The 121,896-nt window shown below is 46.2% G+C and overlaps 2 protein-coding genes across 3 annotated transcripts; both read left to right on the forward strand.

Annotated features, from left to right (window-relative positions):
• The first annotated feature begins 3,732 nt into the window (after positions 1–3,732).
• SLCO4A1 (solute carrier organic anion transporter family member 4A1) lies at positions 3,733–29,240 on the forward strand. 2 transcript variants are annotated; one of them, XM_054274764.1, is made up of 13 exons: positions 3,738–3,783; positions 14,629–14,684; positions 14,797–15,794; positions 17,813–17,903; positions 18,773–18,894; positions 19,251–19,362; positions 23,614–23,768; positions 24,437–24,632; positions 25,190–25,355; positions 25,948–26,120; positions 26,529–26,593; positions 27,082–27,230; positions 28,014–29,240. In XM_054274764.1, the coding sequence occupies exons 3-13, from the start codon at positions 14,951–14,953 to the stop codon at positions 28,161–28,163; spliced, it is 2,223 nt and encodes a 740-aa protein (XP_054130739.1). In that variant the 5' UTR covers positions 3,738–3,783; positions 14,629–14,684; positions 14,797–14,950; the 3' UTR covers positions 28,164–29,240. The 2 variants fall into 2 exon arrangements, with proteins under 2 accessions (XP_054130740.1, XP_054130739.1); XM_054274765.1 differs by lacking the exon at positions 14,629–14,684 and having other exon boundaries at positions 3,733–3,783.
• A 29,767-nt stretch (positions 29,241–59,007) lies between these two features.
• NTSR1 (neurotensin receptor 1) lies at positions 59,008–113,019 on the forward strand. The gene is made up of 4 exons (XM_054274609.1): positions 59,008–59,688; positions 97,733–97,934; positions 108,195–108,285; positions 110,921–113,019. Exons 1-4 carry the CDS (start codon positions 59,023–59,025, stop codon positions 111,168–111,170), a joined length of 1,209 nt encoding a protein of 402 aa, XP_054130584.1. The 5' UTR covers positions 59,008–59,022; the 3' UTR covers positions 111,171–113,019.
• Positions 113,020–121,896: the final 8,877 nt, after the last annotated feature.

The raw sequence follows: 121,896 nt of genomic DNA on the forward strand, positions 1-121,896 counted from the left end.
AGGGTGAGAGCAGGACACTCACTCCCCTGGCCAGGGACAACCAGAACCTCAGGGACACTCTGAACTGGAGGTTTGCACAGAGATTATGGGGTTTGACAGCCACCAAAGCACGTGTCACCCATGAATTTGTATAATTCTTCCTTAAACACAGTCACACTTTCAGCTCTGTGATGCCTCTGCCACCAGATGCTATTGTTTAATCAGCAGCTACTTCAAACCTCCAACCCACCCTTACATTTACAGGAACCTTTGCTCTTGTAATAATGAAGGAACATTGCAATAATGCAGCTGCTGTAATAATGCAGCTCACAGACCCCAGCAGGACAGATTCTGATGGTCCAGTTTGCAAAGACAACAGGGTCTCACAACAGGATAACACAAAGTCTGGTAAAATCCCAGGGGGGATTTTCAGAAGTGCTAATCTCACTGCAAACCAGCACCAGCAGTCTTGAAAAATCCCATCTTTATTTGCTATTTATGATATATTTCCTATGAATTAATTTCTGTCTCAAATTAGACTTACAATAAAACACTAAAAATTCTCTTTTGGGAAAAAAAAAAAAATCCAGATCTGTTCTTCCTTCCTGGAGATTTCTGCTTTTTCTGCAACAGGAGATGTGAATTATGGAAATATTAATAACAGCAATATTAGGAAATGATCATTCAGGAACCAGAAATCCATATGAGATATTATGGCTTTAAATAAATTGTTCATTGCTATGAAAATCTAATCTTGTAAATACATGCACACTTAACTATATTAAAAATGTAAATGCTCCCAGACCTGGACTTCACATGATGAATAAACAACTCCCCCTTTTTTGCCTTGTCAGCTCTGTTGTCTCAGAAAAACAAGATTTGATGGTCATTGAAAAAGTTGATGTCTGCACAGATTTATTCAGCCAAAAGATTGTCACGATCATCTCAGAGCCCACGTGGCTCACAGGACTGAACTTGAAGAAATCTCCTTCAACATCTGCTCATGACAGAGCAATTCCAGCTCCAGGAGTGCCTGCAGTCACTTCCCTTCCGTGGCCCTGAATTTGCATTCATTAAACCCAGAGTTTTAATGATTTATGGAGATTTATAAAAAATGGCAGCCCAGAGCTGCTGACACTCCCAAAGCTTCTGACAGGAGTATAACACATCATAAATCCATCCTGGTGTGAAAGATTGAATGAAAACTGGTGCAGGCATATCTGCAAGTGTTAACATGACCCATTAAAATCAGGGATTTAGGCTAACTAAAATTATCACTGTGCCCCAAACCCGAGGAGAAAACAAATCTAGTAACAATAATATAATAATTATAATGTTTGTAATAGCACTCTGAATAGAGTTACCAGTCTCCTTGCCATGGTTTATTATTGTCACTGCCCTGATAATTCTCAGCTCCAAGGATGGACAGAGACAGGCAGGGCCCCATGCTTTGAGAAACAACCTCTGTGCTTTGGGAAACCAAAATCCATAGGAATTCCAGCTTCCCCTATCCCAAGATCTTTGAGATAAACCTTTGGGAAAGCTCTGGAGGAGCTTTCTGCCACTCACACAGCAAGGTGTGCACTGGCTCATGCTGAGCCCCAGGGCTGGGGAAACTGGAGTTTAAACAAACATGCCCCAGGGACAGACTCCTTTTTATTTACAAGTGAATCAGCAGAGATGGCAAAGCTGATTTCCAGTGCCTGCCCAGCATCTCTTAAAGATTTTAGTAGGAGGCAGACTTCTACCAGACCTCTGTCCTGCCTTGCCACACCTTCCCCCTTGGTTATCTTATCACAGTTGCTATTAGCTCACGCAAATCCACAGCACAAGCTCCTTATCTTTACATCTTCCTCACACAACAGCTAACCTACTTCAAGATGCTGAACAAAAAAAAAAAAAATCACTAAAAACTAAGTAAAAAATTTATTCTGCCCCTCTGAGGACAATTTCAGCCAAGCCAGAATGAACCAAAATACATGTGGAGAAGTGAGCTGAGCTGAGCTGAGGAGCAGGATGCATCCCTCTGCAGCCAGAGCAAATTATTCACTCAGCTCTGCACGGTGGAACAGGAAATGTGGGGGCATTGCCCAGCTCAGCTGCCTTTGATGCACTGCTTCACCTTTGCACATTTTATTGTCCTTTCCACACTGCTTACTTAGAATAAAAAGGGTTTGAAACAGGGCCTTATTCATCAGCAACTGCACAGCACCAGCCAAAACAATACCCCAGCTTTGTTGTGCAAGAAATGATTTGTATATAATAAAGCAATATCAGTTTGCATACATGGAGCAAATGTTTCCTAGTTTTCCTGGCCACAGCCTGCTGTAAACAACAGGCTCTCTTACTGTTCATTTTACTTTAAAAGCAGATTCAACAGCTCCCAATTTAACCAAACCCCACAATGACCCCATCTAGCTCCTGCAAGGATGGCACACAGAGGCAGCCAGCACCTTCCAGCTCCATCTTGGAGCCACAGAGGATGAGGAGGAGGCAGGGATGTGAACAGCACATCACCACAGCCTAAAATGAGCCTTGATGGGCTGCTGGATCTGCTCCTGCCCCAGCCTGTGCCCCAGCTCTTGGTTCCTTGCTGTCCTTGGACGCTGCTGTCCCTGCACTGCACACAGAGGGGATGGCAGCTGATGTCAGATGTCTGCCCACGTCTTTGCCCTCCTCTCTGCCTCATGCAGCATTAGCTGGGCTTTTCCATTACCAGGCTATCCCGTGCACTCTGGGAAATGGAGCGCTGATTGCACTCCAGGAGCTAAACATGCAGGGCCTGAATTATTTATCTGTGAGCGTGCAGAAACGAGCCAAATCCCCAAGTGATGTGGAACAGCTCTTGGAAGAAATGCAAAAAGGGATGCAAAGGCTGCATGGGTGGGCATGGGGAACTGCATGGTCAGAGCCCCACATGTGCACATCACATCTCTGGGACTCTTCCTGCCCAGGTGGTTTATGCACTGCAGGGTGTGGAGTGCTCAGGTGTGGGTTCTGATCCAGAGACACTTCTGTGAAATTGCTCATGAGCTACCTCTGTGCCTCAAACCAACCACTGTGACGGCGAGTCCCCAAACGCAAAGAAAAACGCCCAAACAAATGTGTTAATGCAAATGCAGGGGCTTTGGGGTGTCCCACAGCTTTCCTGCTCAGCTCCCTCAAATCTGGAGCGGTTAACTCTGCAATCATTAACTCAGCCATGCCCAGCCTGCCATGCAGACAGTGCCACGACAGCCGTGTTTATCCGGGCTCAATAATGCCCTGCACCGGCTCCTCCACTTTACCTCCTGCACCAGCAATAGCTGGAGGAAAGAGCAAAGTCCTGTCGCTGCTCTCTGCCACCAAACACGCGGGTGCAGCACTGATTTCCCCTCGGTCTGGGGCAGAGATTCATCCCAGAATTTCCCAATGAGCCCGCCGGGGGTGCAGGGAGGCTGGGATAGACCCTGGCGGCTGCGAGGCTGCAGGTGCGCATGGGGCCGGGAAATGAGCAGGGTTTGATGTGATACCGAAACCCTACCCCTGCTCTTTCCTCACCCCTTTCTCCTCGCTCCCCTATCCCTCTCCTCCTTTCCTTGCCCCAGACACAGAGCCCGCTGCCCAGCTCCCATCCCCGTCGCTCGGCCCGCATCCCTCCCGTCCCTCCCGCCATTGGCCCGGCGGGCGGCGGCAGTGCCGGCGATTGGAGCGGCTGTCTGTCAGTCTGTCTGTCCGTCTGTCAGGGCTCCGCCCGCCCCGGCCCGGCCCCGCGCTCAGCGCCGAGCGGAGGCGGCGAAGCGCGGGCAGCGGCGGCGGCAGCAGGTACCGGGCACCGGCTATCGCGCTGGGCACTGCAGCGGGCACTGCAGCGGGCACGGGGTGCGGGGAGAGATGCGAGACCGGGGCATGGCCGGCAGAGCCTCCCAGCCTGGGCAGGACCTGCCGGGCGGTGCCCACGCGGCTGCGGGGGAGCCCCGAGGGCGCGGGGATGGGGATGCGGAGCTCACGGGGAGCTCAGCCCCGCTCTGGGAGCTTTTGGTGGCTGGGAACAGCCCGGTGGATATCACGAGGGGAGAGTGACCGAAATGGCTCCAAATCATTGAGGCTTTCCGCTTTGCCATGGTCTGAGAGGATGCTGCAAGGCTGCGTTGCTGCCTGGAGCAGTGCTCGGACTGAATCACTGCGGTTTGGGGTTTTCCTTATAGCGTGACCGTGTCTTGCTATAGAAAATTTAAAAGATGCTCATTTCCTTTAAAAGTAGGGGAAGGTAGTAAAGTGGCATGGCGGGATCCTCACAACAAGAAAAAATGTTACGTTAATGATAAATGAATCAGTTTCACAGGCGCCGAACTGAAGTTAGTAGCAGGCAGGATGCTGGTGGAATCGGAGCACTTTAGTTACTTGTTCTATATTACTTTTATAACCCATTTGTTCAAATGATAAAAATCAAAAGCTGCTGTAATAAAACCATGTTTTTCAGCTCTGAGAGCCTAAAAAGCACAAGTGGACCTTAATCACATGAGTTTGTTGCATTAACATTTTATTACCATTTTATAGTCTGTTTGATTTTACCAGGCAACACACTACAAACCTGAAGTTATCCCTGCCTGGCACCTCTTTTTATATATATATATATATTTCTGGGCTCCTGCTTTCTGTAGTGCCACTTGATTGTAAAAACAGACACTAAAATAGCATTTGAGGCAGAAATAATCACAAAGGAGATCTTCAGAAAAGTGTGTCAGAGTTCTTGTAAACGTGAGAGAGGATGAAGCTGGGGGTGGAACGGGTTAGTCAAATAATGAAAAGGGAAAAAAAAATGTAGCTATTTATATGCAAAGACGTCTGGCTTGCAAACTGCCAGAAGTGGTCGGAAACTGAAGCAGCAGCTCTGTGCCCTGGGCGGGCTGGGGGGACAGATCAGAGCCACCTGCCCTGCCAGGGCTCCATCAGAGCCCTGCGGTGAGTGATGAGGGGCTCAGGTGTCACAAGTGCCACCTGGAGCCCTGGGAAGCGGCCACTCCTCTGACAGCCCCTTCAGTTCTCCTGCCCACGGGGCAAACCTGCTCGGTGACAGTGGCAGGAACACGAAGTGTGACGCTGGGATGAGAGATGAGCCGGGGAAGCAGCGATTCCTGCCTGGGTTGGATATTCTTGGCCAGCGACACCAGGAACTACCTGAGCAAGCACTCGCTGGAAGTCTTTACAGAGATTAGAGATTTGCAGGCACGGGGGAAGATGGGATCAGCCACTAACAAAAGAAATACCCACCGGCTTAGGGAGATCAGCATCCAGCTGCTCGGTGCCTCATGACTGCAAACTCCTCCAGGCAGTTTTAATCTTTTTTTGTGTGTGTGACTTTGCAGCACGGAACATGCTGGGGAGGATCCTGCCCTCCCATTTGGGGCTTTACACCCTGCAGTAGCAGGGAATCATTGCTCTGTTTTATGCTGCTCATTTTGCTCAGTCCACCCCAAAAAGCATCACTGAGCACTTGTTTTGATTTTCTTTATTTTAATTGGGTATACCAAGCCCAGAATCCTGACTTTGCATGGATGAAGGTGCTCATAATCACCATACATTCTGCTTTACCGTTTGGGTTTTTTGTCTTCCTCGTGTGTTCCTTGAGGTATTGCCTGTTAAGTTGATTATTCAGAGCCCGGGACATTTGTATCTTGCATAATCACAGTGAATGGTGGAAAAGTTTTGCAAGACTCTGCACCCACGGAACAGAGTTGGCAGCTTTTTCCTGGCGGGTTAGTGAGATGCTGGGTATGATTTCAGGGGAGAGATTCCCCCTTTGGATTTTGTGCTAAATGAATTGAGGTCACTGTGTTAAGGCACCAGTAGGAGTTATCAACCATGCACAGGCTGTTATGGATGTAATGAACTGCATTGGCCTGGGTTTCTCTGGCCACCTGAAGGGTGCTGTGCTTCCCCAGCACAGTTAAAAAGTGCATTGTCTTGGTCTGGTGAGGGGCTTATCCTTGTGCAGAGGAGCAGAATTTGGGAGCTGGAGCAGCCCAGAGCGTGCCCCAGGCAGGATCAGGGGCTTTGTCCACAGTCAGTGGCAGCGTGGCTCTCCCTGCACCTGCGCCCAGCTATCCCAGCCCCGTGTGCCTGTGGGATCTCCTCTCCTGCAGCCACTCTCCTTTCCCTTTTCAGCCCTGATTTATTCCTAGAGCTCCCCACCCCAGGATTAGTTTTGTTCCATCTTGGCCCCGAGTGACCCGGTGGCGTGCGAGCCGCTGGACGCGGGACTGGAGAACAAAGAGTTCCTGCACACATGGTCTGGGGAAAACGCTCCCACAGAGCCACAGACTTATCTGCTCTGAATCCCACACAAAACCATCCACCCCAGTTCAGCAGATGGGATAAGTGATTGTAGACAAGTGCTCAGAGAGGGCCACTAACTTCAGTGGATTTCATGTCAGAGCTCTCTCGAGTGCAGAGGAGAGCATGTGATGAGGCAGTGAAGTGTTTATTATTAGCAGAGCAGTGTTGTTCTAACCTTAAATCTCTCTTCAGGCAGAAGTACCCCTGAACCTGGGCTTCTGCAATGTTGCTGCTGCCAGAAATAGTGTCAATTCCACCTCTAGATTGTAAATGAGCTTGAGCGGTGGGCATATGTTAGCACTGGGAAATACTCTGTTTATCCTGAAAGTGCTGAGCCTTTCCAGCAGCTCTTGAAATTCCTGGAGCAGTGAAGTTCCCTTTATTCACTTGTGCTACTTCACTGACATCTGTAGAGTTACAATAAAACTGAATTTAGTTGCTATTGTTAATGGCATATTGCTGTATGGCATCAATAATCTTCAGTCACTGGAGCTCCCAGAGCTTGGCTTGGTTGCTTCAAGAAGAAAAATGAAATGCTGACAAGCTTTGTTTAACTGTGGCTGATGGTTTGAAGGAGTTAGGGAGTCATTTCTATGTTGAGAAAGCAGGATCAAACACTTTTTTCCCTAAAAAATACTTTGATTTTGTAATATTCTGGCTGAACAAAAAAATCCAAGAAAAAATACTTTTTGTCATTTTTGTAGCTTCATATTTGTCAGTTCAAGTGCTTTGGATATCCTCTGTGATAGGAATTTATTTTTTGGGATGGGATTAAGAGAGGAAAAAAAAACATTTAGATTTTAAAGTTTTGATAAATGGTAGCAACCCATGACACAGAAATAAAAAGTCCCCAAAATATCTGAAGGTCTTGAGCTCTTTTAGATTTTTCTTGTCTCCTAGCCTCTCCTTGAAAAACTGCATCAATCTTTTTAGCGTGCCATATTCCAAATAAATCAGGTTTGAAATTTTAATTCAATATTCTTCTGCTTTAAAAGCCCAGTAGGAAACAGAATCTCAGCCAGTCAGATGAAGGATGTGGCAGCCTGCAGGGCCTGTGGTGCTTGCAGTGTGTGTGCACTCACCTCTGAGCATCTCTATCTCTGTCCCTTGGTGTGGATGTTGATGTGTGTGTGTGTAGAATTGCTGTTTCATACTGAGCTGGGCTTCTCAATGCTGAAGGATATGGCTCAGCATTTTTCCACCTCTCAAAGGAGTTGGTGGAGTCTCACCTCCTCTGATCAGAGTGGATTTTTATTTATTTAGAGGCATCCAGCCATGGGAGAAGCCAGCAGGCACGGACAGCACAGCCAGGATGCACCTGCCCTTTTACAACCCCTTGTGCTTTGTGGGCATCATGCTTGAGATGTTCAGGCCTTTCTGCATGAGATGTTGCTGCACCCTCTGGTTGGAGCTTGCAGTACAAGGAGCTGCCTTTGGAATGAATCTGAGGTTTCTAAGGGAGGGAGCATACCAGGTTGGCTTCTTCCACCCATCCTTGGTGGCAGTGGCCACTGTGCTGATCTTGTGCTCTGCCCCAATTCCCCTTTGGTTTTAGTTCCTGCCCTTCATTTCATAGCTGCTCTGATTCTTGGTTGTGGGATTTTGAGTCAGAGAATGAAGGTAAGTCATCCATTTGAAAGTATTCATCATTTCCTCTCAATGACACAAATAGGGATCTGCCCTCTTCAGAGAAATCCCCCAATGTACCACAGCCTGGCAAGATCTAGGGGATTGCATGAGCAAATGCAAATTATCTGCAAGATGACATTCTGTTTATCTAAAAGCATGAAATAAAATGAAGTGTGATGCCTGTTTAGGTCATCTTTAGGGGATGGGTGGGGAGTACTTGGTATCAGGAAACCTAGAGGCTGCAGGTGCCGTGTCAGAAGTCTTACAGCCATGTGAGCCTGTGCCAATGCTGGACCAAATTCCCTGTGCCACATCAGATTTGTGCTGAATGGGTTAATTCTGCACCATCTGGCTTTGTGCTAGATCAAATATTGTTTCTGTTGTGGTAGCCAACACGAGGCCAGGATAAGCTGGGAGTAATATCCTCAGCTAATCCAACAGAAATATGATTGTGTACCTGTTCCTTCTCCAGATCATATCTGCAATAATGGGTGATTTAGCAATGCAAAATAATCCTTGTGGAGACAGGGAGAGGACTGAGGGTGGAACACTTCTGTTGGGAGTACAGGCTCTCACAGCTGGGGTTGTTCAGCCTGGAGAAGGTATGGCTCTGGGGAGACTTTAGAGCCCCTTCCAGTGCCTAAAGGAAGCTGGAGAAGGAATTTTTACAGGGGCACAGAGTGATAGACAAGTGGGAGTAGCTTCAAACTGAAAGAAAGTAGTTTTGGGTTAGATATTTGGAAGAAATTATTCCATGTGAGGGTGGTGAGGCCCTGGCACAGGTTACCCAGGGAAGCTGAGGTTGCCCCTGCATCCCTGGAAGTGTCCAATGCCAGGTTGGATGGGGCTTGGAGCAGCCTGGGATAGTGGAAGGTGTCCCTGCTCATGGACAGAAACTGGATGGTCTCTGAGCTCCCATCCAAGCCAAATCATTCTGCACTTCTGTGATTTGAGGGCTGTGGGTAAGCTGAGTGTGATGATCTCCTTGCAGTTGGCAGCAGAGACACAATAGGAATGTCTAACTCAGATTAGGTACTTAGCTTTAAACAAGTCATTATGAGAGAAAAAATTGCAGTCCTAGAGCAGAATTGCTTCCTGGGGAGTCACCTGAGGCACAGAAATGGAGGTGATTTAACTTTGCATTTTCACGGCGCAGTGACCTCCAAGGTGCTAATTTGAGGTTAACCAAAGCAGAACAGCTGGAGTTCTGCTGCATTTTGAAGCATTGCACATTTCAAGCAGTGAGTTCATTTAAGTGCTGTCTGGGAGGCTCTGCTGTTCCCCTGCTTGGCAGGAATCTCAATACTAATACCTAAGAGGATTAGGGAGCATCACTGGATGTTAAACAAGATCCAGGCTAAGCGGTGTGCACCGGTGAGCTCAGGCTCCCTGGGCTGTTTGGGGAAGCTGTAACTTGCTGATCTACAAAAAACAAGGAGATTTGTGGGGAAATGCCCTTCCCTCAACTGAATCCTTGGTGTGTGTCTCTCCTGCTCTCACCAGGCTCTGTGTTTCCACCCTGCCCATCTTATGTTGTCCTGTGGTGAGTGTTGCAGGAGGTGCTGATGAACAGCAGGCTTCTTTTTATGTGATGATTTTAGCTCTCGTAATGTACTCCACCGAGCTCTGTGTTGTCTGGTTGGACTTGAATGAGTGGGCATCCAGCCCCCCAACACAGGACTAAGTTGGAGTATTTGTCATAGAAAGCTCAAGCTCTGTCCTTGGCTGGTAGAGCAAAATGACCTTGTAGTATGTAATTTTCCCCAGAAAGTCCCTGTAGTGCAGAGAAGAGGAGCTGGAAAGCAATTGTGTCTCAAGAAAAAGTGAATTCTAGGTAGTTTCATGGTAACATTTAATCTGGTTTTCTTTTTTGTTTCTACCTTCATATTGATCAAACTGTAAGTATAAAAAAGTGTAAGTGCCTGTAAACCATCGTAAATGTCAACATGAGATTATTGAATCTCAATAATATTGAAATACATCTATTATTTGAAATACATCCATTATTGAAACACATCTATTCTGAAATCCATCCATTCTCAGCATCCTTGAGTTGTGTAACACAGGATGTTGCATTTTTTACATTTTAGTGCTTCTATATTTAGAAGCACCAGAGAATCACGTGTCTCACATTCTTTATTTGGGTTTTGCTCATTTTGTTTAATTTCTTACATCATAAAGGATTTGCCTGAGTCTGCATCTTCTGCTTGGAAAGAGAAAAGGGACAGCTGTAGGAACTAACTGGTAATCCTTGGGAAGAGCTGACCAGCAGCTCATGCAGAAAGTGTGCTGAATATATAACATTCTTTAATGGATTGTAAGAATCCAAATGATGGAAAATTACACCATGCAGGGCTAGGGGTTGGGAAAATGCTGGTGGTGTATCTGGAATCACCCAGCTCCATGGGCAGTGGCAGTGATGGAAGGCACAGTGCTATGCCAGCACTGGCCAAATGTATGGGTAGCAAAAAGACATTAAAGCCAGAGTGACATTAGGGAGGGGGAAGTTAGGAATTATAGCATAAAAGACCCTTTTGTCTGGTTAATCTGTGCTATGGCAAAAGCAATGTCCGGGTTAAATCTGCTCTGTACATTGGCACTGCAAGTTTCTAAAGATGGTCTGAGGCAGCTGCAGCCAATTGTATTTGCACAGATAAGCTGGAACAAGTAAATAGACTCAGAAAATCTGTCTAGATGTATCTTCAAAGCATTTTCGAGCAGCTAATTGAAAATTATCCAAGCCACCTTCCTGATTCCTTGCGTATATTGCAATAATTTCCCAGTGAATGGAAAGCACTTGGAAAACACACAAAGGGTTTGTGAGTGCTAAGCTCTACTATTTGGAATTTATGTAATTATAAATATGTCCTTGCTCATGTGATAACTCAAAGCCAGTTTTTGCTGCTCTCTTCCATGTTTCAGACTCAGTAGGTCTAATGATGTAAAAGCTGGTCTCTGACATGAGGGATGAGTCAGGATATTCCTATTGCCCTCCATTCCTAGGAAGTTCCTCCCTCATCCTGTCTGTCCCTGCAGCACTGATGGTGAGCACAGCATTCAGTACATGGTCAGCTGGCTGTCTCTGGGTGTGTTTCTCATTCCTGAAACTTTTCCATGTGTGCAGGACCACGCTGTTCCCACAGGAATTGCTTATCAAACATTCCAGTCCTGCCCTCGTGCCAATCCCACAACAGCACCATCCTCTGTATTGCTGATCCAAAGGGATGCTTTGAAAAACTGGGCTAAAAATGTAAGGTTTACACTTGGTGTGAGCTGGGTGAAGTTCCTCAGCTGCCAGGAAACCAGCTCAGTGTTACTCAGAACAATTCACTCATCCCATTCTTGCTTTTATCTCCCTTGCCCTGAGCCAGTGCCCTAAGGACAAGCCCTGTTCACGGGAGTGGGACGTGGATTTATCTCACTTCTGGAGGCTTCCCCACTCCTAAAGCAGCCAGTGGATTACACTTGATCCACATGGTGTTTATCAGCCATGACAGAAGGAGTGCTGCTAATCCTCTGAAGCCAAACTCTCCGAGGAAAATTCACTGTGTGTTACCAAGAGAAGTTAAATGGACAAACCCAGATTAATTTATCCTTTGCTGCAGTAATATGAGCTTGGTACTTGGATATGGACTTGGATATGGACCAGATTCTAAGTACTTGATCAGTAATTCCAGGCTCGCTCACACATCGAGGAAAATAAAAATAGAGGAGACCCATCACAGCCACCAAGCATTGCCTGGGGCTGCTCCTCTCCTGTTTGCAGTACATTTCCTGATCATTTTTAATCCCTTACCCCTCTTCATTAGGAAATATCTCCATGTGTACAATTGAATTGAAAAAAATGCTAAGTCTACTCATAAACTGTGCTCAGCTGTGGAAAGCAGAAGTTATGTATAGATGTTATTTGCCACAATAATACCATATAAAAGTCAAAAAACCGTAATGTGGAAGGGAAGATTAACTATTATTGGGCATGTTTCAGCAAATGGGATTATTTTGCATGTCAGTTATGAGTTAATTTGCAACATTAATCTCATTGCAGTCCTTGGCAGAAATACAAAATGTTTTTAATTGGTCCTGTGACTTTTTAAATGATCACCTGATGAAAAGCTTGTAAGTTTTACTATTGATTTAATGCTAAATATTATGGGGGGGGAAGTCTTTACAGATTTCATCAGGAAATACAAATCATATGCTTTCATTGCCTTGCTACTTCTGCTGTGTTGACTCGATAACGTTGGCACTCTGGAACCAGCTGTACAGTGGAAAAAAAAGAAATTTTGCAGCAAAATGAGGAAATCTATGGCAGAGAGATAATAGCATTGGGACTGATTCAGTGTAAGCAAGAAATCACCCGCTGAGTCATTAAAAACAGAGATGAATGGGAGGCGATAAATGGATGGCTTGGAAGAATATGAATGATTAGGAAGTGCATGAAGTTGCTTGGATTTTTTTCCCCTGAAGATTATATTTTGTCCTCTGAAGTGGCATATGGCTCCTGTGAAAGCTGATACCCACAGTGAAGGTGTCACAGCCAGTTTATAAATACTTCAGGAGGTGCCAAGCAGCTCTGGGGGCGGCACAGAGCGGGAGTGGGCTCCCTGCCCACAGCACCTGGGCACCAGTCATTAGCCCAGGTCCACTGGGATGGGTGCAGGAGGGGGTGTTGGGGCTGAGAAAGCTTCTGAGTGGGGGGAAACATCTGCTGCCTGGAGGAAAGGCTGGCTGCTTTCTTGGAAAGGTTTCACCCTGTTTGCTGTTAACAGTGGCAGGAGTTGAAGAGGGGATGATGTGGTCACCTGGGTCTGGTGGCCCAGACCGCTGCCACCAAGGAAATAAAACCTTTGATGAAGAGCTGTAGTCTCTTTCCTGACTCATGAAATACCAAAATAGCAATATAAATTCATGAGGTATCAAAGGAGAGATCCCAGTGTTTAAAGGAGTTTTTCCTCCAGGGTGAAGCAGGGCTGGTTGGGGAGCTCAGGGCTCCTGCTTGCATATCAGGTAATAACAGAGATGTGCTGCTTCTATCTGCTGAAATCAGTGAGAGCAAAATCAATCCCCAGCCAAGAAACCTTCTTTACAAGTGCAGTCAAGTGTAACATCAGACATGAGTCTGATACAAGTTTGATAGGAGGAGGGTGCAGCTGCAGCCCTGGCTGCTGTGCAAGGAGGCGTTTGATTTACATGAGTATGAACCATTCCGCCCCTTAGAGCCTGATTCAGCACCTAATAATCACTCCTGACTTTAACAGAGTGCTAAAGCAGGCTTATTTATTGCTTCCAATATTGCATCCAAAGATGAGAAACAGATTTAGAGCTGTAAGAGTCATAAGAACACTGGAGAGGCAAAAAAAGTGGAAAAAATAGAGCCTCGCAGCAAGGCATCATTTTTTTGTGCCAGCACATTACAACAGTCTGTCTCTGCAGCAAAATTTCAACCCCTGCAGTCAGTTTTTGCATTTACACTTAACAGATCAAAGTTACTTGGTTGTACTCAGCCAACTAAGGTAGGAGTTATCTGGAGGAGTCCAGCATGGAGCTGCAAAGTGATGCCAGGCTCACCTGCCCTGCACTGTCATCAAATCTCTGCTGGAATCTGGAGCTTGAAATGGGAAATAGTCCATGAACACTGCTCCCCAGACAGGGTAATTGAGATAAAGTTATTTGCAAGTGAAAGTTGGACCTCATTTGTTTATGAAGCCCAATACTTTGACCAGATGTGTTGCAAACACGTGTTGTCAACTCCTGACATGAATGTTTAAGATTTGGTAGCATGTGTGGGCTGTCCCCTGCCCTTCTGGGGTAGGAGCAGCACCTTGGTGGTGCTCTGAGCATCACTTTCTGCCAAGTCCTCCTGCCCCAGTGCCTGCAAGACCTGCTGGTGCAGAGAAACACATCTATTTAGCAAATGTCGATCATTTTTTTACAGCAACACACAGATAAGTATTAAAGTCTTCACCAAAGGCTGCAATATTCCCAGGTTACAGCCATCTGAACATAGCTCATTTTATCAGGAAAAAAAAAAGCCCTTTTTCCCACTTCCATGCTGATGAGACTGTCATCTCAGGGGGAACATTTTTATGGGAAGCTCTCAAACAGGTATTGGCAAAATTACTGAGAAATACAGGATGCTTTGAGGATGCTTTCTTATTAAACAGTTCTCGCTCAGCATTTGTTGCATATTTAAGACCAGTATTCAAGGGAAAAACTTATTATTTTCATCATTTATAGTTCAGCCAAGGCATTTAAGGAAAAATACTCTTGGTTGCTGGCAGGGTCAGGTGGTGCAATGCACAGGAACAGGGTGAAAGAAGGCAGTCTGCATTGGTAATCAGGTTAGAGTCAGCTGCCTCTGCCCTCCAGCCTGCTCTGAAATGGCATGTAGTCTAATTAGTTATAGAAAGGATTTTACTGAATAGTTGTAAACAGATCTGAGGGCTTGGAATAAAATCAATCTGACTGTGGAAACTTTTCAGGATAATTATAAACTGTTATTGGCAGAGTGTGAAAGAGAGACCAAAGGACTTCTAGCAGTGGGAAACTTGTAGCTGTGTGGGCTGTTTTCTGCAGGGGGAAGAAGGGGGATGCAGGTCTTTATCAGAGGAGGGATAAGGGGGTTCAGTCGGTGGGGACACTGCCTTAGAGGTGCTTTTCTTTTAAGGCTCTTGAATATTTTGTTCTTTCCTGTAATGTTAGTGATGCCCTGACACCTGAGGTACCAGCACATCCCATGGTGGAAGGCATGTGACCAGGTAAACTGCATAGTGAAATGCTTATATGTCTTTAAAAAAAAAAAAAAAAAGAATATTTGAGGGGTTTGAGCACTGTTTTGTATAAAGGCATGTAAAAATTCTCTTTGCACAGATCAGAATGGTCTTGGCTCATACCTTCGCCGTCTCCCTACTGAAGTAAGTGCTGAAAATTGCATCTCCTGGACATTGCATCTCCTTGCTGCCCCACAGAGCCACCCTGGCCACCAGCCCACCTCAGTGTGCCACCAGACTCTGCATTCCCGTTCATGGCAATGCCCCAGAACTCCACCAGAGAAAATGGCTTTTGTTTTGCTCAGCCCCTTGACTTCTCCCGTCCATCCCCTCATGGCGGCGAGGCCGGCCAGCCATTGGGCACAGCGAGGGAGGACGATGGCTGCAGCACCCCCCTGAGCAATGGTGTGGCCTCCTCAGGGGCCCCCAGCCCCTCAGGGGCCCCCAGCCCCTCAGACTCCTCTGCTGAGCCCCTCTGCACACCCAGCCCGGCGCAGGACCAGACGCCGCTCGAGGAAGGGATCAAATACGTGTCTGCCCAAGGGGAGGAACTGGCCTGCGGCTGGGGGGCCTTCACCCCCGGCTGCCTGCAGCCCTGCAACACATCCAAAGGAGTCTTGTTCTTCCTCTGCGTGGCCTCCTTCCTGCAGGGCATGACCGTGAACGGCTTCATCAACACCGTCATCACCTCCATCGAGCGCCGCTTCGACCTGCGCAGCTACCAGAGCGGGCTGATTGCCAGCTCCTACGACATCGCGGCCTGCGTCTGCCTCACCTTCGTCAGCTACTTCGGGGGCAACGGCCACAAGCCCCGCTGGCTGGGCTGGGGCGTGCTGCTCATGGGGCTGGGCTCCCTGCTCTTCGCCCTGCCACACTTCACCACGGGCCCCTACGAGGCGCGCTCGGCGGCCCATGTTGGCGTCTGCGGGGGGAACCAGAGCCTGCCCTGCTCCCAGGCCGCCTCCAGCCTCTCTGGCTACAGGTTTGTCTTCATGCTGGGGCAGTTCCTGCACGGCATGGGAGCCACGCCGCTCTACACGCTCGGCGTCACCTACTTGGATGAGAATGTCAAGACCAACTACTCCCCTGTGTACATTGGTGAGTGGGGCTGAGGGATGTGACCGTGTTCACAGGGGGCTTAGGATGAGGGCTTAGGATGAGGGAAGAGACGAGGATCTGACTCCATGTTTCAGAAGGCTTGATTTATTATTTTATGGTATATATTACATTAAAACTATACTAAAAGAATAGAAGAAAGGATTTCATCAGAAGGCTAGCTAAGAATAGAAAAAGAAAGAATGATAAAGGCTTGTGGCTCGGACTCTCTGTCCGAGCCAGCTGGGCTGTGATTGGCCATTAATTAGAAACAACAAACATGGGCCAATCACAAATCCACCTGTTGCATTCCACAGCAGCAGATAATCAATGTTTACATTTTGTTCCTGAGGCCTCTCAGCTTCTCAGGAGGAAAAATCCTAAGGAAAGGATTTTTCATAAAAGATGTCTGTGACAGAAGGGCAGCTCCAGCCCTTTAGCAGCAGGATGGTGGGAGGGAGAGGCCATGGTCCTTCATCATTGTGGGAACCCAGGAAATCCTTCTGCCTGCCCTGGAGGGCTCGAGAACCTGTCATGGGGCTTGGAGACCTTGGCACAGAGCCCAAGACCGCTGTGCCTTTGATTTAGCCCTTGGAAAAAACAAGCTCACTGTGTAACATAGGTGATGGGTATTGAAAAGTAATTGTAAATATTGTACACGTAGTTTTTAGTATAAAAAGATAACACTGCCCTGAGGGCAGGCAGAGTGCCTCTGACTGTCTTGCTGAGCGGACCTCAGCAGGTCAGGAGAAAGAATTTTATAGATAAGATACAATAAACAACCTTGAGACCCAGAAATGAAGAGTTCTGACTCCTTCTTCAACTGCTGGGCTGGGAAAAGAGACTTTCTACCTTATCTTGGAGTCACTCTGACCAGCTGGAGACCCCAAAAATCATCTCCCAGTCCACTCTGGGAGCACCTCTCCCAACACTGCTTAACCTTTTCTTCCAGTTGAGGGGTGAGGTGGAACTCAGAGGGATGTGGCTCTGTTTTGGTTGTTTACCAGGAGGAAAACTGTGAGCTCGGTTGGGTATTTTTCCTCCCACAGCTTGTGCCCTGTAGGTGGGCAGTGCCTCCTGCTCCTGGCATGGGGCCAGCCGTGTGGCATTAGCATCACTGGCAGACAGCCGTGAGGCCATACCCCATATCCATGCAAGGGGGCACAGAATCACAGCATGGTTTGGGCAAAAGGACCTTTGAAGGTCATCTAGTCCAATGAGAAGGGACACCTTCAACTCAGCTTAGAAACACATCCAGTCTGACCTTGTCAAGGGTTGGAATATCCACCACCTGTTTGGGCAGCCTGTGCCAGTGTTTTATCACCATCATTTATATCTGATGTAAATCTTTAGATCATCATCCCTTCAGGCCTCAGCACAGCAGGGATGGTCACTGGGCTGCTCAGCTACTGCTGGTGCAAACACAGCCAAGAGAAGAGGCTCAGCTCACTCCTCTGCATCACTGGTCACTCAGCAGCTGCCAAACACTCACAGGCCTGTTGGTGAAAGTGCCAAAAGGGTGATCTTTTAGCAATTTCAAAATGTGTCAGTCTGCCCATGCTGTATCAGAAGGCTGTGTAGTGTGGGAAGGAGATCACAAGGAGATCATCAGCAAGTTGATCTTTCCATGTGTCATGGTTTAAACAGCAAACTGAAATAAGTGCCAGTGGTGCTGTGTTTAGTGTAGACATTTTGTGTTGTCAGTGGGGAGAGAATCCTGCTGCTCATTGCTGTGGCAGTCAGGATGTGGCAGTGGGATCAGCAGCATCCCTGTTAAATATGGTTTAATTCTGAACCAGTTTTACCTGCCCCATACTATAAAACTTCCCAGGTTGGATGCAAAAGCTTCCCTGGAACAGAAGTGTGAGAGGAAAACTTGTTGGAAGGATCTGGGTTTGCGTCTTGGTGGTTTAGTGGGAAGGGTGTGAGGCAGCCAGAGGCCGAGCATCCTGCATCCAGGAGGGAATCACACTGGGGATCCCTGGCTGACGTTGTCTAACACAACTTGTTTTCCCTTTCAGCTGTTTTCTACACTGCTGCAATCCTTGGGCCTGCAGCGGGTTATCTGGTAGGAGGAATGTTTCTAAATATTTATACTGAAATTGGCAGAGAGTAAGTCGTTAAAAAAAAATCTTGTTCCTTTCCCTTTCTGCTCTGTGTTTCCTTTGGGGTAGAAAAAAAATAATACCAATGATCTGGAGCAATGAGCTGGTGGCTGGGTGGAAGCGTGCCTGGGGTGTTGGGTGGTGTGTCTGCAGGCAGGGAGGCTGGAAGGGTGGTTTGCATTAGTGCTGCTGCTGAGGGAAATTGCTGACAAACCTGTCAGCTTAAATCCTTCCTCACGCTGCACTGCCTGTGCTAATGAGGCTGTGAGCAGCAGGTGGATTTTTTGAATGAGTTCCCTGATGAGGTGGTGCTCCCAGCAGTGCTGCTCGCCCTCCCAGCCATCCCACCAGGATGCTTAGTCCCTCCTTGCTTTGTAATATTTGTGATTTATTCTTCTTTCCTTCCAGGCTCTTTGGTAGATCACAGAATCACAGAATGCTTTGGGTTGGAAGGGACATTAATGACCATCTAGTTCCAACCCCTCTGCCTTAGGCAGGGACACCATTTACTAGGCCAGATGAATGGATTAAAAAGGGGGAATGGGTTTCCAGGGGAAGAAATGAGCTATTTCCACCAGTTTTTTTGCAAAGGATGTTTTTGGGGTGGAGTAAGGATCTTTGCAACCCTCAGAACACAGCTGAAAAGCAGTGAGGTGAATGATGAGAATGGTGTGATTTCCTGTGCTCGTGTTGTGCTGTGCTGAGGCTGGAGGCATGGAGGACATGGCATCCCCATCAGATCACTCAGTGTCCTTTGCTGTCACCCCCATGACCCTTTAGCCCCTACCAGCCTCAGGGCAAGACCCACAGGGCTGCCCTGCTCCGTCCCCAACCATCTCCTCTGTCCCTTTGTCCCTTTGGCTTCTCTTCCTGCAGGACTGACATGGCCCCCGAGAACACGCTGTGGGTGGGGGCCTGGTGGATCGGCTTCCTGGGGGCTGGAGCTGCCTCTCTGCTCATCTCCATCCCCATCCTGGGCTACCCCCAGCGCCTCCCAGGTACAGGGGATCCTCCTGGGCTTGGGATTTGGGGCTGGGACTGCACAGTGCTCCTTCCTGGGCTCGGTGTTTGGGGCTGGCACTGCACAGTGCTCCTCTCACCCTGGGACTTCCATCCATCCTCCTGCACGTGTCTAGCTGGGGACGTGGGAGCAAAGGAACAGCTTCCTCTGTTTAAGTTGGAATTCCTAAATGGATTTCACCCCATCTGCCTCTGTTACTGCTTGTCCCTTGCAGCTGTTGGTAGAGGGAGGATGTCATGTTGTGTTTTCCCCCTGGAAATCCATGGTTTCAGGAGCATGCATACCCCATGTCTGACACACTCCTTGTTCCTTTGCCTCTCGTTTTTCATGTAGGGTCCCAGCGCTACATTGTCATGAGGGTGTCAGAGGCTCATCAGCTGAAGGATGGCAGCCACAAGAAAGCATTGGATCCAGACTTTGGGAAAACAGTGAAAGACCTGCCTCGGTGAGAAAAGCACCCCACACAGAGCTTAGGGAGCCCTGCAAAGGGCAGGGAGAGTGATGAGCCCAAGCTGAGCTTCCTTCAGCCCTGCCAGCTCCAAGGTGTTGCCCTTCTTCAGGCAATGACACTTTCTTGCAGAGGAGGTGTCAGGGTACCTGATCCTGTCAAGGTCTGGGAGCTCTTGGCAAAGAGGCTGAGCTAGAGCTGGTGCTGGGGGTCCCATGGGGGAGCAGGGGACAAGTGGCTGGTCCCATCTGGGTTTTCAGAAGCTCATATCCACATGCAATGCTGTGCCACACACTGAGTTTCATTGAGAGTGGCTTGATGCCCAGCTTTAGGTGATGGGAGATGCCCAGGCATTGCCAGCTCCCTCCCTTTCCCCAGCAGCATTATTTCTGCCTCACCTGGCCCAGTTGTGTGTTTCCAGCAGCTCCTCCTCCCCAGCCCCTCGAGGCTTTATTCCTTTCCTCTATTTTTACTTGGGTTAGATCCCTGTTTTGTCATTTTTAATGAGAAACAAGATGAAACAGGCCCTGTGATTCTCACAGCTCCCTTCCAAAGCCAGGGAACAAAATATACCACACTGTAACTTTCAGTTCCTTTTCTCTTTTATTCTTGGTTTCCTTTTTTTTCTTTTGCCTTCACATCTTCCAGCCACCTTTTATATATTACTACTTCTTATCTCTCCAGCAAGGCAGTGACACAGCAACTTGCTTAATCTTGAGCTGCTGCTCAGCTCTGTGATGGGAACAAAGCAGGAGCCAAAATAAAATGTGATCTTTTAACAACATATTTTTGTTATGGATTTTTGAAATATTTTATGATTTTTTTTTGTTGTGCTGAGTTGTATTGAAATGGAGGGCAGGGGGAGAGGTGCTGCTTTATTTATTGCAGGGGGTTAGCTGGCATGGAGACTCTGGATGTTGCAAACATACCTGGATATTGATTCCTTTTGGAGTTTGCAGTCAATAAGGGGGATCTGTTACCATTGAGATCTTCCTTTTTTTTTTTTTAATTATTATTTCTCCCAGGACTGTTTTTAGGGAGGAGATTTTATTCATGTGTGATGGCTGCTCCCTGCAAAGATGTTGCTAAACCCCAAGCTGCTGTCAGCAATCACTTCTGAGCATTAGCTGAGCTCTTTGTTGTGCTGGCAGCAGAGGATGGAGGCAGAACAGGTGCTCAGAACAGGAATATTCTGCACCAGTCGAGCTGTGTTGTGTCAACACAACGACTCACACCCATCTGAACTGCTTGGAGACTTTGTAGGAAGTTTACCAGGGGTTAAGGCAGTTGTATGAAGAATATTACACTGAGCAGACTCCAGTGCTGTTATTAAATGGCATTCTTGACTGGGTGCCATTTTCCGAGGTCACGGCTTGTTCTGCTCACGGAAATTGAATTCAAAAGCTGCATTTAAATAACGATAACTCTGTGACTAAAACCAACACAAACAGGGCAGCAGAGAGGGATAATATTCAGTGCTTGATGCTTTTCTTGCTTGTCTGGAGCAAAGCTCCCACTGTTTCTGCTGTCTGACAGCAGGAACAGAGACAATCCTCCTCCAGGAGCATCTTTCACTCCTTGTTTCTGAATAATAAATCCCCAAAGGTGGGAATTTGTATCAGGCAATTCAGACCAGTCCAGACCTCAGTGTTTTCTGAAAGCAGGAACCCAACAGACTTTTGTGGTCCCTGGTTTTGATTAATGAAAGGGAAGTGCCTTCAAGGCTTTCTGCTCTGGAAACTTGCATTAAGGAGGAGATCCCATCTGTGCAGGCAGCTCCTGGGGACACGTGGACCAGGCTGGAGGGTGAGGCCAAAGGACACTCCCTGTTCCTTTTGTCTTGGTCAGGGACTCTGTGCCACACATTTTCTCACAGTACAGGCAGTAACAGTCTCACAAAGATAAGCAGAAATACTGATGAAATAAAATACTGTTCCATGCCATCAGGTCCTTTCTAAGTGAGGTTCATGAGTTGCTGCATTCACGGTGCTGCCTGAGAGCTTACAGGAATTCAGCCCATACAGCCTAATCCTCTGCCCTGGAGACACTTCTGTATTAACTCTTGGGTTGAAAAGGCCTGATAAAACAGCATTTTCCTTTCTCTGCTTCCATATGATTGCTGTCATGGAGTAACCTCTCCTGTCAGAGCAGAGGGGCTCAAAGGGAGGGCATGCAGAGCTGTACCAAGAGGGGGCTCTGTCCCTGCAAGCTGCAGGGTGGAGTTTGTGAGGATCACTGCCTGGCATGGCAAGCCCTGATCTTCAGCACAAGGAGCTGTGGTCAGTATTTCACTGATCACCCCTGGATTAGGTGCAGGGTGGGACTTAGAAAAGCCATGAAATGGAACAAAGGGAGGTTGGTTTATGTTCCTGTGGGGTGCACGTGGTGCCCTCTGTTCCCTTGGTGCTCGTGACAGTGGGTGTCACTTTTTGCTGGAAAAGCCCCCATTCACATGCTGTAAAATTGGATAATATCCATTTATCTGGGGTGTCCTGAGCATGCCATGCTCTGAGGAGTAGGCTCTGATCATGCAGGTGGTCCCACCCTGCTCAGGGAACCATTATGTGAGAAAGAGTTCCTGTGTGTGCCCATATCAGTAAAACCTTGGAGGCTCAGCTTTTTTAGCTGGTGGGATTCTCCTCTGCAGTGCTGGGCCTCCTGAAATCCCTTTGGCTGCAAGAACTGAGCACTGCCAAGACTATTCAAGAATTAGATGATTTCTGGGTGTGTTTAAAGTCCTGCTGATGTAATAAAAAGGTTTGTGCTGCCTTTGGTAAGGTTTTATGTGCCATAGCTCCTCACAACTACATCTTCTGTCTTCAGACAGATTAAATTGAGTAATCCTATTCTTAGTGCTGAAAGGAGTTCCTTTGCATTTTCCTACTTGCAAGTCCAGCCTGTAACTTTTGGGCAGCAGGCAGAAAGTCACACTAGTGCAGGGAGCAACTCTTCTCTGTAAAAAGGTGAAAGCACTGTCTGTTTTCTGCCTCAGCCACAAGATCTACAAGCATTTTCTCACTAAAATATTAAAATTTATGCTTCTAAATAAAGCACAGTCAAAAAAATCTGGAAAATAAAATAGTACATTAAATTAATCCCAAGAGCTAGGCAGTGTAAAGCCCCCTGTAATCAAAGTGTAGGAATGTGTGGCATTTCTGTCTTTCAGCTTCTTTGTTCTTTTGATGTAATGAAATTCTCCATGTGAGTGAAGTTGCATAAATCTGACTCTGAGCCTCAGCACGTCTCTCCCTTGCTCGTACCAAGGCAGGTTTTCTCTGATCTCACATTTCCACCAAAGCAGGAGGTGGTGACTGTTCCTTTCTGCTCTGTGAGCATCCCATGGCATGGCTCTTGCAGGATTTGTGCCCATCCCAGAAATGGGACAACCCATGGCACTGGCCCGGGCTTGGCTAGAGGGAAGTCATGGGGCAGAATTTGAAACTGGTTACAAAACATCCCCTGAGAATCAATGTCAGTCCTCTTAGTCCAATATCCGAGATAGTGAGAGATAATTGAGACCATTCCCTGTGCCTGAGGGCCTTTCTGCTGGATCTGCATATAAATGACACATGGCAATTTCTCAGGCATATCTGTGGCTCTCTCCTAAATCCCAGTGGGTCAAAGTAAAATGGAGTTACTCAATTTATAGTTAAGCTTCGAGTAAAACTGGGCTTAGATTGTGGCAGAAGGATTGCTTTCTGTTTTTCAGGTGTCTTGGAGGTGTTTCCTCCATATAGAAAGGCTTGCTTGGTATTTCCCCTGAGTTACAAAACATCTCTGGTTATCAGAGGTTGTTATTGTTCTGAGAGTGTGGGTGAACAAGTAACGTGTGTATGTGAGGATGTAGCACAAATTTGCTCTTGGTTGAGTCAGGAGTCCCAAGATATCTGCCAACAGGCCCTCATAAAACCTTGAAATGATGGAGATTTGGTGAGGAGTAATGTCCTCTCAGTATTGCCCCATTGAAACAGACAAAGTACTCAGCCTGACCCCAAATGTTGGAAAATTCCTGCTGAAATCATTCATCCATGTAGAGGTTGTGGGTGCCCTTAGCGTGAGTTACACACATGTACTCTGTGTCATTGACTGGAAAACCTCCTTCAACCCCAATTATCTTCCTTTTGGTGTTTTTCCTTTCAGAGTTGCAGGATGATGGGATGCTGTGTGTGATCCTTCTGACTTGGAAGACCTGAAATCAAAATGTGCCTGAAATCAGTGATTCAATTCCAATATATTTGTCCTTCCCAGGTCAGTGCTGCTACTTCTGAAGAACCCCACCTTCATCTTCCTCTGCTTAGCAGGAGCAACTGAAGCAACCCTGATTGCTGGGATGTCCACCTTTGGACCCAAATTCCTGGAGTCTCAGTTCAGTTTAAGTGCCTCTGAAGCTGCCACCTTTTTTGGTAAGGAAAACATGTTTTTGCAATGTTTTCCCATTTTGCCAACAAATAGAAGAGCACTTTTAGCTCATTTAGAATGGAGACAGATGCTTTGCAGTTTAATTATGGACTGGTTATCCCCTTCAGCTGTTGGATGGGATCATTTCCTATCAGCACACCTACACCCAGTGCATTTCCAGAGCTGCATCTACTGACATCAGGAGGAAATGTGTCACTTCTGTAGCCATCTGTTACCCTCTAGAGGAAGGCAAAATAATTGTAATTCCTCCTAGTGCATCACCAGGAACCACTGGCTAAACATTTCCTCTGGGGAGGGATGTCAGAGCTGGGGGAGATATTTTATCAGCATCCAAAAACTGGGAGATCCTCACCCAAGTGCTGTAACATAGACCCAGGAATGGTGTCCAACAAGCATCAGCACTCCTCAAAGAGCCAGTTGTAAGATCTCTGGGTAGGAAAAGCCGCCTTAACAGGCTCATGCCAAATTACCTGAGCTGTTACACAGGACCACCCACTACAGCTACATCCACTGAACTCCCACCAAGAAGCCACACAGAAAGCAAGGAGTCATTTATATGCAAAATACACTGCAATTAATGTATTCAAACCTGAAAACTCCTTGCTGACATTTCCAAACTCACTTGTGGGTTTTTTTTTCTCTTCCTTTTCAGGTTATCTGGTGGTACCAGCCGGAGGGGGAGGCACATTCCTGGGAGGATTCCTCGTGAATAAACTCAAACTGCGCTGCTCAGGAATCATCAAGCTGTGTTTGCTTTGCACAGTGTCAAGTCTGCTGGCCATCTTCATTTTTTTTATCCACTGCCCTAACATGCCCATGGCAGGAGTAACCCAGATGTACGATGGAAGGTAACAACAACCACCCTGTCTGTCTGTCTGTGGGTCTGTCTGTCCTGAGGGGCTCTGCTCAGAACAGGGTAACTCACACAGTGCTGGTGGCAGTTATGTGTGGATGTGTTGGTGTTGAAAGTTGGTGTCTCACACCAGAGTGTGAGACAGAAAATAGATTTTTTGTGTGAGACACAAAAAATAGATGTCCTGAGTTTTGCAGTGAGATGGAGTTTATGGAAGAGGCTCCCTAGTTAGTAAGGGATGGAAGATCAGCAGCACCAGAGTGGGAGATATTCCACCCTTCAGCTGCCTTTGCAGCAGCCCCCATCTCTCTCCAGTGGGATAAACTGGACCAAAAGTGGGAATCTCCTCTCTGAATGGAAGTGTCACCCTAAGAGCTGGTCACTTAAACTCACTTGGTGACTGTGGGAGAGACAGCTCCAGGGCATGGTTAAAATTTGGTGGGATGAAAGCCTTTCCAAACCTGGGGATCCATCACAACTCCCACTGTCCCTTCCTCTCCCCATTTCCTCCTGTGAAGTGCTGCTCACTGACTGCTCCTGTGTTTCCCTCAGTGCTTTGCCAGGTGGGCACCTCAACCTGACAGCAGCCTGCAATGCCCAGTGTGGCTGCCTGCAGGGCACCTACAGCCCTGTCTGTGGCACTGATGGCATCATGTACTACTCCCCCTGCCACGCTGGCTGCAAAAGTGTGTCTGTAAACCTCAGGAATGGCAAGAAGGTAGGTCTGGGAGCACTGTGCATGAGCAGGGTGGTGGCACACCTCTGAGTGATTTGGCTGGCTCAAAAGGGTTTCAGCTTTGCTGCAAATCAGTGTAAAATCAGGCAGGGCACGGTGGATGCTCTCAGGTACCACGTGAGATGAAGGCAGGAGGTACTCTGAGGTCACCCTGCTTTGCTTCTCTCATTGTGTCCAATCATCTTTGCCTCATTCTGGGTCAAACTCTGCTGAAATCCATGGAAAATCACCCAGGCAGGCAGGGAGCTTGGTAAGCCCCTGATTTCTGTCCTAGTGCTCCTCCTGGGTCTTGGATGAACATGATGCAGCTCCTCATCCTTCCAGCATGTTGCTCATGGGGTCAGGTGAAGGCTTAGGGAGGGTAGAGGCGATATTCAGCTGCCTGGCAGAGTTAATTTCCCTTGCTTGATTTTCCTGTTTGGAAACAGAGGTGTGTCAAAAATGCGGCTTGATTTCTACTTCATTCTGGGAGTCTAACCAGCTGCTTTCTGCCCTCCCTGAATTTCTTATTTTTAAAGCTTTGACTGTCACCCCGCTCTCCTCAGCAGAGCCCCCACCAGCCTTTCTTTCCCAGGTCTACCAGGAATGCAGCTGTGTTGACAAAGCCCTCCTGCCTGGCTCTGGCAAAGCAGAGGCAGGGAAATGCACCTCCTCCTGTGCCAAAAAGCCCTTGCTCCTGTGCTTCATATTTGTGGTCATCCTCTTCACCTTCCTGAGCAGCATTCCTGCCCTGACTGCCACTCTGAGGTAAGCAGGGATGGCCTTGTCCTCTGCCAGCACTGCAGGAAGCCTCAATGTCCTCCTCTCTGCTTTATCCTGCTGGATCAAGCATGGGAAAGGTGTGATGGGAACCACTGAGGTGGTGGCAGCCTGGAGACATCAGGACTAATTCCTGTCCCAGTCTAGCTGGGAAAGGAAATTTCAGCATTGGGAGCTTTGTCCTCTGACATGAGGTACACACATTGACAGCAGGGGTGGAGGGACACTGCACTGGGGTGACCCTAAATCTCCAGAGGCATGGAGGTCCCAGGTGAGCTGCAGGTCCCAGGTGAGCTGCAGGTCCCAGGTGAGCACAACTCCAAGGACCTGGAGTTGTGAAGCAGGGAGGTGATGCAGCCTGGCAGCTTTTTTAAACAAACCCCTTTTTCTCCCCAGGTGTGTCTCTGACAGACAAAGGTCCTTTGCACTCGGGATCCAGTGGATTGTGGTACGAACCTTAGGTAAGGAGCAGAGGGAATTTGAACACCAAAAAGGTCTGGTGGTTCTGTCACCCAGGAATAAAACACACTGGGTTGGAAAAGAAGGGAGTAGGACACACACTGCTGAAAAGGAGGATGCTTTCTTTCTTTTGCTGTCTTCCAGGACAACCTAATCCCCTTTGCATGTGATTTGCAAACTGATTGGAGGGTTCCATAACATGTCACAGGTGACAAAGGTTCAATATTCTGCCAATGTGCTCTAATTTTAAGGAGAAGGAGCAGAGGTGTTGAAGCTCCTGTGAGTGTCTTTTGGCTCTTGTGCAGTTTGTAGGTCAGGACAGCCAAAAGACCTGCTGGACTCTCAGATCTTGAAATCCAGCATATTTTTGATACCTGGTAGCTCTGGATGCTGCAGGATGAGTTCTCTTAATCATGGTATCATCCGAGCTTGGTGCTTTTCTGCAAAGTGCTGCCCAAACTGAAGGTGCCCCCTCTCTGTCTGCCCACAGGAGGCATCCCTGGCCCCATTGCCTTTGGCTCCATGATTGATAAATCCTGCCTGCTGTGGCAGGACCAGTGTGGGGAGCAGGGCTCCTGCTACGTGTACCAGAACTCAGCCATGAGCCGCTACACCCTCATCGCTGGACTGGTCTACAAGGTGATGCTGCTGCTTATCTCCACTCCCTGGTAAAGCAGACAGGTTTCTAGGACATAATGTTTTGCTCTGGGAAAGATTTTTACAAAATTGAGTTGCCCTGATCTGGCCCAGCCCCAGACAAAATTAAATTTTCACACAAGAAGTTTCTCAGGGAAGGCAAAAGCCCTGTTAGCTTCTCATCGAGTAATGGTGCTCCAGACACCATCATTCTGTTAAATTCCCATTATTTTCTAGGATTACAGCTTCTATTGCACCATATGAAATACCTCCTTCCAACAGCAAACAAAGTGATTTTTGCTAGAAATGGAGTAAAATATCCAAGTGCAGTGTATTAGTGAGAGTGAGGGATGGCATTGTGGGCAGGCTGTAAATAACCATTCCCCAGTCACTGCTAGAAAACAAGAGAGCTTAGAGCTGTGGGCTTTATTTATTAGCAGAAAACCATCATTTTAACTGCTCCCAAACAAGCACTTGCCCTAGATAGTAGTGTTTAGCAGCTGCTGTGATAAAGGGGTTTTCAAAAGCCTTCCAGCAAAAGGCTGAGGCACTGTTGGCTCATGCAGCACTGTGCTCCAGGTGTCTGTGTGAGGCTGAACTTTCCCAAATTCCCATTGCTATGGGGCTGGCTAAATTCAGATTTTTACCCCCTCTTGCTCTGTATGCTGCTCTGCGTCCCAGGCTGGCCAACATCTCCTCCCCAAAGCTTGCTCAGCAAAGCTCATTGCAGATGTGGGGTGGTTTTGGGGGAGAGCAGAGAGTAATGAGGTGTCTCCATGGCTGCAGGTGCTCGGGACAACCTTCTTTATAGTGGCCTGTTTACTCTACAAACCTCCACCTTCAGAGTCACCTCCAGGCAGCTTGGATGCATCTGAAAATGGCAGCAGAGACCTCCAGGAGCACAAGCCTTCACTGACAGCTGAAGAGGATATATAGTGCTGTCCACATGCAAGAGACTCTTTCAAACTGAGAAATACCACGAGAAGACATTATGCAGTTTCCCAAGGGGTTTTTAAATCAACAGTAATATTTTAAATTTTTATTCTTTTTTTAGTTGAAGATAAATAATTTAAGTGACCACTGGTGTGCTTTGCTATATTCTTAACAGCAGAAGCACATTTAAAGTTGTGCGCTGGTGCCACGTGCAGTTATTTAATTTTATTTAAAGAAAGGGCTACTGTAGCTTTATTCTGTGTCTGTGACAAGCCAGGACCACGTTCTCCACTTGTGGAAGTAATCACTGGTAACTCCAATGGAGCATGTGGGGTTTAAACCAGCAGAGAATCTGGGCCAACTGTATTGAATATCTCAATTGTAAAGCCAACTGTAGCAAAGCTCCTGTTGGGACTTCCAAGCTGGGGAGGAGCACTACTGTTCTGCAGCCTGCACTGCAAAGGGGTCACTGGCCCTTGAACTGTTGCATGCAAAGCAGACAGCCCTGGCAGTGTCCTCCTCCTTCCCACGGCACACAGAATCACTCTGTTCAGGAGCAGCTCCTCTCATTATGCAAGTTCCTATTACTGGGAGAGGAGATTTGATTAGCAAATCCATCAGTACACTACAGGCAGCCATTCCCAGAGCTGCCAAGCACTGTACACTCACTGCCTCACTCATTGCAGGGTTTACACCGTGGTGACACTTTAGTTTTTTTATTTGTGTTGTTTAAAAGCGATGCCTTTTGTAATGTACTGTGCAAAACTTGAACTTCTTGCTGTTTGCTGGGCGTGGGAAGGCGTGAGATACAGATCTATGCAATGTTTATCTTGGGTTGTTCTGTAAAGACGGTGGGTTTGGGTAAACAGAAAGGTTGGAGTGAATTTAGTTTGTCTCTAGACCAGTAGCCTGAGGGGTGGGTCTGCCTTGTGGAAGGGGGAAGCTGGTCTGTAACTCTTGCAGGGAGAGAGGGCAGCGTTCCCAAAATGACCTTTGAATGTGCTCTTGCAATATGGATCAGGACATTTCTGAGGGACAGAACTGGGGCACATGTGAGTCTGGCTGCCCTCTGAGTGGAGATCAGGCCAGGCTGGTGCTTGGTGTGCAGTGTCTGAACAGCCAGAGGGTTTGGTGCTTGGTGTGCAGTGTCTGAACAGCCAGAGGGTTTGGTGCTTGGTGTGCAGTGTCTGAACAGCCAGAGGGCTTGGTGCTTGGTGTGCAGTGTCTGAACAGCCAGAGGGCTTGGTGCTTGGTGTGCAGTGTCTGAACAGCCACAGGGTTTGGTGCTTGGTGTGCAGTGTTTGCACAGCCACAGGGTGCAGGTGCATCCCCAGGGGGAACAGAGGGAGCCCCTGGAATCCTGCCTGGTGTCACTGTGGTCACAGGGCAGCACCTGCAGCCCTGAGCTGCACAACTGCACTTCCTTCCTGCCAGCTCCCACTCAGAACTGCTCTGTAGATGTTTTTGTATATTCTGTGTATTTATGCTTCCACAGAGGGACACAGGATGGGCATTTGCTTCCTTCATTAGCAGAGGACTGACTCTCAGAGTGTTCCTGTTGCAGGCAGGGATGGTGCTGCTGGGAGTGGAGTTGATATTCAGGTCAGTGGAGGAAAGCAGCTTCTTCCATTCACAGATCCCCTTCCAGCAAAGCCACAGGGTGACCTCCCTGCTTCCAAACCCTTGTTTCCCAGCCCCTGAGGAGTGCTGGGACACACTGTGCGCCCCCTGCCCCATCCCTGGAAGTGCTCAGTGCCAGCTTGATTGGGATTTTGAGCAAAGCTGTCTAGCTGAAGATGTCTCTGCCCACAGCAGGGGATCAAAACAAAATTATTTTTAACCCAAACCATTCAATGATTCTGTTTCTATCTCTAGTAACTGCTGGAAAAACTAAAACTGATAAGGGTGAGATGGATGATGGATTTTGGTGCTTGTGGAAGGGCAGCTGGTGCAGCTTTGATGGGGCATGCAGGAGAGCCCTGTTTTTCTAGGGAGGCAGGATTAGACCCACTGATGCAGGATTTAACCCCAGCCCTGCCCCAGCACCTTCACCTGGGTTTGGAGCCACCTGCAAGCATGAGCCTGTCTCCAGGCCTTGCCCTTCCCAGCTTAGACACCTTGGGTACAAGCAGGGATCTTAGATGGGCAAATGCATGAATGTATTTTGGGAGCTTATTTTATGTATGATGTATTTATGAAAGTTAGAAGTTTTTTCTTCATATATATATATATATGTATGTATGGGTGTATATACATATACATATACATATATATATATACATATACATGGATATTGCAATGCAATTTTAGTGTTTATAAAATGAGCTTTATCTGAGTGTGTTGTTTCCAGAGCTAAACAAAAGCTCCTGGGATTCTGGGCATTTATTATGTTGCTGTGGGACTGGCAATTCAAGGATTTTAGTGAGCAGCAACATGGCATTCCTGTTCCATAACCAGGCTGTTTAGGTGTACAGGTAATTTAAAATATTTGGAAGTATGTTTTCCAATCTGATATGAAGTATTATATTGCTATAAAGGCATAGAAATATAATCACTCTTTCACAGGTACTTGTGTGTGTGTTTTTCATCTCATCATCCTTTCCCAGCTGCAGTTCTTGGCAGGGGTGTGTCCATGGTGCCATTTGCTGCAAGGCCAATGTGGCATCTCTGAGGAGGAAGGTTGGAACTCAGGTTTGTGCTTAATTTGTAGCATTAATAAGGCCTCTCATGGCTACAGGAGCTTCAGGCACCAGGAATTCACAGGGAACCCCCAACGAGGTGAGAGAGAATGATGCATCTGACTCCATCTTATCAGAAGGCTGATTAATTACCTTATTATACTATATCATTCTATACTATATTAATTACATCTAAACTGAATCTGCCAAGCACTCAACTCTGCATGCAACTGCACAGAATCTCATGACTGTCCCCTGACAGTCCCAACTCACATATACACCTGGCCCCAACAGACCAAGGAAACAAAACACCATCACTTTGGGTAAACGATCTCCATATTGCATTCTACTTTGGCACAAACACAGGCACAGCAAATGACAAGAATTGGTTTTCCTTTCTCTGAGGTTCAGAGAATGTGAAATCCAGAGATATTCTTGGGAAGAATTGTGCCTTGTGAAGAGAAACGGGGGGCTACAGGTGGCATCGAGGCCCTGTGAGTTGCTGTCTCCTGCTGGATTACCCTCTTCTGACACAGAGGATTGATGCTTTTGGAGGCAAAAAGAGGTTTGTGGCTGCTGGGGAAGTGTTGGAAGCCAGGACATTCCTCTGGCTGCCGTGGATGACTTGAGACCCTGGTGAGGGACTCAGAGATCTTGACATGGAGTCAAAGACACCTGTGCCTTGGATTTTACCCCATGGAAACAATTACCCACTTTGTGTGAGGACTTACAAGCCACAAGGGTTTGAGTAGAATGATAGTTAATTTGTCACAGGGTGAAACAGTAGAATTTTGGGGATTCAGAATGGGGGTTCAAGAGGCAAGATGGAGGAATCTGGGTATGTCCTGTTCTCCTTCTTGTCCTCCATCTTCTGCTGTGATGGTGACACTTTTGGATTGGTTTAGACTGTCTAACATAGGTGATAGGTACTGGAAAATTATTGTAAATAAAGTACACGTAGTTCTTAGTATAAAAAGCCAACACTACCCCAAGGGTGGTCAGTGTGCCACGAACTGACCTGTTGGACAGATCTCAGCAGGTCAGGGAAAGAATGTAATAGATAAGAAATAAACAACCTTGAAAAGCAGAGCTGAGGAATCTCAACTTCTACTTTTAATACCTCGGGAGCCATTTCAGCAATGCAAAACCTGAGAGGGAAGAAGAATCATTTCCCTTCTTCATCCCCAGACCAGCCCTGTTGAAGCCATGGGGTGTCTGCCCTGCTCTGGTGAGTGAAGATCAGCAGCCAAGTGTCACCTGTGGTTGGCTCAGGGCTATTCACGCCCTTGGGGACTGCAAACAAACGGGGTCGGTGCCGAGCAGAGCCGCGGGGAAGTGACACAAATGAGAGCCTGGGGCAGGGCAGGCAGCAGGAACTGCATGGCATTTATCGTGGCAGCATCCCAGGCAGTCAATGAGCCGTTTCTCTCTGCTGAGGAGTTTGTTTGGAAGCTTCCTGGAGGTTTGAAAATGCCAGTAAATAAAAGCTGTGAGTGACACACAGATGGTTGTGCAGAGCCTCCTACCCTCAGTCTCTCCTACGTCTGGATGTGCAGGAGTGGCTCATTCCTCCCTGTCCCAGCTCCTGCATCCTTTGGCTGCCCTGCCCCATCCCTGCAGCTCTCTGCCCTCGTGCCAGAGGCAGGAATGGGAGCAAATACCGACAATTCATTTTGCATACTTAACTTCATATAACACAGGAAAGAAAAATAAACACCAACCAAATAGAATGTGATTGGCATGATGTGATTTCAGCAAAAGGATGAACCCCTGTTTTTCCGAGGGTCAGCCCCTCAGGGTTTGTGCAGGGCCAGGTGGGCTGGGAAGGTGCCACTAGATGGCAATGGAGCTCGGTGCCATGGCCAGCACATCTCTGTGCTGCGGGCAGCGTGTTCTTTGTGGAAAGGACAGAAATCCAGTCCGTGTGCTGCACTCCAACTTTGCAGCAGCAAAACCACAAATACCTTTCATGACATCCAAATAAGGTCCAAAAGTAAAATCTATATGTATCTATATATACATATATTTATATATATGAATAATGTATCTAGTCATACAATACTCCATGGGAAATACACAATTTGTAAGCAGAAAGCTGTGCAACAGGTGAGGGTTCAAACAGGGCAGCTGTATTATTTCTACAAAAAGCTGGTAAATTCTTATTTCAAGCATTCCCTTCCCAAGCAGGGATAGAGGGCTCTGAGCTGTCATTTATATAAAAAGGGAAGTTTTTATAGTTTGATTTTCTTTCTTCAGATGTTATAATTGGGGTTGCTATTAACCTGATGCTTTCACCTCACTCTGAGACAAACATGCCTGGATTCTCCTAAAGTAAAAAGGGTGTTTGGTTTGGAGCACAGGAATAATCCCAGGTGCTCTGGCCCAGGTGGAACTCCATGGTAAACCTCATACTGAGCCCAGTGGTCTCTGGGTCAGGCTCATAATTAATAATTTATCTAACTTGCTTTAATATCAAAGAGAAAAAAAGAGGAGTGGTTGGTTAAGGGAAATGTATGTGTTTTACCAGCCAGGGCAACCTCAACCCAGCAAATGTGAGGGTGACCAGGAGGTGTGAGGGGTGGCTGTGGCTCTGCCAGGGACCACAGCTGGGTTTCCTTCACACAGTTCCAGGGAATTTGAGGAAGCAGAATGGGCTGGCATTTTCTCTTGCCAAATAATTTTCTTTAGAACAGAATAAATGCCAGAATTTTGTCTTCCCTCAAGTTTTGATATTGACCTGCAAGCAGCAATTTTAGAAGAGGAAAATGACACCATTCTGCTCCTTCTAATGAGGTGCTGCATGTCTTCTCCAGCCAGGGAGCCACCATCCAGTTTCCTAGAGAGGCACAGAAGAATGAATCTCACATTAAATCTGAATTTTCCGAGGTGTTACAGCTCGCCTGCTTCATTACCAAGTAACACTCTGTCAGTTAAGAGAGTCCTCTGAGAAACCTAAAAGTGCACACAAAGGGAGGACTCACCACAAATTCTCTGACAAACCTCTCCTTCTAGTAAGGGGGGAGCAGAGCTGCTGTAGAATGAATATTGCAGTAGTTCAGTGAAACCCTGATGCACAAGTAACTATAGAAACTGTAGCTCCAGAATGAGTGTTCAACATACTAATGTGCCCTGCTCCAAACTAATGTGAAAAATGTGATCTCTTACTATTTTGGCTTTCTGCTTTAAAAATACAAAATCTGTTCCAAGTGGAGCAATGCTCTGGAAGTTGATGAAGTCACAGATGAAGCCTTGCACCTCAGCAGGGGGAAGGACAGAAAATCCTGAGCTACCCAAGCCTCTGTGGCATTGCAGATAAAATCTGCTCTGTAGTTCATAGAATCATGGAATCATGGAATCATGGAATCATGGAACCATGGAATGGTTTGGGTTGGAAGGGACCTCAAAGATCATTGATTCCACCCCTCTGCCATGGGCAGGGCCAGCTTCCACCATCCCAGGTTGCTCCCAACCCCATCCAACCTGGCTTTGGGCACTTCCAGAGATGGGACAGCACAGCTGCCCTGGGCACCCTGTGCCAATCCCAACTGTATGTTTACCACCTAAAGAGCAGCAATGAAAGCATTTTTAATAGAAAAAGTAAAGTGCTTGTTGTCTTTGCATGCTTTCATTCCTAAGGAGGGATTGACAGAGGATTTTTCTTGGGAGACGTAGACACTTACTTTTGTTTTACTCTGTAAGGAAAATAAAATCCGTAGGGTTAAGCTTGAGGCTCCAAAAAAAAAAGATGGATTTTTGATTTTTAAACATCTAGGCTTGTCCATTTGACTTCTCAAAAATTTGCTGCTCCCTGTGCTTCTCTTGATAGACAGCCCAAGATGCTAAAGAAACCCAGTCAGGGGCCTTCTGAGGTGTGGTTCATCTTTCTTTAACAATATCTTAAAACTTTATTTTTATCTCTTCTTTTTCAATTTTCTCTTTTTAAATGTGATAATTCCCAATTCCCCACCAGCAATCTGGGAAGATCATTTGTGCAATCCTTTTAGCACTTCAGTTGGATCTGCTCTAAGAATATTCCCTCATTAAGGCACTGCAGTGTCTTTCATTTTCTCTGTGCTGGGAGCTGGGCCCTCAGCAGTGTGTTACCTGCATCTGCATAAATCAGATAACCAGGATGAAAACTGATGAAGGCCCAATTTATCAGTGTTTTTCAGGCATCTCACACTTTGTAGGTCAGTGGATTTGTGAGTGTTGCTGGTGTCCTATCTGCTTCTTGTCTTGCTCTACATCTCACGATGCTCTTCTCTGGGAGATAAGGCCCCTCTCATTTTTCCATAGTTCTGGTATTTTGCTGTCCTGGATATCCCAGCAGCTCCCAGGTGGCTCTTGGGAATGGGTTATAGATTCCTGGAGTGTTGGGGAAGATGAAACAGGAAAGCCTTATAAATATGATTGTCTGGCAAAAGATTTTGAGAACATAAAAACTATAAGTGAGATTGAAATGAAAGCAAGCTTTGAGATACCTTAGTTACTGAACAACTGGAACAACTGGAAAACAATGGCATGGCCAGCTGAAGGTAATCCCCTTTTGATGGAACAACACCCTCTGCTTGCAGACAGGCCCAAGCATCAGAGCAGACCCTGCCAGCTTGGCAGAAGGGGCCCAAAGAGGAGTTTTTAGGGTTGAAAATGTAGCACAGTGTGGTAATGTAATGATTCTTATAGGCTGTATGTAAATGCTATAGGATTTGTATATTGTCTCAGATTGGTTAGTGAGAATCAGAATATTCAATGCAGAAGATGATTTATTGTATTGTAACGAGAACTTTGCTCTCTTAGCTCTTGTCTCTTAGCTCTGACCCCTTCTACTCTCTTATGCCTTTACTCTCTTATCCTCTCATCCTGTCTCCCCCTCTCTTCTCTGGGGCCTGCTCTGAGCTGTGGCTGGCAGCTCCCAGCAGGGCCCTGCAGCCAGGCCCTTTGCAATGAACCCCAAATCCCAGCAGGGCCCTGCACCCAGGCCCTGTGCAATAAACCCCAAATCCCAGCAGGGCCCTGCACCCAGGCCCTTTGCAATGAACCCCAAATCCCAGCAGGGCCCTGCACCCAGGCCCTGTGCAATAAACCCCAAATCCCAGCAGGGCCCTGCACCCAGGCCCTGTGCAATAAACCCCAAATCCCAGCAGGGCCCTGCACCCAGGCCCTTTGCAATAAACCACAAGTTCCATGACCTAACTTCAAAGCTCTCTCGTCTCCATCCGTCCCAGCCATTCTACCCCCCAATGCTCGTACACTGGAGGATGCTGTGAAGCTGGAGAGCATCTGCTCCTCCCTGAGCTCCCCTGGGACAGCTCCAGCTCTGTGGGCACTGGGGGCAGCCCAGGGCACACTGAGAGCTGATAAACCTCTGTCTCCAACCTCAAACGTTTAAAAACTGTGGGGACAACTAGAAACCATCCCTGTCTGCTCTCTGCCCGTGCCCAGGGCGGGCACAGGGGAATCGCCTCCCTCCGGAGCAGCCAGATGGGTGATGCTGCTCCCTGCGAGCTGCAGGGGAAAACCCGAGCGGCCCTGCTCGTGTTCTGCTAATCTAATTAGGCTGAAGAACATCATTAATACTCGGTGTGCCTAATTGATTAACATTAAGGTTTCTCTCATTAGCGGAGCTTGGGAGCCGCGAATTCCTCCCTGCCCCGAGTCGCGAATGTGTTGTGTTATCTCGAAGGCAGCATCTCCTCTCCGCCTTGCTGAAGTGCTTTGCATTTTTACAGGGCTGTTAGTGATGGGGGGAAAGGGAGGAGATGGGGGAAAACCCCCGAGTACGGAACAGCAGAGAGTTTTGCACAATGGAGGTTTGTTATCCTTTTGTGCCTCATTAACAGTGAAAGGCAGAAAGATTATTAATTTTTTTCAATCTCATAACAATAACATTTTTTTCCTACCCCAAAACATTTTTTTCCTATCCCAATCCCCTCCTTGCACTGTGGCTATGGAAGGGATGTGAATGGGTCTCTCCTGTCCACATCCCCTCCATAGCCACAGTGCAAGGAGGTGATCCCACATTTATTAAATGCAGATTTTACATTCTGCATAATAAAAAAAATTAATAGGAGCTTCAGTGAGCTGAAAACCTGGAACTGTAAAACTCCTTTCCATCAGAATGAATCAGACCTCAAATTTTTCATTTTGCAGGTCTCCTTTCTTTTCTTTTTTTCCCTTTCTTTTTTCTCTTCCATTTCATAAATATCTGCATATTAGTTTCTGCTTATACCACGAATTTTCAGTTCCTGGAAGGATAAATGTAAGATGATTTATGTCTCTTGCCAGACACACTGACCAGAGGGATTTCCCAGGCTCCAGCAGCTGATCTGGGTGTAGGAACAGAATCAAATTTAGGCCGTCAAATTATTCCTTTTGCAAGCAACTACATGCAAATTCTGGTCGTATTTTCCCTTTTTCTTGTCCTACCAGAGGGATAAAAGTTATAAAAATAATAAGAGCTCCAGACTTTCTTAGGGAACTTACCAAGAGGCTGTTTTATCAGACAGCTTTGCCCTGTTTCCTAGAGGGAAAACTGTTTTTCTGGTTTTTTCTCAGTTGTATTTACCTGCCCCAATTTTCCCCAGAAGCAGAAATCAGTCTGTAAGTTGCACATGGTCCATCTGAGCCCATCCAGGGCAGATAAAAGCCCAGGGTGAGGTCAGTGCTACAAACCCTCCCTAAATGTGGACTGGCCTCTGCATTGCCTGGCCCGGTTTGGTCTCGTTCCCCAGAGTGGTGACAAATCCCCTGTGAATCTGGGTCACACCAGGACAGTGACAAAGGAGCAGCACAGGCTGTGTGTGCTGTGGCTTCTGCTCAAGGACAGCCCCTCTCCAGCTGGGAAAAATGGGTTTATTCTTCAGGAATGCACATTAAAAAAAAAAAAAAAAAGGCTAAGCAGATTAATGCAACTAATTGAGTTTCATGCTTTCTTCCTATGGAGTCATTGTGGAATTTTATTTCTGTTTGTTTGAGGGGAGAAAAAGGCACTTCCAAGAAGCAAATAATTGTATTTACAGAATTATTTTTGTGTTCATGGGCTCCTGGGGGAAAGCAGTGGGAATGAGCCGGGCCCGTTGTGATCTGACTCACAGATAAACTGCTCAATGGACCCACTTCCCAGACTGCTGCTGCTAATTTGGGCTGGCTTTTGTTGATTGTTTTCCTTTCATGCTGCTCGTTTCCTCTCTCTCACCCGCCTGGCATCGCCCACACTTCTCCTTTCAGCAGAACAAAGCATCCCAAGGCTCAAGATGTTCAGGGAAGATCCCATGGCAAATGCTGCCCTGTGCCAGGGGGTAGCTGCAGGTTATTAAGGGTTATTCTTGTATTTTTCTGGCTTCCCATTTCCAAAGGGACACAGCTCAGGGAAGCCAGAGCCAGGAAAACCTGGATGAGGAGTCCTGTTAGTGCATTAGAGATGGGACAGAGGGGCAGCAGCTTTGGGAGGTGATTTTTATTAACTTTCCTCCTCCAAACAGCTGCCCTGGCGGTCTCTCCCATCCACATCCCCTCCATGGCCACAGTGCAAGGAAGTGATCCCACATTTATTGAAATAAACTCCTTTTATGTCTCTGCAGCTCAGGAAAAAGCATCCATCCTATACCTGGAGTCCAGTTCTTTTAAAACACATATTTTTTGCATGTTTTCAGCCTAAAATAGGGCTTCTGTGGATTTAAGGGGGTTTTACCCACATCTCTGCCAGATTAGGTTTTGAAAGAAATAACATCTTAGCTTATTCCACCCAGGATCACAGCAAATCCTCTACCTCTGGAGAGCTTTAGTTACCAGATTTTGTAGAATTCTTATACAAATCCTGTCACTAGATTAAAGGCAGATCTGAGCATTTTATACTCTCCAGGGCTGCAGGGCCAGGGTCCCCTTGTGGCCCAAAATGGGGGACAACCCTCCCCAGGCATGCTGCAAAGGCTAAAATCTCTCACCCTCATCTTCATCAAAATCCCTGAATAAAATAAGCCAGAGAGGAGGTGTTCATCAGGCCCTGGATTGTCTCAGCATCAGGAATAATTACTGTGACATTGTGATTTTCTGCCTGCTCTATTAAGCCAACCTTGGGGACCAGGGCCTCCCAAAGGGTCCCTGTCACGTCTCCCAGCCCTTCTGGGGATGCCTCAGCTGCCCTGGGGGGCTCCAAAGCAGCACATGACGTGTGCTCAGGCACCTGGATCCCTCCTCAAATGTCAGCCTTCCGCCAGAAGTTTTGCGCTGCACAAATTCACCTCACTTTCCCTCTGGCATTAGGTTACGTTGAGTATCTCAGGAATATGCATACACAGGGCTGGAGGAAGAAAGAAATGCTTTAAATGAAAGATCAGGTTATGAATTAAAGATAAAGGAAATGTGATTACTGCAGAAACCCACTGAGAGCAGGCAAATGCTGAGGTGGATTAAGGAGGAAGCGCCAACTGAGCGTTGCCACGTTTGCTTCCATAATATTCTGTTTATAGAGATAAAACCAAAAACAATATGTAGCTTGAAAAGAGCAACATTTAACCTCCCCCGTGCCAAGTGCTTTGATTTAGGCTTCTCTTGGTGTGCCAGGTGTAATTAAAACTCCTCAGCAGCTGTGGAAATGGTGGAAATCCATCCTTTCCTACCTGCAGCCACCTGAAGGCTGTCACTGGAAGCAGGTGGGTAAGGAGGCACCAGGGACAGATCATTCCTGGTGACCTTTGGGCTGACAAATGTGGTGTTTGGGGCTTCCCTTCCCTCTCTCTGCTCCACAGCATTCCCCACCTCACTGCCTGGGGTTTTCTCCCTTCTCTCACACACAGGCAAGGGGTGACGCTGTGCAGCTGTGGGGAAATTCACCCTGTGCAGCCTCCTGACCATGCACAGAGTCCAGAGCTGCATCCTTCTGCAGTCCTGCTGCCCAATTAGGTATTACATACCTGGGTAATGACATTAAATGGACCCAGACTGGAAAATACCTTGGAAAAGACAAAAAAAGTTAAATTCTGACTCGGTATAACATGATGACAATGGTAGATTAGTTTAAAGCTCTGTACCAGATCCAAGTGCTGCTAAACCTTGACAGATTCAGTTTTGAATTCAGGTAAGATCATGCAAACTTTGGTGCAAACACTTAACTCAGACCCAAAGCTTCTAAAATTAAAACCCAAGAAGATCTTACATCTTCTTGCTCAGCACCTGAGCAATTCAGGTGACTTCAACCCCTGCAGGGTCGTGGTGCTCAGCCCCTCCTCTGGCCCACTCCTAAACTGAAATTTCTGCACAAATCTTCCCAGAACTAAGAAGTTTCACTTGACATTTTAGAAAATCACTCAAGGAAAACAGAGTTAACACACATCATACCTCCCAGCCAGCAGCACATGTTGGGAGAATAGACTTCATATCACTAACTCAGGTTTTTTAGCACTATCCCTGCTGGAGAAGATGGCAGATAGCAAAAACACATGGTGGAACCAGGAGCTGAGAGAGAAATGTTCTTATCTCATGCTTATTCATTTATACCCTTAAGTTCTTATCTATCCCATGTCCACCAGCTGCTTTTCTCCTAATTAATCCCACTGCCGTCCCCACACATGGGCTCTTCAGAGGGGCTCTGAACTCTAAGCTGCAGTTAGGTTGTGGTGCACAAAAGCTAAATAAACAAAGAATCGCCTCTTTGGAGATCCTGTAGCTGCAGGGAGCAGAGGGGACTGCCCAAATCCCTTGTATTTTCTCCTCCTGCCTGGGACAGCATCTTGCCAGGTCTCAGTGGCATTTGTGTCACTGCCATCACACCTGGCCCTGGAAAGGTTTTCTGTGTGCTGTGCTCTCAGCTGCTAATTTGAGTAATAGCATCACTGTAATTACAAAGGGGAAAAAAACCACAGAAAGAAAAGGAGTCCTGGGGTGTGTAGGCAAAACAATGAGGTTTGTTTGAGATTCCTCATTGCTTTCTTGATCTGATCAGTGGTTGAAGTAAATACACACTAGTACATAAATTCGCTCAGTCTGGCTTTTTCCTCAGCTTACTCTCCACAGACAGAATGTAAAAACCATCATCATTTGATACTACAAAACTGCTTGACATTTTTCATCGTGAATATCAAGATTGTTTTCTTGCCACTGCGAATCCCTGCGGATGCGTTATGCCCGGTTATCTCAGCTCAACACATTTCACAGGGGGACATGTTGTAAGAGTGGCAGGACTGACAAAAATAAAAATTCACTTCAACGGAGAAGGCAAATCTATTTCTTGTTTGGCAGGCTCTGGCAACTGGTGCTTAAACAGCTCCTCATGCATTTCGGATGCGCTCACAGCACTCGGGCTGAGAAATTGCTGCCTCCCAGTCTGGAGGAGAGACAGGCACTCTGCACCACCCGTCTGATCGTGGATCATCAGAGCTAAAGCTGCACTAAAGCTGCTGCTTAAGTGCATTTCAGCCTGGGGAATTCAGAGCTGCCTTTGGAAAGCGTTCTGCTGGTTTGTATCCACATGAATTGGTTTGAGCATCACCCTGTGGTGGTGATTGCAGAGGTCCCAGGACGAAGGAAGAGTTGAGAATGTTGACTCCATGTTTCAGAAGGCTGATTTATTATTTTATGATATATGTTATATTAAAAGAAAATTATGTACTAAAACTATACTAAAAGAATAGAAGAAAGGATTTCATCAGAAGGCTAGCAAAGAAAGGAATGGAATGATAATAAAATCTTGTGACTGCTCACAGTCTCAACACAGGTGGCTGTCATTGGTCATCAAGTAAAAATAATTCACATGAGACCAATCAAAGATGCACCTGTTGCATTCCACAGCAGCAAATTGTTGTTTACATTTCATTTCTGAGGTCTCAGCTTCTCAGGAGAAAAAATCCTGGCAAAAAGATTTTTCATGAAATATGTCTGTGATATCACCCTTACCTGAGGCAGAGCAGAGTGAGGGCTGGTGGAGTTCCTGCTGCCTCAACTAAGCAAATCAAATGGACATTTTGCACTACTTCTGGGTGCAAATTCCCTCCGCTAGGAATGGGGGCTGGGAGAGCTAAAACACATTTCAGCACTCAAAATATTTTAAAGTGTCTTATCCAGAATTTCATTCTGGTGGAGACTTGCCTTCAGCAGAAAATAAAATCCTAACAAGAGCTGGGTAAGAAGAAAGAGCTGGTCAGACAGGCTGAATGCTTCCAGGGAGGCTGGTGGGATTTTGGATTATATTCTCCCTGGACACTTCACCAGTCAACTCACCTCCTGAGCTTGCCATGATGCCCAGAGATGTGGAAGCAAAGGTTGGGGTCCCAATCCATGGCCTGACGTAGCTGGGAGCCAGCTGTGGGTGGCACTGGAGCAGCAGCCACAGGTACCCAGCAACTGTTATCCAGATTAATGGAAAATGGGCAGGAGACCTGGCTGGCTCCCCTGGGTCTGGTGAGCAACAATCCCAACGCTGAGTGAACTGCAGGAACAGAGTGTGCCTCATTACAAGAGCTCCTCATAAGTTATTCATTGTTATTTAGACTCAATACCAGACAGCAAAATTTAATCAGCCAGCATTGTGAAATAGCAGTGAGGGAAAGCTGGTGAGCAGCTCCACATTTCCAGAGGAATTATGAAATGGTCCCTGTGGCTTTAGCTGCTCATTTTGCCATGTTTTCAGCAGCCCTGCTCTTCCTGTGTTATTCTCACCAAGCAGAGGCTGTTGGTTTCACCCCTCTCACGGCAGATGGGAAGGTCCTTGCTCACCCGCTGGGACATGTTCTGGTGGGTGAGACCTTGTGGTTGGTGACACATGGGCAGGAGAAGAGTAACAGAGAGTTTTTGGTGGAGGATGTACTATCTATACTGTGCTCACACTCAAAGCTCACCCTGTCCTTGAACATTTAAATGGAGAATGACTTTCAAAGTGACCTGCTCCAGAAACACAATTACATGGATTATAATGCAAGAATATTACCAGTCTTCCATCCTTTTGATTATGCCAGTTCAAACCAGCAGCAGAACTTGACTGCCATGAATAAGATGTGACTTTCCTCTTTTTTCCATTTTTTTCTATTTGTGTTTCAAGTCTGTAAATGTGTTCTCCAGGCTTCATTCACTTGACAATGACTTTCTATTAAGTTCCCCATTCAAAGCCCCTCAGGTATTTCCTTTCCCTCAGTGCTGCTGTCCTGGGTGAACCAGAGAATCCTTTAAACTGCAATAGTGATTAATTACCATCATTGTGAAGAGATGCTGAATTTCCCAGTTGTGACTTGATGGCTAATTTGGTTTGTGAGATGAGCAGAAAGGACCACTGGGCTCTTCTCACTGGAGTTTGAAAAGTGATGCTTTAATTAAAGTTAGAGGCACCAAAGAGGATTACCCTGTCTGCAGTGCCAGCTCTGAAGGCATACAGATGAATGGGCAGGGGGATCAGCGCAAGATCACTGCTAAACTGGGGCACAGAGGGAGGGAGACACCCAAGCTGCCCCCAAAGAAAAGCTTGGCAGCCTCACCTTGCTTGCTGCAATCCTTACTTGAAAGAAAATAGGAAAAATCAGATAATAAACTCAGCTTCTGGGTTTTCCCTGGATCTCATGGAGGTTGCAATTGCTTTGTGAAAGATTGTCTTGTGTTCAGCACAGGTGAGGCCCTGAGAACTGTGTTTGAGTTTCCCATGCTGTTAATGACAATGCACGATGTTACTCATACTGTCAGGTTGAATCCCTACCAAGAAGGAAAGGGAAAACATTCCAATAATTGCTATCATTGGCTTGTGGCTATTTACAGCACCTTGAGGAGCAGCATGCCCTGTCAGAGAGCTTTGTGATCCTTTATCTGAGTCCTCTCTTCAGCTAAAATTGGAGATACTCCCTTCTCATTTCCCTGATGTCCTTGGCAGGCAGCAAGCCGTGTGCTTTTTTTATACCTGTTGGTAACAGAATTTTCAAGTGCCCCAGAAGTCTGATGTTTTTGTGTGCCTTTTTAAAATGGAGGGACACATTAATTAATTAATTCCAGGTTCCAGGAGAAGCTCCTTGCTTCCCAGCTACAGTCTCAGGGCGGGCTCCCAGTATCCATGTCAAACCACGCTGCATCTCTGTGAGACAAGGAAAAGGAGGGTAGCAAATCCCCCCAAGCCTGAAAGGCTGATGCATTAGCTTATTGCCTCTCCTACCCTCACTAATGCCATAATCTGATGGAATTAGGAGAGATGGCCCAAAAACCAGGAGAGTGGAGTGGTTCCCTCCACAGCCATAGGTACACATGGACCGCAAGTGCACGTCTCCGTTTTTGCTGGGTACCTCGGGTGGGAGGGGAGGCAGCAGCCATCCCAGCAGATGTGGAGGAGCAGGGCCATATGTTTGAGTGGTTAATGGCTCCCAGGGGGGCTGCTGCAATCACTGCCCTGTGGACAGCAGCCCTTGTTGGGAAGGACAGCACAGAGGCTGAGGCAGAGCGTGCCTCGACAGGAGAAGGTTTCACAGATGCAGGAGAGGGCTGTTGGAGGGCCCTGTGGGCTCCTGGAAGAGGTGACAGGGTTTTCTCACTGGCTTGGCCCATCTTCCCTTCTCCTATCAGCACTTGGAGGGGTTCCATCCTGCAGCTTCATCTGCTTGGCTTCCTTCAGCACTGCTTGTTCACAGCCAGCCTTCTGCTCTGCTTGCTGCTAATGAAGTAATCCAGCGTCTCTGCCAGCCACCTGGTGCCTTTGTTAAACGGGGAGGGAGCAGCAAACTGTTCTCATCTCATTGCTAAGCTGACAACTTTTCTCATGTGTAGAGTCATAAATATGCAGGAAATTCAGCGACCACATCAAATGCCTGATCCTGACTTCAACCTGACTCTCAAAGAAAGGCAAGCCTGCTCAGAAATCCTGGACTTTGACTATTGTGCAGTGCCTGCTCTCTCCCCTGATCTTTATTGTGTCCCCACCTGAGTTCTCACTAAATGAATCAATTCATACCTGTCAGTGCCAATTGGGAACCCTGTACCAAACAGGGGAGAGGTTTTGTGAATATTTAATCAAATGGAAGAAAAATGGAAAGTGCCAAGGCGTGCAGTGCTCAAGCAGCAGGTGATGGAAAGCAGGTGCTAGAGGCTCTGCTGGTGGCTGGATTTGGCTTGGCACAGGGAATCCTCGAGGGGCTCTGTGCAGTGCAATGGCCTGTGCAGAAATGAATGCTGGAGAACAGAGCTGGACCACTCCATCCATCAGGATTCAGAGCCAATTCCATGTGCTACCAGTCTCATGCATGCTCCTGTTGGTTTCCCCAATATCTTGTGTTATTCATGGCTTGAAGCTGTAACTGTTTGGCTGAGGAAAAGACTCTGGATGGCTCCTGATCTTTTTCCCAGCCTGCAGATAATGGTGTTACTCCGCTGTCTCCACCTGAGTAAGAGAGATCTGAATGTGAACAGTGCATTTTGCATGCTGGAACAACATAAAATTATGGAGCTTGCCAAACATCACATAATGATGGAATTGGGAAATTATAAATGTACTGGAAAAACATCAGATGACATCACATCTACAGGGCCACAGAGCTCTTCAAACATTACCCCAAGCCATGACAGCCCTGACTGTGTTTTGTGACTCATTGGCTTTGTGGGAAAATATTTTGCCTAAAAACCTGCAGGACTTCTTGAATCAAAAGGACTTTCATTAAAACATAAAGTAGTTCCAGCATTATCAGATCTTTCCTTTTTCTTCTTTCAGGAGCTTCTTCAGAGTCTAAGATGGTATTTGTAGGTCTAGCTGGAATTTGGGAATTAATAAATAAAGAAGAAACCAAAAGGAAATGAGTTATTAACTGCATTACACACCCAGGCTAGCCCTTTGTACCAGAAGTGTAAGGAAAGTGGGTGGGTATGGATTAATTAGACTTGATCTTCTGGTTGCCAAAAAAATTTAAATATGCCATGAATTTACCACTCTTTTTTTCCCCTTAGTTTTTATTTTCATCTGCCCGTAACAGTTTTAAATACTGACTCCAAATGTAATATGCTTCCAAAGCAGCATTAGTGCTGAGTCTAAACCAAACATTATCTGATTAAATCTTGACCCAGATGAGTTTGTCTACTTTCTGTGCTTCTAAATACATATTTACCATATGTTGCCTCATATGCTGCTTTTGTTTTTTACTGATTCTTGGGCCCAAATGCTGTAATAATCATATGTTCCTGTTAGTCGTGAGTCAAACAAAGTTCCAAGTTTGCAACCACGTTAACAAGTGTGGTTGGTCCTGGCTGGTCCCTGGCTCCTCTTCTCCAGCACCCTGCAAGGAAAATGTGTTTTTTCTGCTGGGAAGGGCTGTGTTCTCCCACCTCTGCTTCAGCACAGCCTATAACCCCCTACACACTCCCATGCACCTTCCCTTTTGTGGCCAGATTTCCAGAGCAATCATGGGGAGGCTGTATGGATCCCATTTCTAGTCTGCTGCTTAAAAATATCTTACATTTTGGGCTGGGCACAAGGCTTACAAAGCTGCACGTTTATGCAGAGTATTCAGACTTCTTCATCGACTTAAATAAAATTTGACAGTGCCTACAAAACCTCTGAGCTTTTGGAGAAAATCTAAATCTTTTTTAATGTGTTGAAGTATTTGCACTGTTGAAATGAAAGCGAACATAAATGCTGGTTTAATATTTATCCCTGTTTGTACTTGGATTTTATTTTCAGGGTTCTTTGACAGCAACATAAATGTAAGTTATTGCTGATTCATATTCACACTTAATTCCTCTCTCCCAAACCTCTTTATACTTCTGCTACTTATTCTTGCTTGAGCTCTTCCTTTTTTTACCTGTTTCCTAGCAAATTATAGTTAGAGGTGAAGCATTTTCTGGTTCAAGCTAATTTCTAGAATTATTCAAGCATTTAATTTAAGGAAAAGCATGCAATTATAGCAAAGTACTTTGGAAAATTTTAATCCTTAACTGAGAAGCTGCCTTGGAGTTTCTGGGCTGAACTGGGAGCCCACAACAAAACCCATGAGCTTCATTCTCCAGCTTCATCCCTATGGCTGTGCTGTAGCAGCCCCAACATTGATTTTGGCTGCTGCAAAGATGGTCCCATTAAACACACCTACAAGAAAGCCTCCCAAGGGAGTGGGTTCCTGCCTCAATAGCAGAAGTTGCTGTGTTTAATTTAAATATTTAACATTGAACATCCTCGCACCCCACGCTCAGAATTGATTATAAACCTTGGGATTTATGTCTCTTTCTGTCAAAGAAAATCCTCAGTGGGCAGAATGGGGAAGGAAAGTGGAAAAGGCTGCTCGTTTCATGGGCTCAAATCCACATGTGCAGGCCAAACCCCATTATGGATAATGTTTACCCACATTCTGCATCCCTAATCTGCCTTATTGCACTGCAGGTGCTCAGCCTGGCTCCAGGAGTGGCAGCTCTGGGCTGTAGTTGCAGGTTTCCTGCAGGTTCATTGCAACCTGCACCACCAGCCATCCCCTTGATTTATTCCAAAACAAAAACATTCCTCTGGATATCAGCACACAAATTTCATTTCATTCATCTGTGCCAGGTTAGAGATTGCACCCGTGAATGGGGTTTGCTGCTGGAGCAATGGGAAAACCATTTAATGTCATTTAAGCCATTTGGGACCAAATCTCATCCTGGAGGACAAATCCATGGGTTGCAGGAACCAGGAGGCTTCAAGGGAGGTTTGTTTGAGATGTTTGCTCAGTGCCAAAACCAAGCATGAGGATTTGCTGCTATTTTATAGGTTGGCAGAAAGATCCACATAAACACAAGCTGTAATAATTAGCTTGAGACAGTAACACACGAGTGCACCGAGTTAGAGGGAGGGAGTGGATTTTGGCCCTGCTGTTTCTCCACTCCATTTGATTTAGGTGGTGGCATAGAACCATAGAATCATTAAGGTTGGTAAAGACCTCCAGGATTGTCAAGATCAATCTTAATGGAAATAGGAAAACACAGTGGTGGTGATTTCTGAACCCAGCTGGGATGTGGCAAAAATCAGAAACCCCAGAATTCTGGTGCAGGTCAGGAAGGCAGAATCAGACTCAGATGTGGAGCTCTGCCACTGATTCCAGACTCTGGGCAGAAACTGAGCTCACTGAGGCTGTGTCTCCATCCTCTCTCCACAAACTGGCAACATTCAAACCTAATTTGCCTTGTAATGATTCCCATCTAATGTTTTTTCAGAAACAACAGCGAAACCTGCGATTTCATGAAGAGAAAATCAAAGATGCTCACGGGGTATTCCTGTTATTATTGGCACGTTGTGGGCTCTGTCTGTGTGATCAAATAAAGCAATGGGAATGATGATGATTGCTGTTGTCACTTGCAGCACAACCTGCCCGTGATCAATAGCAGTTCTCCTGCTGAGCCCAGCCCAGCCCAGCCCGACCCTGGGGCAGCAGGACACGGTGGTGCAGCAGGTCTGGATCTGCTGCTGGAACACAGCCCAGGAGAGACCCTGCAGATTGCTGTGCTTGGGTTGGCACTGCTGTGCATTGAGCTGGGCAGGGAATGGGGGACAGGAGTGCTCTGTGCACCAAACACTGGAGGGAAGCCCTCGTTTTTGGGGAGAATGCCCACCTGATGCAGATGGAGGTGGCTAAAGCAAGGGCACTTCTGCTCTTCACTAACCAGAGCCATGATTTCAGATCCCCCTGCCCATCCTGGACGGTGGATCTCCAGGAACTTGGGGTGACATTTATTTGTTTCCATCTCTATCAGCTCCCTGGAGCCAGCAGGACCATTCCCTGTGTCTCTCTGGTGTGTGAGCAGTTGAAGCCCCATCTATGAGGATATCCTGGCTGGAAGGGTCCCCTCCAGCTGCTGTTTGCCATGGAGCTGAGCAGAGCAGCTCCCTACCAGGCAGGAGAGGAGGAAAAGTGCTTTCTCCATGAAATAGCTGTCTCCTGGAGGAGTTATAATAGTAGGCTATCACCTGGTGAGGCTGGTGGGAAGATGGGCAGAGCCCTGTCAGTGAAGAGTGATTCATTGGATAACTGTTTTACAGGAGAACTCGCAGCACTAATCACAACTTCTCACTTGCTAATGGCTGAGAAGAGTTAAATGAAGAGTAAAAATAGCTTCATGTCTTCTGAGTCTTCCATGAGCATGGCACTTGTGAGGAAGTCTGCAATTAGCCAAGCTGAGAATCTAAAGACAAAAGGATTTGACTTATCTCCTTGACTTTGAGCACTTGAAGAAGAAACTCAGCCTGTCAGGAAGTGAACATGAGACTATTGCACCTCTCCTGGGTTAGGAGCATCACCTTGTCCCGGATCCTCTGTGGTTAGGTTCTAAAGCCAAAGAGGGTGAGGAGTGACCCCTGCAGGAGTCAGCCCTGCCTCCATCTCTCCTCTCCCCTCCTTAGGGGCTGAGCCAAAGGGCTGGGACTGCCCTGGCTCCAGCAGTGCTGGGCTCCCACCATGGGCTGCAGGAGAAGGGCACCAGCTGTGACAGGACCCTGCAGCTGGGTTTCTGTGGGGAGGTTGGTGGCTGAGGGTGAGATTGCCACATTTCCTGTCTCTATTTGCTGTCAAAATCTGCTCTAAAACAATTTCACTTAAATTGGCGAAATTGTTTCTTCACATCCCCCCTTTTACATCTTGAAGCAAGTGTGCATTTGATCAAAATCTTTCTTTTTATGCTTTGAGCTCACGCTGTGACATGTCACGCTGCTAATTCAATACCTACACATGCCCTTTTATTCCAATAAAAGACGAACAGATAAAGTGATCTCCTCATATTGCAACACAAGATGGATTTTATTTCTTGCAGGTTTGCCCTTTTTCAAGCACATCTCAGATCTCTTTATATGGCAGGCTATCAATTTCTCCTTCTAGCTGGCATATTAGGCCCATAATAAAATGTGTTTGCATACTTATCAAGGGAAGCAGGGAGGCTCACAGAGGACAGGGGTGTATTTCTGAGCTCCTTGGAGGGGCTTCTGGGCAGTGAAGATCTCCATTAAGGTACAGACACAAGCAAGTGGGAGCCACACATCTTCCTAATGCAACCAAAGCTGAGTCCTCACAAAGATGAATTTAGGACTTGCTGCTTGCTCAGCTCATTTGTCAGAGGTTCCAGAGGCTCATCAGTGCTGTTAATTTGTTATTCTCCCAGTTATGATCCTCTGAGGTGTGTCTCAGGTGCCTTTCTTTCTCCAGGGAGACACTCAAATGAGACACCCCTGGAGACAAGATCGTTTGGGGACAAGTGAAGAACTCCAACAGGCTTTAAAAATAACTCGAAAAATCTTTAAAAATAACTCCAGGTACTTATGGTCAGAATCCCGCATTTTTTAATATGCCACATATTGTTATAGGCCCCAAACATTGGAAAATCATTTCCAGGCATTGGCCTTGCTGTGCAAATTAAGCTGTAGAGGTGTCAGAAAATGTTGCCTGTGGACTTCTGCCCTCTAGAAGTATTACTTATGCAAACAAAATCCAGGCAGATCCTGCCACCCTGACTTCAGCTTGACTTTTGGCTTTTAATTCTTGAATTTCACAGCTCTGTGCCTCCTTGTACCTCCCTTGCAGAGGAACATTTCTCCTTGCACTGAGGTCAACCTGCTCATCTTGCCAGCATAGCTCCAGGTAAAACAAGGGCTTTAAATGAACCTCACACAATATCAGAGCCAAGCTGACCTGTGGCTGCAAAGTTTGCTGAAGGAGCAAAGCAAATTCTGGAGAATCAAGTCATTTAAGAAATAATTTTGTTAATTGAGCTCTGTCCAGCTGCCTGCCAGTTCATCTCACAGCTGCTTTGTGGAAGTTTCTGTCATTGTTCCTCCTCTTTGCCACCTGGTGAAATATGACTTCCTTTGGTGACATTACTGAGAAAGAAGGACTCCATCTAATTTTTCTAACCTATTTCACATCCTTGTCACCAGTGTGGCTTTGCTGATGTTTAGCAATTTCCTGTATGAATGCACCCTTCTACCCAAATCATTCTCCAGACTTTTTTCCTCGGGCACTCAGGCCTGAATTCAAGGCTGGGTGGGAAACTTCTTCTGTTCTGCTGTAAAATCATGTCCTGCACTAAAAATGAACTTGTTTTGGTTTCCACATCTGAACACATGGGCTTTGTAAACAAAAGTTTACCAATTCCAGCAATGACACCCCAGGATCAACCCTTTGCTTTGGCATAAGGCTTTGGAATGAGATTCACAGGTTAGGCAAGACAAGCAGCAGAGCAGGGAAGTCTCTAGAAGCAAAAATGAAAAGATGCTGCAAGAGCAGACATTGTTTTCTGTAAGATGAAAAAAAAATCCAACTTATTTTTTTTAACAGTGAAACAGTTGGAAATATTTTCCCTTGGAGTCAGAACAGTTTGTCTGTGATTTATGAGAATCTTTATAATGATAGCTATTGTCCAGAGAGTTCCCCTTCTCAGTAAACATCTTTCCACTAAATCAGCCAAAGATTTATTTCCCACAAGCTGGACTCTTTTTTCTTTTTTTTCCTCCTTATTTCTTCAGTACCTGCAGTTCCCCAAACACCTCTGATGAGACTTATGGGGAAAAAATATATCAGGCACTGAATGCAGCCCCAGTTATCACTAAAGGCACTCAATGAACTCCCTCTTTAACACAGCATGAAAGGAATGAACTTCCCTGGCCTTTTTTTTTGTTTTTGTAGTTATATTTTTTCTTTATCTCTTGCATCCTTTGTTTTTTTTCTTACTGTTTAATTTAGAGCAGTCCCAGGGCTATATATATAAAAAATATATATAATATATAATATATAATATATAATATATATAATATATAATATAAATAATATATAATATATAATATATATAATATATTATATAAATAATATATAATATATAGTATATAATACATAATACATAATAATATATAATATACAATATATAATATATAATATATAATATATTATATATTATATATTATATATTATATATTGTATATCATATATTCTCTATATAATCTGTATAATCTATACTATATATTATATATATAATATATTATATATATTATATATAATTATATATATAATTTGATAAAATATATACCATTTTATATATTATATATTATATATATATAATATATATATATATATATATATAAAATTTTATATATTTTATATATATATATTATAGAGCCTCTGGAGTTGGGGCTTTTAGCTGATGATGGGAGCCTTTTCCCTTGGGCTGGGTGCAACAACCTCTGAGCCATATCAGAAAAAGGAAAAGAAAATCCCTCTCCAGGGACCCTCTGCTCACTCTAACAGGGTTAATGCTGGTTTTGTGCTCTCTGGTTCAAGATGCTTGAACTGAGAAATTGTCTGGGTAAATCTGTCCAAGGGGAGGAAGGAAATCAGCACAGGCTGAGGTATGAGATGTGGCTGGGAGGCACCAGGGTGGGCACAGGGCAGGGAGCTGGTGCCTCTGCAGATCTGCTGGGCTCAGCAGGACTGCACCTGCCTCACAAACAAAGCACCCCAGGCAAGCCCATGAGTGATCCTGACAGTTTCCTGGCCACAGGAGTGTGAATAACCCCTTCCTCTGAGTCATCAGAGCAGCAGGTCCTGCAGTGACATCAGTGAGGAAGCAGGGCAGAAACTGGGATTCTCCTCCAGGCTGAGCTCAGGCTGAGCCCAGGCAGCTGCAGGGCAGGGATGGAGCTCAGCAGCCTCAGCAGAGCCTCTGGTGATGGTCCCTCCTCCTCCTGGTGATGGTCAGGAGGGACTTGTGATGCCCTCAGAGGCTGCAGACAGTGTCAGCACCCTCTGCTCACACAGGGATGGGGATGCCAGGCTGGGCCCAGGAGCAGCCCAGGCTCAGGGTGCCAGTGCTTGGAAAAATAGGAGGATGTGGGCTCTTAAAGGGAAGAATAGCAGGAACGAGCCAGATTACAGAGAACCAATAATAAGCATTTGCACAGGTCACAGCGTGCTTTGGAAGACACCAAGTGCCAAGTTTTTGAGTTTGAAATGTCAAAACCAGTGTAGGGAATCCCAGGAAAGTTTCCACTGGGAATCTTTCTGGTGCTGAGCCTGCTGCATCCATCAGTGCTGGCCTCCCTGGAAAAGGAAAGGATTTTCTGGGTGCCAGGGACCAGGGTGAAGGGTGTGTGAACACATCCTGTTGTTTGGTGACATAGAGCCAAGGAAAAAGCTCTTCCAGCCCATGGCATTTCCAGCATTTAATAGAAAAGCTCACATCAGGAAAGAGCACAAAGCATGGCCAGTGCTTTTTGTGTTTCCTGAAATCCAAGGCATTTAATCAGGATCTGTGAGCACTTCAAACACATGGGAAGGTCACTGGGAAGAGACAGCAAAGAGCATTTGGCTGCTAGGGATTTTTGCTGTGCTGCTTTTTCCTTTGCATTTTACAACTGCCAGGCCCACCAAAATTTTGGAAAACAGCACCAACTCTTTGGAGGAGTGTTGGGAAGGATGAAAGTTTGACAAGGAAGTCTCACAGATATGTATGGTTAGCAGAAAGATTTTTAAATGTAGAGTCTGATGAAGGAATAGAGATGGAAGCAAGTTTTGATATAGAAGAGAAGAATTGCTGTGCCAGTCTTACTGGATAACCGAGGAGGCAGAGGGTGTGTTAGTTAGAAGGGGTTTTTATGGCTTAGAGCAAAGGATAAGCCCACCTCAAACAAGAAGATGTTTTTACCAAGCAGGAAGACAGCACAGGCAAAAAAGCCAGCAAAAAGTCTCAGAATTTTCCACTGCAAGAAAACTGAAAAACGACTTCTAGCTTAAACTGTAATATGGTGACTTTTAGTGATTGGAGAATTGCAACATGAATATGGTAATTATAGTGGTTATGATAGGCTATAGGTAAAATTAAGGTATAGATTGGTTCTACTGTATTAAGATGATCAGCAAAGAAAAGTATAAAATGCATTGTAACCAAAAGAAAAGTATATAATGCACTGTAACCAAAACCAAAGGGTCTCCAGGCCTGCCTGCAGCTGGAGCTGACAGCTGTGGGCACAGCTCTGTCACCCACGACCCTGGACTGATGGAACCTCTTGAATAGAATAAGCTGCATTTTGGAGAGCGACCTGGAGTCCTGCATCCCTGCTTACAGAGGAGAGCTGAGAAATGAGGTTAATCTGAGAATTGAGTGCTGAGAGCTCGTGGAGGATGCTGGTGTGGTGTGTGAAGGGGCTGGGCTGGGCTGGAGCCTGCTGGCAGGCAGGGCTGCGCTCCGAGCCGGCACCGCTGCGTGGAGCTGTTGGGAGCACAGCTGGAATCTGCTGCAAAATCAGATTAAACCCTGGGGAACCCAGAACAGCCCATCTGCATGAGCCTGCTTGGGCTACAATGCAGGGTCACAGCTACAGTGAGTGCAAAGTTTCCATTTAGATCCACTGTCCCTTTTTTTGGTATTTGTTCTTGGAATAAACCCCAGGATTTGCAAAGAGAAACCCTGAGTGCTGCATGACTTCTGTGTGGTGAGCACTTGTACTGCATATATAAAGACAAAATGCATTTATTGCTGTGAGAAATCAGATTTGGGCTTGTTGCAGTGCCAGACCAAGGGACCCCAAACTCCTTTATCTCCAAGCTAAAGCAGTTGGTATCTCCTGTGTGTGTCCAGTTAATGCATCACTCTCTGATGTTTGAGACAAATACTACCAGGTCTGTCAGCCAGTACATTCATTATCTTAGAAGGGGTTTTGCCTCAATGAAAGACTGAATTTGACCATGTAACACACAGAGCACAGGACCTGTAAAAGTTGCCTTGACACCTTATTTCCCAATTCTTCCTTCCCAGAGACTGATCCTTCTTCAGACTGATTTTCTTTCCAATAGCACCACACACACCACAGCATGTCCTGGGTTTTGGGCTGCCTTTTTCTGTTTTGAAGCTGCCCAAGAACACACATGCTGTGGTGTGTGATCATTGCTCTGCTCTGGGCATGTCTGTCCACCCTGCCAACCCACACACCGACGTGCTCACCCTGCAGAGCCTCAGCGGGTGAATCTGCCATGAAAACCAGAGTCAATACATTTCCTGTGTATCAACTGGTTTGATTTAAAACACCCTTCTGAAACAGCTCAGCCAAAGGCAGTAAATATTGTTTATTGCTCAGCCAAACCAACACTTTATTTTGCAATAAGTTGAGTGTAGGAGTGCCTGTAAGTAATGATCCAGTCAATATTGCCACCAACAACGCTGATCAATGTCTCTTTTTCTACCACCCCTTTCTCCCTCACTTCCTCGCTTTTCAGGCACAGCATGCCCCAAAAAACCCCTGTACACTCCAGGATTTTACCTTCCCAACTCATCTTAGACACTCCTGACTTTTAGGGGAGAGCCTGTCTATAGTGAGCCCACTGGGAAGGGATTTTAAAGGCTTCCATCAGTCCAGCATCCCCTGCCTCACAAACCTGCTCCAACAGGGGTTTGTGGCTGGCTGCTCCATGGGGAAAAGGTTGATGCTGTCTCTTAGCACCAACCTCTTGCAGAGCTTTCCCTTTGCTGCTTCCCATGCAGAAAAATCCTGGCCAATTTCATCAGGCAGGAATAAGAGTAACATGAAAAATTCCTTGGGACTGGAATCACCTGGAAAAAGAAAAGATGAAAAATACTTGACTCTCCATTAAAGGGGAGCGAGGCTTCACATCTAAGCCACAGTGGGACCCTCGGCTTGAAGTCCAGGCAGTTTAAATAGATGAGGTCTTTGGGTGACATTTTCCTGCAAGATTTTAAGTAAATGCCTTGCAGTAACATTTGAGATCAGGCGTTTTTTTTAGTTTCCATGATTCTTTTCCTTTTTTAAGCCTCAGACACACACACACAAAATATATTAAAACGAGCCCAGATTAGCTAAAAGGTCGGCTGGTTCCGAAACAAACACCGGGGATTTATGGTGGAGGCTTTGGAGCACCAGAAGGATGCGGTTCATCCCCGCCTCTGCCTTGGCTGGGAGGGGAATGTGGATTAAAACCTTGCTGGGAGCAGGAGTGAAGGTGAGAAGAGATGTTTTTGTCATTCGTTTTGTAGAAAGGGAATTCACAATTCCCCCAGGGCATGAGCTGGCAGCAGGGAGAGAGAAGAGGTGCTGCACAGGAAAGGGGTGGGAAAGGGGGGGATATTTTGTGTGCATTCCAGGGCTGGCCTCAGGCTGGACCAGCCCAGCTCTGTAAAAGCCAGGTGAGGACAGAAGGGAGAACCTGCCCGGGGAAAAAACTTTGTGGAAAGGTGGAAAAGTCGATCCCTGCCTGGGGAATGCAAGGCTGCATCCCAGGAGACAAGCTCTGCGCTCAGCACCCTGCCTGTGAGGAACAGAGCTGTCTGAGCATCCTTCTCGTGTGGCTGAGGCAGGTTTGACAAGAAATTATTAGAATTTCCTAAATTAATTAGCTCATAGAAATGCACTGCTGAGGCCTTTCCTGATGGGAGCACTCAGCCCATTTTTGGGGTGGTCCCCACCAACTTTCCCGTGCATTTTTAGGAAAGGAGAGATTTCACCAGTACAAACTGCACCAGCCGTTGAAGTGTTGATTGTAGATCAACATCCACATTATTTCCAGGTACCTGCTCTTTCAGTTTGCAATTAGAATTATTTTAAAATTATATGTCTTGATATTCAGTGCTTGGCATGGAGGGAAAGTGGAGGAGGCAGCACATGGAGCACTCAGGGGCAATTCTCTCCTTGTAGCTGCGCCTGAGCATCTCCTGTGTGCACAAAGATGAGGCAGCAAAACCCAAACCAGAGCATTTCTGCAGACAGCTATTGATATAAACGTGCACATCCACACTGCAAAATTAGACCAGCAGATGGGTATCTTGTTTGTGGGAATAGCAACAGCTTTTCACAAGGCCAAAATGAAGTTACAGCACCAGAAGGGACAATAACTCTTCCTTACAGATGAAGATCCCAAAGGAACTCACTCACTGCACCTGTGGGAGAGCTGCTTTAGTCCATAACTGTGGGTTTGTGCTTAAATCTTGGGACTCTGAGCTCCCCCAGCCTGGGGGCTGAGGGCTGGGGACAGTGGGCAGCCCGGTTTGCATCCCAGCTGCAGGTCTCCTTCAGTACACCCCTTGTTCCTCACCTCATGTTCCACTCTCCTTTTCCAGCATAAATACTCCTGATCCACCCCAAGACCTTGTCCAAGGCTCAGGAGCAACTGGGGAGACCAGCTGGGAGCAGCAGCTCTGACAAACTCCTCTCAACTAATAGAAATTTCCTAATAGAAGAGCTTGAATGGAAGGAACATTGGTGTTAAGAGATTATTAGTCATTCTCTAAACTAGAGTGGGATGAGTGCCGGAAAATATTTCTCTCCAAATTGATATGAATAATGACTAAATAAATCTGATTAATAAATCTGTTAATCTTATTCCTCTTACTGGATGGATGTAAGAGGAGCAGAACTGGGGGGAATATTGACTCTTGGTGGATGGTTGGGGAAAGTTTGCAGTTGTATTCATGAAATTATTTGATTGACTGAAGAATTAGATATCTTTCAGCTAGGTAAGAGCCTGGGTGAACGCAGAGCCCAGTGGATGTTGGAAACAAGGTACTCAGCATCTGCTAATGAGCAGGAACAATTATGGCTGTCTTTGGATAAACCAGTGACGCCCTGAGTGGGATTTTCCTCCAACTCCTCTCTTCATTTTTAAAGATTTTTTTCTCTCAAAGGCGACTGAGTGGACAAACAGCTCACCAGAGATTTACAGGGTGGCTGAAAGGGTAACCCCATCACAGACCATCCATCCTTGGGGAACCTTTCCCTGTGGAGGGTCCATTTGTCACCTTCAGCATTGCCACAACACCCCCACATCCCCTGTCCCAGCAACAGGGAAGCTCATAGAGGAACCCACATCCCCAAATATGAAGATATTAAGGGAAAAGCCACTGATAGGGACCAAAGCAAAGCATCTGAGGGTGCCCTAGCAGGTCAGGACACAGGTAGGTATTTGTAAATGGGTTTCCCCTTCATTTACAAGCATTTATCCCAGCAGCAGCAGGAGCTGAGTGGGTCTTTGGGAATCAGCAGCACCTGCAGATGTACAAGAGTGCCAGAGCAGCCCTGATCCCCCTGCTCACCCTGTGGGGATGCAGAGGGGGCTCACCCCACCAGCAGCCCCTTAGAGCCCTCAGCTTCAGCCGTGCCTGCCTTAGGCAGGGATGTGGGGCAGTCTCGGTGGGGAGCGGCTGTGCAGCCAGCGGGACCTTCTCCCTGCCTCTCCCCCTGCACGGGCCGGGCTTTGGGACCGGGCTGGGGCTGCAAAACCCTCTCGGCAGCCGGGCCGGGGCACGGCGGGGAGCGGCGGGCAGTGTGTGTGTGTGTGCGTGTGTGTGTGTGTCCCTGTGTGTGTGTGTGTGCGTGTGTGTGTGTGCGTGTGTGTGTGTGTGTGTGTGTGTGCGTGTGTGTGTGTGTGTGTTGTGTGTGCGTGTGTGTGTCCCAGTGTGTGTGTGTGTGCGTGTGTGTGTGTCCCAGTGTGTGTGTGTGTGTGTGTGTGTGTCCCAGTGTGTGTGTGTGTGTGCGTGTGTGTGTGTGTCCCTGTGTGTGTGTGTGTGCGTGTGTGTGTGTGTGCGTGCGTGTGTGTGTGTGTGTGTGTGTCCCAGTGTGTGTGTGTGTGTGTGCGTGTGTGTGTGTCCCAGTGTGTGTGTGTGTGTGTGTGTGTGTGTCCCAGTGTGTGTGTCCCAGTGTGTGTGTGTGTGTCCCAGTGTGTGTGTGTGTGTGTGTGTGTGTGTGTCCGTCCCGGTGTGAGTGCACCTGTACCGGGGTGTGTGCCTGTGCTGTGTGTACCGGGGTGAGTGTGTGCGTGTCCTGGTGCGTGTGTCGGTGTCCCAGGATGTGCCCGAGTCCCAGTGAGTGTGTGTCCGTGTCCCGGTGTGTGTCCGTGTCCCGGTGTGTGTGTCAGTATCCCAGTGTGTGTCCCGGTGTGTGTGTGTCGGTGTCCCGATGTGTGTGTCGGTGTGTCTGTCCCGGTGTCTGTATCGGTGTGTCTGTCCCGGCGCGGCGCGGAGGCTCCGCGCAGCACACACACACACACGCACACACACACACTCACACACACAGACACAGACACACACACACACACCGTGTGCGGGGGAGCCGCAGGAAGGGAAGGAGGAGGGATCGGGATCCGGGGCCGCTGGCACCGGCACCGAGCGGGGGGCGCGTCTCGCCCTCGCACACGCGCGGCAGCCCCGGGACCGCCGGCTCCTCCCGCCGCATTAAAACCGGCCAAGTTCGGCGCCGGGGGCAGCGGCGGCTCCGGGCGGCGCTGCCGGGGATGCACCCGAACGCCACGGCGCCGGCCGTGCCCGCGGGGCCGCTGCAGCCGCAGCCCAGCTATGCCAACGCCAGCAACCGCTCCGACCTGCTCCCCAAAGTGCCCGACGAGGAGGACCTGGACGTCAACACCGACATCTACTCCAAAGTGATGGTGACCGTCATCTACCTGGCTCTGTTCTTGGTGGGCACCGTGGGCAACTCCATCACGGCGTACACGCTGGTGAGGAAGAAGTCGCTGCAGAACCTGCAGAGCACCGTGCATTACCACCTGGCCAGCCTCGCCTTCTCCGACCTCCTCATCTTCCTCCTCTGCATGCCCATCGAGCTCTACAACTTCATCTGGGTCCATCACCCCTGGGCTTTCGGGGGCGCCGTTTGCAAGGGCTACTACTTCCTCCGGGACGCCTGCACCTATGCCACGGCGCTCAACATCGCCAGCCTCAGCGTGGAGCGCTACATGGCCATCTGCCACCCCTTCAAAGCCAAGAGCATCATGTCCCGCAGCCGCACCAAGAAGTTCATCAGCTGCATCTGGATCGCCTCCTTCCTGCTCGCCATCCCCATGATCTTCACCATGGGGCAGATCTACGGCAAGGACCGCGATCCCGACTCCCTCATCTGCACGGCCATCGTGGACACCTCCACGCTCAAGACGGTCATCCAGGTGAGGAGCCTCCTCCCGCGGCTGCCCCAACTTTGCGGAGCCGGGCGGGGCAGCGGGGAAGGCTGGAGCGGGGTCCGGCTCGGGATGGGATGTGCCGGCCGTGGGGTGTCTGGGATGGGATGTCCCGGGCAGCCCTGGCAGGACGCACCGGCCCCGGAGGGGTTTGTGGGGGTCTCGGCTCCGCTCGCTGCTCCCCTCTCCTGCCCCGCTACTCTGAGCAGAGAGACCTTGCACCGGGGAAAATCCTGCTCCGTGCTAAATCCCGGAGTTTCCCATGCCCGGAGCTTTCCGTGTCCCGGTCCGCAGCTCCTGCTGGCCGATCACGGCCAGAAACCCCCGAATTTCCACCCTTTCCCTGCATTTTCTGCATCTCCCCCCCTTCTGCTGGAAAGCGGCCAGCAAGTTCAGGGGAAATAAAACCATCTCTCTCCGTTCTTTATGTTGATCCAGAGCCCTTTCCCTCAGTGTAGTGGCAGCTCCTAATTTCAGAAAGTTTCGGACACAGGGTGTAGCACAGGCTTCTGAAAAGGAGCTGCATGATGGAAGCCAAACTGCTATTTTTGCAGTTTTGGGGAAATCCGTGGCTGGTTTTAGCAGCCCCTCCAGACTTCAGCAGGGCTTTGCTGCTCTCCACACGGTGCTAAATCCAACACGCCCATGCGTGGAAGGGATTTCAGCACCAACACTTGCCGTGCTCCAGTGCTCCGGCGGGCTGAGGCATTTGTTTACTGGAGCATTGAGCTTGAAAAATGTAAGAGACACGCAAGGAGGGACAGAAGAGAGCAAGACACCACTCTCCATAGCCCCTTGGCTGCCAGGCTTGCATGTGATAGCTGCTCAATTTTTTATTTGGAACATGAATTTCAGGTGGGGTTAATCAGCGGGCAGCTGGAATTTAAAGCTGCATGGGCACTGAAGTCGCTGGGATGTTCCCACACTTGAAGGGAGGGAACTTAAATGGAAATGAATCAGAACCATTCCTTGCCACTAAAAGTAGGTGAGGATATGTGCATTTAGATTTAAGACCAGAGTCGGTAAATGTTTAGACATAACTCTCCCAGTTTCCCCTCTGTACTGTTCAAGTAAACCAAAATCAAGCCCTGATAGAAGCCCTGGATTTTTTCTGCATTTTATCATGATCCCTAACTTTCATCTGAGGTGGTGAGGGCTGCATTTCTCCTGTAGATGCCTGGAAGGTTTTGTCAGTGGCAGCCCAGTGTACTTAACCCAAATTCTCTGCTCTCTGAGGAGACTGAGCCATCTGATTTGAGAACAATGGGACTGAAATGCATTATTTCCACTCATCTTCCTTCTAGGATTAAACTGATGCTCGTTGTTACCATGGTAGGGCTAAAACCAGAGGATTATTTCCTTGCCATATCTTTGGAGATTACACTTTAAACAATTCTCAGTGCACCTTACACTTGCAATTATTCAGGTTATACCTTATCCCATCAGCCAGTCTGGAGTAGGAAGACATGAATATATTATGTGTATGTGAAGTTCACCTGTGAGCTTTTCTGCATATATATATATATTTAATTAACTAGTGGATTCATTTAAAAGTTAAAAGAAAGAGGCAGCTGTTGGGGGAGAAGGAAGAACCAAACCCCAAACTGTGCCAATCTGTTCCTTCCCGGGGGATCGGGCTGCAGAAGTGGCTTTGCCAAGCCAGGAAGGTTTTTCCATGGTTTCACTCCGTTCCTCTGAGCACAGGGAAGCATCACACAACGTGAGGCAGGGCCCTGGGCCGGGGAGGGCTCTGGAGTGAATAAGCAAAGCAGCTGCAAGTCAGGTTTGAAGTGCGTTAATGGAAACCGTGGCACAGCGTGTGAGCCGGCCCGAGCTGCGCCGAGGTTTAAAAAAAGACAAATGATGGAAGAGCCAGGAGAGAAAGGGCAGTGCTGATGTGCAGTGTGACGTGCAGAGGTCTTGCTGGGTGGCAATCTGGAGCCCTGGTCCTTCGTGGTGGGTTCAAGCTGCTTCAGAGCATCTCTGCATCTCTTTGAATTCATTTTCTGTCTTTAAATTAAGGAGAGCAGTGATGCACTTGCTCGAGCTGGCAAATCACTTGTAATAAATCACTCAACACATTTCACTTCTATTCCTGTTTGGCAAACTGTCTAAAGCAAACTGGCATTTCTTTTTTGGAAGCCATTAGCTCTCCAAGTGGTTTTATTTGTTGGCTGATTGAAAGAAGTTCAAGTTCTGTCCCAGAACAGGGCATTGTAACCATTTGTGCCCTCAGAGACCAGTGTGAGCTATGGTTTTGCTGGGGTCATTACAGGAGAAGGATCCTCTCTGAACTGGAACAAGCTTCCTGGAAAAGGTATTTCACAGAATCACAGAATATTCTGAATTTTAAGGGCCTATTTGACTATAGTAATTTAACATCTCTGATTTTGAAAAAAGTTCCTCTGTGTTGGCTTTGAGCATTCAGATTTTAGTGGACATTCCTGAGTGGACTTAGACTGAATGTGAACAATCAGGATTCCTTGTAAGAAAAATGTTAAAAAAGTAATTATTCAAACAACATTCAGGAAGTTTGGTTCTTGCACGTATTAACCTGCACCACTTAAGCTCCACAACAGCTCTAAGAGGTAATGAGTGATATTCTTCCAGCAATTACAGATTGTTCAGGGCAGCACATAATCAGGAAGAGCAGCAGGTGAGACATTCTGCAGGGTGACACTGTGTGTCCCCACCATCCCTACACCAGGCACATCTCACCTCTTGCCATTGAGGCACAAAGCCCTGTGTGGCCTCTAAAATAGAATTCTTAGAACAATTTCCCAGCTTTGCTCATCGCTGTCCTTGCAGCTGCTTTAATCAGCCTGTGGATCTGGTTTATTACACATTCTCCACTGCCAAGTTTTCATGTTGCTTCTGCCAGTCAGGGATGTCTGCTTTGGATTTTGGCATCCACATGGGATCTGGTACCAGGAGTGAGTCCATTATAGCCACATTATTTAGGTCTAGTAAACTCTTTAGCTGGCAGACATCCCCTGAAAAGCACTGCTGCCAGTTTTAGGTTCTTTTTCCACATAGATTAAACACCTCTTAAAGCCATACGAGTAAATTCATGTTTTCATGGCGCTTCAGCTGGAGGAGGTTTTAAAGCTCCCTGTTGTGGCAGCAATAGAAATGAGAGTTCTGGGGCAGGATGAGAGCTTTGCCCTGTTCACTTTTGAGTCTGTGCCTGTGGGGCTGGCTCTGGAACCAAATTCCTCAAACCAGGATCCCACTGAGTGTCCTGCTCTACCATGTGTGCCATTAGCATTGCCCAGCCTCAGCCCTGATTTTCAAAAAGCTCTGAATTTTACTGGCCAGATGCAGTGCAAATTGATTTTCCTGCTTATTGCTTTCTTACCTTCATCCCTGCTTTCTGGAGAGGTTCACAGCAGAACCTGGGGAAGAGGGGAAGCTGAAGGAAACATCTCCAATCCTGGTGCACTGTCAGTCCCCACACACACACAGAGCTCCTCAAACCAAAATCCCAGGATTTCATCCTCCAATCCTGGTGCACTGTCAGTCCCCACACACACAGAGCTCCTCAAACCAAAATCCCAGGATTTCATCCATCAATCCTGGTGCACTGTCAGTCCCCACACACACAGAGCTCCTCAAACCAAAATCCCAGGATTTCATCCTCCAATCCTGGTGCACTGTCAGTCCCCACACACACAGAGCTCCTCAAACCAAAATTTCCTCAAACCCAGGATTTCATCTGAGCCTGGGCTGGGCACAAGGGGAGCTGGGTGTGGGCAGCTCCTGCACCCCAAAATTCCCAATGGGAAGGTGTTTTCCCACAGCCTGTGCTTGGATGGCTCTGCTGCAAAATGTCCCCCAAGCCACAGCAAGTGCCGGGAGAGTGTCTGACACATGCTAATGTTTGATTTGCGCAGACAGCTGGTGTGATCCCATTTATTAAAACACATGGCAGCAGGCCCTGCTCCTCCAGAAACTGCCACAGCTCCAGCAGCTCCAAGTTGCTCATTTGTGAGGGCAGCACTCAGGGAACTCCTCTGGCCCTCCTCACCCTTTGGCAGGATCTCTGTTCCATGTGGATCAGCCCAGCCTGCGTGGCTGCAGCTCACCCATCCCTCCAGAGCCCTTGTTTGTTATGTTTTATGAAGCCTGATCACAGTTTGGATGATTGATAGAGTAAATAACTCTGCACACTAAACAGCTCTTTGCCCAAGTGGCTCCTCAGCTTTATTTCTGCCTACATTTCTTCATGCAATGCCTTTGAAGGGACCTGCCAAAGAGCCTCAGGTGTGAAGGGGACGGAAACGAAGGACATCCATTGCCATGCTCTCTACACACTCTTTCAAGGTCATCTATTTGATTTCCATTTGTGTGAGAGGCTCACGATGTTATTAATTCCATGTATGATGTTGCAAACGCTCCCTTGCACTTTCCCCTGGTGAGGAGCACCTTGGCAGGGTGGTGGGATGTGCTCACTCCCCTGGGGCTGTGGAAGGCAGGGCCCTGCCCACCATCAGGTCTGTGATGCAGAGTAAATAAACATGACAAGCATTTCTCCATATTATGTGAAAATAGCAAGCCGTAAAACCAAGTGGCTGAATTCTCTCCAGGTTTGCTGGCAAATCCTACCCAGGATTAGTCAATACTCCAGGAATCCTGTGTTTATGCTGGTATTGACTAGAGGAATTGAAGTTGATTTCTCTTCCTTAAGTCACAGCCAAACTCCTACTGTGGTTTTTAATAACAGAGCTGTTCTAAATCACCCACTACACCAGAGAGTCCTGGGTGCCACTCACCCCTCACAAAGGCACCTTTGTGGCAGGACTGTGTCCCATCAGCTCACTGTGCTGCCACACCCTCAGGTAGATAAGAAAATGAAGATTTTGTGTGTAAATGTGCCTGGATCCATCCCCACAGTGGTGGAGAGGGACTCCAGCAGCAATCCCATCTGCTGTGGTGGGAGCATCCCTAAAATGCTGCCTTATTTTCATGGGCTATTCAGGGAACCCAGGGCTTTAACTCAGCATATGCACGACAGCCCAGCCTGCTTAATCCCAGCCCGTTTACACCCTGCTCTGTCTCGCAGCTAGATCTAATTTAAATAAGCTCTTGTGTTCATTGCTTTACATAACCACTTTGCCTGCTGTGTTTTGCCAGTTCTTACATAATTTCTTCTCTTTTTTCCCCCCCAATTGATTTTAATTCTCTTGATTTCTGTTTCCCTCCCCCTTCCCAAGATGTCAGCTGGAGAGATAATAAAAAAATGAGGAAATGTGGCAGATCAATTCAGCTCTTAGGTTTTCCTCTTACCAGCAGCTTGGGAAGGCAGAAGACACAAAGGTAATCTTGTACTTGCTTGTCCCAGAGAGAAAAAGAAATCCGAAAACCTTCATCTGCCTTTAATCTTTCAGATCATTTAAAACAGCTATTTAATTGTCATCTCCCTGCTTCCCCCCTCCTTTCCCTCAAAGACTTTCACTCTTGTCTCTGTGCAGCATCTGCTCCAGACTCACAGATGGCTTTTTTTGCTTCCTGACGTTCAGAAACGCTTCTGTGTCCTGCCCGAGGCAGGCAGGATGTGCAGCACCCCCTCTGTGGGACTCAGGGGTGCCTGGGTGGGCAATTTGGGCATCCATGGTGTCCCCATGGCTCTTTCCCTGCTGTGAAGTTGTCCCTTGTAGAGGGACATGGGGCAGAGGGTGAGCAAAGGGGACTGGAGGGGCTGGGGGACGAGGTGGGGAGTCAGAGCCTTAAAGCAGAGAGCATTAAACGAGCCAAACCCATCAGTCCCAGAGCTGACACCTCTCCTTTCCCTCCCATTAAGCAGATCAATCTGGGTTTTTACATTCCCAGTCTGTCTGGTTGCCCTCCAGGCCAGGTCACTCTCACTGTGAGAATGGAGATGCCTGCAATGCCCAAATGGAGATGTCACTCAGTGCTCCAGTGACATCTCCCCCATGGCTTGCTGTCCATGGACACCATTTCTCCTATCCAATTGCAAAGTCTCTTAGGTGTGGGGTTCAAAATACCCCAAACATATAAGGGCTATGATAAATCAGATGAGTTATTTGGGGAAAAAGTGCTCGGGTTTAGAAAAGGTGGTGATGGTGGAGTACTGACCCTGACTGGGGAGCATGTTTCTGAGCTGACAGTTCATTCACAGTGTTCTTCTGCATTCCCTTGTTTTCTGTGTATGGGAGGAAAATATTAGTGAGACAAGTTTGTATCCCATTATCCAAGTGCCTTGCCTGTGAAGGTCCATCCTCCTCCTCCCTGCTTGGAGTACCAGAAACTCATCATCCCCCTGCTCCTGCCAGGACAGGGATGCTGTGGCACAGGGCTGGGCTGTGAGATTCCCATCCTCAGCCTTTGGAGAGGATGCATCTGCTGGGCTGCAGGAGCTGCTCACCTGCAGGTGGTTTCAGCATGTGAGACTTGCTCCTCATCTCCTGTCGTTTTCCACTTCAGTAATTCTCAGTGCACAGTGCCCTGCTGGGCTCCGTGGGGGCTTTTCCTCTCCCAGGGAGAGAAAGACACAATGGACAAGGTCTTTGTAGCTGAAACTTTTCCTTTGAGGAAAAGTTCAGTGAGGCTTCTCTGAAGCTTTTGTGTTTGCATGGGCTGGGGGCAATTGTCAGCTGAAGGCAGGAATCAAAGAGATGAGATTCTCCTTGTAGAAATGATTAAAAAAAAAAAGAAAAAGGAAAAAAGTAAACTTTTATAAGGCCTAATATTTGAAAGCGGAGAAAAAGCATCTATTTTATGCAAAATGCTGATGAAAAGCTTTAGGTCTGGACTGAAGAGGCCTGGACAGAGCAGGCAGCATGTTCAGAATCACTAAATCAGGAGGCACAGGAGGGGCAGCTGTGCCATGGCTGTGCCTGGGCTGGGTGGCACTGCCTGCCCACGGCTGTGCTGTCACTGCCCATGGCTGTGTGTCACCTGCAGGGGAGCAGCCCTTGCTGCCCAGGATCATCCATGGCTGTCCCTGTGGCCTTCTCCTCCTGGGCAGGTCCTGCTGCTGCTGTCCCCTCCTGCCAGGCTCAGCCTGAGGTGCTCCTGCTCTGCTCTGCTCTCAGGGCTTTGGGAGGTGTCAGGCAGCCAGGGGAGGAGCAGTCTCACCCTTTAACCATCCCATTTTCTTCCTCCTTTAACCTTGAAAGAAGGGGTTCATCACCTTAGCAGCTCCACCCAGACCTGCTGCAGATGTGCCACGAGCACTGGGATGCAGGATGACATCTGGCTCAGCAGACCCCTACTTCTGATCAGGACTCCAAGGAGCTAATTAATACAGTCATTGCAATGCCACATCCTATTAATTGTAACTGAATCAAGAACAAAGGGTGTCTGCACTGCTGAACTGAGCAAATGTGGTCTTAATATGTGGCAGGACTTTCGTACCACCTTGTTCCCTTGGAGAATGTGTTTAATAAGTCCGTAACTATTTGAGTATGTTCAATAAGAAATTAACCCACTTTCCTCTCCTATTCAATGATTTTTTTCAAAACCATCTTATAAAAATGCGGCTCACACAGCTGCTGGGAAAGTTTAACTCATTACTGGCATCACTATTGATTCCTCCTGCAAAGACCTTACATTGTATCCCCACGGGGGTAATTTATACAGTTTAATATTCTCATTTAATTCCAAAAAAGAAACTCAATCCTTTGAGTTTCCCATGTTTCATTTTTTATTGCTGTCAGTCATGGGCTTGTGACACTGTCAGACTTGTTCTTTAAATCCAAGTGTGTCAGGTTTGATAAAGCACTGCAGGCAGAAGAAGGATAGGTTTAGACTAATAAAGAGATTATTTGACCTCAAGGTACAATGATGGGGAGCTGTGTATGCCCCAAACACTTAATAGACTGCACTTACTAAGCCAAGGAGCAAACCCTGCCTCAGGCTTGTCTCCCTGACAGCTCACAGGTGTTTCCTGGCTAATGCAGGACAGAAAATCCCTTGAAAGGGAAATAAGAAAGGGCAGGAATTTGATCAGTAAGTGTCTCAGAGTGCAGCAGAGTGCTCCTCTGGGCACATGGCCAGCCTGGCACTCAGAACACAGCCTGGAGATCAAACCATGCCAGGAAAAAAAACCCTGTAATACCTGAGGCTCCACGAGGCTGAGAGGAGCCGCAGCAGAGAAAAACAGAGAGGAAAAGCAGTAATAAAGTAACCAAGAAGTTCACTTCTCCTTTGGGATAAGTCCTTTTTTTTTCTCCCTTGAAAGTCTAATTGAATTTTCTTTGCTGCCATCCCCAGCAGCCCAAGGGGAGGCTCCAGCACTGCCTGCTCAGCCTTTATGGAGAAAATCTATAAAGATTTATGGGGAGTGTGGGCATGGGGAGAGGGAAGCAAAACTGTCCACAATGCTTCCAGCACTCACAGAGCTTGGGCTGACACCCTTAACCTCACAAAACAGGTTAATTTTCCCCCAATAAAGAGTTTCTCAGGGCATCAGTGATGGAATTGCCACCACTTTTCCCTTAAGCAGGTCAGGAGATGAGCAGAGCTGCACTGGCCACTGTCAGCAGCTCCCACACTCGGGGCTGCAGACAACAGGGGGACAGTGTTTGACTCAAATATGGCCTTTCATTTTTTTATGCTGCATATCCACCACTCAGTATCATATTTAATGCAAATAACATTCAAGTGAAATCCCCACTGAGAGGCACATTATGAAGATTAACAGCCTGGCTTTTCCATTACTCTGCTTTATACACTGTGGATTTGTGCCTTGTGCTTTGTAGGCAAGTGCTGGCAATATTTGAACCCAGAAATCCATACCTAAGCCTGCTGTTTTGCAAAAATCAGTGCCCAAGAGCCTGCTTGTGATTCCACAGCCAAAGCAAAGGGCTGGAGACATGAAAACCTCTGGGAAATGCTGACATCCAGGTAGGTGAGAACCTAGAAAGGCTATTTTTGCTGATCACACAATAGGGCACTGGAGAGGGGTTTATTTCTTTTAATCATATAACCCACTTTTTTTTAGACAGGCTCTCAGGAAAATTAACCTCCCCAAGTTTAAGGTGATACTGATCATATTCTCATGCCCTGAGATTATCTGGAGCTGGTTTATTCCTTTGGATCTTTTCTGGGTAATTCATCAGGTGTGATGCCATGGGCCCTGCACCTCATTATGGAATTTTCTAGTAGGGTTTGTGTCTGTTTTGGGTATATTCTTCCCTCTTCTCACCTTTCATGGAGGAGAAATGTGACCGACATCACTCCGTAAACGTGGCCAAAGCTGTTTGCTGCCCTTCCAGAGTGATGCCACTGGTTCCCTGTGCCACCACACGGAGTTTGTTTGAAGGCAGAGCACCAGCAGCTGCAATAGCCGTTTTCTGAGTCAAAGGAGCAGCACAAGCCTTTTAGACCTCGTGTCAGTGCTGAATGCCCTGCTTGGGAGCAGCAAAAAGCTCAGGGAGTTTCCAGATGAGCTCCATTACGGGTGCATTTTCCCTCAGCTCATCACAAGCCAGAGTATGGGGGTGTCACCAGCAGAGTGTCCCAGGGCAGTGCTTCCAGTGAGAACAAAACCTCAATCACCCAGAGAAAAGGGCCTCAATCACCCAAGGGGCCAGGGCAGAGAGGGGACAATAACAGCAAAACAGAGAGACTGTGGCTCCCAGCACCTGTGATGGTGTTCACAGGGGTGTTAGCATGAGGGAAAAGACAAGGATCTGACTCCATGTTTCAGAAGGCTTGATTTATTATTTCATGATATATATTACATTAAAACTATACTAAAAGAATAGAAGAAAAAGTTTCATCAGAAGGTTAGCTAAGAATAGGAAGAATGATAACAAGGGTTTGTGTCTTGGCTCTCTGTCTGAGCCAGCTGACTGTGATTGGCCATTAATTACTAACAACCAACATGAGACCAATCACAGATGCACCTGTTGCATTCCACAGCAGCAGATAACCATTGTTTACATTTGTTCCTGAGGCCTCTCAGCTTCTCAGGAGGAAAAATTCTAAGAAAAGGATTTGTCATGAAAAGATGTCTGCAACACACTGGTGCTTCCCATAACGTCCTGTCTCAACAAGGTTTCACCTTGGTGCAATCCCTGCTCTCCCAATTCCCCCTCTGCAGGGCGGTTCCCACTGCATGAGGAGCAGGCTGGAACCTCAAGGAGATGCTTGGAAGGAAGAGAAATGTTTCAGGTTAAAAACAGGGATGGGGCTCCAGGATAGAGCTGTGCCTGGGGGAGCTGCTCTGCTTTTTTATAAGGAAGAAGAGGCCTCTTGCTCAGTGATATTGATGTTACGGGTCCTGCAGGAAAAGAGGATGAAGATGAAGCAGGGCAGGAGACATTTATTGTTGAGAATGAGATGCCAGCGGCTTTAGTGCTTGGCAATTCTGTCTCTCCCAGCCCTGTCCCTGCCTAGCTGAGCTCCTCTCAGAGGGGCTGAGATGTGATCTGCAGGGAATGCCTTTATCAGAGGGACATGAGGCAGAAAGTCTTTCCCTTCCATGATTGCTTTTACCTTCCCTCTTGCCCCTGTTATCAATGGAGCTGCTGCAAGAAATGCTGTTACAAATATAGTGAACAGCCAGAAATAAATAAACTCTTTTTTACTTTAAAAAGAGTATGTTTGGGAAAGGGAAAATAGCTGGTCATACCCCAGAGGTTTTCTCCTACCATGCAGAGCTCTGCTAAACTTCATCCCTTAAATATTGCCCAGGCAAAAGTTGCTGTTAAGGGCCCTCAGGAGCTGCCCCTCATTGTGAGGTTATATCTCTGTGCTCCTGCATAAACCATGTTCAAATAATGGTTCTGTTTTCTGCTTCAAAGGTTGTTGGTTTTACCCCCATGAAATAATGGAAAAAATTGTTAAACTCATCAACTATTTAGGGGGAAAATGCAATTTACTCAGTTTCAATTAAAAGAAAACACCCAAAGCAATAAAAAACCCATTGGCAGCCTGCAAGAAGTAGAAGCAAAGAGGCAAGGGCAGAAACAGGGCAAGAAATGACAGTTTTATAAACCTCCTGCTGGGTAGGGATAGAAGAGGCCTTTGTGCCTGCAAAACAAAACTGTTTTTTCTGCAAAGCAGCTTTTGACTGGGGCTCTACACTGCAGCTGGAGGTGCACTCAGCAGCCGCACGCCTGCACACAGGCTGACTGACTTCCTCCCCACTGCATTCAGAGCAGATGGCCAATGCTTTCCCTTGGGGCTCCAAATCAGAACTTTGCTCTCAAATTCGAGAAAAAAAAAAAAAAAAAAAAACCAAAAAAAACCCTAAAATACTCCAGGTGATTTTTCAGGAGGACTTAAGGTGATTTGCAAGCCTTCCTTTTCCCCCCCAATTTCACAGGTGCCCTTGGCTGGGGCAGTGTCTGTCAGGGTGCAGTGCCTCATTTTCCATCTGGATTTGCTCTCACACCTTTCCTGAGCCTCGAGGCAGCACAGAGGAGCTTGTTTAAAAGGCCACATGCATTGATCAGGCTGTGGAGATGACCTTGACTTGTGACCTGTGGGTACCATTGAGACAAGGTTGAAGCACAGCTGAAAATCTTCTGGGCATAATTCCATTCCAGCATTGGGCTTCTTTGCCCTTTGGGAGGCTGGTCCACACCTCAGTTCCTCACACTTTGGAGGCACTCTGCTCCCACGCAGTGAGCGATAGGATGAGGTGAAACAGCCTCAGATTGCACCAGGGGAGGGTCACCTTAGATATTAGGAAAAATTCCCATACTGAGTGGCTAAGTATTGATGATTCTATGAAAGCTTTAATAGTTACCAGATTTCCCTCTATTTGTGTGCTACAAATTTCACAAATTTCCATCCCATGGACCCACCCCATGCTCCTCTGCAGAGCCAGCGCCCTCAGCAGCAGTGCTGCTCTCCTGCACACACCCAGCCTGTGGCTGGGGCCTCTCAGGCCAGGGAAACCACTCAGGTGGAGAAAGATTGCTTCTGCCTGGCTGCCTTCCTTACAGACAGACAGCAGTCCCAAACAGGGGCTGGAGCTGAGGTGGGTGAGGCTGCTTTCCTTCCTCAGAGCTGGGAGAATCGCCCAGGAATGGGTTTGGCAATCAAAAACCTCCTCATCAGTGGTAAATCATAGACTCACAGGATGGTTTTAATTGAAAATTACCTAAAGATCATCTCATTCCAACCCCCTGCTATGGACAGGGACAACTTCCACCTGAACACATTGTCCCAAACCCTGTCCACCCTGGCCTTGGGCACTGCTGTGCCCAACATCCCAAGAGAGTGATGGGGACAAAATCCCCCAACCCTTTCTGGGAATGGACTTGATGAAAATTGTTACCAGCAAACATCAAGAAAGAAGCCTTGAAAAATTACTTTCCAGGCTGTGGCAGTGGTTGTTTTGACAGAGTTTTGATGCCTTCATTCAATATTCCGTTGAAGCTTTGCTGGAGATAAGTGATCTCATAGAAAGCAGGGCTTTTGTGTCTGGTCACAAAGAATGATTTGCAAAGACTGCTGAGGGAAGTAGAGTACTTATCCAGGGAGACAAGAATTTCAGCTGAAAATAATCATGGCTTTTTCATTTATAATTCTAGCTGCAACTTTGTCAGAAATCTGCCTCCATCCAACCTGATTGGGCTGGAAATGGAGCAAACCAGTGAAAAAAAAATGTGGACTGGTCACCCCTAAGAAAACAGCTTATTGCAAGACTTACTCACAAAATGCTTGCAGCTTCTCTTTCTGCTCGCAGCGTGGTGTGCAACAAAACCTGGGATGGTTTTAGGAGCACATGGCTGAGGCAGTGATGGAGATGTGGAGCTGCTGCCCTGCCAGCCTCTCACAGCTGTTGGGTGAAGTTTTGTGTTGAAGTTGTTTTAAGGTGAACGAGACAAACTTGCCTGAAGCGCCAGCACCAAGCCCAGCAAAAGTGGACTGATTAAATAAACAGAGATCTCCCTGTTATTAGTGCTGTTTAGATAACTTTGAAATGCTTATTTTTCAAAGTAAATGAATTACATAACTCTTTTCCCTATTTTTGGCTCCAGAAGGAGTCAGTGAATTTTCTGTTTCAGAGCAGAACATTTGTGCTTTTCCCCATGATTCAGGGAACAGTTTTTAGTCTGGAGCTGGTGTGTGGATGATTCACAGTGACACATTTTGTGTTGGCAGCAGGCCCCGCCTCGAAAGCCTCGATGCTCTGGGCTGTGCCTCTCCAAAATTTGGGCTTGAAGCTGCTCTGGGTCTGGGGGAACCAGGCTGAGCCCTGGACCACAAGCTGGTCTGTGACAGCCTTTCTTGTCAGAGCACATCCTTATACTTGTGAAAAGTTTCATGAGATACTTTACTTCCAGTTTTCCCTTTCTTTTGTTCTACTTTCCATCATGGTTTACATGTTCTCTCCCATTTTTGATGCTTTCTGGGCATCTTTTGGTTTGCTGCTCTGAGGCTTTTATTTTTTCTTCTTTTTTTTACAGCCAAACAGGCAGGGTTGGAGTGTGGGCTGGGTCTGCTTCCCAGAAGGTTTTCCTTGCTGCACTGGAAGGAAAATCATTTCCCACCCTAGCTGTCCCTGGCTGCCATCACTGAAAGTGAGAAGAGGTGGAATGGTGCAAAAAGTGCTGTGGAAACTGTGCTGTGTAACTCTCCCTTTAGTGTGTGATCCATCAAAGTAATTACACGTGGCTCAGGAACCTCACACTGCAACAATGGCATTCTCCTGTAGCTTTTCTATTTCCATCTAATTAAAATGTTATTGTTTCTTTCATGTTAGTTTGCATTTTAAATAGGGAGATGGGGACAGATTGGCTGATTGGTAACTTATTCTCTGTGTGAGTAAAGATCAGCACTAATCACCCTGTCACACTTGTGCTTTCCTCTTCCTCATGCATCTCAGACATCAGATTGCAGAAGAAGGGGAAAAGGAGGCTGGGGTTAGATGACAACAGATGACATTGATTTATTTCCTCTGCTGGGTGTCAGGAGGGGAAGGTGACATGTCCTTGCCCACTGCCTGAGTTGCATTTTGAGGAGTGAAGGAATGTTCATCCCAATACACAGCTCTAGTCTGGAATTTAATGGGCTTCCATCTCCTCTTGCCTTTGACTTTTGCTGTGTTTTATCCCCTGCCTCCTCATTGTGCCAGGAGAGGGCAGGGAGGAGAGCAAGGCTGGGCATGTGTGGAAACACCCCTGATGGAACATAACTTGAAATAATGTCCATTAAAAGTGGCAGGGCTCAGCAGCACCTCAGAGCAAAGATTTGCTCCCCAAAGGGCCAGGATGCAGCAGGGACCATCCCCACCACCCTGGGCAGGCTCAGCAGCTCAGGCTCCCCATTCCCTGGCCACAAAGCCCCCCCAGCTATGGGAGGATGCTCTGGAGGTTTGGGCACATGAGCTGGGGGCAGAGGTGTGAGACCCAGCCCAGCTGGGGATGGGGGGGTTTGAGCTGGGATCTGGCCATTTAAAACCTCCCCTGTTCCAAAAATTGAGCTAGGAGCTGGGCATTTGAAATTTCCTTTGCTCCCAAGGCTGAGCTGGGATCTGCCCATTTAAAACCTCCCCAAAGGCTGAGCTGGGATTTGGCCATTTAAAACCTCCCCTGCTCCAAATATTGAGCTGGGATCTGGCCATTTAAAACCTTCTCTGCTCCAAAAATTGAGCTGGGATCTGGACATTTAAAACCTTCTCTGCTCCAAAAATTGAGCTGGGATCTGACCATTTAAAACCTCTCCTATTCCCAAGGCTGAGCTGGGATCTGCCCCTTTGTTATGGTTTAGGCCTGGCAAAGCCAAGGCCCCCATAAATATACCTTTTACCTGATATCTGCTGTGAGATGTGGCCAGGAAATAAGCAAAGCAGGCTCCAACTTAAACATAAAGAGAAGTTTATTAACTAAACTACACACACAATTACTAAACTACACACACAATTACTAACCTACACACACACAGGGAAAAAAACAAGGAGAATGAAAACTACACAGAAACACTTCCTTATCCTCCTCCCACCAAATTCCCAAACACATTTACATTTCCCAAAAAATTATCCACACTCGGTCTGGCACCACCCTTTGGAAAAAAAAATCAAATCTTCAGCTCATAAGGGATAGACGGAGTCCTTCCTTGTGCCACGGACTTCTTGTCACAATCAGCAATCCGCCCGGTATCTTGCTATCTCGTGACATCTCCTTTCCATGCCGAGGTGCTCTCACCACCTGGCATGGGATGGGGCAGGGGCCTGCCTTCAGGGCCTTTTAAGAATGCCTCGTCTCGTTCCAAGCAGAGTACAGTCACATCCCTGGGACCTTTGTCCCCCCCATGTCTTCTATACCCCCTGGGGCCGAGGGGTCTCAAAACCAAACTCTCTTGACACCGAGCCTCCGCTTCCCCCTGCAATACAGCCTCTGCCTCACCAGGAAACAGTCCATGGAAATACAACAAAAAAGAGTCCAGCAAAAACTGCCACTCCATCTTCCTCCATTCCTTCAACATCTCTCTTCTCCCTTTGCCAGACCCTCCTTACTGGCCTGATTTTCTTCCTTCATCTTCCACTCCTGTCCCTTTCCCAGGAAAGGCAATGTTCTGCGAAGCCTTCATTCCCCAAAGGGTTAAAAGGTCTCCCAGGCGGCCGGACTGCCCGCTGCCCCCCCCTTTCTCCTCCCAGCCATGCTGCCTGCCGGCACATGATATCAAGTTTCAAGATATACAGTTCGAGCACGGGCTGCATTCTCTGGGGGGGGGAATAAACAGGTCGCTCAAGGGTCTGCCACCCTTCCTCCGAACCCGGGCCTACCGTAGATGGCCCACGTGGCTCTCCCCTCCCCCAGCCCAGCCAGCAACTGGGCCGGGGGAGAGACTTCTTCACGCCGGAAATCCCAAGAGGGCTCCGAAGGCCAAGAGCCCTGCTTTTAACCCCTTGAGTTCGTAGTCTCAAGAGGCGGATCCAAATGTCCCACTGGTCAAACTAAGTGCCCATCTTAAATTCCAATTACCCATTGGTAATCACAGCAAAACAAAATATCCCAGATGTCCCATTTCCGGTCAAACCACGACACCCTTCAAAACCTCTCCTGTTCCCAAGGTTGAGCTGGGATCTGGCCATTTAAAACCCCCCCGCTCCAAAGGGTTTCTGCAGCCCTGCAGCACGTGTGCTTTTGGAAGGTATTTTTAGCAAACTTCAGTTTCCTGAGGGTCACAGAGAACTGGAGCATCAGCATCTGGAGGAGCTGTCATTCCACTTCCAGTCTTGCAGGAGTAACACATTGACTTATTTATGAGAGCAGGCAGCTCTCCTCTCCCTGTGTGTAACAATCTGCTTTACCTCTCCCAGCTCAGAGAAATCATTTTATTGTCAACCATTCTGGGCCTTAAATAAAACCTTAAAACAAGTTAAGCAAGCTTTGAGGGAAATGGAAATGTTCCCGGATTTTGTTTTATTTTATTTTTTCATTCTTTCTAGAATAACCCACTCTTTCACTGCCTAAACCAGTGAGCAGTAATCACTGCTCTGGCCAAAAGGAGGGGGAAGAAATTACTTATTTTACAAGACAACATCCAAATACTTTGCACCCAGTAAGAGAAGCCTAATCTGTTGGCTGGAAAATGCCTGTGTCAAGAATGACTAATCTGAGAGCAAATGATACCTGGAAAATGAAGATATTCAGTGCTCCCTGCAGAGAAAGATCCATCAAAATGAGAGGACAGGCTGTTTCCTCCTTTGTTTCAGTCCCGATGAAGTTTCTTCGTTTCTGCAGTTTGTTTTTTTCTGGCTGGGGGCGGGAGAGGCAAAATACTCTGAAGGCACTGGAGCTTCATGCTTGAAATCAAAGTTTTCTTGCTGTCACAACCCCTGCACCCAAATGCTGTGCTCACAAAAGCTCTGATGCTTTGGGAGGAAGCCTGACCTTCCCTGCTGTGGCAGGAACCCAGAGAAATGTTGGGTAAGGAGGCTCTAGATGAGATCAGAGCAGGTGGGGGATCCCCAAGGATCCTTCATTCCTCCTTCCTCCTCCCTCTCCACTGGAGGTGTTCCTCCTGCACGTGGGAGAATGATGGGGTTTGCGGTTTCATGGTGAAATAATTTGTTTTCAAAGGAGAAAAAGGAGCTCGGGTGAAAACCAAGAGGAATGAACTAAGAAATTTATCAGGGATGAGTCAAACAAAGCAATTAATCTGGGGTTATCAAATTAAACCCACAGCACTTTGTGTGCAAATTGAGCTTCTATTCGAGCTGAGGTGGATTACTTTGATTCATTTTAGGCTTATAACCCATCTTTTTCTTCTTTCTTCTTTAGCTTATAACAATTCTGAAATAAAGCAGGAGATCAGCATATTTTCTTATTTAGTATTTTGAAACAAAATGTGTTAATGATTTTAGGGAGAAAGCAAGTGTTCATTTGAAAACACTGAAATAGTTCAACATTTCCCCCTTTTTGGTCAGGAGTGTATATCTAATTATGACCTGTAGCTTTTGGTTTCCTTCCAAAAATTCATTCAGCATCAAATTCACCGCTCTCTTAGGAGGTTATTTGTCCATAACTGCTGCATTCCTCAGCAAGGGCTGTGTCCAGGTTTGTAACTCCTCACCTTCTGCCTCAGCCTTTGTGGGTGACTGGTTGAGCTGCTGGAGTTTGGCACCAGGCACCTCCAGAAGTGCAAGCACAGGGCTTTACCCTCAGTTTAGGGGCTTCATTCTGCAGAGGGGTCCAAAAACACACTGCAAAAGCTCTTAGAGCAGCTCTGAGTTATAGCAGATATTCACAGCTCACAAAAGGTACAGGAGGGTTCTAGGGCCACAAGATTTGCTTTCACTTTTTCATTTTATTAGGTTTTTTTCCTAATTGCCTTTAGTCAAGGCAATTAGAACTGCTTCAGCCATTAGAAGCCTCTTTCAGGACAAAAACATTTTTCAGTTGCTTTTGTAACCTGTGTTCTCACATCTCCTCAGTCCCTGTACTTTTCATTGCCTTACAAGAACATGTCATAACTCCTTAAATTCACAAAGATCTTAAATTCTCCAAACAGATCTTCCTGGTAATATTTTTGTACAGCTTTCACTCTGTCACTGTGATGAGTCAAAGCACAACTGATTTGGCTTCATCACTCCCTGAGCCAGGTTCCACTTCTTTTAAGCATTTTAATTAATGCATAATAAATGAGTAAACTGATACTTCAGTCGTCCCCTAGAAGTTAGGCACAATCTTCTTGGCATTCTCTCTTGATCCATTGTGTTTGAAGTATCTGTCTTCAGTGGGTCTTTTTTTAAAATTTATTTTGCTTTTGCTCCTTCACTGCTAAAGATCAAATGTTTTTCCTTGCTTGTTTCAGGTATAGACCAGAGAGGTCCTGGGGGAAGAGTCTTTAATAAGGTCTCTAATTTGTTCTAAATACATTAATCCAAATAGCACTCAAGTGGCTGATGTCTCTTCTTCTTTATGTTTGGTTTGTGCTTTTAATTTTGGCTCTCAGGTTCTGAAACTGGCTGCATCCTTAAAGATCAGACCAATCCCTTTTTTTTTCATCTGTAGGATCTCTGCTTTACCGAAGGCTGTGCAGAAAAGCAGAATTTCACAGAGAGGTCCTCACCTGTGAAGTTTTGACACACTCAAATTAGGTTTGATCTCTACCTTTAGAATTAAAGCTGGTCCGTACATGTATTCATACAAACAACCTTTTTTCATGCAAAAATGGCTTTATAATTGCACTGAAATGGGATTTTTGCAGAGGCAAACAGCTTTGTGTGCTTGTAACAAGTGCAGCTGCAGGGACCTGTGTGGAGCTGGATGCCCACAAGCTTGGGCTGAGTGAGGAGGGACCTGCCCTTCTCAGCTCCCTTGTGTAAGCTGTGAACCTGAAAAAGTGGTCAAAGTTGCCATAGACCTGTCACTGTGGCATTTTTTCCAAATGAAGCAGTGCCAGGAAATAGAAGGTGAAATGATTGAGAGCTGTAAGTGATGGAGGAGGAGGCAGCAGTGTGTGCTGCCCATCCCCACAGGAGAGGGAGTGATGCTCTGCAATTCCCCTGGGCTGGCTGAGCCCTGCCTTTGGCCACTGTCCTTGTCCCCATCACCCACCTGCTGACTGACCAGCAGGGAGCTGAGTTTGGGGAATGTTTAATTTCTATCCTAAACAAAATCCAGGGGTGCCTCTCTGAGCTGGTAACTCAGCACAGCCTAAGTGGAATTACTCACATGGTGAGGGCCTGGCACAGGTGCCCAGAAAAGCTGTGGGTGCCCATTCCTGGAAGTGTTCACAACCAGGATAGACCTCAGAGCAACCTGATCTAGTGGAAGGTGTCCATGCCCATGGCAGGGGTGGCATGAGATGAGTTTTAAGGTCCTTTCCAACCCAAACCAGAGTGAGTTTGTGATTCCCCCAGGTTTACCTGCAGTGCTTCACCTTTCCCAGCATTTAATTGCAGTATACATGAAGGCAGCAGCACTTATCTCCTTACTAACATCTAGTTTTGAAACCAATTAAAAGACAGGAGACAATTAGAAGGAAAATGTGCCATGGCTCTTCCCCCTTTGCCCATGGTGTCACCTTTGCTGAGCGCTGCTTGCCCAAGACTTTGTGAGTCATTGCTGCACAAGAGAGCTCAGAGTTCAGACTGAAACCAGCACCTTTGTTCTTGCACACCCTTGTTTGATATCCCTGCTCCTCCTTCAGCACTTCCAGTGCCAGTGGAACAATTGAGAACACGGATGTTTTCATTTCTATGCCTTGGTTTCCGAGTTGGCAGCACAAGGCGACAGAGGAGCCACTTCAAAATACTGCATATTCCTCTAAATAACCATGACAAGGCCCAGTTCTCTCTGAATTGGTGTAAAGGCGAGTTTTTGTCCTGAAATCCAAATTTTGCTTCATTCATTTATAATATTCATGCACTCAGTCTGCCGGCCTGGCATTTCAGCTCCCCTGTGGATGTTTTTATTGCCTTTAGTCAAGGCAATATTGCACAGGAGTTAGATTGAGGCATGGAAAGTCAGACTCTCCGAGGTCGCTTGGAGGCTTCATTTATAAATAAACCTTGCTAGAAACCAGAGAAAGTCACTGTGGAAATGCTTGGGCAGATGAGGTTTAGGCCAGACCAAGTAATTTTCTGCCTCCATCTATTTACCTGAAGAACAGGAATAATAAAAACTTTCTTGTGCCCAGAAGGGAATGGATGGTTTTGCTTAATGAATCACTTAATATCTTTGTCCATAAAATGATGCATAAAATCATCATAGCTCCACCATTTCAGCTCTGTGCATGCTACTCTCTCTCCATGAAAATTCATTGCAGTACCTGAATGCTGAGTGCTAATGAGAATTCTCTGCACTTAAAGGGTTGAAATTAAAATACTGCAATTACCAAAGTATCTTCCATTAGATGGAATTATTTACGAGAACTTGTCACTTAAAAGATTCTCAGATTTTACTGAATCAAAAATCAAGAAGTTTCAGGCCATTGTCATGTCTTTCTTTCTACCAGAGTGACACAGGATCATCTCCTCTACATTGCCATGGGTTATTTGGGGAACAAAGTCCAGGTTTTCTTATGAGCCTTCTCTAACCATTGTGGAGTCTCTGTGAGCAATTCAGAGCTGAATTGCTTCATTTCACCAGTTTTGATGGTCATCCTTCTCATGTCTGGTCCTTTATGGAAAGTGAATCTGGAAGGGCTTTGCTGTCCTGGACTAAATTTAGTCCTAGGCACTGACCAAAGGGAACATCACCCCACCAAATAATAACATTTTTTAGGGTTTTTGGCAGAAACTGACCTGAAATTGGCATCTCTGATCTCCTATGGTCCATCTCACCTTTTTAAAGCTTGGAGTTTCTGAGGCTACACTCAGATCCCAACTGAATGGGGCTTAACTGCAAAAATTCCTTTTCAAATGGAAGAAGTAAATAATATCAGAACTGAGCCATCCATTGTGAACTATTATTTTGTAGGTAGAGAAAATACCTTTTATTAAAATACTGAAATGAAAAGCAAACAGAGACAAAGTAAAGATGTGGGTGAGTTCCTGGGAAAGCAGGTCCTTCTTTGATCTCAGGTAGGAGCAGTTTTGTATCAGAAAATCAATTTCTCAGTGTAACTGTGGTGCAAAGATGGCCACAGAAGAAGCCAAGGACACTCCTGGCAGCAGCAGAGGTACATTTGAGGTACATTTTTGTTGTCCCTGGGGTGGAGATGAGCTGGGGGTATCCAACATGCCATAAAAGCTGTGTCAAAGTCCATCCTGTGTTAGTTAAAGCAGTGGCTTTTATGTTTATGATTTATTTTAATCATAAACATCAGAAGTAGATGTTTATGATTAAAATAAATTCCTTGGTTTGAGGGCAGAAAGGGTCACAGTGTATCTCAAATTTTTTTATTAGCCTTTTGCAAATAGAAATTATTTTAAGAAATGGGTAGTAATAGTGCTGCTTCTCTGTCCCTGCCTTATTGTTGAAAGAAGAAAAAAGACTGGAGAAACTAATTACATTTGAAGTGTACCTGATATAAAAAAAAAAGAAATTGAAGAAGTCATCAGTCACTGAAAAGAGGAGAATGTTTCATTATGAAGGCAATTTGTCCTTTATTGTGACTGATGTGTGCAGGTGTTTGCCTGCTCTGTGCCTCAGAGTTGGGCTCTGAGGGGATTCTCAGAGCCCTCTGCTCAACATCTGAGCTGATCCTGCCCCTCTTCCCATCCCACACTGACCCCTGTTTTCACAATATGCTGGAGAAAAAATGGAGCAACTTTAGAACATTTTGAGACAGAAATTCAGACAGAAATCAGAGAGTCCCACACTGACAAGGGCAGGGGCTGGAGCATCTCAGCTCTGCTTCTCACCTGGGCTTCTGCTCAGGGAAGGGGAAGGGTGTCACAGACATCTTTTATGGAAAATCCTTTCTTTAGGGTTTTTCCTCCTGGGAATCTGAGAGGCCTCAGGAACAAAATGTAAACATTGATTATCTGCTGCTGTGGAATGCAACAGGTGCATCTGTGATTGGTCTTATGTTGGATGTTTCTAATTAATGGCCAATCACAGTCAGCTGGCTTGGACTCTCTGTCCGAGACAGAAGCTTTTGTTATCATTCTTTCTTTTTCTATTCTTAGCTAGCCTTCTGATGAAATCCTTTCTTCTATTCTTCTAGTATAGTTTTAATGTAATATCTATTATAAAATAATAAATCAAGCCTTCTGAAACATGGAGTCAGATCCTCGTCTCTTCCTTCATCTTAAAGCTCCTGTGAGCAGAAGGGAGTGTGGCACATCACCCCTGAGAGCTGCCAGCCCCCAGCACAGCCTTCTCCTCTGTCCCTGTCACAGCCTGGATGGATGTGGGGGCTGCAGGACAGCAGCAAGAGGACACCTTGCTGTCCCTGCCAGAGGGGACAGGGACCCTGCCATGGCCTGGAGCCTGCTGCCCTCACCTGGGATAGCTGTGGCCACCGTGCTGAGGGCTGGATGCTGTCACTGGGGCAGGGAAGGGGCAGTGAGCTCCCTGTCACAGCCAGGCACCACCAACAAGGCTCTTTCCCCCAAGCCTGGCATTCTTTCAGCAGGCAGAGCTGGGCTTTGTCCTCCCTGGGTCAGTGTATCATTGTCACTGCTAGAAGTGAAGGGATGGGACTATTCGCAAGCTAAGAAGGATTTATTGCTCAGTTAAACATCACTCTCAGAGGCTGTGAGATTTTCGAGGAGCAGGCATTTAGCCAGAGCTCAGGTGTAGTCACAAGTTCTTTGTTACAGGGCAATACAGAACTTTCTAACCTAATAGACAGTTGCCACAGGGTTTATTTTTCTTTTCTAACTTATCACCTTTACTTACTTCTACTGCACTGCAGATACTTTTATCTAATGGGCTTCTAACTCACATGCACCCAGATGCTTCTATTATAACTTCGAAACTCTCAGTTTATTCCATACAACCACACCCTTACATAATAACATTTCACCATCTATCAGTACAGTCTCTCACTTACCTAAGGCATATTCTCACCTACAACTATAACAAAAGTTTGTGGTTTTATTTTGCTTAATATTTTTACACCAATCTAAGCTTCTTCTAAGGCTGCAGATGAAACCCTCCAGTGTCTGGGGAAGTTTCTGTTTTCCTGATTGCCTCAGGAGCAGAGCTGCTGTGTGTGTGTGGCTGTGAAAGCCCAAAATGCAGGGCTGGACATGGCACAGGCCAAAACTGCAGCAGCCCCCGCTGAGAGCAGCTTTTTGTGAGGAGATGGAAGGGGAAGGATCAAAGGATGGTTTTGCTGTCGATTTTTGTTCGGCAGCATCAAACAGAAGCACGGCTGTGCCGGCTCAGTGCTGGGTAGCAGAGCCAGATGCTCCAGAGAAAATCTGCTTCATTTCATTCCTTCAGCTCACTCTGGAGCTGGTTTATAGTAGTGAATTAAAAATATTAAAAAAAAAAATTCAAGGCTAAATAGTAGATTCTTGACTATGAATATTTATGGCTGTATTGGACTTGCAAATCCAAGGTAATTTAAATGTCAAAACTGGTGTAAAGTCTCTCCTTTGGAGGGTAAGTCAGAAAATTAAACTTGATTACAAGCCATAACATTTGGAAATTAGCATCTTAGGGTATCAGTGATAAACACTTCTGTACATCCCCTTTTTAAGTGATACATTTTTAAAAGATGAGAATTAATTTTAATAAAAAAATGGTCCCTTAATTAACAGTGAGGTGATTAACGGGGAAATCCTGGTTGCATTCATGACACTATGATTACTTCATCTTGCTAAATCACTTCCTCTTTTGCAAGGAATCTGCCTCCACAACTGTTTGGACAGGAATGGTTCCTACCTGAGACAGCCTTGAGTCTGGGCAGCCTGCCTTAGGGATAAAAGCAGCAATTTTTGCTGCTGAAATTTTTGTGCTTCATAAAGGAAATTATTTTGGTTAGTGCATAGCACAGGCCAGTGTAAGTAGTGCCAGCAACAGCAGCTGCAGCATCTCTGTGAGCAGAGGGGTATGTGACCAACAGCCTTGGACATCACCATGCAGAGATTCTGCTCCTGATTCCTGCACTGCACAAATCAGGGCATTGGAAGCTGATACCTGCTCCAGGTCAACATTCTCAGCCATTCCTCCATGGAGCTCTGGGGTTTTGAGAAAGGTAAAGCTGAAAAACAACCCACCTGTTAAGAGCCTGTGAATTGTGCTGCAGGAGTTGGAGCTGCCATGGGGAAATGGTTGGAGATTCTTCTAAACCTGCAATCAGAATCTTGATTTGAGGAATTGAAATTTATACCTTTGCTCCATACAGAGTTCAAAGAATTATACCCAGCACTTAGGGTTCCCTTATCCATTAGATTTTTAGCCAACTTCAAATGCTGGCTACAGCCAGATGGGTACCTCCACCTTTTGGGGTAAGGTCCAGAGAAATTGATAACAGCAAAGAAGCCACTCCACAGGCAAAACATCTTTCTCATGCCAGTCATTAGCTGGCTGGCTTATGCTTTAGAGCAAAGCAGGTTACATAAAGTCTGTGCTCAGTAATGACTCCTCAGCAGAAACAAATCTGACATTTGGCCTATTAGCCTCATTTGCAGTCTGCTCCCATAGCATTTGGTCTCACATGTTCATTTTGTACTTTAATTTGGAAAAAAGAAAATCAATTTTGAGAAATGGGAAAGCGTTCGGGGCTTGCCTGTGCTGTGGTTTGCGGGGAGGGCCGTGACCTCCTCGATCTGTTTTGCCTTGGGTTCATTTTCTGGAAGACCATGAGGATTTGGGGTTATGGGGTCTTCCAGCCGCCCAGCCAGGCTTGGGAGCCACAGCTCATTAGGACCTGACCTGTTCAATGCAGTGGCTTTTAATTGGCCAGCAGAGACACTGCCACTGGGGACAGATGGCTCGTACCTGCTTTCCTCCCCTACCTGTGCCAGATTTAGGATTTCTCCCCCTGCATGTCACTTGATCCTTCCATGCTGTCCCCAGTATGGGATTTGAGCATTTCCCTGCTGATTTATCTTCATGGCAGGGCACCAGGCTGAAACCAGGAGATCCTCCGAGCATTTGGAGATGCCAGGTCTCTCTGCAGCCCCTTGTTTGTCTCATCTCCCTGGCAAAATGGCTCTTCTCCAAAAACCTGCCCCCCACACACACCTCCTCAGGGTGACACCTGTAATTCTACTGTAAGAGCAGCAGAGTGCATAGTATTACTGTAAAAATATTAAATAGGCCCTTTCAAGCAGTTTGAAAGCCTGTGCATGAATAACCACCCTGGTGTCTCCTCAGGAGCTCATGGCTTTCCATGCAATAATGTTCCCAGAGCCCAGGTGATGTCTCCACAGCAGCCCTGAGTGCCCATTGCAGCACAGCGGGATCCATGTGGAGGGTGGTATTGGCTGTGGAGATGTCCAGGATGACTTGTGTCCCCTGGGGGCCCTCTCAGAGCAGCTGTTTTCCCTGAAAACACCCCAAAACTGCAGCGCCAAGATACCCAAACCATTGCTCACCCTTGTGCCCCTCTGTGGCTGCAGTTCCCAGCTCATTCAATCCTTGTGTCCATCTTGCAGAGAAAATGATCTGTCCCAAAGCTTCAGGCATGGAAATTGCTCACTCAAATGGAAATGGACAATTTCATCCAGTTCTTAAGCCTCCTCTGAAAAAAAGGGCTCTGAATGTCTCTGGCTCTGAAGCTTTTATTTGCATTCCTTTCCACATTTCTCTGAGCCATTTGGATTTCATCCTTACAACGCAGAAGAAAAAAAAAGGAAAAAAGAGTGATAGACACATTGACTGATGGTGAATGGGCTTTTTTTCCACCCTCTGAATTTATTCCTTTTCCTCCTCCAGCTCCTGACATCTTCAGCTCTCCAGCTCTCTTTTTCTGTAAATATCCTTAACAATGAATGGATTCAGGAAATGTTCTCAGAGACACACAGTTCCATGGAGAAACCAACAGCCACACCCAGATCACACAGGCTGGGCTAAGAAAGCACCTAAAAATTGTGATGATTATTAAAGCTCCTTCCCAGAGGCTGTTTCATGTCCTGTGGGTGCTGAGGATGCTGGGGACAGGAGCAGGATCAAGCAGCAGCCTCTAAATTCAGCAGGAGCTCTGGGAAGCCAGAGGGACCCAGTTTCCCTCTGACCTCCCTGCCTTGCCCCAGGAACACTCCCTGGGTTTGTCCAAAATGTTCACAAATTTTCTGCTGCTCTGTTTTTAACATTACAGCCATGGCAAGTACCCTGCAGGGAAAGGAGCTCATTCAGCAGCTCCCAAAGGCAGCAGGAGCAGCCCTGGGAAACAAAATAATGACAAGGCTGTTGATTTAAGTGGCATGAGCAGGGCAGAAGCACCAACACACTCCCAGGAGCAGCACAGGACCAAGGTGCTCCCATTTCACATTGTATTCCTATTTTTTCCCCCACTGGCATTCATCTTAAAAACTGGGGGATGCAGCGGAATTAATGGGTGACACAAAGCTAATGTGTGATGAAGACAAATCTGGTTTTGTGTGCAGTTTATGTCTTGCCCACAGCAAGAGTGAAAAAAAACCCAAAAGGATTTGGCCATTATAAAGGAGGTGCTCCATGAAATACAAATGTGCTTTCTGACTTCCCAAATAGAAAAAAATGCAGGGAAGTGACTGAAATTGTATCAGGCTGAGTAGGATCACAAAGAACCTGAGCCCTCCATGAATAGTGCCTTGATGATAAATCAGTAAGTCTATAAACAAAATGTGCTTTGTGATTTGCCTTGCTCACATGGCTCAAGTGCAACAAAGAGAGAGAATCTGAGTGTTCCTCGAGACTCTGCCTATCAATACTTTTCCAATCACCCTGATTATGGGATGCTGAGGAGCAGAATCAGGAGGGATGAGCTCTGCCTGACCTCCCCTCTTGGCTGTGTTTGCCAGGCAGAACTCCTTGAAGGAGAGCTGGGGATGTCTCCAGCCCACTCCAGAGCCTGCTGGGGAGAGGGACAGACAGACACAGCCTGCTGGGAAGGGCTGCCATGGAAATGGGAATATCACAGCATCTCCTGAGAGAAAGCTCAAACCGCGCTTTGCTCAATGTCACCACTGTCCCCAAGCCTTTGTGTCAGCCAGGAGAGGTGCTGGGGCTGCCCAAGCACCACTTTAGGCTGCAATTAATTGGTGTAAACTGGGAAAAATTCTAAAAAAAAAGGGAAAGAAAATTAAATTTTAAAAAAAGGGAAAGAAAAGCAACCAAAGGAAATAAAAACCCACATTGCCACAGCTTAATAAAGCAGCTTGGGGAGGAACTGTAGCATTTTCTCTGTAAAGTGAGGTATGTTCCAAACTTCAGCTTTTAAGTTCAGACCCCCAGAGAGATTGTTAGATTTTAATTGCTACCTTAATCAACATTTATTAGTGCTAACCAAAGCTCCTCATGGATTTAAAATTCAACCCAATTGTCAACTACTAATTACTTTAAGCAGACAAGCTGTTATTTTACCAGCTGTATTAATGAGACTTTTCAGCATATGTGAAATATTACAAAAAGCTTCAGAAAAATTGATCCTGAAGTGTAATTCAACAGATAAATTTTTTTTGTCATGACATTACTTGTCTCAGACACTACAGCATCTCTTACCCTCCTCTACCTCCACCTCACCTGGCAGAAATGCAAAACCAAAATTGAATCTGATGTATTTTTTCAATAGGAGAACGATTTTTTCTTTCCATTTGTTTGGGTTTTTGTTTAACCTAACTTTCCTTTGAATTGCTCTATATTGGGTTTAATGTGTTTTTCAATAGGAGAATGATTTGTTCTTTCCATTTCTGTGGGTTTTTGTTTAAATTAACTTTCCTTTGGATCCTGCTGCAGCGTGCACCTCATGCATCAGACTGAAGGCTGGTTTATAACAAAGTCTTTATCTTAAATCTTCAGCACCATCTTGGGGAATGGAGCTGATTTATTAATTACCCTGTGCTCTAATGAGTTCCTGCTCTCCTCTCAGCCAGCTGCTGGTTGCACCCTCATTTTTCCCCACAAAGGGCAGGACAGAGGGACATGAATGGCAGAGGGGAGCCCAGCACCTGAGACCTCCACACTCATTTATTTACACACTCATTTCAAATTTTTTTCTATTTGTATTTTGTTTTTTTTTTTTGTATTTGCACACTCATTCCAAGTAAATTACACACTCATTGCAAGTGTAAACCTGGAGTGTGACAGCCCCACGTGAGCCAAACAGACCCACACGTTTCTCTGTCATGATCCACCTACCAGGAGAGTGTGGGAAGGAAGAAAGAAAGAAAGAAAGAAAGCACCACTTGATTCAACTGTTTGCTGCTCTTCACAGGCAGAAATCTTTGCTTGTTTTGCTCCTGTGCTCGTGTCTCTGGCTTTGTTCCCCTGCTAGAGCAGACTGTTCAGCTAGAATCCTGAAACAGCCACTGCAAGTGACTTCATAGCCATGTGGGGAAAAAAGCATCCATTTTGATGATGAGGGATGAAATGACTCAGTATTGCCAGAACAAGAGAAGCTGGGGGATAATTGGCTGTCACCGGGGTTTGAGTATCTTTCTTGATGTTCTCTTTGAGTAAATATCCAAGCATCACAGTCTCATTCATGACAACAGCCATGCCAAGCATGAACCAAAGGGGAATGGAATAGCAGGCACAGGTTAGACAGCAAGGATCTGGATGCTGGCTCACAAAACCAGCTGCTGTGAGTTATTTATGGGGTGATAGTGCCCTCAGACTGCACTGCAGCCTGTGCTGCCCTTAAGGCTGTGGTGGCTGCAGCATCCCAGGCTGCGGAGGCCGCACAGGAGTGCCAGATGTGCTGAGCACTGGCAGTTGTGCTGAGGAACTCAGGAAAGATGTGATTTCCTGGGCTTTGAGAAGGAAATCATCAGCCATACCCAACACCAGCACCAGCCTGCTCCACAGGGAGCACCATGCAGCCACTTTGGGTCAATGTCCACCCCGTGAGCCCCCACAACTTGTGCAACCCAGTAGGGAAGAAGAACCAAAGGAGGATAAGCAGAAAATAACTGCAAAATCTGGATTAGGATTACTCAGCCGTCAGGAGCATTAGGCACTGTATGAACATTTATTAAATTCTTTAGAGGGCTGACAAGCAGCAGAGCTGGAGAAGCCCAAATACCTTGTGAAAAGCAATGGGCAATATCCCTTTGGCAAAAACCAAAATACCAGCAGATAGTGAGAACTGAAATCCAACTGCACTGGTAAATTATTTAAAGTGCATTTCCAGTCTGTCATTTGAAGTTGAAGGATTATTTCCCCTTCAGTAGAACATAGCTGCTGGGTAGGGTGAGGGGGAAATGCTACCAAAGACCTGTGTGTTCAAAGGGAAAAGCATGAACATTATTCACTGAGTTTTTGTTCAACCAAAAATATTGCCCTAAATAGTGCAATGGATCTGAGCAGCCAGGCTGAGGCCAGCAAACTGACAGCATATGAATTGACTTCATTCCTGTTTGCAAGCAAAATAGGCTAAATTGAATTAATTTACCTTGTAGCTCACTGTACCAGTCACAGGAAAGGGAGAAGGAGGGAGCTGGACTCGGTGATCCCTGTGGGTCCCTTCCAGCTCAGAATTTTCTGTGATTTCCTGAGGGAGGAGGTGGGGAGGGTTTGAAGCTTTGGGTTAATGGTGATGGGATGGAGGATCATCACTGCTGCTCTGTGACTTCTTCGGTCCCTGACCCAGCAGCTGTCCCATACCAAACCCTTCCTTTTTAAATTCCACGTATCCCTCTTAAATCAGTGGCAGAAGGCCTTAAATTAACTAAAGTGAGATGTAAAAGGCCCCACATTCATCATCTTCATCAAGCTCAATCCTAGAGATCTTGGGTTATTTGGGTTATTTGGTTTTTGGTTTGTTTTTTTTTTTTTTTTATTTGGCATTGGGGTTTTTTGATTACTCTTCCATTTTTCTAAATCAACATTTTTCCTTCGGTTTTATTAAGAGAAAAAGCCGAGTATCCATGATATACAAGGCATTTCCAGTGCACAGTGGTAAACCCTAGAACCTTCAATTTGTCTATTCCCCAGTCTATTGTTTCCAGGATTTCCTGAATTTCACAGTTTTTCTTTCTCTTTGGAAGGTGGAATCAGCAGAGCCATTCAGGTTTGACTTTGATGGGCAAACACCAGGAAAAGAGGAATTTTTCTCTTAAAAACAGTTATTATGGAGTAGGTTTTCTGGCATTTAAGGAGGTAATGAAAAGCTCTGAGATCCCCAGGGAGTTCAATATTTAGGCATTACCCTTGTGTACAATTAGGAATAATAAGATTTGTATGAAACATTTATGGATGAATCACATCTTTTGCTGTTTTGCAATAAATAAATAAATCTGGAAATATTTCAGGTCATAGCACTGTAACCATGCATAGAAATGAGGTTAAATGATCCTTCAGGTATGCAGCCATGCTCAGGAATGCCACCATCATTCAGTGCTCTGACATCTTTCCCAACCCACCATGAGCAAGAGGCCCATTTAAGTTGTCCTGCATCAGATGTTATTTTTTATGTACAAATGTTTTCTCCAAGGAGGGAAGTTTATGAATGGGAATGTTTTTGCCATGGATATGATGGATGTTTTTTGTCAGTACGCAATTTATTTCCATCTGTTCTGTATCTGATTAGCTCCTGCAGAGTATGTGATTAACTCAACTTCTCAACATCATTAGCTGCTCTGCATTCCCATTATGGTTCATCAGTGTGGGACCACACACAGGCTCCAAAATGGTACACGTTGGTTATTCTTAAAACCTTAATCCACACTGCTTGGTTATTCTCTGTGATGGCCACAGATCGAGGGAGAGGAGCCAGGAAAACATCACTACTGTGGAGCAGACACAAAATGCTAATGAAAACAGAGTTTAAGCAGATCCTCGTTCTGATCGCAATGCTGGAGCTAAATTAAGCCTTTTGGAAGAGTTCAAGGCTGGTGTTATCCAGCTGGAGACAGCTCTGGAGGCATCCAGCCAGCACAGGGAGAGGAGAGGAGAGGAGAGGAGAGGAGAGGAGAGGAGAGGAGAGGAGAGGAGAGGAGAGGAGAGGAGAGGAGAGGAGAGGAGAGGACCATGCCCTGTGCATGGCCACATCCTCCTGCTCTGCAGCAGGCTGGTGGTGTGAGGAAAATTAATCCACAAACACCAGAGGTTTGTGTCCAAAAAGGAGACAGAGGAGCCCTTTCTGGCTTTATTCCAATAAAGGGAGAGGCCATGGAGCATTCCCCTGGGATCTCTCAGATTTTTGGAGGGTGCAGCCTCCTTTGTATCTCAATTTCCTGGCCACATTTCCCTTCTCTCTTTCTCCATTGGCTGAGGTATTTGAGAGGTACAGACTTCCCAATACACCTGATACCAGAGATTTCCCTCTGATGTATAACCTTCCCTTTTAATTTTTAATCTTACTGAATTTAGGGGTTTTTCTTCTCCATTGTTTTTTTCATCTCTCAATGTTTAATTTTGTTTATCAGCAAACCTAAAGTTTATTTGTAACAGTAAATATCTTTTTCCATTCATCAACCAGTGGAATCCTTCCCATTGTTTCTTTTATCTTCCAGTGCTAGTTTTTATCTACCAGCAGACCCACAGCTTGTTTGGAAAGACAAATCCTCTATTCCTCTTCTAGGTACCTGCACCTTGTAGATCTCCAAGCACAGCACAGACTGCAGTCTGGCACCCCAAGCCTTGTAGTAACACGGATTTTCCTCTGGTATAAATATCTACCAATACAAAACCTGAACCTCCTCCACAGCCTGGAGCAGGCAGAGCTCGAGAATGAGCCTTGTGCTTTATCCTCTGGGTTGTCTTTGGAGGGTTTTCCCTCAGTGAGCAGAGCAGTGAGTGGCTGTGTCAGGAGCAGATGCTCACATGTTCTTGCTGTGCAATTAAGGAGCTCCAGCCTCAGGGACACCAGTGGCTGCAGGGCAGCAGCAGCAGCACAGGGACAGGAACCAGTCCAGGGACCCAAGAGCATCCAGAAGCTCCATCTGATCATTAATCTTCAGGCTTATCTGTTCTCTTCCTTCATCTCAGCACCAGTACCTGCAGTGTCCTGTTCCCAGACCACATCCAGAGCAGAGATAAGGCTGGGGCTCCTGCAGAGGTCTGAAATACAGAGTTTTGGCCAATTCCAGCTCTTGTGGCTGATGCCAGCTGAGATCAACAAAACCTGCTGAGTTATTTAATCAGCAATGGACTGGACAGGATCAGCCTGTGTTCCAGGCTTTTCTTGGGGATATTTTTTCCCCCAGATGAAAAACTCTGGGTGTCCTGCTCGTGTCTTTGCTCATGCTCACACTCTCATCACTGCCCCAGCCCCTGAGCTTCAGTGCTTGTCACTGCCATCCACCCCCTGTGTCCTGGCTTCAGGCTCTGCCTCTTAACCCAGAGCTGATCATACATTTTGACATCAATGCCTGTGACTGGCAGCCACATTTCACATCACCGTAACCTTTCTTTGAAATGTCTGGGCTTGATATTCAGTGAGTTTGAAAAGGTCTCCCCGAGGCACAGGGAAGGTCTCTCTGAGCTCCTGCAGCTCCAGGGGGTGACCAGGGCAGCTCTTTGGGGTGAGATCAGAGCAATTCACACAGCCACACTCTGTTACCTTGGATAATGTGTGTGCAATGTGTACTCACCTCTAGCTGGGTAGAAGAGGCACAGGGTGTATCAGGATGTAACAAATAGAGGCTTTTGTGGCCAATTCTCAGTACTTCAAAGAGAAAAATAATAGCTGGGTTTTGGTATCTTGTCTTTGATTAGTCATTAAACTAATGATGGGATATTAGATCCTGGATCTACACAGATATTTGCATCCTGTCTTGTCGCAGACATCTTTTTATTAAAAATCCTTTCTTAGGATTTTTTCCTAAGACGCTGAGATTTTTTCCTTCTGAGATGCTGAGAGGCCTCCAAAACAAAATGTAAACAATGGTTATCTGCTGCTGTGGAATGCAACAGGTGCATCTGTGATTGGTCTCATGTAGATGTTTGGAATTAATGGCCAATCACAGCCCAGCTGGCTCTCTCTCTGTCTGAGCCACAGGCCTTTCTTATTCATTCTTTTCTATTCTTAGCCAGCCTTCTGATGAGAACTTTTTCTTCTATTCTTTTAGTGTAGTTTTAATGTAATATATATCATAAAATAATAAATCAAGCCTTCTGAAATATGGAGTCAGATCCTCATCTCTTCCCTCATCTGAGAACCCCTGTGAACACTGTCACACTGTCCCTCTTTGTGAGGAAAGGGAGGGTTATTTCAGAGGGCTGAGCTCAGTGGGGTTTGTGCCACTCTGGTGCTGTGAGGGGATTCAGGATTCCACCATCCCCACCAGAAGTGTCTGCAGAGGGCACAGAGTGTCCCCCAGCCAGGTCAGCAGCAGCCTCTGTGCGAGGGTGACAGCTGTGTCACCCCTGCCACGCTGTCAGGGCTCTGGAGAGAGAGCTGCCCAAATGAGGTGTGACAGGCAAACCTGCCCCAGATAAACCTGGCAAAGCCTGCAAAGGTCAAGCTCCTGCCCAAAGGCACTGGTAGAGCTCCAGATACACACACAGCCTTTGGCACTTGGCCAGTTATTCCTATTTACCCAGCATTTGTGCTCCCACACCAGGATGCCCTGATCCAAGTGCCTGCACCAGGCCTGCACCAAGATCCAGAGCCAACACATTGCAGTACTGCTCCCCTCAAAAAATTCCAGAGGAGATAAATTCCCTTGCTAGGCTGTAGTTGTCCAGCTTCCACGCTTTTCCCTGTGCCAGTTACTGGCTCCACAAGCACGGTTATTTTCTTCTATCACTCACAAACACTAACCTCTGCTGCCCTGCTGTAGCTAAATGGTATTTACCTGACAGTCCTGAGACACTTGGCATGGAAAGCTGGAGAGATAATGTAAAGGTGGGATTAATTTGATGGTTATTTATTTACTGTGGGGGAAGAAAAACCTGTGGATGTTTTTTTTTCATCAGACACGTCCTGGGAACATCAAACAGGAGTGCCATTGCCAAATGCTCCCTTTGGCATCCCAACACGATGTACCTTCCCCTTCTCTGCTTTGTCTTGCACAGATTGCTGTATCCTGGAATGCAGTACTGTGCTTATTAATGGCTGAAATTATCCACTGGCTGGTTAAAAAAATGCTAATTCTGGCTACTGAGTGAGATAACCAGTAATTTTGTAAAGTACATTTAGTCAAATAAGATTTTTTGGCAGCCAAATGTTGTTGTAGCAGAATGTGCTTCCCTGATTGACATATGCTAACAATACTGCCTCCACAGTCAGGGGGAGGATAATTTACTTTCCATTTCCATTGGAAATGAGGTGAACCAGAATGTGGTAGATTGTTGAAATGTGGCTCTGTGGTTTAACAGATCTGCTCAAAACCACAAATCAAATGATGTGCTGTATCCTCAGGCCTCTCCCTCATCACTTCCAGGAAACCAGCAAGGACATATCTCCTCTTGAGTCAGTTTTCATCTCCTTTGGGGTTTCTCACCATTTCCCCAGGTGTATCTGCACTGAGAATCCTCCCCAGCAAAAAGCAGGGAGGCTGCAGCCATCTCACAGCATTCCCCAGGTGTGCTCAGGGAAATGAGCTCTGACAGAAACTTAGTGGGTACAAATGAGGTTTGCCCAGCTCCCCATCATCCACACTTCTCTCCATTTCAATTGTCCTTCCCACAGCCCTGGAAAGAAAGGGAGAAAATCTCTTTGGGCATCCCAGCTCACTGCTGGAGGGGCTGTGTCCCTGGAGAGGCTGAGCTGACAGAGACCAAGGGTTGGCTCTGCTCTCACCTCACCTATCAGGCTACAAGGGAACATCTCTCATCTCTGACACAAAATCCTTGCCATAACCCAGGGCTAAAATTATCCCTTAATCTCAGCTGGTCCCCTTGCCCACTCCAGGGGCCTTGCTCCAGCTGCTGCTCCATGGGATGCACCACACTGGGACCAGCATTTCATGCTCCCCTGGCTTTGGGGGATTTTATTTACTTATCTGGAAAAAAGGCATGGGGGAAAACACAACACCCATGTTCAAAAATCTTTTATTATCTCAGTATTGGAACATTTTCTTTTTTCTCATCTAAACTCTTCCAATTAAAATGTTGTGAGTGGTTCTGATTCTTGGCTATTTTTATCATAAATACTTAGAGTGTTGAATTTGCCACTGTATCTCCAGAAGAGCCTTTAGCCTCATGTGTTTACTTTTAACCACTTCTCCAAGATCTCACTCATTTTTTTCTGTGCCTGTCCAAAATCTGGTGCTGATGGACCATGAACAGCCAGCTGCAGGTGGCTCAGGGGATGGAGTTTTGCTGGGAGCAAAGGCGACCCATAAACAGGTGTAATACTCATCAATTTTACCCTCCCTGCCTTCAGATGTATCTAACAAAAAAAAGTTTTGTCTTCTAGTAGGGATCCAAACCCCATCTTTTTCCAAAGTGGCCACTGATGTTGGAGACACTATAAAATATCACATTAATCACCTCCAAAAAATCTTCCTGCTCCTGAACTTTTGAGTGTGTAGTCCTGGGATCCCAGACTAGCTCCTCTTGAGCAAGGGGGAAATTTTCCACTGACTTTGAGACATTGTTGGAGGCACCAGCTCCAGCAGTGTGCAAAGCCACTTGAAAATGAAGTGTTGCTGCACTCATGTGCTCAGTGTGCTGGGCTCCCAGCAAGCAGCTCAACAGAAAAACAGGGAACAGAAAAGGTTTACTTAGGAAAATTGGCTTTTCTAGCCCTTGTGTACTTTGAGACTTTGTGTTTGCAAATAATAATTCTTTCAACAAATTAAAACATTCTGCTACTGGGGAAAATATTGATTTTTTAAAATTTTTTTTTAATATATGAGAGTTTTGCTACAAATCAAGGCAGGGGAAAAATCTTTAAATATAGCCTTTGATGGAAACTATGCAATATTCCCACTTTTATCATAACAATTCCTAAAAGGGAAAGTCAATGCTATTCTAGCCAATTTCATAAGCTCTTTAAGAGACTACACAATGCAACTATGGAATGAATCAAGGCTTTTAAGACAGCTTGGAAAAGACTTTTAGAGTTCTGCAAAATTACATCAAGCAAGTGTAATTTACAGGTAGGGCAAAATTTTAGAATGAAAACCAATAAATCCTGAATCTCAGGTGACAGAGTGAAACATTTCCAGAGTTAAATGGTGCATTTTGCTGATGTGCAGACATTGTTCAGCAGCGGGGAAGAGGAAGGGCATTCTGCAGCTAAAGCCACAGAAATTGGGGTGAGGAGCTACAGGGTTCATGTGTTAGTCTGACCAGGTTAATCTGAGCAATCATTTCCCCCCTGTGTGCTCCAGCTCAGCCTGGCTGCATTGCAAGGGTTAAATAGTTGGTCTTTATTGCTTAATGATCAGTCTTAGCCTGTGGAGGCAACTCCTAAACATAACTCTTTTTATATACAGGAGGCTGTGAGATCTTTTAGAAGAGTAGAAAACTGTTTTATACTTAATAATAGAGGCCATTGGCAGCTTGTGGTGGTGGGGTGTATCAAGGAGTTCACTCAGCCCGCAGAGGAGCTCTGTTGTTGTTATCAGCATAAACGGGAGAGGATGTTCTCACCATGTGGGACAGAGACAAAACCCAGCTGGTGCTTTTGCTTAACACCTTGAGCTCCAGAGCAAAAAGTTGTACAGAGGCTTGATCCATCCAAAGAAAACCTGGGCAACAACCACAGAGCCTGTCTTCATCAAGAGAGGAGTTTCTGCTTCAGACCTATGGACAGAGAAAGTGAAGTGTGTCTGTTGTGCCTCTGCTGCCCTGTGTTTATGTGCTGCTCATTTCTTTTACAGATGCCCTGCAGCACCTTGGGGGTGTGGTTGGGTGATTCCCATTCACCTGCAGCATTTCTGAATCCCCCCAGAGCACAGAGCCCACAGATCTGCACCAGACACAGGGTGTACAGAGAACCCTGCCCACCGTGGTGATGGTCCAGCAGGGGTGGGTGGATGGAGAGGGGATATCTCCATCCCAGCAGATGGAGCACATGTCTCTAGATGAGGTTTTGCAATCTGCAGAGGGACCTGGCATTATCTGGGTTGTTCTGTGTCCTACATCACTGAGGTGAAAGATAAGTCCCTGTCTAGGGAAGAAGTCAGCCTGCCTTGGAGCTCTCCCACTGAGCAAATTCCCTCTTGAGTTTCAAAGTTTCATCTTTTTGTCATTTTATCACTTCTAATACAATTGCTTTCGCAGCGATTTGCAGCACGGTTCAATTCTTGTCAATATTTTGAAATTCTGAAAACTTGAAGGGCTTTTCATTTGTTCCACACTCAGCTGGGTGATGTGCTGAGTCTCCTCCTGTGCCATCCAGCAGAGAGGATGAGCTCTTGGGCTCAGCAGAGCAGCTCCCATCCCACATGGCAGATGTGCAGGCAAACCCTACACGTGCCTCTGTTTCCCTGGGCTGCCCTTTGCCAAGCTCAGTTCCACTGGGGTTTCTAAACAGCCCAAAAGCCTTCCTGCATTTGACATGAACTGTGACTTCCACTTGATTCAATCACTGCTTAATTTGATCCTCCATTTAATTTTATCAAAACTGTAGTAATCAAATAATTTGTACTAAAAACATTACAATTTCCACTTGTTTATTCTGATCAATTTTAATCCTTTCAGGCACAAGGTTTATTTAACGTAGTTATGAGGTAACAAAACACTGTCATTAAATCCACAAGGAAAGGACACAAGACAAAACAAAAGATAGTTAAAAAGATCCCAAGGAGGGCTCATAATGCAGGAAAAGACAATAACACACTGTTATTTAGAAGTCACGCTATGCATGATGAGAGCTAAGCAGCATCCTGCTGGTTGTGAGATGAAAAGATCAATGACATGTTTCAGAGAAGACATTTCTGGCAATGAACTGCACTGAAAAGGGGAAAATACATAAATGATCTGAATAGATTGGATATGAATGATTTTGCCTTTTTTGGGTGTTGACCGACATGAACGAACTTGCATCAGCAGCATTTGAGTTCTTCCTCTGTACAACAAACCTCCAAAACCAGCTGAGTGAGAGGAGGGAAAGCTTTCCACTGCAGGCTGTTCCTCTGTTGCTTTGAGAAATAAAACCCAACCTCCTGCTCCGCTGCTCCTCTCCCTGACTGTGCCCCATCCCTCCCCTGCAGGTGAACACCTTCATCTCCTTCGTGTTCCCCATGGTCGTCATCTCGGTGCTCAACACCATCATCGCCAACCAGCTGCTGGTGATGTTCAGGCAGGCGGCCCAGGAGAACCAGGTGTGCACCATTGGCGGGCAGCAGACCATGCTCAGCATGTCCATGGAGCCCAGCAGAGTGCAAGCCCTGAAGCACGGCGTGAGGGTCCTGCGTGAGTATGGCCTTCCCTTGGGGAATAGAAATGGGACTGGAAGAGGAACAGGTGGGAATTGGAAAACACTTCAGCCCAAAACGCCCTCTCCTTTTGTCTTTGCTTGTTGGTGTTAGGAAAATTAATCCACAAACACCTGAGGTTTATGTCCAAAAAGGAGATAGAGGAGTCCTTTGACTTTATTCGAATAAAGGCAGAGGCCACAGGGCATTCCCCTGGGATCTCTCAGATTTTTGGAGGACAAAGCCTCCTTTTTATCCCAATTTCCCGGCCACATTTCCCTTCTCTCTTTCCCCTCTCTTTCTTAACCTCTCATTTCTGAGGTACTTGAGAGGTTCAGACTTCCCAGAACGCCTGACACCAGAGATTCCTCTCTAATGTATTACCCTCTCTTTTAATTTTTAATTCTTACTGAATATAGGGGTTTTTCTTCTTCATTGTTTCATTCATCTTTCAATGTCTAATTTCATTTATCAACAAACCTAAAGTTTATTTGTAACAGCAAATATCTTTTTCCATTCATCAATCAATGGAATCTTTCCCATCGTTTCTTTTATCTCCCAGTGCTAGTTTTATCTACCCAGCTTGTTTGTAAAGACAAATCCACTATTCCTCTCATTGGTTTGCAAAGCTAAGGAGCAGACCTGCTCACTCTGGAAAAGCAAAACCAACCCAGCATTTTAATGATTTAGTCGACAGCAATTTAAGCCTTGCTTGTGTTGTTTCATTACTTCCCTTTTTCTGCATAGCTCTGGTTCAGACAGAGCTTGAATAAAAGATCCTGCACTCAGGAATTGAGCTGTACTGCAGAGTAGTGGATGTCTTGATTAAATAAACTGAGGAAAAGACCAAAGAATCTAGTAGCTTAACCTTAGAGAGGATAAGGCAAAAGCTGCCCAAAAATATTACCCAAAATAGCTAACAAAGGGTGCCCGTAGTGGTTTTAAACATGAGATGGAGAGAATTTGTTAGCAGAAAGCTTTCTGGTGTTCTGGTGTTTTTAGAAGTTTTGGGTTGGCAGGGACCCCAAAGTTCACCCAGTCCCAAACCCTTGCCATGGGCAGGGACACCTTCCACTATCCCAGGCTGCTCCAAGTCCTATCCAACCTGGAATTGGACATTTCCAGGGATGGGATATCTTGGTATTTGAAATGCTTTGGCTCAGACATTTCCAATGAGAGAAATCCCTAGAGAAGGCACCAGGAGCCTCCATGACAGTTTCCCAGATGTTTTTCACAGGGAATGCATCCCATGCAGCACTCCTTGCCTGTGCCATAGGTGAGAGCCACCTGTGCATTCCCAACTGGGAAACACCTACTGAGAAAAAGGAAAGAAAAGCACAGGGGACATTAAATTCCCTGCAATTATCTTGTTGGACTGTGTTTGTTTACAGTCTCTACACCCCAATGAGCTGTTACCCAGGGGTGGGTGAGGAGGGAGCCTTGTTTCCCTGTGGATCTTACCAGGACTCTGCTCCTTGCTATCCCTTTCTGTTTTTTAACACTTCTGCCTGCTGCCACGAAGTGAGAAGCTGCCTTTTCTCACTCTGCTACACCACCTCACACACCTCTCTCTCTCTCCTTTTAGTATTGTATCCTCTTTGATCATCAAGAAGAGAGAGCTCTTCATGAATAATAGCAGAGAAACCTAAATTTACATCTGGCATTCCTCAGCACTGGAAGAAGTGCACCCCTCACCCCCAGGTCCACATCTCCTCTGAGGCTCTGAAAAACAACCCTTCACTTTCTGAACAATAAGCATAATTTTCTTTTTCATCTTCTTCTGCTTCCTCTTTTTTCTTCTCCAGGCAAATTTTTGGGTTTGCTGTGTACTGCAAAAGCTGAGAATATTTGGCAAAATGAGGGTTTCAGTCAGGAGCCTGAGGGGGCTCAAAAGTGGGTCAGATGTGGCACCACGGGGGCTCCCTGTGCAGGGATGCCCAGATATTCCAGGCATCTCCTCAGGGCCACCCCAGCAGCAGGACTGAGCTCCCCTCCCTGCTGGGAAGGCAATGAGAGGGCAGCTGTTTGCTGCATTTCTGTGCTCAGGAAGATCCAGCAAATAAAAAAAATCCTCCCTCACTTTTGCCTGTGATTCACTCCACCATGCAGAAATGCTCTCTTTATCCAGCAAATGGGAGTGAAATCCTGTGCATTTCAGTTTTTCAGATACAAAAAAAGATTTTTTTTTTCTTTTATTACTGGAGGTGCTTGATTCACTCTTACTTTTGTCACCTGTTCCTCATGAGTTACATTTTAATAACCCAGCTCTCTGAGCTGTCTGAAAAACAGCAAAGAATACACAAGGATTCACATGATTTATCCTGGCATCCATGACAGCCAAAATCATGAACAGAGTCTGGGCTGATTTATGGAAGAAAATAAAAATGATGCTTGTCCCCCCTTATAAAGCTGCTGGCAGAGTATCAGAGCTTCATGGGGGTGAAAGTATTTTCTATTTCCAAAAGTGAACTTTGGCCTGAGGTACAGAGAAGGCTGATTTAGGTTTAAGGGTGAAATGTTTCAGAACTTGTAAAAGCAGAGCTTAGAAAACAACTTTTTGACGTTCATGGTGTGCAGGGCTGTTGGGTAAGAGCAGAGCAGCAAAAACTTCCCTGCTCCAAATGTACTGAGATTAAGTATTTGTTTACATTGAAATAAGAGCTAAAAGTGGCTAGGCTAACAGCCTCATTCAAAACACCCACAACAGTGTTTTCCTCCCTTTTGGTAGCATTTGTGAATTTTCTTGGCTCTGCCTGACTGTGGTCATGTACAGAATAATGAGGGTGATCAGGATCAAGGGATGTGTCAGGCCTGTTGCCTGGGAGCCAACTCATTAAGTCAGTAAGCAAGAGATTCCTGATTCCTGAATTCCCTCTCTGCTGTCAGAGCTCACCAGGTGTGAGGATTCAAATTCAGAGGGCTCCAGGCACTCACAGCTTCCCAGCTTTTTTTACTGAGAATATCAGGGCAACCAGGTCTGTTGTTAAAAATACCTTCCACTAACAGATTGCATACCCTCCTTCATCCACCTAAGTCCTTCCATTAAACACCTCCAGGTTGTGTTGCTATTCCATGGGTCTGCTGGAGCCCTGGAATGCTGAGTCTCCCAAAGCTGTGTGATGCTTCACAGGAGTATGAATGTTTTCTGATATGCCAATCACTTGATAAAGTTCTAAATAATCCTTAAATACTCACATGCACTCACACACCAGAACAATCACGCAATCATGGAATGGTTTGGGTTGGGAGGGACCTTTAAGCTCATCTCATTCCATCTGCTGCCGTGGCAGGGACACCTTCCATTATCTCAGGTTGCTCCAAACTCTGTCCAACCTGGCCTTGGGCACTTCCAGGGATGGAGCAGCCACAGCTTCTCTGTACAACCTGTGCCAGGGCCTGTCCACACTCACAGGGAAGAATTTCTTCTTGATATCCCAGTCTAACCCTTCCTTCTTTCATTTTTAAAACCATTTCCCTGTACTGTAACTCCAGACCCTTGTCCCAAGGCCCTCTCCAGCCTGCTTGGAGCTCCTTTAGGCACTGGAGGGCTGCAGCAAGTTCTTCCTGCAGCCTTCTCTTCTCCAGGCTGAACAGCCCCAATTCTCTCTGCTGCTCAAAAATCAGGGTGTATTTGAGCTTGGCTGAGGATGAAACCTCTGTTCAGCCAAAATGTCTTCTGGAAATGGTGCAGTTTTGTGGCATGGACTGATACCCCCACTAATCCCCCTGCCTGCAGCCCTCAGCAGCTCCTGGCTGCCTGTCAGACCATCCCCACGGGGATGGAAGGAGGGCAGGAGTTACTGAATGGCACAGCTGAGCTCTGATAACGACACTGAGACAAATTGATGGACATCAAGGGGAGGCTCTGCACGGGGGACGTTGGCTAAGCCTATTAAAATGTAATCAGTTCCAGGTAGCGTTTGCTCTGTCACTGAAGCTGCTTAGTGAAAGCAATTATAAAGCACTTAGAGGTTTAGCCAATTAAAAGAATATCCTTCAGTCTCCCACAGCTGGCTGGGTGATGCTTCAGTAAAATGCCTCTTAGCAGATGAAGTCAAGATGCATTTTTTACTGAACATCTGTGAATTTTTAAATTATTGAGGCCTCTGTATTTCGTCAAGTAATACAAGACAAAGGCCAAGAATTAATGATGTATCCATGTATTTCATTAATTTGTGCATTAATAATTCCCCTTCTGAACAAATATTTTGAAGAGTCCATTCATTTCTCCTCAGCAATGCTCCAAGTCTGAGTTATTCATTTCAGGAGGAGAATATTGCCATGAGATTTAGTTTAACCAGCCTACAGGCAGGAATAGCTCATACTTTGCAGCCACAATACACAGAAGAGCACCAGTCTAAAACTCCTTAAACAGTTGTATTTCATAATTCCTATATTCTAAGGAAAGCAGGTTTATTTGTTCATGAATCATTTCTTTTCAAGAAAGGAACAGAATTCATGGCAGTTTGTATCTCTAATAAAAAGTCTCAGCAACTCCAAGTGGAGTTCAGCAAAACCCCTGTGGCATTAAGCTTGAGTGGAAGCTGATTTTAACAGCTGAAGTGTCACACTGAAATTTGGGAGGATAAATTACCTATTTAACAGTTGTATATATTTTCCCAGAGATGTTTGTAGTTGTAGGTTTACTTTGCAGCCTGCCAAGTGAGATAAAACGAGCAGCATCAGAGTGCTCCATAAACACCCTCCAAGGAGCAAAAACCAGGGGTGGCTGCACCTCTTGGGGCAGGGAGTCTCTTTTTTCCCCTCTGTGTCCCTTTGCTCAGCCTGGCACAGCATTCCTGCAGGAATTGCAGGTTCTTGTGGCTGCATCTCTGCAGAAAACTCCAGCATTGGCCATGCCCTCACAGCAGATTTTTCCAGGTGTTAAGCCGTGACAATGTGAGTGTTTAAAAAGTTAACTAATGTGATTCTAAACATGAAGTCAGGCCAGGGCTTTAGTCAGTGTGGAAGCATGCAGGGAATACAGCTCCAGGGTCCCTTTGATGAGCAGAAACTGTTCTGGGAGGAACAAAGGATGTGTGAAACTCAAAACTGGAGGGGAAAGAAGAAAGGGCTGCAGAGGAAGCCAGTTCAGGTTACACCCGTTCTCACCAAATAGAAAGAGACCTGAACGTGGTGAGGATAAAATGGGATCCCTTCTTTACCTTTCAAAGGGGAAATTCTGTTCCTTTCTTCTTCCTTCTCCTCCAAACATCCAGACATCCCCAGGGGAAATGGCATGAATGAAGTTTAAATGGAATCAAGCAACCTCTTCTCTAATTTCCAAAAGAATAATTACCTTAGAAGGAAACTTGGGAAGAGACCCCAGTATGCACTGGGAGAGCAGTGATGATGTGCTGCTTGCTAGTGCCTGTTCTTGGGCCAGCTTTAATCTGTATTTTCTGCCTTGCCCCTTATGGATGGAACTGGTGCCAGGGGATGATTTAACCACTGGCATGAGCTGGGGCAGGAATTCACATCTATTTTCAAATCTGTCATCTGAAGCCATTAAAAATCGGGACTGGAGAATATAGTCTGGGTGAAATATGTTGATTTTGAATGCCAAAAGGTTTTTCCATTCTTTGTGCTGCCTCACTTTCACTAATAAAGAAGAACTTGGGGTTTTTTTCAATCATACATTCAGGAGAATTAGGGATTGTCTCCAGCAAATGTTGTGTGTTTTCAGTGGTGTTTAAAGGAGCTGATGACTTCTCAAGCTCACTGTTACTCCCAGTTTCTTCTTTGCTCTCCTGAGTACTCCTGGTTCATGCTGGTGGTCCCCAAACCCTGCTGATTGTCACTGACTTTTATGGAAATCCTTTCTTCCACAGCCTTATGACCCAAATACCAGCATAAGTAGTTTTAATTTTACTGGGCTCCTGCAACCCCTACTTTGGGGCCTGCTGATATAAATATTGCCAAGAGCATGTCAGGTAGAACATCATGTTAATATAAACAGCACCTCGAGGTTTGAGGAGGCAGTGCCAGCTGAGCCTGCACTGGCCCAGCTTTCACCACCTCTCAAACAGCACTTTGGGAGGGCTTCTCTTTTAATGGCATCAACTAAATAAGTACATAAAACCTAGGAGGTTGGGATATACAAGGATTGTTTCTCCAAAAACCACCCTGGTAACCTTTTGTACATCTCATTAGTACCAGCTGGTGGGTGTGCACCCCCTAGGCAGTGTTGAGGATGAGTCTGAAGCACAGAAAAAGCTGAGAGCTGCTGTTCAGGGGGGCCAACACCTCCCCAAATATCTCCTGTCTTTGCTTAGGAATTCCACCGGGCTGCTCCACATCTATATGTGGCTCAGCTCCCCTTCAAGTGCAGAGAAAAAGAAATAAATTGGCTGAAATAGCCTGGACAAAACTATCGAGGGAAGATGGATCAGAGCTTCTCTGGAGGCCGCAGCAGCAGCAGAGATGGTTTTAAGAAGGAGCACCATCCCTTTTCTGCCTCTGCTGGAGATAAAGGAGGGCAGGACAGAGGGATCCCCTCACCCAGGGCCACCCCCAGGCTGCAGGACTGTGACTCAGCATCCCACAGGGCCTGGAGGAGATGAAGTGAGGAGGAGGAGGAGGAGGAGAACACCAGCCCAGCTCTGCGCCGCAGCAGCAGCTCCGGGTGAGTCAGAGCTGTGGCTCCTCACCCGTCACTGTCCCAGGGCTCTGAGTCACTGTGAGCCTCACATGGCCCCACCAGGGCGTGGGGGCTGCAAACCCCTCCTAAGCCCACTCCTGAGCTCAGCCAAACCAGCCAAATCTACTCATGGTGCCCTCCCTGTGCACATGCTAACCCAGAGGAGCAGGGCAGGCCGCAGCCTCAGCCCAGGGAACGCACAAGGCAAAATAAAACACCCAGTGTGATTTAATAGAATTTAACTTCCAGGATTGCTGCCATGTCCAGTTGAGTCTGAGAGCAGAGACTGGCACGGTTTAAATCTCCTCACAATGAAAAAGGTGTCAGTCAGAATTGATGTTTCTCTCTGCAGGACTTCCTGAAGGGAAAACAAACCACGGCTCGCCCTCTGCCACTCCTCCTTCCTCTCCCCTTCTTCCTTGGCATGCAGTTCAAACAGGCAGAGAAAAGAGCCATTATTGGATGAAATAGAAAAACACAGGATGTAATAATTCATGGTTTAATACACATTTAAATTGGGAGTTTGATTTAGAAGGGAAATGAGGGCATGCATTGGTGGAAGGATCATTCCCTGCCACCCCTGGCACACTGAGATCATCTTGCTGGGGTCTCGCATCCACTCCCAAGCCTTGAGGTTTGGCACATCATTTGCTCAATTATGGGAAATATCAGAAGCTCATGGAGCAGCTCTGCTCCTATTAGAACCTTATTGAATTAATTAGAAGTGAGGGATGTGTCTGGTTTATTTTTAGTTCAAAAAATAAAGGCAGGAAATCTCCAACCTCACCAACACCACCCTGGACAGTGACCCCATCACATATTGAGTCAAACCCTGCAGTGCTCAGCTCCAGCAGCTCATCTGCTCCTTCTTACTCCACCAAAGAAACCCATGTGTCAAGCTTGTGATGATGGAGAACACATCCTACGAGATCATAACAACAGTAAAAAATCATTTTGGCAGACAGTTTGCCCAGGATTTGTTTTACAGCTCAACCATTTTGACAGGCAGAGCAAAACAGCAGGAAAAGGAACCAGGTATCTGGGAGAAAAGGGAATTTTCATTCTGTATTAGGTGAAAGTTAACACAGTCTTGTGTTTCATATTCCTCCCAGGGGACAGAGCCAGGAGGGCAGGATTGCCACCCTAAATCTGCCTGATCCCTTGTATGGTAAAATGAAAACATACGGATTAAGGGTGACAAATTCAGGTCGGGATCTCCTAATCTGTGCAGCACAGAGCTGCACAGTGTGTCACCCAGCTGGGACTTCCAAATCAGACCATAAGTGTCTCCAGTGCACTTCACATGTTTAATAGAGATTTAATTGCGGAGTGATTGCGTGTGATATTACAGAATTATCACAGATTACTTAATTGCTGATGTTAAGCAGATACTCCTCTCAATATGTGTTTTTGTTACTATAGATCCATATTATTTGGCACAGCATTGCCTGAGCAGCAGAAGAAGCAGAGATCATTTACCAGGAGAAAACCACTTTCATTTAACGTGTTGGTAAATTTAACAAGCAGATGTGTGAGATTCTTATAATTGGCTGTGGAAAGAATCCGGATCCCGCAGTTCCTAAAGAGCTGCACGCAGGGGTGAGCAGCTGAGAAGTGCCAGAGTGTGGAGGTTTCTGCAAAAATTAAGATGTGCCTGAATGAAGCTATGTTTGGAGGCATTTGGGAAGCTGCTTTTGCAGCCTGAGAGTGCAGCTAATCCTGTGCAGGAGCTGGGAGAGCAGATGGGATGGAGCTGTGGTGTTGGCTCGCTCCCCTCAGCCCAAGGCTGATGGATGCAGGAGGAAAGGCTGGAGAGTTTTGCTTCTCCTGCAGCCCCTGGGAGGGATCTCTTGGAGAATCACAGTGGGGCTGCTCCGTCCAAGACAAACCAAAACTCATCCAGAAGAGAAGTGGATTTCTGGAGGTGGCCAAAAGCAGGACCGAGCTCCCAGGGGATGTCCCCACCTCTCCTGTGCCACACATCATGCAGGGCTCTCCTGCCAAAGTCCCATCAAAGCTCTTCAGGGAAGGATCAGACACAGGTCAAATTCATTCACTTGATGGCATCTGAAGGGCTGCAGGCTGTCTGGTGATGAGTTGCATCTGTGATCACTGTGGCCACAGAGCGGCCAAAAAACAGTTTGAAAAAATTAATTCACTTGGACAAGAGAATAAAAACAGACCCTCTAGCCTTCTTTCCAAAACATGTCCCTTCAGTTGCTTAAATCTTTATTGGATAAATGGCTTTTGCAGCATTCCTGGAAGATGCTGTCATGCATCATGGAATGGAACCTTCTCCACTGTTAGCTGTGTGTTTAATGAGACAGGGAGCTCATGGAGTTGGAGTAGGGTGTGAGTAGGGAGCTGGACACCAGGGATTTTCTAATTTCTGCTCTCCTGTGCCTCTTAGCTAAGCATCAGTGATGGGGAGATGCAGCCACAGCCAGACGTATTCCTCCTGGACTGCATTATCCAAGGGAAACATCTCCTTGAGCTGCAACCTGGTCCCTGTGGGATGACAGCATCTGAGTTTGGGACATATCCACATGAATATTTTCAACCCCAAGGCAGAAAACCCCCCAGAATTTGGCTCCATGTGCCAAATCCACATTTGTGGTACCTCACTCTGGAGCAGAGCTTTGCTGCTTCCCAGCCCCTTACAGGTCACATAAAGGACGAGAGTGATGCGTCCCTTGTTGTCTGTAGAGCAAATTTGGGACCAAAAATAACTTAATTATTTTATTTAGTTTTTATTTTCTTCTTGCCTTTTATTGTGTTACGTTTTAACTGAGATTTCTTTATTTCCTGCTAGGATTCTGCCAGAATCCTGCTGCTCCATACAGAAGTTGAAACACGTATCACAAAAGAAACAAATCTTTCTCTTGATTGCCTGATAGATCTGCTTTTTAATCCAGACTGACAATGGCACTCTATCAACAGCACTTTTATGTCTCAGAGTTGTTGCATTTTATTTTCCATTGCCTGATATCCCTCAGAATCTGGAAAGGAAAAAAGCAACAGTGTCTTTCTCTGCTTACCCTGCAACTGATCATTTTTATTATGACAAAGTCCAGACCCAAACACGTTGTAATCTCAGGTATGGCACAAATGTAGAACAAAAGGATGAGTCCTGCCACTAGAAAGAGCAGTTTAATGATGCTCAGCACTGTGGCCAGTGGCTCCAGCAGTAACAAACTAATGGGATTAGAGTGGTCCTGGCCTCCCTGTCTACCTGGATGGAAAACATACAGCAGCAGTCTTTGTGAATACCATGGACAAAAACCCAGTGCCACAAGGGCGTGAAATTGAGATACAAACAGAGTTTCCTTTGAGCCAGGAACAAGGCATGGCAAGTCCTTCATCTGTACCTTCTGCTGTTCCTCATGTCCCTGCCCCAGTGCTTAGTGTTGTACTCTGTTATTTCTGTTTTTCTTGTTTTTACAGACATTTGCAGGCTGCTCGTCCCTCAGGGTTATCAATTGTTTACACTGCAGCAACACGAGAACAAGCGGGGCTGCAGGAAAACAGTTACAGCAATTAAAGCCAAGCAGACAGGTCCCTTTTTCAGCCTGATGGAGAGTTGCTCACAAATTTAAGGCTTTTTTTCCTGCCTTGCAGGTGCTGTGGTGATTGCCTTCGTGGTCTGCTGGCTCCCTTACCACATACGGCGCCTCATGTTCTGCTATGTCCCCTCCAGCCACTGGACAGAGTGAGTCACAATTTGGGGACATGTTCACCATGCCAGGACAGGCTGGGGGCTCAGGGTGGGCTGGGGGTGCCAGGGCAGCCCCAGGTGTGCAGGTGGAGGGGGGCTCTGGGAACAAAGGTGTTCTCCAACCGAGGGGTTCGAGTCTCAAAACCTGTCACAGACATGCTTTATGAAAAATCCTTTCCTTAGGGTTTTTCCTCCTGAGAAGCTGAGAGGCCTCAGGAACAAAATGTAAACATTGATTATCTGCTACTGTGGAATGCAACAGGTGCATCTGTGATTGGTCTCATGTGTTTGTTTCTAATTAATGGCCAATCACAGCCCAGCTGTCCAGAGTGTCTCGATCAGTCACAAACCTTTGTTATCATTCTTTTTCTATTCTCAGCTCTCCTTCTGATGAAATCCTTTCTTCTATTCTTTTAGTATAGTTTTAATATAATATATATCATAAAATAATAAATCAAGCCTTCTGAAACATGGAGTCAACATTCTCATCTCTTCCCTCATCCTAAGACCCCTGTGAACACAGTCACAAAAACCAACTTGCTGTTTTGATATGTTTTTTCTTTTGGTAGTCTCAGTGTTTGCCAGGCAAATGAAGAGTTTTTGTTATACCTAAATCTCTCAGGAAGCATTATTTTGAACCAAAAGGCATCCTCAGCCCCTCCTCCTCCTCCTCCTGAGGGCTGCAAGCACAGCCTTCAGTCTGGCAGCCCTTGATGAAATGACATTTGGACTGGGGGGTTGGTACACCCAGAGTGGATTTCAGTCTCTGTGCAGAGATATTGATCCCAGCCCTAAGATGCAGCAGCTCCTGTCAGCGCACAAATAACTCCACCAGGCCACATTTCCTCTCTGACAGGGGAGATGACACAGGTGGGGGAATGGCTGTGCTACTTATTGTGCCTGGGCCAGGTTTTTTGCTAGGTTTTCAGGGAGAGGATCAAAATGAAATGCCAGCAGTTGCTGCTGATTAGGAGATGTCCAGATTGTCAGAGAATTCCAGGATAATTGCACAGACACTGCTCACAGATGTGCAAAGGCAGCCCCTGCTCCTTTCTGAGGCACCAGGCCAGGCTCTCCAGCAAAGCAGCCACCAAACAAATTATTATTTTTAAATATGTCATTAAGAGCTAATGCTGTCTGGGGACACACATTGAGGAAGGCTGAGATGCCAAGGGATGCTTTCTTGTGTCTCCTCCCATGGTGAAACTTCCCTGAGACCAGGCCTGTTTCTTTCAAGGAAAAGGAAAAAACAATCTACAGTACCAAAAAGCAGAACAACAATAAAAAACTAAAATTCTTTCAATTCCAGACTCAAAATATAATAAACTAGGATATAGCAGTCTACTGACTGGGACTGTGGATCCAGCCACAGTAAAATCTAAAATCTATCTTCAGTCATGAAAGCAGAGCTCTAGGCACACACTGGGACAAATTCTTGTTTCTCCTTTGCTTTCCTATATGAAAACCACTTAAGGCACTGTTCAATTATGTAATGACTGCATTTGCTTTGAGCAAGAGGTTTAGAGAAGTCTGTCTGCATTTAGTGGGAATTTATTCATTGTGGCTGCATTCACATAATATTTTTTTCTTCTTTTTAAAACCATGATTGATTTTAGGAAAACACTGAATTTACAAAATTATAGTGAACTATCAGTCTGGTGGCTAACCAAGAGTTTGCAGCAGCTTGGTGTGTTCATTAATAAACTCATGTACCTTCCCCCTGAAGAAGAGAAATTTTTCCAATATTAATTCTTCATAACTACATGGAGAAACTCTATAAGAACTGGATGGGCCATGCAGTCCTTGGCAGTGCTGAGGGGGTGTTGAGGGATGGGCAACACAGTCCAGCACTCCTCTATTTATCTTTTGTTAGACACTGCTCAGACTAGAAAAAAGATCTGCAATTTTCACCAAGACAAATGATTCTGAGGGACATCTTCCTGAAAATGAGACCCGTGGTGTTTATAAATGCTTTACCAGCTCAGGGCTGTTGTTCTCAGCTGGCCCAAGGAAAGATATAGCCAAAAGCATAAAAGATAATAAAACATTTTCAACCAGTTCTAGTTGAAAACATTAAATTGTGGTGGTTAGGATGTGTTTCAGAAGCATGCTATCGTCAGTTTGCCCCCAGAACAGGAAATGCTGTCCTATGTTATGGACAAATCCCAACCCAGAGACCCATTGAATGAGCTGATGCTGCTCTCACTGCCAGACGGACGAGAGGGCTGCATCTGTTCCTGGAGTTTGGCTCTTCTGCAACCTCTGTAGATCAGAACTGCAGCCAAAAAAGTCAAGCTAATGTGTATGTATGACACAGAAGTGAATTTCCATCTGGCTCCTCGGGTTCCAGAATGACTACTTCCAAAGAAAAATGAGTGCATGAGGTAAATATCTTGTCTGGATCCAGGGCTTAAAAAAGTCTCTAACTGCTGCTGAGTGGGGCAGTGTCTTCATGGAGGTATCTGATCCATGTTTGACCAGTTCCAGCTGGAGATGTAGATGGGTTGTGGTGGCCCAGGCACCTTTGGTACGGTCATGTTTGCAGCCTAGAAAAAGCAGCACGTGTTTTTCTCACCCTTGTGACTTTGAGCTCTTCACACAGATTTTTCTCTTTCATCTGTTCTTCCAGTTTCCTTTACAACTTCTACCACTACTTCTACATGCTGACAAATGTCCTCTTCTACGTCAGCTCAGCAATCAACCCCATCCTCTACAACCTGGTATCGGCAAACTTCCGCCAGATCTTCCTCTCCACGCTCACCATCCTGTGCCTGCCATGGAGGAAGAAGAAGAAACGACTGGCCTTCACCAGGAAATCCAACAGCATCTCCAGCAACCACACATTTTCCAGCCAGGTCACAAGGGAAACCACATACTGAAGCCAAAGGAGGAGGAGGAGGAGGAACGCAATTCATCGTGGAGTCAAAACTTGAGAGAGGCCTCTGTGACTTTCATGCATGGTCTCCAAATTCACCTGACACAAATGTGTTTAGCAAAGTCATTTTTGTTGGAAAAAATAGGCTTTGTTCTGCCAGTAACTTTGAGGTTATTTTCAAGCATTGGCCTTGCCTCTTGTGAGTAATGTCTACATGTATTGTAACTTCAGTCTGGCATAAATCCAGGTGTGGTGTTAACTGGGAAGCCAAAATGTGTTCAACTTAGGCAAAACTGTTCTGCATTTCATCCTTTTCTCAGTGCAGAGATGCCGTGTCCACATCCAAGGGTTTGAGATCACATCTCCTGGTGGCACCAAGCAGACAGTTGGATGAGGAGAAAGAAGTTTGAACAGAAAGGGATGTTCTTGGAGAATGGATGTGCTCATCTGTGGGATGTTCAATGAACGAGGAGTGAAAACTCAGGGAGCCAGGTGGTTATTTTAGAAATATAACTCCATTGTGAGGGATATGACTGAGGTGCTCAAGAGAGCCTCTCTGGCTCCTTGGAATTAAATAAGAACAGATGATGCCTTACCTAGGCTGGGGTGGCTGTGGCCTGGGGAGTGGGGTCACCTTTGGCTTTAGGGCATCCACAGTGCCTGACTTTGGCACCACTGCAGCAGAGTCTCTGGCAAAGTCAAGAATGCAGAGGCTGTGCCCAGATGGAGCGCAGAAAATGAACAGAAATGGAAAAATCTTCCTTTTGCCATACAGCCAAATCCTATTTTTTACCAGGGAGAACAGTTTGCTGGCTTGCATTAAGAGTTGAGAAAACTCTGAGCTCATGAGGGCTCCAGGCTGCTGAGATAAGAGCAATCTGCCCCAGTTCTGTGGGACCTTCAGACTTTTCCCATTCTTATTCCAGTTTTACTTGTTTCCTTGCCATTTCCACAAGGCTGGCATCTCATATATAGCAGTTGTAGGCAGCAGGTCCTCTCGTTCTACCTTTTCTTCTATTACTTTTTGCTACCAGAACTGTTGGCACATCTATCTGCACCCCTAATATTCAGATAGTTCAAACGCAGAGCATAAGAAACTCTAAACTGGGGAGTCTATGCTCTAAACCCACTTTCTTTTAATAAGCCAGAGGAACAGAAACAGGACCTGAAAATTCTCTTTGAAATTGAAGAGAGGAGGTAAGGAGAGCTTGAGCTTTTCTCCCATAGGGTTCCACCTCTAACAGCCCCTTATATGATACAACAAATTGCTCCAGAGTCTTTAGTACTGAAATAACAGGGCTCTGGGACAAGCTGAAGGGCTTTAGTGACCTGCACAAACCTGGAGCTGACCAACCACCCTGTGCTGGTGGTGACCTGGTGTCCCCTTTCACACCACATATCATCAGGAGAGCAGGACTTGCCTCTGAAGGGTGACAAAGCACAAGAGTCAGCTCAGTTTGGCTTTCTGGGCTTTGCCCACGTCACCCTTCAGCTAAGGAGCACCTGTGGTCCCCAGCAGGAGCCACAGTGCTGGAGGTGAAGGTCACACAGTGATGGAGACCAGGGCCACTGGTGACATCTCCTGCTGCAGATGTTGCATCACAGAATCACAGAACAGGTCAAGTTGGAAGGGACTCACAAGAATCACTGAGTCCAACTCGCTGGATTTGTGGTTTAGGTCCTGTTGGGCTCAGCACAAAGAGGAAACACCCATTTGGGGACATTAGGAGTGAGTTCTTGGTGATGAGTGACAACTTTTGGGGCATTTAGAACCTGTGTGGTATTTTATTTTGTCATTTAGGACCTGTACCCAGCTGGCCACCATGGCAGCCCATCAGCCACACCTGCCAGGGATGTGAGGTGATTTTAATGCCCAGTACAGAACCCCTGCAAAAGAAAGGGCTCAAAATAAAAATCAGTGGGGCTTCAGTTCCTTGTGACTCAGCCAAGCTGCAAGCTCTGTTCTGTCATGCCTTCTTGTGATTTCCTGCCCTGGTTGTACCAAGCAGAGGGCAGAGATTATATTTGACCAAGCACTTGTGTTGCTCGTGGACTGTTGACTCCTTTTTGATAAAGAAAACAGTTAGTGGCACACAAATAAATAAATTGAAACAAAGAGGAATAAGGGAGACTGATCTCCTCAGAAGGAAATCTGTGAGAAAACAGCAAGAATTTTGTGTGTATGGTGTGTGTGAAATGCTTGGGCAGGTTGGAAGAAGAAAACCGGCTCATCCTGCCTAGTGACAAAATCAGGTGCCATGAACAGGAGAGGGGAAAAATCTGCCTTGAGAGAAAGAGGAGTCTTGATGTCACACATTTAACATTGGCCTTCCAGGCAAGACACTTCAAATGTTTCTGGATTACTCAAATTTTTTTACTTCACCTCTAAATACAGCCAGCAGCTGGGAGGAGCTTTCTGAAACCTCCCAGGGAAGCTGTAACTGCATTGCTTTGACTTTCATTACCATTTAACACCCTGCATGTCTCATTTGCTTTGAAATATTAAACATTATTACTACACTTGTTCAACACCAACCTGCTGAAATGTGCTTGATTATCTTAGAAGACACTGTACAAAAATTGTTCTTTCACATAAGATGCTTGGTTTAGATTTTCACTACTGAGATACCCGGGCAGCTTACAGAATATTTGATCACAGCTCAGAGAAACTGGCAGGTTTATTTTGGGTTTGACATGACAGTGGGAAAAAGCTGGAGTAAAAGTGAACTCATCATAAACTGTTTCCACAGTGTTTCTTGGGCCACTCGAGTGCTGAAGAGCTGGGGGAATTTGGGGGATTTCTCCAATGGTTTGCTGACTTCTGCAGCTCTGTTCTTGCAGTTTGACAGGAAAGCAGACCTGGGTCCATGGCCTTAATCTGAGATTGCAGCTCAAAGCTACCTCTTCCACTGGCCAAATCTGACAACCTTGAGCTGAGCAGTGTAAGTTACAGCTGGTTTATCCTCTCTTCCCTCCTCCCCTAATTTTGCTATATTCAGCTTTGAGGTGTGGTTCCCTTGAGCTCAAAGAAGTGAGGATAGCTGATTGCAAACCAGATGGATTCATGATTTCCAGAGAATCACTGGACAATTTGGGTTGGAAAGGAACTTAAAGATCATCCAGTTCCAAACCCCTTTTCCCTAGACCAGGTTGCTCCAAGCCCCATCCAGCCTGGCCTTGTAAAGGAAAGCTGATACAGTAGAGAAGAAAAAGGTACAAACTGCCCCATATTTACCAGAGAAATGGTTCTTTAGATGCCTTTCAACAATGATTGAACTGCTAACCCAACAAGGTTTTTAAATTGAATCTGGTGTGAATGGCTTTTGCCATTAAACAGAAAAACTCCCATCCCTTGTGTCCCTGCCTTGGCTGCACTCCTCAGCAAAGCAGAGGTGAGTGTTGGGGCCTCTGCTCATCTATGCAAATTCCCTGTGTTTGGAACTGTTTGTTTTGACTAAAAAAAGAATAAAATCTGTGGAACCCCGCAGATGTGAAGTGCTGCCAGATGGATTCTGAGAAATTCCATTCTGAAAAGAATCTATCAAGTGACCCCTTCAAACCTTATTTTGAGGCTTTGTTTGTCTTCAGAGTGCCCTTGCTAGAGCCATCAGCTTAGCAGAATGTGAAATCAGGTTTAGAAAGTCATTTTGCTATTCAGAAATGTCCCCCAGACAGGACTGTCTCACCACTGGCCAGTCCATCAGGGCAGGGATGCTGTGCTGAGCTTTTTCTGCAAGGTGCATGAGGCCTCACTTCAGTGAGATTTTCAGGAGAGAACTCAATGGGAAATCAGCCAGGAGGGTTGGCTTTAAACACAACAGCAGCAGGACCTTTGCATTTCCAGCACCCAGTGCAGCAGCCCTGGGTGTGCTGTGTCAGCCCAGTGTCCTCCTGGCTGTGTTTTTGGTGACTCTTTAACCAAAGCTGTGTCTGCTGGAGCTCTGTCTGGTTCTTCACATATCACAGCTCACCCACTCTTCCTGTTCTCAGTCTGGATTTGCTTAAAAAGTAGAAATTTCTGATCCAATATTTCATGATGCTGTGTCCTGGCTTTGTGACCCAGAGTCCTTCCCCAGCTGTGCCACCTGATAGTACTGCACATATTGTATTTATGGCAAATATTTTTGAAGTGCACCTTTTTATTTTTATTTTATTCTGAGATATGAAATGTTGATGTGCTTTATTCTTTTTTTTTTTTTTTTTTGTGGCCTGTTGCTCAATGGGGAAAAAATGAATGTTAAAAGTGTGTCAGTGTCTACTTTGTGATATTTTCTGTGACAAAGGGAAAGAAGAGGGTGTGGAATCCTCCTGTATGGCAATGGGAAACACTCTTTCAGTGTAACATGCTATTATTGATACTGTATTTACTGATCAAAGTGTACTGAAATGGTTAATTCCTGATATAGCCTTTATACTGTATGGTATTTTATTTTGTCATTTATTTATCCTAAGAAATAAATATCCAAATTTAAGGCTTGGGTTGCTTTTTGCTTGAAGTGTCAGGGGTGCCTTTATCACACAGTGATTATCAGCACAGACACCTTGCCTGGGCTCTAAACTGGTGGAACCACTGGCCTTGAGCTGGGATTTGCAGCTGCTCTGTAGAGTGGCCCTGGGTGCTCCTGTCGCTGCACTCTGCAGCTCAAATCCATCCAAGCATCAGCTGCTGCTTCTGACTTAGCCCAGCAGACAAGCAGGGGCACTGGTTAGGTGTGAAGGACATTCCCATCAGTGATGTTTGCCCTGAAAATCCTTCCTGGGATCTGTTAAATCATCAGATCTGTGCTGTGCTGTTGGGCAGAGCAATTGGGAGCATCCAGGACTTGGAGCATTGGGGTGCAGGAGCCTGAAGTGTGGGAATAATGAGATCTGAGCTCCAGACTGAGCAGCTCCAAGTGCTGAGATCCCAGTGGCACTGCAGGGTCTGAGCTCCTGCCCTGCCTGTCTCCCCTGCTTGCTGCTCCCTGCTGCAGGGCAGATGTTACAGATGTTGTAACTTGGCCCTTACTCTGCAGCAGCCTTGCCCAGAAAACTGAGCAGGTTGGGGCTTTATTGCACTGGGAACTGTAGGGGCACAGCAAAAGAATCCTCACCCCCAAGAATGATGAAAAATAAGCAGATTTATTGTGTTTTAACAGTGAGACTTCCCCTCCTATCCTCCCATCTTTAGTGTGAACCTCTTCCTCCCTGGCATTTATTTTTCTTACACAAATGTATTTGTGTATTTTTTTTACACAAATATATTTTTTTGGGGACAGAATGCTTGGGTATTACCCACAATATTAAGGCGTCCTTACACTAAATGAGCAAAAATCAGTCATCTTCATCCTCCCTGCAGCTCCTGGTTAATGTTCTGTTGTGCAATAGCTGAGCTGAGCCATAAAATCTTCATACTTTTTAACCATTCAACCCTTTTGTTTTGATTTCTGATGGAAGGGAAGGTAGCGTGGAAAGCAGCAAGAGAATAAAATTTAAATATTTGGAATCATTCATGCCTGGAAATTCCATCTTCTAAAACCTAACTCAAATGGTCTCCAAAGGCTTTTTGGTGCTGCTTCCCGATGAGAAGAGCAGGAGCCTCTATTGTCCCTACACCATCAAGCATTAAGGAATGAAAATAATTTATTTTATGGATCCTTTGATTCGGTATTCAGCCCTGCTCTGCTCAGAGGTGTATTTTCAGCTCACAGCTCATGTCTGCAGCAGTGGAAATCCACAGCACGTGGCAGCATCCTTGTTTCCTGCCTGCAGGAGATTTCTGTGCTGGGCTCCCAGTGGAGTCTCCATGGTTTGTGCAGAAATTCAGTGTTCAAGCTGGAGTTAAAAACCTTGCTGTCTGCTCGTGGCTTGTCTAGCTGAGGGCTGACTCCCTGAAAAAGCCAAATCCTGGGAAGCTGAGCTTCCCATCCCTCCCAAGCCACCCCGTGTCACGCAATCCTGCACCACGTCCCGCCCCAGAAATGTGCAGGAAAACAGAAAATGTGGAGAGTCAAATAATTCTTTTTTCCTTTAGAAAGGCACAAGGACTGTGCCTCGAGCCATGAGGAATGCTTTGAGCTCGGCCCTTATTTCTCATTTCAATTATAAAAGCAATTTCCATAGTTCACGAGGGGAAAATTTCAGGCACCTTTCGGAAAAAAATGCTACGTTTTAGTAAATGGCTTCATAAAACTTAATAAACATCCATGCAGAAGTTAATTTATTTAAAATATCTTTAAATCCTGCTCTGCCTTATTGAATTTGTTGGAACAGTAGATCGGGCTGGAGTATATTCATGAGGGCATTTAAGCAATAAGGCAGCACATCACAGTTATTATTCCAGGCCTCCTGTGGGCTGGGAAGCACAAAGCAGAACCTGACATGATTTTGGGCACTCAAGTGCAAAACCCCTCCAGAAGCACAGGCACAGGCATGGCCTGAGTGCTGCAGAGTGGCCAAACCAAGCTGCTGGGGTTGTTTTCTGGGAGCAAAACCACGCCAGGGGAGCCCAGAGCAGCCAGCCCAGCATCCATGGGCTGCCAGCCCCGTCCTGGGCTCACTCAGCCAAATGCCAGTGGGAAAGGATCACAGAACCATGGAATTACAGGATGGATTGTGTTGGAAAGAACCTAAAATCTCATCTTATTCCAACCCCCTGCCATGGGTAGGGACACCTTCCAACCTGGCCTTGGCCACTGCCAGGAATCCAGGGGCAGCCACAGCTTCTGTGGGTACCCTGCGTAGGTAGGCCTCACCACCCTCAGAGAATTTCTTCCTAAAATCTAATCTAAATAGAGAAGCAGCAAAGTTGGTTAAACATCATATCCCTGGTGATGCAAAGCAGCCAAGCCAGCCAGGAGTTTCAAGAAGGAGAAAGAGAAAGGCCAAAAGTTTGTAGTGAGTGTATAAGGGCATGTGTAGGTGCTGCAGCCACACCTGGGATGATGTTTTGCCCAGGGTTGTTCAGTGTACAGAAAAGAAAGCTCCAGGGAGAACTTAGAACCTCTTTTCGTACTTAAGGAGGCCTCAAGAGAGCTGCAGAGGGTAAAAACTCCAGTTTTTACAAGACCCTGGAGTGAGAGGGGAAGGGGAGGGAGGGTAGATTTAGATCCCGCCAGCACCCCAAAATTTCACAAACATAACAGAGATGTAGTAGCCAAGATTTAACAGCATTAGGACACTTCCAACAACCCAGCCTGTTCCATCCCTTTGTCACTGCAATGGAGCTCTTGTTTTAGGGGTGGATTTCAGGCACAGGAACTTCTGGGATTCACCCAAGGGCCGCAATGCAATCCTGAAGACCAGAGCCTCAAACCCCAGTGTTTCCAACTCAGCTCCACCTTTCCCCTCACTCAGCATCAGCAGGTGCCTCATGAGCTATATTAAGCCTCCATTCCAAGACATATATTAGCAAAACATGCCAGCATTGAGCCATTAAAAGGCAGCTTCTCGCTGGCTGTCAGCAGCCTTGTCAGAGCCCCTGGCAGCTCTGAGTGCTCCTGTTATCCTCGGGCTCTGCTCCCTGCACGCTGCAGGAGGTGAAGCACTGTGTGCTGAATTTAAAAAACACCCAAACAGCAACAAACTCCATTAACTGGGGCTGACCTCAGCAGTGCCACGGGGAGCTGTAAGGAAATCTGTGGCACCTGACATTTTCAATGTTTTAGTTCTTCTGTCCAGCTGGAAAGCAGCGACGACTGCCAACAGCATTATTAGCACAGCTCCCACACAGAGCATGAATTCTTACAAAGTTTCACATTACTGCAATCAATCATTTTTTGTTTTCCTTCAGATCAGCAATTGGAATAAGATTAATTTCCTTTTGTCATCAACACAAGCATGAAATGCCATTTTTCGTGACCAGTCCAGGAAAACACCTGATGTCATGGTTGGTGCATTCTGACTCAGAACTTTACACTTAATCCCTCTCCTTCCTCCTGGCTTGGGACAGACCAGAGCAAGCAAATGGCACAGGGATTTTAAAGCTGGCCACCAGTGATACCACAGCAAGGCAGCCAGACTGGTTAATCCTCTAGCACCCTTCAGGAGGCTGATGTAAGCACAAGGCTTTTAAGATGAAACAAAATACAAGTTTTTGGAGCATTTCTGAACTTCGTTGAATGCCTGCCTCCACAACTGGTATAAACCTGTTTGCATCTGCAAAGAAACCCAGTTTGTGTTTGTAAGTGACACAATCTAACTCTGTTTCTCTTTTCTGAGTTTTTTTTTTTTTTAACATATCATTTAGCAGGGGAAAATGATGCTCTTCATTCTGTTCACAGCTCCAGCCTTAAATGCCAGAGGTGCTGACCAAATTAAAAGAGAAATCAGAGTTCAAAGATTGTGTCTGGAAGAAATGAAGACTTTGGTACTGATTTTCATTGAATAAAGGACAATATCTCTTGCTTTTTGTATATATTACAAGGGTAAGGGGGGAGAGCTTTTATCACAGCATGGCTCAGTGCTTTTTAATATGTTGCTCATCATTTGGAGCTCACTGGCATTCGCTTGCAGATTTCACTTTGTGTCTTAAAAAGTTTTCACGGAATTTTGGAGGCAGGGAAAAATACATTCTGCCATGCTGCCAGTCTCACTCCAAGGATGCACCACTACAATCAGCTCCTCATGACTAAATCACAGAATGCTTTGGGCTGGAAGGGACCTTAAAAATCATCTCATTCCAATCCCTTACCTCATTCCACTAAATCAGGTTGCTCCAAGCCCTATTCTTCTGGCTATGGAGAATATCACCACTAAGAGCCCTGGAGAGCAATGCTTTGTCTTAGGATGGCTGACTGGCAAAAATTCCTCTCCCCTTGCCCTAGGGTGATATGATCTCTGGGACATCAGCCACTTTGTTATCATCTATCCCTGGGGAAGATTCTTCTGGGAGAACATTTCATCACTAAGCTAAGAAGAGTCAGTGTGTGAGTGGCAGCTTTATACTTGTGGTGAACAGGAAAGCCAAAGCTATGCAGAGATGAACATTAAAATAAAAATTGAGGAGGGCTATTTCTGCTCCACTCCTCAGAAAATGCAAAATTAATGAACTTCTCTACAGGGAGATGGAGGCAGAAAAGGTTTCTGCAGAGAGGGGATTTCACTTTGGTTTCCCCCCAGCTCAAAAACTCTGACTTTTCCAAGCTCAGCTTTGAGGGAGATTGTGCCATATCAGCTTAGGGTGTAGGATAAAAGGCACAAAGGATTTCAAATGTCTTCAGGAAGTGTGGGCACCATCAGTGCACAATGACAATTCCGTTTGCTCTCTGTACATCAAGTCATCCAATGGATTCACAGATGTTCCCAGGGAGAATACAGTTGTGTCAGTAACATCAATGTGCAACAGAAAAACCAACTGGAAAATGGAAAAGGGAAAAAAAATAAAATACATTCTGCTCCTTTCTGATTTTTGCATTTTAAAATATCAGTTAAAAGCTTTTCTCTTCAGCCAAAATCTCACTTCCACTTGTTTACAACAATTCATACCCTGGTGCTGTCCATTTTCCTGGGAGATCAGCTCCAGGGCTCAGGATCTGCCTGTGCTTCATATCCATCTCTCCAGAAGGCACCATAGGGTTTGAAGATTGGTTGTCTTCATCAGGAGGAAAAGCCTGTTTTCTGTGAGAGGGGACCATGAGTCACAGCACGACTTTGATGAAACCAGCAGACTTCCTTAGAGGTTGGCACCAGAGTGCTGCAGAATTAGGAGCTGTAGGACCAAAATGAAATAATGAATCAGAGGATGTCATGGGAAAGGTGTTTTGTTGGGATGAAAATTTTTAAAACATGAGGGTAAGGCGTGTTTATTTGAAATTGAGCCTTTTTCTTGTGATGCACAAATCATGTTTCTCAGGAAGGTTTTTAACTGTGCACAGAGAAATCCAGAATAGCATTGTGATAGAAATGAGGGGAAACAGGGCTGGGCAGAGGATCACCCATGCGGGGGGATGAAGCAAAGGCACAGGTACAGCCCTGTCAACCTGCTCAGTAAATCATCCCCTCACCAGTCATCAGGGTTAAGCAGAAAGCAAAGAGTTAACTTTGCTCACATCTCCCAGCAAATGCCTGTTCCCACAATCCCTGGCTCTTTTTGGCCAGAGTTCTGTATTTTTTAGCTGTTCTCAACTCTCTTGTAGAGCAATTATTCTCTAAGTGCAACTGAGGACATTTTCCCTTCTGCTCAGATGAAATTTACTTCAGTTCAGTTTGGTGGTTGCTCCTCAGAGCACCTAAGGAAATCTCCTGTCCTTAGAGTCTTCCTTGTAGCTGCCCAACAAAGGGAAAGCTGCAAAAACCCTTGGTGGTTTAGCAGAGGGGAGGATCAGAGCTGCAGAACCTGAGGAATGGGACACTCACCTGGCTTGCAGGACAAAAAGACCAGTGGGATACATGGGAGAGAGATAAACTCCCAAATCTGGGAAGTTTTTCAGGATTTCCTGCTGCCAAACACAGCTCCAGAGCATTTATCTGTATCTTTACCAGTACCCACCTTCCCACATTTGTATTTTCAATCATAGATGTTTCCAAAGTCATCCCTACGCTCCAAATATTAAATTTGGAAGAAATATTCAGTCACGGACCCTCAAAATGAGGGCGTGTTTGGTTTAATTGATTTCATCTCCGGTACAAATATTTACATCTTTCCCACCAGCTCCTTTTATTTAGGATTAACAAGTACAAGTTTCACTTGAGCACCTGTGGTTCTACCTCATGAATGTTGAAATTGAGAATAATTTGTGTTTCTGTTCATA

The sequence above is a fragment of the Melozone crissalis genome, unplaced genomic scaffold (assembly GCF_028551555.1).
Source record: "Melozone crissalis strain CALT ecotype California unplaced genomic scaffold, PUWL_Pcris_2 ptg000017l_1, whole genome shotgun sequence".
Taxonomy (NCBI): domain Eukaryota; kingdom Metazoa; phylum Chordata; class Aves; order Passeriformes; family Passerellidae; genus Melozone; species Melozone crissalis.

Coding starts and splice junctions, on each gene's coding strand:
- SLCO4A1 (XM_054274765.1), top strand. CDS start 14,951: ATGGCAATGCCCCAGAACTCCACCAGAGAAAATGGCTTTTGTTTTGCT. Junction 15,795..17,812: donor CTACTCCCCTGTGTACATTG/GTGAGTGGGGCT, acceptor TTTCCCTTTCAG/CTGTTTTCTACACTGCTGCA. Junction 26,121..26,528: donor GCCCTGACTGCCACTCTGAG/GTAAGCAGGGAT, acceptor TTTTCTCCCCAG/GTGTGTCTCTGACAGACAAA.
- NTSR1 (XM_054274609.1), top strand. CDS start 59,023: ATGCACCCGAACGCCACGGCGCCGGCCGTGCCCGCGGGGCCGCTGCAG. Junction 97,935..108,194: donor GCACGGCGTGAGGGTCCTGC/GTGAGTATGGCC, acceptor CCTGCCTTGCAG/GTGCTGTGGTGATTGCCTTC. Junction 108,286..110,920: donor CCCTCCAGCCACTGGACAGA/GTGAGTCACAAT, acceptor CTGTTCTTCCAG/TTTCCTTTACAACTTCTACC.